At 54.0% G+C, this 140,007-nt stretch overlaps 2 protein-coding genes and 2 long non-coding RNA genes across 10 annotated transcripts; 2 read left to right on the top strand and 2 right to left on the bottom strand.

Moving 5' to 3' along the window:
• Positions 1-5,123: 5,123 nt before the first annotated feature.
• Positions 5,124-13,006, bottom strand: CNPY1 (canopy FGF signaling regulator 1). The gene is given in 5 exon segments (XM_036230614.1): positions 5,124-6,026; positions 9,905-10,001; positions 11,737-11,852; positions 11,855-11,954; positions 12,863-13,006. Coding segments are annotated over 5 exon segments (387 nt in total). The 5' UTR covers positions 12,929-13,006; the 3' UTR covers positions 5,124-6,018.
• A 32,352-nt stretch (positions 13,007-45,358) lies between these two features.
• On the bottom strand, positions 45,359-51,724 carry LOC118610734. Its single transcript, XR_004953990.1, has 2 exons — positions 49,188-51,724; positions 45,359-47,175 (listed from the first exon to the last, which is right to left on the bottom strand). It is a non-coding gene; the product is annotated as an uncharacterized LOC118610734 (long non-coding RNA).
• LOC118610735 lies at positions 47,820-48,495 on the top strand. Its single transcript, XR_004953991.1, has 2 exons — positions 47,820-47,904; positions 48,398-48,495. It is a non-coding gene; the product is annotated as an uncharacterized LOC118610735 (long non-coding RNA).
• Positions 51,725-51,949: 225 nt separating the features above from the next.
• RBM33 (RNA binding motif protein 33) lies at positions 51,950-138,140 on the top strand. Of its 7 annotated transcripts, none has more exons than XM_036230608.1 (19): positions 51,950-52,284; positions 63,561-63,639; positions 64,650-64,698; positions 69,307-69,383; positions 71,268-71,580; positions 83,173-83,344; positions 88,414-88,622; positions 91,426-91,705; positions 94,697-94,744; positions 95,991-96,049; positions 107,401-107,533; positions 107,904-108,241; positions 109,403-109,654; positions 111,084-111,371; positions 114,289-114,912; positions 124,382-124,588; positions 126,810-126,998; positions 132,007-132,095; positions 132,353-138,140. In XM_036230608.1, exons 1-19 carry the CDS (start codon positions 52,242-52,244, stop codon positions 132,399-132,401), a joined length of 3,498 nt encoding a protein of 1,165 aa, XP_036086501.1. In that variant the 5' UTR covers positions 51,950-52,241; the 3' UTR covers positions 132,402-138,140. The 7 variants fall into 7 exon arrangements, with proteins under 7 accessions (XP_036086501.1, XP_036086500.1, XP_036086503.1 ...); XM_036230607.1 differs by having other exon boundaries at positions 124,379-124,588; XM_036230610.1 differs by lacking the exon at positions 124,382-124,588.
• Positions 138,141-140,007: the final 1,867 nt, after the last annotated feature.

The raw sequence follows: 140,007 nt of genomic DNA, 5'->3' as shown, positions 1-140,007 counted from the left end.
AGTTTTAAAGAAAGAAATCCAGGCAAAGAGGCGGAATTGCCATCTCCAGGCCGGGGATAGACGGAGGTGGCATCGGTCACCCGCTCGTCCAGGCCCTCGGCTTGCTCGGGTCTGAACGGCACCCCCCAAGTGCTCAGATGCCGAGGGTCCCCGCAGTGTGGCCCCCTGGACCCGACTGGCCCTGCTGCCTCCGGACAGAGCTGGGGCCAGAGGCGCTCTGGTCCTCGTGCCAGTGGCCTTGCGAGGCTGAGTCGGAGACAGGAGCGCGTGGACTGAGTGGCTGGACACGCGGCAGCAGGCGCACTGCCGGCCACCACGGCCCGCGCGCCAGGGCTCGCTCACAGACCGCGGCCGCGCAGGGACCCTTGATGCCCGCCCGGCGGAGGGTCCCCCCCCCCCACCCCCGCCCCGCGCTCGGCTTTCAGAGGCGGCGGTGACCGGAATGCGGCTGGCTGGTCACCGACACGCAGTCCAACGGGTCAGAGCCGCCGTCTCCCCCCGCACACCCTGGTCACTCCTGGCCCCGCGAGAACCGAAATTAGCAAAGAGAAACCCACGGCCGTCCACGCGCCTGAAAATCACCGTAGATGGAGTAATTTTACAATCTGAGTTTGTGTTTAGCATGAAACTCCGCCCCCCCATCCACGCCCCGATGCCGAGTCTGAGACGTGGCCCCACGCCCGGCCCGCCGGGGCCGAGGGCCATGTCCACCCAGGCGCGGGCGCGGGGGGCCGGCTGGCCCGCAGCATCCCGCCCCGCGCAGGCGCCCGGGTCTCCTGAGCGTCTCGGACCCGACACCGAGGGCTCCTGACCCTTCGCCTCCGACGCCCCCTGCCCGACTCCCACCCTCGCCACCGGCTGGAGGACGCGCCCTCCAAGTCCGAGTCCCCCTGGCGGCGTTCGCGTCCGCGCGTCCTCCCCGCCACCGGCCTGGGGCTCCTCTGTCTCTGCGGACCTCCTGGTGGCCGCGTGGTCAGCGCGGGAGCGGTGAGGACCGCACCGCAGTCCCTCCTCCGCCCACGCCAGGCGCGCGCCCGCTTTCATGCTGAGGACCTCGGCGGCGTCCCTCCATGTCCCCTGCACCGCCAGTCCCTGCCGGACAGGGCGGCCACCCCGTTCGGAATGTGGAAAGGGCTCGGCCGGCCTCCTCCGCCTTTGTCACGCCGTCCTACTCAGCACCACCCACCGCGGGGCTCGGGGATCCCAACGCTCAAATCTCAAATCTCAGAGGACGAACGGAGGGGAGGCTGTCACCACGCCCCCGCCCCGCGGGGCTCCGTCCAAGCCTAACAGGTGTTTGCTCCTCTGGGACGCGCGGCACGGGCTGCTCAGAGCAAGGGTGCAGGACGACGCAGGGACCCCCAGCGCCACAGACAAAGGGGCGGCCGACCTGGGCCTGCGGCCCCCGCCCGCCCGCCCCTCCGTGCCAACCGGAGCCCTGGGAGCGTGTCACGTGACTGTCGGCCCCACGAGAAGACTGGGGCATCCCTGGCCCCACAGCTTCCCGCCCTGGGCGATGGCGGACTGCGTGGTGACTCAGCGTGGCTGGTGCCTGAGAAAACTCCTTGGGAACCAGAGAAACTGAGGCTGTGCTGGATTTGAGGCTTGGTCATCCAGTAGAAGGAAATGCATTTCTTAAAAAGTATACATGTGTGTATATGTATATATTCCTTTCTTAAGATTTAGTGCATCACACCCATTAATATGGAAAATCAGCAGCCTCTCTTCAGCTAAAATTAAGGGTGTTCGTTGTGACACGGACCTGCTCCAGATGGCTCTACCTCCCTGCAGAAGGCCCCTGCCGCCGCGCCGGAGGCAGACACCCAGTCGCCCAGCTTTCTGTGGCTGGGCGGGGAGTCGCCACACACCTGCCCACACACTGGTCTCAGCCCGGCCACGGCTGACCCAGGCCCCTGGGCCTGTACCTTCACATTGGTCCAGATGCCAGTCTCTGCAGAGTAAACACACATAGCTAATTTGCAACATCTCTGGTTCACCATTTGGGGGTATTGCTTAAAAAAAAAACAAAAAAAAAAAACACCACTCGAGTGACCCTTGCATCTGAGGCCATTAATATTTAATCATCACTTGATTACATATAAAGACAGTTCAAGGGTATACTTTCACCTAAAGCTCTAATAATTTAATAACACTGATCGAACCTGCATTTGTATTAGATTTCACTCGGTTTTAATACCACGTTGCTTTAAATAGGGTCCATTTTTAATGGGGACTGAATAGTCTATTTTTTGGTCCTCTGCTTTCTTCTACAAACCACGGGGCATGAAGGTGCTGTAATCAGTGCTCTCTGATGAAGAACAGCAAAGCCATAAAGATCATTTCTATCAGACAATGGAAATCACCTGATTGAAACCTTCTCTCTCTCTCTCTGTTGACAATGGTGTCACCTCAAGGATTATCGTTGCCCTTTATCTCCTGATATGTTGTTGGGACATTTGCATCTGTTCAGGGAGCACCTTGGAGGCAAACCCTTCATGGGAAATGTCAGGGGTGCCAGCTTCCCCGTCCATGAAGTTTGAAATTGTGTGAATATTTCACCTTAGCCCTTACGGGATCTGCCACGTCCCAGCCAGGCTTAAGGAGCCGATCTCGCCACCCAGCGCTGCATTTTGTACTGTGCATCGCCCGGATATTTGTTTATTAATATTCAGGAGATGGAAGTTGGTAGAATCTTCATCAGCTCCGATGGAAGGCACGTCGCCTCGGACTTGCTTCAAACACCAAGCGAGCCCACAGTCTAGGGACTTTCCCCGACACCTTGGTGTGACAGGACCCATTTAATGGCTCGCCTCATTATTACTGGGCTTTTACTTGGTGCTATTATGTTTTGGGGGACACCATTTGGACCCATGGTCTCTTGAAATCTGTGTTCCACAATAGTGAGCCATGTTACAATGAGATTCTAATATATTTTCAGTGTAACCTCGTGGCGTTTTTTTTGTTGATCTTTTATCTATTTAGGTGCTTGCTCTGAAAAACGAATAATGTGAGGAATTTAAGAAACTTATAAAGCCACATCATAGGTAGAAAATAATAATAAAAACACACTCGTATCTCGCAGGCATCTTCTTATCATGATGATTTAATATCGTTAGTTGCATTCTGGCAGAAAGCTGAGCCGTATGCCATTGAGTAGATGTCACAGCTTTGTATCCAGTTTTAAAACAGACCACAAAATCGCATCGAAGAACAGCTTTTTCTCATATTCCATTACCATCTGAATTTTGAGATTGATATAGAATGCAAATTTTTTATTTAGATAAAACTATTACATACATGAATAAATATCAACCTAAGCAGAGAAACAGGTATAAAAATATATAACCAGCTATTGACTCTATTTTTTTAGGGCTCATCTTAGTAAACAAAGTATTGATCTCTCCCGTTTGGGACTTTGGCTCATTTCTACTCTGCAATCCTCAGTGACGCAGATTCATCGGTCTTGGCTCATTCTTAGCAAATAGTAATCCACATAACAAATATAAACTGTTCATCTCAGCCAATTTGGTCTTTTCTTTATGAGAAGGGGTTCACAGAAGTCTTCCATGGAGACCCAAAGAAACCACCTCATAAAAGTACGATTTGAAGCCATCCACCCCAAACATGTCCTCTCTCCTCATTATTTTAATAAGCAATCCCCGCCCCACCGCTGCCCCCAGGAATTTTTTTTGACTTAGAATCAGGTTGCTTTTCTTTGACTCTGAGAAACTTTTCTGTCACATCCTATGTATTGTTGTTTGTTTGTTTGTTTTTCCCTCCTGGCTTTTTTATTTTGTCTTGTTTTGGGTCAACGAATGCCATTAAAAAGGCAGGAACATGATTAGGAGGGATGCTAAAGCAAACAGCTACTCTATCTTATTATTGTTCATTAGCAAAAGCAGCACAATCTAACTGTGACCCAGAGGGAAACGTAAGAATCATCGCAGCCTTAAGAAACACGGTGGTGTCTGTCTATCATTCAAGTGTAGTTTTAATCAGTAACTCAGTAAACTGCAAATAGATACATGAGTTTAATAAGTTTGATCTGGAAAGAAAAAATATCTTAGTCCTGGGATGTCAAATATCTTGTAAGAAACAAGACTGTTTTGACCGAGAAATAAAAAAACTGAAAAGTCATATTTAGCAAAACCTTAGATATTCGGTATCAGAGGCAAGATGCACGGTTCTCTCCAGTCAAAGCAGACGCACCAGCATCCAGGAGAAACACCCGTCAGGGGGAAGAAGGCTCACCTCTCCACGTACGCTCAGGTTGCAAACAGGAGCCCAGATTCTCTTCCATTCTATCAGCATCGGGGCTGTCTACATCTGAGAATTGGTAACAATCGCCGGTGAGAGTCTGATAAAACTGTGGTTGACACTTTTACAATTGCGAATGTTACAGTTTTAGCTGATACTTTGGATACTTTGTGCCAGCGTCTCTACCATGTTCCCCAGAAGGAACAACGTTTCTTTTTTTGTGTGTACATTTAACAAGAAAGCCCAAGTTAGAAAAATGTTTTATGACTTAATGAAGTGCTAAATTAATCTTAAATAGATCAGTTTCCATAAAAATATAGAGACTATGTTGTAAATAACGATTTTACTGCCCTACTGAAAAATGGTCCTAATTATCCTTAAATCCTATTTTCGTTTTCTATCAGCTGCTATACAGGTTTATTGGGTCACGATGTGTAGACTCTATACTACTTGACCAGCTACAGACAAACTGAACAGCTCAGTGTTCCCAAATACATACGAGACATTAACATAAAACTCTGACGCTTACCAAGAGTTGGGGTGGGAGGGAGAGGAAAATGGAAATGGTAAATATTCCTAAATTTAATAATTGTTTCCTCTCAAAGAGTCAGTTGACCGATTTAAAGAGTGTGCTTTCTGGATAATGATGCAACACATGGAAGATAGTTTTTGCTGCTTTAGGTCAGAATTTATATCGTCTTACTCAGAAAATTCTCACTGACAAGAATGAGAATTTCTTTTTTTAAGCAAGTGTAGAACGTGCCTTGATGTTTTAAATAATTAAAGTCAGATTCCACTGAACGTAAATTTAGTGGAGACAATAAAATCTCTGAAAATGAGGCGATTACTGCACTCCGGTACTAAGAGTGACCGGGAGGAACTTTCCCAAAAAGTCCCACCTCCCCTTCCATCCTCAAACCTACAAAAACCCACGTGTAGGAGAACAACGTGTTAGTTAGCAGTAAAGGCTGCAGTCAGTGTTAGCTGAAAGTCTTTCAAAAACAAGAATACAACAGGAGAATTTGTAGGAAAACAAAACATGGTCATTGGTGTCATCTTTTAGGAATACATGGCATAATAATAAACCAACTTTCTAAATCATTCGAGTTCAGAATGTATTGGTAAGAAAAGCCAACATAGTCAATGTTCGCCATAAAATTATTCACTATTTTTTATGCGTTCAATTACATTTTAGAGGTTAAAAAGTTTTAAAACTCTTTAGGAATTTAAATGTCATTCCTGATAGGAAATGAGTTGGCTTCTTTCACCAAGAGCCGTGTGTAACCCAGAAGACAACCTGGAATTTGTGGCAATATATTTTCTTAATTTCATGACCAATCCAGTATTTAAGGAATCAAGTCAAGTTCTTGTGAAATAGAACACTATGCTTGCACGTGCGTGTGAAGTGTACAGTACACGTTATTAAATTCTGATCTCATTTATGAGATGGCTTCTCTTTTTTCCTGTTACTGAATTAAATGCTTTATCACCAAGACTGTCTGCATCAAAATCCACAAAGGTAATTTGTTTTGTGCCCCAAGTTTCACCAACAGAAAGAATTGGAGTTTGTAATGATGCCAAAAAACAGACTTTCAACAAAATATCATATGTGAGAGAGCATGGTACAAATAGGAGATATATAATTTCTCCTCATGAAGAGACGGGAAGACGTAAGTGCAGGCATTGACCTTGGGCTGTGACCTTGCTCCTCTCTAACCAGCCACGTCGTCGTTCCTGAGTTCAGCACGATTAGCAGAAATCTCACAGACCTGGAGGGAAACAGAGCATCACGACTGCATTTAAAACTAGCCCATGAGTCCCTGACATTCTGCAAAAAAATACATTCACGTAGAAGTACATTTGAAAAAATTTTTTTTTATTGTGGAAAAATTAAAATATATGCAAAAGTAAAATGAGGGGTATAATCCACTCCCCAACACCCCAAACCTGGCTTCAACACTGGCCAAGGCTCTGTTACTCTTGTCCCATCTGCTAGTATTTTAAAACAAGCCCATGGCCACTTGTTTTAAAGTGTTTGAAGGAACACTTTATGCAGGGGCACTGTGAACTTGGCATTTAATTCAAGGAGCAGAGCTGCTCAGATGCACGCCACTCTTCCAACTATTAGCGATGGATGCCAACTCCCTTTAGAAAGGCTACGGATTGTTTTAGCTACATAATTTATTTAAAATAGGAAATACAGCGGCCTTAGAAAGCGATTATTTTGCATATTAGACTCTAACACCCCCATCGGCATGTTGAGAAGTCTATATAAAAAGGTAAAAATGCTTTTACTTAAGTGTGAGCTAAACATTTCCAGATACTTGATATCTTTGTCTATATGTTGCATTTAACATTATGATATGACACACTCATCAGGCTGATATTTTAAAACGTTGAGATCTGATACCAAAGGCAGAGTGATATGTGTACACCTTCACACGCTCTGTCTGACAGCTTCCCCCACAAACCTGAGAGTCTCCGTCCACTCATAATCAGGACCGACATGTTCTCTGCATTGAGTAGAATATAGCTATACCTATCATCACGACCTTATATGTTATTAGGATTTTAAAACATCGTTCTGACTTCAACCCATTAAGATGACAACCCAGAGAAGGCTGGGTTATGCGCCACGAAGTATTCTACGAGGAAAATCCATTGAACTCACTTTTATTTTTTGCCCAGGAAAAAAAAGGAGATCATGCAAGAGATAGCGCCCTCCTCCCAGTACTCAGTCCCCCTCAAGGATAGACTCGAAAACTTCTATTCCACCCGGTGACTGAAACGAGTGACTCTCACAGAGCCAGCCGCAATCCTCTAGCCTTCCACTGACATTTTTTTCTCTCATCGAAAAGATGACACATAATGTTTATGAAAATCTCACTGATGCATTATTTTTAGATCCAAACACAGTCATCTTAAATTTGACATAAGGGATGTTTTCTCTATTACTTCCCACTTGTTCATTTGTGTGTAAGGGGTGAATCTTGGAATCTCAATGTTTTAAAGAGTCATGTGTGTATTAATTAGCTAGATGAAGGGAAATCCCTTTACAGTATATATATATATCAAATCACCACGGTGTACACTTTAAATAGCTTATAACTTTCTGTCAATTATACTTCAATAGGGCTGAAATTCTTTCAAGTCTGTGAATATGCCCTCATCTGCTCCCATGTAATTATTTAAAATAAAATGAAATGATCTCCATTAAATATAAAAAAGCAAAAATGTATATGAACATTCATATAGGCATACATAAAGTATATATAAAATATAGAAAAAGACTAACCTTTTGACCAAACCTCTAGTTCTAGAAATATCTAGTTTTTAAAAAAATTGTCTATCTCCTTCAAAGCAACATGTGGACATTTTAACAGCTCTCACAATAGTATCTCGCACATGGTGTTTGTGGAGTACAGTTCATGGTGACCCCAACACACACACACACACACGCGTGCGCACACGGTCAGACCTTTAAAACAGCGTTTAAATCGTGGAGACTCGATCACAGTGAAGTTGTTGAACAACAGAACAAGTTAAATGTCGCCTTTACGAGACCGAGCACAGATGCCCGCTGCCACGGGCACCCCCCGCACTCGTGTGTCAGATTATGTCTGAAAGCACAGGACTGTCCTGCCCCACGAGAGTCTCGCCTCTCACACCGTCACCTGAAACCATCCCAAGACGCTAAAACACCAGACTTTCATGTTGCTGCACTCAGTAGTTGGAATTTTTCTCACCGTCATGTTGCCATAGCTTTCTCTGCGAATCGTTTGTAAGTTTGCAGACACTCGAACTTGTTATGTGATGTCAACTCGCTTCAGTAAGAGAGCGATTGGGGGTGGGGAGTCTAGTCTGTTCTTAGAATTAATATAGAGTCTCAGTTCTAAATTGAGGAATGGTTCGGAGCAGCCACAAATACGCTTCATGGAGAAACGCAGGGCGACGAGACCCAGTCCGCTTCAGCGGGCGGCAGCCCCAGGACTGCTCCCGCCTTGGGCGGGCCCCTTGCATCGCCAGTAGTTTATAGTGCAAACGCTTAACTGGTTTTTTACAACTCAAACGCCATTAAGAACTAATTATCTAATCGTGTTTGATTTCTACTGGTGTTACTGCATGTCTCCTAGGTTTACGCTTCACACTTGCATTTTCTTGAGGTTGATGTACGTTTTTATGTCCGATTATACGTATGCAGGAGGACTGAAAAGAGATCGTTAAAATCACTGAGATTTAGTCAAAGGGGTGCGCTTGGGAACAAAGTTCTTCCCAGAATCTTGTTATTTGGGGGCTTTATAGAGTTGCTGAAACTTTCTTATGTCCTTCTGTAATGTAATATCTGCGTTCGTCTTAGATGACTATGACACGTCCAAACGCTTTATGAGAAAAAAAAAACAGGAAAAAGAATATTTCCAATATCATTCACCATTATTTTTGCTTATATCTTAATGCATACACACATCTCCAAGGCATTGCCGAAACCTCAAAAGTATTTTCTTTGGGAAATCGCGGTTATGCACTTAGTCATGTGAGTTCCACGAAATACAATGTTACATATCCACAATCAACAGAAAAAGCTCTCAAACTCCTGGGCGATCCTGACGGTATCACTGACTGCACTGTTCTCTCCAGCTCCCAAGCAAACTGATTTTAAGCAGAAAACAACCCCATTATCTACTCAGAATAAGAAAACTTTCTACAAACAGGGATTTACAACTTTTTTTGTTTAATAATTTTCAAGGACATAAATACTTATCTATAAATGTGCAGTAATTACTATTTTAAGAACTTTGGCAATACATTTGATACTGTGGGCGGAGGTGTATTATCCTTTATTACAAGCAATTGCATAAAAGTACCGTCCTGGCTTTAAATCATCGCCTTCATATAAATCATTCTGTTTTCTCAAAGATATCTGAAAAAAATGCACAACTTATTCTTATAAATGGATTGAACAAATGTCAAAATGATAGATGTATGTTGAACCCAACAGATGGGAAGGCCAATGCTGGCAAGGTGTTTCGACTTTGTATATAGTAAGTAAAGCTCTGGTGATTTTTTTAGCTTTGGAGTGTGTGTGTGTGTGTGTGTGTGTGTGTGTGTGTGTGTTTAAGACTATGAGCCAAGTATTATTTTCCACCTCTGCAAGAAAAAAACAACTTTAAGAAGTAGCTAGCTATTCAGGGAAGGGAACTTGAAAAATATATATATATATATCCAGCATCTTTCCCACATAAACAAACAAAAACATTTAAAATGTCTTACTGAGTAAAGACCCCACCTTCTTCTGGTGAAGGTACTAGGCAAGTCACAGAGATTCTTTCTGCTCCAGGATGAAGATTTTAAACCTCTAAAAGTCTACAATGGAAAAGAGCTCTGGGTCCATCCCATTCTGACTGAGCATGTGCTTCCAAACAATTGACACAACCGGAAATCTAGTGCTTTCGAATTCACTCAGAATGCGGAGGAGAGGAAGGGCGGTTGTGTTCATTTGTGTTCTCTTACAGGATGTCGGTTTTCTGATTCAGTGGAGAACCGTTGGTGGCAGGGAGACAGACAGGCTCCGTTTGGAAAAAAGATGCTGAGCCGCTGAGCGGGAGGGGGCGGGCGAGGGAGCGGGCACATGTTACATCAGACACAGTACCTGAGTTCTCATTGCACAGCTTGTCAGCAAGGTAGAGTGTCTCCTGGGCGATGAGTGGGAGTGTTTCACCTCTGTGCTCTTCTATTACGGTTTCACGCTGCAGAGAGATAACAACATCTGTGGACGGATACGCACTCGCAGGCCATCTCACCAAAATTTCACTAGCTAAAGATATAAAACCATGTTAGCAAGGTGGTCCGTTTTTATTAGCCCTTTTGGTTCAAGACCTCAGCGCGTGGGATTAACCCTCTGCCTCGCATGCTAATTGCATCATCTCCCCCGGAGTGAATGCACTGATTCGTGGTCGGGTTGGAAGCTCAGAGTGAGGAGGAAGTAAACGGGGTCTTTATATCTGTTTCTCTTCCTTAAATTGGAATGCAAAGAATGGGAAGAAATGGGTTTCCTATTTATGAAGCTGAAAAGTCTTAGTTTTCTGTTTTCGCTTGTTTGTGTGTTTTTAGAACACTTCTTAAAGAACTGAGCTCTTTAAAACGGTTAAACCGTCCCCCTTCATATTAACATAATAATCCATTTTGTGGTTTTAAACCGGGTCCGAAGTGTGGAAACAATCAAGCTTCCTCAGCAATCGAAACGCAGGCATCCTTAATTTCACTGTGGATAACATGCCTGGAAGCCACCTAGGGAACTTTCTTTTCATATCATTTAGAGATCCAGCCATAAAGTCACTTTTCCTCCCCGCCCCCCACACCCAAACCTGACTTTCCAGAGAAAAGGGAGCTCAAATTTGCTCGTGCGCTTGGAAATCTTAAAATCTAGCTGGAGTCGGTGTCTGCCTCAGAGAAGCACAAGGTGACAGTTTGGGGAATTGCGGCGCTGCCTTGGGTCACTCAGCAGAGGCTTGTAAATCACCTTCGAGTTCATTCAGCAGGACTCTGAAATTTTTTTAAATAGCATTTTTAAATTTTTAAATTCCACTCCAGGATTTTTACTTGAAACCTGTGAGATACAAGCACACTTAACTCATCGCAATTTTTATTCCACAGTCCTCTTAACTCTGAACTATTGCCTTTACTTTCTAATTAAAATGAAAGTCTTTGGAAGTCAGCTTAAGCTCTCATTTCAGGATGTCAAATGCCTGAAATTTGGGCCAATGTGTGAACTTAATACATTTTTTAAAGCAAACTTTCCCATCACTTTGACTCAACAGCGTTGAGTAAAGTGAAATATATTGCACTATATTTTGCCAGGCACATTCTAGCGAGCCAGAGGCCAGCATTCATGTAAAATACTACACTGCAGGGAATTTGTCCTTAAGCCAGCCGCCATCCCTAAGCCTTTGTTTAACTTAGTTTGTGCTAAAATACTTGAATTAACTCGGAGGGGAAAAAAAATTCTCTCTTTGCGAAACCTTGGGGCGGGGAGGGGCCCAATGTGGGTCGCTCTCTCGCCACTGTTCGGCCGTAAATATTTGAGAGCGACATTCATTTGGATTTAGATTTTAACCCAGGGACCACAGCCCTTGACTCCCTACGAGGGAGGGAACCTCTGAGAGACCTGCCGGCACTGGGACCCCTCCCAAGTCCCCACAGGAGCGAAGCAACGTGCAAACGCTGTCCTACAGTCAACGGCACTTTCTGGAAAATCTCTCTTAACTCTCTCCACCGAGACAAAATCTCACGGCCCCAAAAAAGGCAAAATGCACGGTCGCCATTGGGAAAGAGGCAGGACAAAGCAAATAGACGACATTTTAAGGTCCAACGTCCTGACCCTAGACCACAACCCACACAGATGGCAAAAAGGAAAAAAAAGGGGGGGCGGGGGCGCCGGAAGCGAACCCCCCGGCGCAGCGCGCGGCCGCGGAGGGGGCTTACCGCGAATTTCAAGGGTCTGGACGCGTCAGAACAAAAAAGAAAGAAAAAAGAAAATAATTTTTTAAATTCTCCGTACGCGGCGTCCCCGTTCCTCGGCGCGAGTCCCCGGGGCGATCCCGCTGGGCGGCAGGGTCCTCGCCGGGCCTGCGGTCACTCGTCCGCCCACACGCTTCGTCCAGCAGGTCGCTTAGGGAAGCCTCGGGCTGGGCTAAGGGGATCTGTCGAGAAAAACCCGGCGGGAACGCGTCTTAACGTTAATATCCCTTAAAAGACGCGCCGGCGGAGGCGTGGGGACCCCCTTTCCCCGTGCCGCGTGGGCCGGTCACTGCCCGCCGCAGCCCAGACGGCGGCCTAAACTCCGGCTTTCCAACAGCGCGTGTCGCGAAGTGGACGGAGAAGGACAGATCCGGACTGGAAACCGCGCTGACACGGAGCGCGTAGAAGGCAGAACCGGCGCGAAGCACGGAAAATGGCTGTGAGCGCCGGAGACGGAGGTGGCGGCGGGGACGGGGACCGGGGCGCAGGGGACGGGGGCGCAGCGGGCGGGGGCGCAGGGGACGGGGGCGCAGGGGACGGGGGCGCAGGGGACGGGGGCGCAGCGGGCGGGGGCGCAGCGGGCGGGGGCGCAGCGGAAGGCGAGCGGAGCCGGGACGCGGGGAGGACGCGGGGACGCGGGCGAGCGGGAGGGGGACGGCCCGCTCTCGTCGCTTCCAGAACTCTCCTCGGCCCAGGACGGCTCGGGCAGAGCCACAAGTGTGCCCCGCCGCGCCGCCGCGCCCCGCCGGACGCCCCTGGGTGGCGAGGGAGCGCGGCAGGGGCGCAGCTCGCCGGTCGCCCTGTCGCCGCGCGGCCGCTGCGGAATCCGGCGAGGGGTCCGAGGTGCCCTCGGCCGCCCCCTCCGCCCCGCGCGGGGGTCAAAGAGCACCCCTCGCCCTTGGTAACGGAGACAAAAACTCGGGGGCCGTCTAGACAGGTCAAGGTGCCGGGGGCTGCGCCCCCGCGGCTCCTTCCGGAAGGGGGCGGGGACCCGCCAAGGGCGCCCGGACGCGCCGCGGGGCCGGCCCCCCGCGCGGGCGCCCCCGCGCTCCACCCTCCGCTGATCAAAGTAGGAAGTTCGCATGACAACCATGGTGAAAGCGGCTGAATCGCGAATGATCTCGATTTCTGCGACGTCGCTCCGTCCGGCCTCCATTGTCCCCTTTCGGACGCAGTGTGAACCCTTCCGGTGCCGGCGACCGCGCGCCAGTCCCTCGCGCGCTCCGGGCGCACAAAGGGCTCCGCGCCTCCCCGCCATCTGGCCGCGCGGCGCGGTCCTTCCAGCTGCCGTGCGCGCCGCGCCAGCGTCACCGCCGCCGGCCCCCGGCTCGGTGAGGACCCAACTTTGTAAAAAAAAAAAAAAAAAAAAAAAAAAAATGTTTAAAGAAACACGCGGCGAGGAGAGAGCAGACACAAACCAGCGCTAATTAACTTTCGCCGCCCCGGCGTGCGCGCGGCACGGTCCCCCTCCCCGGCCCCCGACCCCGCGCGAGGTGGGGTTTCCAGCCGCCTTCGAGGCCCCCGCGCTCTGCAGTTAGACTGCCATAGGACGCCACACTCATGTATTCACTAAAACGTCAAGTTTTTTAAAAACTCGTGAGTGTTTTAATATTTTAAATGTCTTAAGTCAAAAGGCCCGGGTGTGAGCGGTTTACAGCGCACCTTGCGAGCGCACGTTGCGTTTTATTTACACTTTAATGATGCCACTCGGGCGCTGCAAGCTGTTAAAAAAAGGATACGTATATCGGTTAGCAAGCGAACTGAACATCTGTTTTATTAACTTGCAGAAACCAGGAATTAAATAGCGGACCTGGAAAGTTGCAAAGCACAGAGGTAAATTCGCAAATTACAGTGAATCGAGCAGGTCGTTGGCAGAATGGTTGCTTTTTTCCTGCTGTGCATGTGCTTTAAGCCGATTTCCTTATGTGATACATATGAAATCTATTCATAGTACTTTCTGGGTGTCAACAAAGCAGCATTCTACTTCAAAGTGAAGAGAAGACTCTTTCAATTAAAAAAAAAAAATCTAACAGTAATCAAGACTCCATTCTCTCTCCCCTCCGTCCCCCACAGGAAAGTAAATACTTGGGGGGGGGGTGGCAATGATGTCAGGGGAGGGCAGGGCAGGGCAGGGCCTGCCGTGGGAAGCCGCCTCTGGAACACTGCGGCGCGTCCTAACATCACAGGATTTCTCTGGAGCTGATGCCACTGTCGGAACTGTGTAAAAACTGACCGAGTGTTCTGAGCTCTGTGCGAAAATTGTCGAGCACATCGGGGTGTTTACGTGTGAAAGGCCTTGCGCGCTCACTTTGGAGAGATGCTTTGTTTATCTCCTGGGTTGGCCGGCACTTCTTAAAAACAGACCTCGCATGAAAACTTTCCCCCAAACGGATGTTTTTTCTTTTTCTGAAGGTATAATTTTTACATGCTCGCGTGCAGTAGGATTGTGCCCGTTTTAACACAAATCTGTTATATCAAAGGATCAGTGTGAGTTTTATGTCTTTGAGGGCTAACTGGCTTTTTGATGTAATTAGCTGTCTCTTTTGAGTAAACCTTTAATAGCAGAAAACAGACAGCTCAGAAAAATGCTGAATTCCAATCTTCACTAAAAACAAGAAGAAGAAGAAGAAGAAGAAAAGAAAACTCCCAGCAAGAGACTAGTACAGTTCGTTTTATAGAAGTTCAAAAAAAAAAAAAATTGATCTTAAAATCCCCAAGCAGCCAATTCTGTGAGAGGATGTTAAAGGAAAAGATGCCCGTGTATTGCCGCTCTCCGGATATTATTAAAACGTATATGATGGGAGTCTAAGTGATGCCACTTAGCCGAGCCACCTTCAGTAAATTTAAAGACTGTTCATAGAATAATTGAGCCTCTTCCTCCCCGCAAAGTGGTTTCTCTGTGAGCGCAATAACTATTGGGACAAGTGGAATAAAACTAATTCTTTCTTTCTGTTCTATGAAGATTTTGAATAGTACTTGTCAGCAAAGCGACTCCCATTGTAATCTTAGAGGAGATTTGCCTCCACCCCGGATGGACTGTCTCAGAGATACTAACCTCATTAAAATATGAATGGAAAGGCCGCCATCATTGTGTCAGGAGAAAGCAGTCACTGGCACGATTTTCTTATCAGCCGTTACTTTTACACACGGACGCGTTTGGTGTGAGGTATAAATACGGCAATGATCCAATATGATTTCGCCGCTGTCTTGGAGGCCCCTGACCCAAGAAAGCCCTACCGTTTCCCATTGTGAAACCTAGCGAGGGCTCTAGATCATCCTCAGTATCCACAATGTCTTTTTTTTCCCCCTTTAGGCTTCTTCTGACCATGTGCTTGTTGTGTGCAATGAAATGGGGGTGGGGGTCCCCAAACCCCACCCAGAAAACGGAAACGAGCAGTTGAAAGTTTCGGCTTCGTTTTCTCTCAAAAAATGGAGTTGGGGATTTATCGCAGACCTCTACGACAAACTTTAATAACAGTTAATTACATTACTGTGTTTCTGTTCATCTTGTAGCAAATTTCTTGCTTGCTAGCTGTCACAGTCAGGCAGGACACAATTGTGTTACTATACAGTGGGATGTGGAAGCCGCCATCGTGGCGTGGCTGTCTTTTTCATAACAATCTGGCAATCTCAAATAAGTCTCACTTAGCGTGATTGTTGCTTTGGAGTGTCCTTCAGATATGAAACTGATACTTAAGCTACTTAGGGGCCAGTAATTAATTTCACATTGTTACGAAGATGCTCTTTCTACAGGCTTGGTTAATGTAGAAAATGTAATTGCACAATAGCGAGTATTGCATCGAGTTTAATCACTAACTTTTCATCCATAAAAATATTGAAATCATTTCCGATATTAGTTACAAGTCAATATTTAGAAGTGAAAATTCAAAGCCCCTTTGCTCTAGGCTACAACTGGGGAAGCCTGCATTCAGAAAGTCTTGTAAGTTGATGAGATATATAATTAGCTTTTATGTTAATTGGCTGCCATGAGTTTGTTGTAGGACACTTCTTCATATAATATGCAAATAGCACTGGCTGTTTAGTTTTATTAGTCAGTGTAATTAGAAATCTAAAGGAGTTTACTTCAGTGATGAATAATAAAAGTTGATACATTTCTTGTGTTCTGTATATCAGAAAAAAATGAATTGCTTCTGGACCCAACCAGAAAGAGAGATTTTAAATAGCCTCTGTTTACAGAGCCAAAACGAGGCAACATAAAACAGGATTAAGATTAGTTTTCCAGTTACCAAATTCGATGTTAAAACAGGTGACTTTGTGAATCAATCTTGGGGACAAAAATGCCAAGATTCCGGGACAATTTACCGCAAATGACATAGTAAATTTATGAAAATAACAGAAAATGTTACTTTCTTTAATTTGAATAATGAGAAAAGGTCACTCTAATTGAAAATAAAATATTTTGCAGTATTTTCTGTTCTTATTCATGGATGCATTATGACAATAACATAAAGTGCATACTCAAGTTGTGAGAAAAATAGAAATAATAAAATAAAAACAATGTGATTTTGGAGGGAAACTTTCCAGAATTCAAAACTATTAAAGTTTCAGTCACAATTTTTTATGCTGGGGCATATTTTCAACTTAACAGTGACAAAGCAGAATTAGAGAAAAATTGCATGATGGATCACCATTGATGAACCCCAAATGAGGGTGATCTAACCCAATTTGAAGTTTTCCTAAAGGTAAAAAAAAAAACACAAAACATGCTTTACTTTCATTATTGAATACAAAATTAGCACTGCCATTTGGTTTCCCACTTTAAAAAAATATTCTCTTAGACTCCCCTCCGAAAAAACAAAATGTTAATTTTCAAACATTTCAGGTAAAATAAAAAGAAATGCGAGTATCCACATGAAAAAATGTTGCAATTTGTCAACCTTTGTTAAAAAACCACAATCAGCAAGGGCTTTCGGCGCCCTTTTCACACTGTTTCTGAGCTTTGCCCTCGCTGGCACACCCCGGAAGGACTTTGCAGATTAGAAAAAAAAGACATAATAGAAAAAAGTTAGACGCTTGAGAGGTCAGAGGTGGCAGTGCCCCACCGTGAATGGAGTATGATGTAGATTTGTTCCTTCACTCAACAGATATTTCTTGAGGTCCGTCCACATGTCAAACACATATCTCTCAGTCAGACTTTCAGAAGAGGATTCGTCCAACAGACTGTGATAACTACACATGGTGTCAGAGGGACCTTAGAGTTATCGGGGGGATCGCTGTGTGTTATATAAATGTCTAATCACTGTGCCGTATGCCTGACACTAACATAATATTGTATGCCAACTCTAATTTAAAAATAAAAAATTATTAAAAAATAAAAAGATTCTTCTGTGGTTCTGAATAAAAATTAAAATTAAATACTAGAAAAAGACCCTGTGGCTTGTGGAGGTCCAATAAATACTGACTGACAATAACATGACTCCTCGTCTGTCAGTCAAACTCAAGAACATGTAAATACAATACCTGTGTCCTGGTTTTACAATTTTCTGCCCCCAAATCTGCGTTGTTTTCTCCATGTTGTTACTGGAAACGTAACGATAGGCGAGTAGTTATCTGTGTTTAACCACCTCTGCAAAAAAAACACCTCCCCAGACGGGAAAAATGAAAGTCACAGGCCGAGGCTGCGGTGGCATGTCCCAACTTTGCCGTCTGCGGCCTCGCGGGCAGGCGGTGAGAGTTCCCTAGAAACCATTAGCTGTCTCGGAGGAAAAGGGTCGAGTCAACTGGACACGTCGCCAGGAAACCCTGGGCGTCCCTTCTCCACAGATGTGGGAAAGCGCGCACACGCTGGTTCCCGCTGGCTGGAAAGAAAGCTCTCGCTCTCTTGCAAAACATTTTTTTAACAGGAAAGTAACACATTCAGCTGATTTAAAAACAAAATTCCAAAAGGAACAAAAGAGTAGAGTAAGAGGGAAGGCTGATACCTGGACCTTCAGGTGCCGCTCCCCTATCTCCAGAAATACTCCGAGCGCATGTCTATATGTACACGTAAATGAGCGTGTGTGTGCACTCACGTGCGTCCGCGTGTCTGCGCATATGCACCCGTGTCCTATGTGCGCTGTGTCTGTGTCCCTGTGTGTTCCTGTGTGCATGTGCGATGTGGCATGTGCAGGCATGTCCAGGTGCACGAGCGTGCCCGTGTGTTCCTGTGTGCATGTGTGTCTCATGTGTGTTGCGTTGTGTTCACGTGTGTTGTGTGTGCATGCATGTCTCTGCGTATCATGCACGTGTGTCCAGTGTGCCCTGTGTTCCCATATGTGACGTGTATTGTGTGCATCCCATGTGTGTTCAGTCTACATGTGTGCTCCAGCATGTCCACGTGTGTTCCTTTGCATGATGTATATGTACACACGTGTGTACATGTGTGGTTTGTGTTTCTGTGTGCGATGTTCATGTCCATGTGTGCACATGTGTGTATATGTTTTCCATGTGTTCTGGCGCGTTCCTGTGTGTGATGTGTCTACGCATGCGTGTGCACACGTGTGTTCCCGCGTATCCATGTGTGAGCATACGTGTCCATGAGTGCGGGGGTATGAGTGCCCCCTCCTCTTTTCACACGGATGAGAGCACAGAGCACACACTTGGGGAGGAATGTGTTCAGCCACGGTCAGGCGGCTGGGGACCGCATTGGCCGGTCACTGCAGGAAGGCGCTCAGCAGCAGAGGGGCAGAACCGGCCCCATCGCCGTGGGAAAGGACGCAAAATGCCACCCGCGCTGACCATCGTGAGCCACGGCAGGCGCCCCCTGGAGCACCTGTTACCAACGAGCTTTGGGATGAAGTTGCCTCACTCTGCGCCCAAACGGCAGTTTTGAGAGGGCGGGCGTGAGCGTTCTCAACCCCGTTCCCAGGGGCTGACCGCAGTTTTGCCGTGGCCCAGGCCCCAGAGTCTGCCTTCCATGGCCGTCATACGGCCGGTCATCCTTGCCCGTGTTCCCCCAGCTCCGAAACACCAGGGCACAGCAGCATGGACCGTGGAGCTGGGAAGAGCCTGGGCGACCCCGCGCAGACCCCTCACCCGCCGTGGAGGGACCGAGGCGGAGGGAGGAGCCTCGCCCGAGCACCTGGGCGGAGCCAGGCGTGAGCCCAGCGGTGACAGCCAGGCGAGCCTGCCGGCCATCGGTTTCCTGATGACCGCAGCAGGGTTTGCTGCCACCAACCAAGTGACCGAGAAGGGCCACTCCTCTGGGACGAGCTGTGGAGAGGCACTGGCAAGGCTGACCCGCGACCGGTGAGCAAGGCCGGGGCAGCCTGGCCCGTGCTGCTGTGGCCCGGCCAGCCCGGGCCTCTCCATCCTTCTAGAGTCCTCGCCTTTCAAACCGAGATACACATAATGCTGCTTCTCCCGTATCCAGTCAGGCCAAGTAACTGAGAAGAAAATCCTTCCAGAGCTTGACAGATAAAGTCTGATGGACGCTAACGGTTTCAGTTTGTAAACGCCTTTAAAAGGATGCAAATTTGGGGAGCACGGACTGATTCCGTGGTCTCCTTTCCGAGGGCTGGAGGGAGGGGAATGACGTCCTTCACCTGTGAGGCGCTAGGCCGTCTGTTCCCCGCCCCCATCTTCCCAGGGCCCTTGGCGCTCAGAGTGCCGTCCGCGGACCAGCAGCTCTGGGCTCCCAGAACGCGGGCCACCCCCTCCCCCCGGCCCCCCGGCGCCGGACCCTGCGTGCCACTCGCCCCTCGGGCGGCTGCGCGCACAGTGGGGTTTCCGCAGAGCTGCTCAGGGGCCCGATGGTGACAGAGGGGGACGCGGTGGCGGTGACCACGCGTGGGCAGCCACCTGAGCGCCTTTGCCCCTCGCCGCTGCGCTGTCCCCAGGACGAGTGTGCCAAGAGAGCCGGGTAGGAAGGGCCATTTGGGACAGAGACCCTGATCGGGAGGCTCATCCTCAGAAACACGACGGGCCGCGCCCCTGTCCCCGGATGGGAGCGGCACGTGCAGCCGGGTGCGCCCCTGATCCTGCCGAGAGCGGCGCGCAGCGAGACACCATGTCGCTGGTTCCGGACCGGAGACCCTTCATCGATCCGGACAGAAAGCAGACGCCGAGGGGGACGACACGGGCGCCCGCGAGAAGAGTCAGTGAACCCGCTCGCTCCCCGCGGCAGGGTTTCTGTGCCAGTGGACTCCGCCCGCAGCCCGCCTTCGCTGAGACAGACCCGGCCGCGAGCGGCTCTGGCTGCGCCCGCTTCCCATGGAAACGGGGCACGTGGTCTGCTCCTACGGGCGAGGTGGCGTCCCCACGCGCGCGGGGGACCCGGGAACGGCGGAGGGAGAAATGGCTGCAGGAGAGAGAGAGCTCAGCACCGCTCAGGCCCGCTCACGGAGCGCCTACTGTGCGCCACGCATCGTGTGAGTCGCAAGGAGGCAGCGGCAAGCAAAACCATCCGGTCCCCCCCCACCCCGTCCCCCCGGAATTTGCGACCTGGGGTCCGCACCTGAAAGCGCACAGGCAGCATGTCGGCTTTGGGGTCCCCAGGGGTCCCCACCTGTTCTTGTACAGCTCCCGACCTAAGACCGGCTCTCGCACTGATAAATAGCTGAGAAAAAATCAAAAGAAGTTAATACTTTGTGACACATGCAAATGACACAAAATTCAAATTTCAGGGTCCACAATGAAGTTTTATGGGACACGGCCACGCGGTCCAGGCCTTCCAGCTGCCGTGACAGAGTTGAGTCGTGGCCACTGGGCCCCCAGAACCTAAAGTAGCAATTCTCTGGCTCTTTCAGGAAGACACGTGCCCAGCCCAGCTGTTCCGTGCCCAGCCCCCTTGCCCAGGTGGCTTGGCGCCCACTGTCCCATCCTCTGATGCCAGCCTGTCCCCACCCCGACCCCCCACCCTGTACCCCATCCCCCCACATCTCCTGCCCCGCCTGCATCCCATCTCTGGATGCCAGCGCAGGACGTGAGGATAGTTCTTCTAAACGTGCTTATCACACACACACACACAAGTGTGCATACGTACAAGCACATGCCTCCACACACGTGCACACAGGAGCACACTCGCATGGGCACGCCGTGCACACACACACAACGAACGAGCTGCAGCCCCGAATGGAGAGTCAGGCTGCCGTCGCCCGCGCGACGATGCTGGCTCGCACGGAGGCCCCTCTGGGCCGGCCCCGGAGCGGAGCTTCGCACACCTGACCGGCCCAGCCCGCCCCACACCCCGGCGACGGGCAGGTTACTATCGAGCGTCCCAGGGAAGGGAGGCCTCGGGACGCTCCCACGGGGGTGTAGGGGAGACGCCGGCTCCGGGGCGGAGCCCTGGCGAGGGCCGGTGGACTGGTCTCCTCGTGGCCGTGCGCCCGGCGCTCTGCCCACGCCTCTCGCGCAGAAACCCCCTCCGCTCCCGGGCGAGGCCCACCTCTGCTGGCGCGATGACAGCGCCAGCTTGCGGCCCTGCGGGGGCCCCCGCCAAGGTCACGCCTGCGCTCGTCCGCAGCAGAAGCCGCGGACAGCCAGGCCCATCTGAAGCCAAAGCCCTGCTCGGGTGTCGGGGCCCAGAGGGGGGCCCCTCCCAGGCTGGCGGAGCCCTCCCCGGAGCGATCTGCCTCTGTCTACACTGCCCGGCGCGCCCCAGCAGCACAGAGACGCCCCTGAAGCCGCCGTTTCGAGAACAGTTAGTGTCGCAGAGCTCAGCCTCCCCTGCCGGCCACCTTTCTCAGACAGTCCGTGGGTCGCTCTTCCTCCAGAGTTTCCGCAGGGAGCCCCAGACTCCAGGCCGCTGCGCCAGGGCCGCCGCGGTCCCACCCACTCTGTCCCGGAGGGGGGGGGCACGGGGTCTGCCCCCCAACGCGAGCCCGTTATCCCTCCGTTCTTCGCCTGATTCGTGGATCCAAACAATCCCTATTCGGTAGAATAAGGAGCAATTAACAGGACCAGGGACTTATTAAGGATAAGTCATGCCACGCAGCTCTGACAGCTTGTTTTGAGTGTGACAGAATCACAAAATGCATTATGTATTTGAACTTGCGTGCAGCCTCTAACGCCAGGCGTGTGAAATTATTCTCACCAAATGGCCTGGAGCAGCTGGATGAGAGCGGTGTCATGTCCTGGGACCAAACTCAGAGACAGAGGCTAGGTGGCCGCCAGCCACGCACCCTACCCCCCCCCACCCCCATCCGGAATGGGGGGTGTGTGTGCTTCATGTGCTTCATGAGGGGCAGTGGAGGCGGTGGAGGTCAGCAGGAGAGTTCGTTTGCCTTAAAGCCTAATTTATTGATCTGGGGGAGAGGCCGAGGCCGGCTGCCACGCTACCTGGAGGGGGGGGGTGCAGCCCCCGTGGGGGGGGGCTCTCAGCTTGCAGCCAGCCACTCAGCAGCCTGGGGCATGGTGAGGACCCCTTGCAAGACCCCATTGCCGAGAACGGCTGGCATGGAGACAAACCCACTCAGCCTCGTGGAATCAGAAGGACGGAGTTGGAAGGCCCAGGGGTCATCAACTCCAGAGGTGTCGTTGGTCGAATCGTGACCCCAAAAGGATATGCCCCAGCACCTGACTGCGTAGTCGTGTTTGGCCGCAGGGACTTTAATGGGTTGAGGGGATCGCGTCTGGTTAGGATGGGCTCTGACCCAACCCAAGACGACCGTGTCCTTACAAGACCCCGAGATGAGTCACAGACATGCAGAGGGGTGGCCGGGTGCCAGCAGAGGCAGAGGTGGGGGGCACACGTCTCCAGGCCGAGGACGGCAAGGATTGCCAGCCGCCCCGAGAAGCCAAGAGCGGCGGAGAATCCGTTTTCCCTGGGAGAGAAGCGAGGCCGAGGCTGCCTATACCTTGGCCTTGGACTTCAGGCCCCCTGGACTGTGAGAGCCGGTTTAAACCGGTTTTAAGCCGCAAATCTGCCTCTGGATGGGTGGGGCCCAGCGGCCCAGGACCGTCAGGGCCGGAGGCGGACTGTGAACGAGCCCTGGAGCCACACCGCAGCGGGTGGGTAGCTGCATATCCCCATGTCCCCCGGGGTCTGAGAGACAAAAGGAGGGGTTTGCAGCCTCCTCGGCCCAGGGGTTTCAGTCAGCTGGGGACAGCTAGCAGGCTGGCGGCATGTGACGGTAGCTCGGAGCAGGCTCTGTCACGCCTTCTGTTTGCGTTGACAGAATGAAGCACCCGCAGGGCCGGCCCGCGGTTCGGTCGCCCTGACTCCGCGCTGGGCGCCTCCCATCTGCAATCCCGCCACCGCTTTCCGCCCCCCGAGAGTGCTTATTTTCATCTGTTCGGGGGGTTCGAATCATCCGTCTTACTTCTCCTCCCCGAGGGCAGTACAGCGTCCAGTCTTCCTGCACGCGCGAATGCCGGGGGCCCTGCCGCTCGTCCTGCAACCGGACTGTTCGCTGAGTCAGAACGTCGAGTCCCTCACTGTCCCTGCCGCGTTTTCCGTCCATGTGGTCGCAGACGGCAAGATTTCATTCCTTTGTATGGCCGAGTAATACACCACCCTATAGATGCACCACCCCTCTTTATCCGTCTCCCGCTGATGGACACCCAGGCGCCCTCCATACCTTGTCTATTGTAAATAATGCTGTGATATGGATGCACCTGTCCCTTCAAAGTGGTCTTGGGGTTTCTTCGGATAAACACCCAGAAGTGGGGTAACTGGGTCCTTCTTTGCCTCTTGTGATAGCCTTTGTTTTAAAGTCTATTTTGTCTGATATAAGTATTGCTAGCCCAGATTTGTTTTTCATTTCCGTTTTCATGAAATCTGTCTTTCCATCCCTTGGCGTTCGGTCTGTGTGTGTCTTTCGATCTGAGGTGAGTCTCTCGCAGGCAGCACATGTAGGGGCCTTGTCTTCTCATCCGTTCAGCCACCCTACCTTTGACTGGAGCACATGATTCTTTCTCGTTTGAGGTACTTGTCGATAGATGTGTGGTTATCGCCATTTTATTATTCCTGTTTGTGATACACATTTCCTCTCTTCTTCTTGAAGACGTCCCTCCCACATTTCCTGTAGCACTGGTCGGGTGGCGATGAACTCCTTTAGCTTTCCCTCGTGTGAGAAGCTCTTTCTCGGTCCTTCGATGCTAAATGGCAGCTTCCTGGGTGGAGTCATCTTGGTCGTAGGTCCTTGCTTTTCATCCCTTGGAATACTTCGTGCCGATCCCTCTGGCCTGCAAAGTTGCTGTTGAGAAATCAGCCGATGGTCTTACGAGAGCGCCCATGTAGGTAACTAATGGCTTTTCTCTTGCTGCTTTTAAGATTCTCTCCTGGTCTTTAACCTTTGCCATTCTAATTGTGATGCGTTTGGTGCGGCCTCTTCGGGTTCCTCTTGCTCGGGACTCTCCGAGCTTCCCGGGTGTGCGTGTCTATTCCCTTCACCAGGCTAGGGACGTTTTCCACCGCTATTTCTTGAAATGGGTTTTCAGTTCCTCGTCCTCTCTCTCTCCCTCGGGCGCCCCTACGATGTGGATGTTGGCACACTCGATGTCATCCCTGAGGCCCCTTAAACTACCCTCAGCTTTGTGGATTCTGTTTCCTCGTCGCTGTTCCGATTGGGTGTTTCCCGCGACCTCATCTTCTAAATCGCGGATTCGATCCTCCCCTTCAGCTAATCTACTGCCGACTCCCTTAATGCTCTCTTCCTTTCCGTTATTGTGTCCCTCGTTTCTGACAGGCTCCCTTCTCTGTTCTCCATCTCCATTTTTGCTTTCTATCTGCTTGATAAAGGTCCTCACTGAGTTCATCTACTCTTCCCCTAAGTTCATCGAGCATCCTTATCACCAGCTCCACTCGAAACACAGGACATCTACACGAACGACGCGCTTGTGAAGAAGACATGCTTAACTTCGCCGGAAGCCCACAAAAGGGAAATTAAGGCAGGAATGAAATTCCATTTTTCGTTTGGTAGGTTGCAAAAAGTTAAAGACCAATGCCATGCAATGCCGGTGGAAACGCAGGAAAGCTCTCCGGCCCTGCGAAATGCAGCGAGCTTTGGGGAAAGTCATCTGGCACCGTGGATTCGGGTGAAAATGTACATGCCCTTGACCCCTGCCCTCTGGGAATCTGTCCTGCGGAAACCAAATTCACAGTAGCCGAGGTCACGTGATCAGGAGGGTTGTTGCGATTTTCTGTGCGTGGGCGACGGCCCCGCAACGCCGCGCATGCGTCGGCGAGAGAAGGGTCGGGTCGGCGGGGCCGGCTCTCCGCCCAGCGCCCTGGGGGGCTCCGTGTCGCGCTTTCGGTGCGTGCGGTGCCTCAGTCGGCCCAGGCCGCCACGCAGAGCAGCGCAGACTGGGCGGCTTGAACAATAGGAGTTTATCTCCCACCGTCTGGGGCTGGCTCGCTCCCGGTGAGGACGGCCCCGCCAGCAAACCCCCTCCCTGGCTCGCGGCCAGCTCCTGCTTGCTGTGACCTCACATGAGGAGAGTGAGCTCTGGTGTCTTTCTCTTCTGATAAGGACACCTGCCCTGCTGGATTAAAGTCCCCCCCTCTCCATGACCTCATTTAACCCTAATCACCTCCTTAAAGGCCCAGCTCCAATACAGTCACGTGGGGATCAGGACTTCGACACATGAATGGGGGGGGGGACACACATAATTCAGTTTATAGCATGAAGAAAGAATGTTGACGAAGGATTTAAATGTATTTACCATTTCCACAGCCTTCAGAGGAATACAGATGACATGATTTTAAACGACAAAAAGCCAGAAACAAAGAGAAAGTATCAGAAGTGCGTGTGTTTACACCAGGTCCAGGAAGCATGGAGGAAGCTGGGGAGGGTGTGTTCTTACCATCGCTTGTCTGGGGGGTGGGCGTGGAGCGGGGTGGGGGGGGAGCAGACCATAAGCTTTTTCTCTGTATATTTCTAGTTAAAATCATCATGTGCTACTTTCACAACTGAAAATCTTTAAAGAAGGAAAAACTCGAAAACCCAAAGTCGAGCCATGAGATACAGGAGTGTCCCCTGGTCTGATTTACGTCAGCCCTGGAATTCTCCCAGCCCCTGCTGCCCACCATCTGGGGGTCCCAGGAGCCCACAGGGACCCTGCCTCTGGGGAGGGGGTGTGGCACCTGGCCCCCTCCATTGTCGGGTCAGCTCCGTCCCTGAAACGCTGGGACAGTCCGAGAGGCACGTGGCTGAAACCACGTCTTCTCAGGGGAGACCACGGGCCTCTCAAGAATTCACGCCGACCCTTCATTCCACGTTTTCGTGGAGGAAGGGGAGCAGGGCGCCCAAGAAGGCCCAGACTCCAGCAACTCATTGTGGCGGCTGAGACCTCCCTCTGAAGTTTCTAGGAGGTTCAGGAAGAAGGATGTGCGACGGACCCAAAGAGCCTAATTATTTTTTAACTTGGCGTAAATGCTGGGCTGGGGAGGGAGATCCTCGCCTTGTAGATCGTGGCGTCCCTCGGTTGGAGCCCGGTCCACAGCGCCACCTTGGAGACCCCTTACTGGTGCGTAGGACCGCCGAGGGCCCAGGCCAGCCGGGGCTTGGGCAGAGGGGTCTCACCGCTCCGACGCGACGGCTGCCAGTCACCCATCCACGCTCTGCTGTCACCAACGTGGAGGCCACAGCGGAACAAGAGAGAAGGGGCGGTCACGCCCGCAGCTGAACACCACGAATCAGACGCCCCTCCAGCCCGGCAGGAGGCGAGGTCGCCCTCGCTCCCCCCACGGAGAGCCACGCGGCTTGCTTCTCAAAGCACGTGCCATCTGGGTCCTCCTAATGTCAGCGACATGGGCTCACTCGCAGGAGAGAGCTCCGTGTCCCGCAGGCCCTTGGGGCTGTTTCTCCCTCTGGTCACGTCTTTTTGACCTGTCCTGAGACGCGCCCCGTCCTTGCTTGGGAGGCGAACCCCTTTCCATGCCATTGTTTTGTATTATGGTCCCCACTTCCTCCTCCTAAAAACGCTGCTGGAAACTTTCCTTCAACCCGACGGAAGAGGATTTGCATTAAAACGTCCCACGATGCCGCTAGGACATGACCGCGAGCTCACCGGGCCAACGGCGCCTGGGGGATCGTGATACCCCGAGTTCGTCTCAGGAGTCAGACACCAAAATCCATCTCCTCAAATACTGTCCCCGCCCCCCCAGTCCACAGTCAGAAAACAGAGTGCTCCGATTTCTCCTTTATCCGTTGCTAACGACCCAAATTCTCAGATGGCTGTCCGATCACGCTCGCTTACTCACAGGCAAAGGACAGAGGACAGCCGGACACCGCGAGCGACGTCCTGCGGCCAGGGTGGGAAGCAGAACGAGCCCCAGAGCGCGTGCGTGAAGCGCCTTGGCACAGCGCGCACAGCGCGTGCAGAAAACCACGGAGCGCGGCTCTGGGGCGTCGCCCCACTGCGGTCACCTGCTGACCCACCGAACCCCGACAGAAGGTGCACGCGCTCCTCTCCCCCAGCGTCCTGCCCGCCCTCCCCCCCCCCCAACCGTGTGGACGGCCCGGAGGCTCTGCAGTCAATGCCGGAATGCGCCCGCTAGTCAGAGGGGAGGGAAACGTTTGCTCCGTCCCCACGAAGATCCCCAAAGCAAGTGCACCCCGGCGAGGGCGTGGGAGAGGCTGCAGGCCACGCTGCTAACCGCCAGGCAGAGGGACGCCCCGGCGTGAGGGCTCAGCAAGGGCCGGGCACCCTCCCGGCGTCTGCAGACCCACGTGCTCACTCCCGGTCCACACTCGCCCACGGGGCGACGCGCTATGCAAACCTCAGCGGCTCTGGCCGCCGGGGCAGCCGCCGTGGGCCGAGGCTGCGTTCGGACCCGGAGCGCGGAGCCGCCTCGCTCTCCCGGGACACACCGCGAGGACAGGACACTATCTCGGCCCCTTTTACCTCTGCTCACCCCTCGCCCCTCCACCCACACGCTCTGGGGACCGCCTGAATTTTAAGCCCTGTGGGTTGGGTGGGGGGCGGGGTCGACCCCGCGTCCAGGCCTCGCCGGGGCGGGAGCCCTGGGGAGAGCTCCCCCTGCTGGCGCCGCCGGGAACGGCACGGAGCCGCGGGGCCACCACCGCCCACCACCGGGAGCCTGGCTCAGGCAGCAGGAGAAAGGTGCCCCTCCCCGCCGGGGTCACCGCCAGCAGTCCCCGTGGCCTGTGGCCCCCACTGCGTCCCAGCAGGCCTGCCAGCTCGGGCAGCTCCCACCTTCCTAACCACACTCTGCTGACAGCCGCCCGCGCCCCTGTCTGCTCTGTGGCAAGGTGACTTCAGGCCAATGCGTGTGTGTCGTGTGTGTGCACGCACGCTCATACACAGCGCGTGGAAGGCCACTCCTGTCCCCAGCGTTGCCGTCTCGCCCTGGCCTTTCCAGAAACCTCTGGGGCTAAAAAGGGAGAGGATCTGGCCACAGGGGCACGGATCCCGGCTGCGTGGGAGCAGATAGGGCAGGACGGGCCCTTCTCACTCAAAGACGAGCGGGAGGACAGGAGGCGCCTCCCCGGCCCACGGGGTGAGCTGGGCGCTGGCGGGGTCTCGCTGCATGTGGCCACCTATGATGGGTGCTGCACCTCGGCCCGCGGTGGGAGCCCACCGGTGTTTCCCTTCTGAGGGCCCGTGAGTGCCGCGGGGGCTCCCCGTCTTCCCGAGCAGCTCTGGGGCCCCACTGCTAGGGAGCTGGATCTGCGACTTCCACGCGGGCCACAGTGCTGCCGATGGGGACGCGGGGCGGGCGGAGACGCGGAGCGGGACCACGTGTGCGGGAGGCAGGAGCCGCCGTGCGGGGCGCGCGCGGCCCTGGGGCACGTGTCGGATGGGACAGCAGGTCCCACGTGTGGCGTGGAGGGCGCCCGGGCCCCTCGGACGCCTGCCCCACCTCCGCCCGCGTCCTCCCGAGCCCGCGCCTCAGGGCCGCTCTCTCCCCGCCGGTCCTCCTCCGACGACCCCCCGCAGGACCTGGCCCAGAGCGGCTGATCCGCGTCCTTTCCGCCCGCCCGCCCTCCCCAGACTGGCGGCGGCTCGGGTGGCTCCGAGCGGATGGCCCCGCTCGGGATGGTCGCGCCCTCAGCTCCGAGGGTGCAGGGCAGGCCAGGGGGCCCTCCCATCCTTGGGGAAACAGAACGAAAAAGGCAAAGAAAATGCAGAAGGCGCAGGAAGACGTGTCCCGTCGCGGCTCTGGGCAGCCACGTTCCTGGGGCCCAGGACGCGCCGCCGGCGTCCGTCCGATGCGTCTCCGGCCCAGGCGGCCACGTGCTGCTTTTGTCCTCGGAAAACCCAGCCGAGCGCCGCATCCTGGCGCTCACAGCAGAAGGGCAGAAATGCCTGCGGTCGCCGCGCGGGGCACGGCCTGGCCCCTGGCCAAGGCGGGCAGCTGATGGCCCGAGCCCGCGCCAGCCCCTGCACTGAGGCGCTGGCGGGAGGAAGCAGCGCCTCGGGGTCTGGGTCGCCGGCTCTGCGTGGGCGGAAGCTGGCGCTCTCCGGTTTCCTGGGGGAGACCCCGGGTTCTTTAAAGTACTGGAGCCGGAGCTGCTGGGGGCTGTGCTGTGAGCTGGCTGCAGGCAGGGGCGCTGACCTCCACCCCCCAAGTCGGAGGGAGGGGGGCCGGGCAGGAAGGGGGGAGGGCCCTCTGCTCACCACTCACCGGCCTTCACTGAACAGGCTCTTCATGCTCCCCTCAGAAAGGAGGGACCACATTTACCTCGCAGGCGGCTGTCAGACCCGAAACCCCTCAGAGGCTCCCATCACGTATCAGGCTCTGCGCAAAGGACCGCCAGCTTCCCCCCTCCACAGGGACTAGGTCCTGCCCCTGCCTCGGCCCTGCCCGCCCCTCCCCTCGAGACCGTGCAGCCTCTCTAGAAAAGCCTTCTTCCTTCCTCCTGCCCCAGGGGCACTGAGAGCAGGCAGGTGGCCCCTGCTTAACCCGCGATAACATCGGCATTTACTTCCGTAGCTGCTCATGGCCGAGCTCACATCCTCCTGGGCCCCGCCTGCCCGTGGTGGTGCGGGCTCAGGAACCAGGCGGCCCCTTCCCTGTGGATCTGTGACCACGCGGACCTGGGGCACCCAGATGCAGGCACCCAGATGTGTGACAGCTGGTGGTGGGCGTGCTCAGGGTTCCGGGGTTCTCGCCATCTCTCCGCGACGGTATCGGCGATCCTGGTGTTTAACTTCGGGGGCAACGAACCCAAGAAAGGCCCCCTGGGCTCCCACCCTCGTCCACCTTGGGAAGAGCACCCCCGGCCCCTTCAGGGGGGTCCTTCTAACTCAGGCAAATTAAACGTCGCGCTCCGCATTCTGCAAGGGGCGTCCAGCCCTCACCCCATCATCTTCGATGGGCACGCAATTACAGGAAAAGGTGAAAGAGTAGACGGCCAACCCCGGTCTAAAACAAGGGTGCCCCGCACTGGGACACAAAACCAATCTCCGTTTAGCTCCCAGGGACGCAGAGGACACTGTGGGAGGACTTTTCCAATGATGTTTCGCTTAGGATGACATTAAAACTGGCTTCTGGGCTCTGAGCACTCGCCAGCCGAGAGCTGGGCGGGGGCAGCAGGCGGAGCCTGAATTCACAGGGGCCCCATGGCGGCCCTCCTGACTTCTCAGATGCCCCCTGAGAGCCCACCCCCACTCCCCTCCGCCACCATCGGATGCTCAGAAACTTCCACGTTGTCTCCCTGGAGGGCGGAAGCGCCCCGTCCCCAGACAAGGGCCTCAGTCCATCCTGGAGATGGGTCTTCTTGCATCCTGACCCCACCGGAAACCTCTGCAGTTATTGGGGGGAGCTAGGGGGCGCCCAGCCTCTGAGCCTCCCTAGGCAGCCCGTGCGGCTGCTTTGGGCACCCTGCTGGCCTTGTCCAGGAACCATTGACGCGCTATTTTTATCCTGATGAACAGTAGTGCCGAGATGTCGTCCGACTTGACAAGACACAAAATTTAGGTGCTGGGAGAGATACTTCAATTTCAAGCTTAAAGATTACTTTGGGTCCCCCAGGACTCAGAAGCAATTTAGAGCTGATACCCTGAACAAGAGAAAGGTTAGAAGATTAAGACCAACCGCTGTTTGGATAAATGGTTGGTAATTGCCCATATCCGCAATTATACACTGGCACGTAATTTCTTTCCGATACCTTTTTCCTCTCCCGTGTGCCCGTCAGGGCTGATTTGGAAGGAGCCCACCTTGACCTTCTTCTGCCGAGCCTTGGTGACGTTGCGCTCCACCTCATCGATCAGGGCCCTGCATGCCGAACGAGGCACAACGCACCTGTCACCACCGGGAGTGCAGAGCCAGGCCCCGTCTGAGCGGCTCCGGCTGCGGCGTCGGCAAGCCCATGTCCCCGGACACCCCGCGGCTCTCGTACTCCGGCCTCCGGCGGCTTCCGCACCAGCCGACTGGAGCGAGTCCCTTTGCACACCCTTTCGCACTCTTTGGGTTTTTTTTTTAAAAAACCACATAGGCTTTACTTTTCCATTTACAATCTGCCACACTCCGTGCCTCTCATAGACCCTGGCGCCCACTGGGCCACGTCGAGGACACCCGAGGAGCCCCCACACTATGGGAAAGGTTGGTGTGAATCTGGGCCCGCTCCCAGAGACTCGCTGCTGCTGGCCCCCGAAGCTCATCTCCCGTGGGCCGCGTGGCTGACTTGTCCCTCTCCCCAGGCCTGGCGGCCAGCTGAGAATCCTCAGCCACCGGAAGCAAGGGAGGGCCGCCTCAGTGTGCTCAGCAGGATGCTGATCCGGGACTCTCCGCCTTCGCCCTGACTGTCACGAGGGGGCAGTGGGGGACGGCCCAGTGCAAAGCGCCCCGAGGGGCCCTGCTCGCCTGGAGCACCGAGGCCCGAACGTTCTGTGGTCCCCAAGCGCCGTTTCTCAGGGACCCTGGGCCCAAACGGCGCACCCCTTAAATGCCCGACACGGATTCGGGTGCCGCTGACCGGGGCCTGATTTTCCTGCCATCTCCCGATCACACATCGGCATGTGACTGCTGATGGACGGCCACACCGAAGACGATGCGGGCCGGCCCACACCACGGCGAGCCACGCCGCGGACAGCTCCCGGCGTGCCTGGCCGCCCCCAGCCTCTCCCGAGGCACCCAGTGCAGGCCCACGAGGGTGTCCCCAGAGGCCAGCGGCCCTGGCCGCCGTTCTAGCACCCAGAGTGAGGGCTCAGGCCTGGGGCCAGACAAGCCGTGGTGGCTGTCCTGACTCTGCCCCTCACTGGCCAGGCGACGCTCGGTCCTCGTGAGCTGTAGTTGGCCACTGTGACTACCTAGCACGGAACGGTAAGTCCAGTGAGTGGCACTCAGTCCTTCCGGGTCCCGGGGAACCCCAGGAAAGCAGCCCGCCTCCCTAAGGCCCCTCCCGCAGGAAGGTTTACGGCCCATTGCCAGAGGGGTCGACGACGGCCATGGCCACCCACACCACACAGTCTGCCGGGCCACACGCCGCCTCCCCGGCCAGGCCCCCCACATCCCCAGTGAAGGGCGCCGCGCCCACACTCTTGGGGGACGCACTTCGCCCCAGGTCCCGGGTGCTGGCAAGGTTGGGGACCGCTGCCGTACGAGATGGCTCAGCACCACGGTTCCGTTTACTCGATTCCTGAATGAAGCGAACCCTCTGCCCCCAGGGCTGGAGCCAGGAAAGATGGTCCTGCATCTGCTGTCCCAACGGGGGGACCGTTACCGGGGGCGCGCCGGCTGTACCTCACAGGTGGCAGGCAGAGGCTTGGCGAGGCTGACCGCCGAGTGCCGAGGGCTGGAGTGCAGGGGGAAGGGTCCTGAGAGGGGAGACGGCGCGAACCGGTCTTTCGGAAGCGGAGGAGAAAGTGGCCAGCGTGAGGAGCAAGGCGGCCCCCTGCCCAGGCCGCACTGGCCGAGAGGGAGGGGCAGGCCCCCGCGAAGGGTCCCAGAGAGCAGGGTCTGCCTGGCAGGGCCCCCCTGTCGGGCGGCCCCTCCTGTCCCCGCCGAAGAGCCCAGGCTGTTAAGTCCCAGCCTGGCCTGGCGACCCGCCGGGAGCCAGGGGCCTGGGCCTCTCCCCGCTGTATCTGCAGACCTGCGTTTCAGGCCCCGTGGGGCTGCGGCGCGCTCGGCTCCCCGGGCCCGTGGGGCTGGACCTGGGCTCGGCGCATGCCCACCCAGGGTTCCCTGGTCCTGGGTTCGCACCCGCTCCCGTTGGCTCAATCCCCAGCACCAAGACAGGCCCAGCAAAGGACGGCGGCTTGAAGAAGCGCCCCCTGGCGTGACTCGGTCGATGGCGCCCTTGGTGGTCAGGGTGGTCAGGGTGGCCGGGGCGGGGTCTGCCTTTCTTCCCTCTGGCACCAGCTTCCTGGAGTCTCAGCCCCCGGGGGCAGGAAGGGGCCACTCACGCTGGTCCAACAGAACAGCTCAGGTCCAGGGCCGACCCGCCCACCTGGACGGGGGACTCCAGGACTGGCCGGGAGGGGGCGAGGCCCTCCAGGTCTGCGGCCCTGCCCTCCCCAAGGAGGGGGGCAGCGCGATGAGAAAAGATCATTTGCGATTTCTGCCCCAGGTCACACAGTAAGCTGGCAGACGCACGGCGACCTGGGCCTCGGAATTCTAGTCCGGCGTTAATTTAAATGTTAATCTGAAACCTTCACTCCAGCCACTGGAGTTCCGGGTTATTAGCGCAGGCAGCGGGAGCCGGGCCTCATGGGGGGGCTGGCGGGTCACGTTGCCTGCCAGAGGGCGAGCCCCCTCCCCGCTGGGCCACCCGCCTCCCCCGCCCTTCGCCCTCCCTGCCTCTCCCTGTCTTTCTCAGAGCGAGATCTGGTAACAGGAGGAGAGGCGGTAGATGTCAGGGCAGACGCGAATGGTCTCCGGGGCTCGGCACCCAGGCCCCAGGTGTGCGAGGGAGTCATCGTGGACCCCCAGCCCGGGGCGGGGTGCCCTTGCACAAGCACAGGTGCATCCAGCAGACCTGCCCGCCCACCCAGACCCGTGAGAGTGCGCGGTCTATATTTGGGCCTCGGAGCGTGGGAGGCTCACCCAGTCCAGGTGGGCTGTGACCAGGTGGGCCGTGTCCAGGGAGGATGGGCAGCTCCCTCAGAAAGTGATGGGTAAGACCCGGAGGATGAGCAGAGAGCTGGGTCCTAGCAACGGGAGTTTGAGGGGCGATAAAAGCAGTACCCCATTTACCTGAGAAGGAGAACCGGGGTGGGGGCGGGGGCCAGAGCAGGCAGAGCTCTGCAGGGAGAGGTGAGGACGTGTGTCTTACTCTAAGCCATGCGGAACCACTGAAGTATTTCGAGTAAGGGGAGACTTGGTGAAATTTGCGCTTCTCAAAGACCATCTAGGCTGCGGTGCAGAGAAGAGACTAGAAGGGACCAGGGTGCACGCAGGTAAGCCTGCTGCTAGGCTACTGCACCAGTCCCAGCAAGAGATGACTGTGGCTCCGATCGTAGTGACGGGGGAGGAGGTGCGGAGAAGCCGATGAGCTCAAGAGCACTGGGGGAGATCAAACCAACAGGATTCGTGATGCTCGGATCAGCAGGTCGGGGCAGGCCCTGCACCCCGCCACCCTTTCTGCTCCGCCTTCGTCTTCCGTGCTAATACAGCCCCCCTCACATCCGGGTCTCGGCGGCCATTCGTGTCTGAAAACTGGCTCCCTCCCAAGTCATGCCCCGCAGCTGCCAAGTGCCGGTTTGGGACGAGCACGTGTCGCCGTCATTCTGGCCAATGAGACATGACGAGACCTTCCCTCCTTTCCCCAAACTGAGACCTGCCGGAGGCAGCTGGAGAGGGGGCAGCCCGCCCAGCCTCTCGAGGCCCCGCGAGGAGCCAGCCCGGGGCTCGGGCCAGCGCGCGGAGCCGGCAGGAGAGCGGAGGAGCCCGGTCTCCGGCGACAGTGCCCAGACCACCGTGAGCCGCTTGGCATCTCGGCTCCCCAGGTGTGACCTCATTGTTTTCTCCTTGCTGTCGAAGCCATTTCGAGTCAGGGAGATGTCCCGTGCTTGCTAAGCCTGCGTCGGCTCTAGCGTTGTATTCGTCTCCTGGGGCCACCATCGCAAAGCACCACGGGTGGGGCGACCGATTGTCCCAGTTCCGGAGGCCGGAGGTCCAAGGTCAAGGCATCGGCCGGGTCAGATTCACTCCGACGCCTCTCTCCTCGGCCTTTCCGCTGTGCACGTCCACGTCTAGATTTCCTCTCCTCGTAAGGACGCCAGTCCTGGTGGATTGCGAGTTATTGATTATAATCCATTGGTTGTTGGTGACGGCCCTCGGGTTAGAACTAGGGTCCGCAAAGACTTCATTGTAACTGACCCTCCTTAGCGGCCTCATCTCTAAGTACGGTTATGTTCTCAGGAGTTGTGGGGAGCATGGCTCAGCAGAGCGGGGCAGCTCAGCAGAGCGGGGCGTTCACGTCTCCCGGTCAGGACGTCGCCAGGTCAGCGGCTTCGACGCTGGCTTGTCAGGACGTTGCTGACATCCCAGCTCGGTTCTGCCTCTTTGTGACATGCTTAGCTTTATGTCCTCAGCACAGTGGTGACGTGCAAGACGCTGTCTGAGGTTCCAGGCTTGAACCCCCCGACTCCCACGTCTAGGGCCACACGAGGCTCCTCGCCCGTCCTTGGCTGCTCGTGGGGAGCGCAGTCCTGGACGGCCTGCCGGGTCCCTGCCGCCTGCGTCAGCCACTCGGGCCGCGGCCGGCCAGCCCCGCCTCGGGCAGGAGAGCCAGATTGCTGTCCACCTCAGACCAGCCGAGACTCGCAGCCGAGACTCGCCCTACGGGGCCTGGAAGGGCACGACCTGTCCCGGGAGGCGCTTGGCCACGCTGTCACTGAACGAACTCAGGGTTCGCAAGGACGTGCCGGCCTGCCAGCCCAGGAAATGCCCGCCCCCCCACACTAATCTCAGCTCTGGGCAGCGAGTCGGGGAGGCAGCAGGTGGGGGCGATGCGGGAAAGAGGAGGCCACCAGCTGGCGCTAAGACAAAGCCTGGCCCCGAGGCTCACGCAAATACCCGAACACGCGACCGTGCCGCCCCCTCCCCCGCCCGTCGCCACGGCAACCCGTCCACCAGCGACTCCCCATCGAGTTTTAACCCAGATTACATTTTCCAGGTCTAAAATCGGAATCGCTGGGAGAAGAGCTCCTCTTAACAACTCGCAGGCGCTCTGACGGGAAGCCAGGCCGAGAGACGGACGGACGCGGAGGAGAGGAAGCTCGCCAGGCGCGTCCCGTCCCCGAAGCCCGGTCACTCGGCACCCGTGCGGCGGGCGCGTCTCAGCGAGGAGGAGCAACGCCGCGCTTGTTTTCCAGGGAACGTTCTAGACTCACTAGGATTCTGTTTATCTCCAGCCTCCCTCTGTCATCCTCGGTGTTCAAGACAATAGTGGCCTTTCGGTCCCTTAGTGGGGGGGGCGTCCACACGGCAAACGCTGTCGACTCCGGGAGGCGCGTGGCAGACGCGTGGTCAGACGCGTGGTCAGACGCGGCCGGCACTGACCGCGGAAAACGCGTCTCCGGCCTGCGGAACCGGAGATCCCACCGCCTCAACGCCGTCTAACGCTCACCGGGCCTCCGCCGCGATTCTCAGCTCACTGCTCTGAAAGTCTGCATCCGACGTTTCTTGAGCGCCAAATTCCTCTTCTGTGAGACTCGACGAGGTCAGGAAGCGTCCGGAACAAGCACAGAATGGGCTGCTAGTCACGCACCTACTTCCACAAGGCACAGGGCAGAGCTATGTGGGTGGAAACCACCACGATGTGGTTCAAGGTCGGCAGGGGGTCAAGTCTAGAACTTTCTGTGAGGGAGCTGGAGAACCAACCACATGAGGAGCAGCAGTGCATCATGGGGCTGAGGGGTAGGAGTTGGGCGACAGGGGCGATCATCTCGCCACCGCCCGCGAAGCTCAGACATGTCCCTGGACCCGTTTGGAAAACCTCACGTTCGAATCAGTTAAGAGCCTAGAGCTTAGAGTCTGGGGTGGCCGGGCACAGCCGGTTTGCGCCCTTTGTCTGTTCCGGTGTTTTCGCAGACCCGGCAGCCCGTGCCGGGAACGCGGGGAGGATGGTTTCGTCCCCGTTCGGCGGAGGAGGGCGGGTCTACGTGGCTGTCCACGGCGACGTCACCGGCCACACAGACACCGTGCCGCGGCACATCCTTACAGGTGTGTTGGCCACGGGTGCGGTGCGGCAGGCCGTCCTGCTCGTCCTGACCAGTGAATCGCGGGTGGCAAGGCTGCCACGGCGCCCGCGTCCCCGCCGAGTTCTGGCCGGGACCCCCCAGAGCCCTCCGCCTCCCGCCAGCCGCGGCCTCACCGCAGGGCTGGCTGCCTTAGCGCTCTGCTGCCCCTGCCTCGGGATTCTCACCAAGGAGCCTGCGCGTTCGGTTCTCACTGGGCCTCACAAATGGTGTAGCCGGTCCCATCACAGAGTAACTGAGTGGCCAGCCGCCCTCCCGGTTGGATGGGGGTCAAAGCTGAAGGCCGGCCCCGTGCCCCAGGCCAAGCTGGGGACCTGGGCTTGGGAGGAAGGGGGCACCGAGGCCAGCGAGGCGGGCGTTTCGGCTCTACCGGGGCCGATGGCAGTTGGAGAGCTGGTGGGCTCCGGCCAGGTCGCGCCCGGCGCCCGGAGTACGGGCCCAGACAGAGAGACTGTCTCCCCGAGTGCTCGTGAGCCGGGCTCCCGTCACCTCCCTGAATGCTCTTCCCTGCCGATGAACACCGGTGTCACCCATGGTCACGCAGGGGACCCGAGGCCAGGGCGCCCAGGCCAGGAAGCAGCCAGGCTCCCCTGACGCCCACACCCTGGGACCCAGGACAGGAAGGGCGGAGCCCCACGTGGCAAATGCTGAGCGCCCACGTGCAGGACAGCAAGACAGGAGGCTGCGGCTCTCAAGGGCAGCCACTGAGGGTCATTTGCTGGACGGGGGTGGTGAAGGAAGCCGGGCCGGAGGACAGGGACAGCAGGGCGCAGAGGGGGCCTCTATTGTCACAGCAGCCACACGGGGTGGTGCTGAGCAGAAAGGCCCAGCATAGAAGGAGGCGTCTCCCGTCTCCTTAAGGAAGGCGGGGATGCGGCAGGAGGCTGGGCTGCGGGGGAGCTTTTGTCCCAGAAGGTCCCCTATGAGTCACCCCCCCGCTTCAGGGAATGCGATCAGATCGGAGCCGATCCTCACCATCGCCTAATTCCGAATGAACTTGTTAAAGCGTTTTTAGTGTAATGAAAACGTTAGATCGATTCCTGGCGGTGATAGTTGTCACTAAATCAATAGCCCGCGTTGTCCATCACGCTGACGGCTGAAGGTCCGCGAACAATCGCGCAGAGCGCAGAGTGCCCTCTACGGAGCGCTGCGTCGCGGGGGCGGGGGGCGGGGCCCGGGAGAATCTGCTCTGCCCCCACCCGACCAGAGGCCCAGGGGAGAGAGGTGACCCTGTCGGGGAGACGCGGGGTGCTTCGCTGCGAGAGGCGTTTGCGAGGGCCCCGCGCGCCCTCGAATAGTGGCGGCTTTGCTAGGTGTGCGGGGTGCCCACCCGGCGGGATTCTCGCCGCTCACGCCCCCTTCTTCTCTGCTCTGACTGAGTCAGCCCGAAGGAGTGGGCGACTGGCGTGGGGGCGACGGAAACTCTGGTGCAAATCCGCTGTCTGCGAGCTCTGCTTTTCGGGGCGCAGGGCGCCCCCCGCCAAGGTTGGGCTTCGGCAATGCTCCCACGGGGCGCAGAGGCCACGCACCGGGCAGCTTCCCAAGAGCGGTCTGTTAGGACGGAATGGCCAGAAGGGGCTCACGGCCGGGGAGGGGGCTGCTCGGCGGCGGGTTCCGAGAGGGAGCAGGTGGGGGCAGGAAAGGAACAGGCTGGTCGCGCCGGGGCAGCAGCGCGTGGCGGCTGGACTCAGGCCCGGCCCCGTCCGTACCTGCCCGCGCATGCGCCGTGCGTGATCTGTGGCTTCCTCCACGCACATCCAGGACCGCAAGCCGGACCAGCCGGGACCTCCATCTTCGTCCCCGCTCTGCACTGGCCGCCACGCATCCCCGTCCGGGCCGCTGTCACCTCCAGGGACGGGGGGTGGGGCGGACGTGTGGGTGGCCTGGGGACCCCACTAATGGCTGCTGTGTGAAGTGGGCAGTCTTTTGGGGGACTGAGCCCTTCAGCCCGTGTCTCTGAACCCAGCTCTGGTGGCTGGTGTCAAACTGCGGGGCCCCTGTCGATGTCAGAATAGGGACAAAAAAGGGGGTTGGAGTTTCACTGTGACCATTTGTACTTTTGGGAGAAAAAAACAGTATATTTCCTATTTATGACTAATTACCTAAAGTTCAAATAAAGGTAATTTAAAGGTAGAGAAACCAACTGCTGTACATGAAAACCGTCACCTAAACACGAAGCAGCTACTATGAGCGGGTCTCAGCACCCAAGGGAGCGTAAGAAGACCTTGACGGTGGGCGCGGGGAACAGCCGCCCGGGGGCGGCGCCCAGGGCTTCCCGCTGGGCGCGCGCGGCTTCGGCAGCCTTTTTTTTTCATCCTCCGCTTGAGGTGGCCACCTGGCCTTGAGCACGCAGACCTCTGGCCCCGGGGGTCAGCGCGCTGGCGGCCTCACCTGGCAGACACAGGTGTCTTGGCGCGGCTGCTGGGCGGGGCGCGCTGGTCGCCGCGGGGCGCGTGGAGGACTCGGGCCTTCGGTGCGTCTGCGTCAGCGTCCGCGTCAGCGCGGGAAGGCAAGGGGCGACCAGCCGCCCCGCGGGACCCCGCGGGACCCCGCGGGACGGGGCAGGCGCCGGGGCCTTCGGCCGCAGCCCCTCCACCACAGGGCTCGCTTCTCTTTTCGTCCTCGGCTCTCCTCTGCGTTTCTCATGGCGCAAAACAGAAAAAGAGAAGGAAAACACTTGGCAGGTTGTTCCCTGAGGCCCAGGGCGCCAGGGCCCCCGAGCGGCCGAGCGGGACGTGGGGCGGGGCGCGCACGTGCGGACCGGGGAGGCCCCGGGGCCACAGGGAAGGAGAGCGCCCAGCGGGGCCGGAGCGCCAGCCACCCCCCCACCCCGGCCCGGGCTCGCCTGGCGCGTTCTCCGGGTCACCGCGGGGTCGGATGGGCGTCAGCGTCAACTTCGCTGCAGGTGAGGCTCGTGCTGCCTGCCCTTCGCCTCCTCCCCCCACCCCCAGCTGCGGTCCCTCCGCCGCCTGCGCGGCCCCGGTCAGTTGCCCTCCGCAGGCAGAGGCTCGGCCCGCCTGTCCTGTGTGGCCCACGGTGGTCGCGCCCCGCTTCGCCTCTCAGGCAGGTCCCCAGCGAGGCAGCAGGAAGCCAGGTGGCCTCCTCAGGTGCGGCGACGCGGCCCTCATCGTCACGGCTGCCTCCCTCCGCGGGGCTGCAGGAGCCGAGCTGAGACCAGTGTGTGTGTGGGGGGGTGATGGTGGGGCGCGCTCTGGGGTGCGCACAGCGCGGGCTGCCCCTCCCCTTGTCACCTGCGACCATCTACCTGGGCATCGCTGTGGCAGGAAAACCCTGGAGTGGACATCGCCGTCACGCCTTCGCTCTGTCTGCAGGCGCCTTAGGACTCGGTTTGTGGGGCCGGGCCGGGGACCCGCTCTGTGAGAAATGCCTGCCTGTCCCCTCGAGGCCACCCCGCCTGCCCGAGGCGCTTGAGTACCCGTCCCAGGCCTGTGGCCAGTGCCGCGTGAGGGAGGAGGGGGTTCGGTGCGTTTAAAGCGTCGCTGTTTCGGCACCTGATAGGCGCCCGTGAAGGATTCGATGGCACGTCGGGAGCCTTCGGAGCAAGGACCCGCCCGCCGTGTGGGGGTGCGCGTCCCACGGTGCCTTCCACCTTTGTTTGGGCAGAGTGGTGAAGCCCTTGCGCGCTGGGCCCCGCTGCCCGGACCGAGAGGCGCCGCGGCCGGGCGCGCATCGCCCCCTTCCCTGGAGACCCGCGCCGCTCGCTGGTCCTGCGGCCTGAGTGGCACGTCGCAGGGGGAGGGCGCGCGCCACCCCCGTAGGTGTGACCCGTGACGGGAAGAGGAGGCACTCAGGGCACCCCGTGGGTGTCGGGCGCCGTGGGGAAGCCGGTGTGGTCCTGTCACTCTGTGGGTGTAGTGCGCCCTTAGGACCCTGGCGGGCGCCGCTCTCCTGGGAGGGGCGACCCGCAGGGAGGGTAAGAATCGTCCAGGACTTGGGGCCGGTGTCGCGGCTCCTCCAGCTGTAGGTCGATGGCTGCGCAGGAGAAGCCAGCAGGCCCCAGGGTCGGTTCCGCAGCTGCGCGGCTGCCCAGGAAGCCGCGGGGGCCCGGGGGCCCCTCCAGACCAGCGTCCGCGGCCCGCAGCCATTCCCACTTAAAATCAGTGCGCTCCGCGTTCGCTGGGCGCCTTCGGCTTGTACTAACACAGCGTTTCGCATTTAAAGGGTTTCCGTGGCAAGGCGGTGTTGAGAGTTGTCCCTTAAGGCAAAAAAGAATGAATAAGAGAAACAGCCAATAAGCTCACACGCGCACACACCCCGCACTCCCCTGAGATGTCAAGCACCATCTTGTTTACCGAGATAGAGATTCCTCGCGTATTGAGTTGCTCTGTCTCTTTTACTTAGCGGGGAAACCTCCCGGGCGGTGTCCAGCTCTGCCCGCGAGCAGAGTCAGCAACCACCGCTTGCTTGAAAGCAGCCGCACCGCCGTCGCCTGCGTGTCCGAATAGACACAGACAGGGAGGAAAGGAGAAAGCAGGCACACCTCCCTTCTCTGGGGTCCCCCGCCCTGTGGGGACACAAGGGGATCCCCTCTCCAAGTGCCCGCTGGCTAAGCGGGTGCCGTGGCCGAGAAGGGGCTCAGGGCCGTCTGCTCTGCACAAAACTGGGCTCAAACGGTCTCTTTCGATAGAACATTAGCCGCTCTCAACGGTCGCCAACTCCTGCGTGCACCACAGGGCAGGCAGTATCGGCAACCTTGGGCATGCACTTCTGAGCAAACCAGCGAGCCGCCGGGCGTCTCTGACCAACGTCAAGCCTCCCCCGCAGCAGGGCGAGGAGCGGCTCAACCCTCAATTCTGATCTCAGCTGTAAGAGGAGTTCGGAGCCATATGCGCCCCGTTGCCCGAGGCGGCCCAGGGCTGTGTTTAACGAGCTCACACTGGGGAAATAATGTGCAAACGGATCATAAACAATATTGTATTTGCATTTCGCGTGCTTTCTCGGTTTCCTCTGGAAATTATCAAAGCGGCATGCGTTGGGATCGCCTGCCCGGCTGGTGTCGTTGGCAGCGTGCTGGGACCAAAACCTGTCCCCTGCGACAGGCGGGGGGAATCCACACACCACCAAGACGCTGGGCTCACTAGGTTTACAACGCATCCCACTGGGGAAAAAAAAAAAAACATTTTAAAGAAGTCATAGGACTTCTCTAATCCTGAACTCAAACTCCTTCTAAAAACAAATGTTTCAGTAAACAACCTCACAGGGGGAAAAAAAGTACCAAATCCCAACATTTGATTAGAAAAAGTGTTAGTTCTGCAAGAAACAAATTACCACCGATTGGTGAGAATTTTCTTGATCCCAGGGATTTGTGGCTTTATTATTAATGCTCCATAAACCTGAATCTGGGAAGTAAGAGACATGGCTATTAATTTTGATTCTGACCAATTTCCTGGTCCCTCACAAACTCAAGGGACACCAGCACTGGTTCTCAGGGAGTTTGGGGGCCAGGGGATTGTCACCATTGGGGTCTTTGCAGAATGCAGAAGCTTGGGCCACCCTTCCGTCCCCAAAGGGGCAGGCCGGGTGATCCCGTAGAGGGTTCTCCGACGACATCCAGGCCATCTCGCTTTGGGAAGTGTGGGCAGGTTCCTGGGCTGCGTCCCTACCTTGACGCCTCTGGAACAAGTCACATGCCTTGCGCCTGAACAAGGAGTCTTTGTAAGACAAGCCGAGTCGGTGACATCGGGTCACATTAACATCAGGGATAGCTTCCAAAGGGAAGAGAAGTCACACAGCGGCCAGAGGGATGAAGGAAGGCGGGGGGCCGCTGGGCTCGCTGGTCACCGTCCGCGCCAGCTTGGGGCTGCTTCGTGGCAACCCAGCCCTTACTGGGTCCTCGCCCCTCTGCCCTGGTCACTCACACTCCCTGAGCCTATTTCCTCGACTGCGGGGAGGCTGGGCCCCTTGGAGCAAGTGGTGCCCAGACCGCGTAGACCTCAGGGCGGAACGGGACGCTGTCACCAGAAATCAATCGCCTGCGTGGAAACTGGTTGCAAAAGGGCAGTAGCGAAGGACAATGGAGGGGAATTCAGGCTCGAGGTTTTCCGACTCTCGAATGAGGTTCTCGGGACTGAGAACCTGGGGAGCCGGAGGGGGGAGGTTCCCGTGGGATTCCTGCCTCCAGGGCCGCTGTAAACCGAAAGTGATTTCATTTGTTCCACCGTGTTCTGATCAGGTCGTACTGACGCTTCGCTGGCTGGAGATGAAAGGGAAGCCTGTCGGAGTCGTTTTCCGTCGTTCGGCGCTCTCGTCTGTCTAGATCAATAAACCCGCCGGGCGCCGAGGAAAATGACAGCATTTTGCATCCGAGGCAGCGTCAAAATCAAGGGGGACGCGAAGCCGTTCCAACATTATCCAGACGCGCGCTCATTTACCTTCGAACCCCGGAGAAGCTCGCTTCCGAGGTGATCTCAGCCTCTCCTCGTTTGTGATACCAGCCAGTCCATGCCGCATCTCCCAGGAGCCGGGCGCCCTTCCCGCTGCACGGAGCAGCGAGCTTCCTGAGGCCAACCCGCCGGCGCGACTGTCCCTCCCCGGCAAAGCCGTCTCTGGCAGGCCCCGGCCTCAGGCCCCACTCCGCGAGGTGCATCGCGCAACTGTGGGGGGTAGGGGGGGCGTCTGTCTAGCTTTGGGCTTCTTCAGAACCGCATCGGAACCGCGCCGCCGCTGAGCAGCTGCTGTGAGCTGTGTCTTCGGGGTCCCGCCAATGAGCCTGGGAGCCCCGCCCTGCGGAAAAGGCCACCACCGTGCCCTGGAAATGCTGGAAATGCATAAACTTTGCAGCGCCCAGGGGCTCCAGTCCCCAAAGCTCATTTCTGTTTTGTTCTGGGTTGTTTTAGACACACATCTGCTGGTCTGGGTCTCTGAACGAGGACGTCAGCCTTAGATGAAGGAAACTGTTAAGCTGAGAACTCGGACGTCCAAACAGGCTTATCTTTTAAATTCACAAATTATCAGCGGGTTCACAGACTTCAGGCGTGACAAGCATATCGCTCTGTTTACGTGGCCGAAAATGGGTCTTTTCTGCTCCCATAAATCAGCCCTCCTGCTCTCCCAACAGGAAATTTACTGGAAAAAAAAAAAAAACATTCTGACTGGGGAGGAAAAGAAAAATGTGCATCTTTCATCAAATACTAGAAGATAAACGTCTGACGAGTCACGTTTCGGGTAGAAAGTGACGAACAGTGTGTGTCCCCGTTGGCCCTCCCGCCTCGCTGTGTAACCCATGAACAATTCGTGTGTGAGAATAAAAGAGAATACAAGACTAATTAGATTTTGTGTTTCAAATAACTTTTAAGATACTGGTGCTGGTGCACTGGAAGATAAGTGACATGAAAAGTGTGTTAACTCGGTTATTTAAAATAGACAGAAAGTGCTGCTACTTAAAAGAAATATAAAGTATGTATGTTTTTTTCCTGACCGAGAAATTCCTTCGTAATGCAATCCGCCCATCGAGCTCTCCTTTCGAATGATCCGCCCCATGAAGCTGCAGTTTGGAATGTTGTTTTCCTGAGGCAGAATATTCCCACGCTGCACGCTTTGAACTTGTCCTCTTCCCGCTCTGTTTCCCTTTGGGTAAATGTGGTGACTCATCACGGTGATGTTTTTGTTCGGATTTCTGGACATTCTCTAAAGCGGGGGTCCCCAAACCCTGAGCCAGATACTGGTACCGGCCTGTGGCCTGTTGGGAACCGGGCCGCACAGCAGGAGGTGAGCGGCGGGGCGAGTGAGCGAAGCTTCGCCTGTCTCTGCGGCCGCTCCCCAGCGCCAGCATCGCCGCCTCAGCTCCGCCTCGGATCCTCAGGCGTTAGATGCTCATAGGAGCCCCGGTCCCTGGTGCCATGAAGGTTGGGGACCACTGCCCTAAAGGGTTATAATAATGTTGCTATTCGAGGGCCCTTCATACGACACTAACAAGCTCTCTGGGTGCCCATCCTTCTCCTCCTCCTCATCACCAGAGTGGTTGGCAATATTTAGAAACGAGACCGGCTGGTTTGGGAGCATTTATTCAATTGTTCATCACTTAATAGGCCTTTAACCACTTATGTTTGTTTATAAAATGCATCGCGTATTACCCAGGAATGTGAGACAGGCTTAAATCCTCGATGACAACTTCGGCCCACGTTGGAAAATAGGTCCTTTCTCAGGGAGCTGTCCACACGCGGTGCTGACGGCCGCCTGTGGGTGCCGTCACCAAGGCTCACACGTGACAGTCAGCAAGAGGGAATTCGAGTGATGTCAGGTGCCTACTGTGATATTGTCAGGACATCTAAGAAAGGCAAATTATGTTCTCTCTTTGTTGTTTTCTTTCTCAACGTATTTGACAACCCATCTTTTACTAACATTTGCTTTCTTCGAGATGATTCTTTTGTACGCCACCAGGCCACTTCAGCCCGAGGTATCAATCATGGGTGAAGAAGGACAAGATCCTATATAAAGAAAATTTATGTCTTAATTGTCTCGAACACTTGGCATGGTAATTGAACATTCAAAGGTCAAAAATTTTACTTTGTTCTTTTTTTTTATTTTTCAAGACATCAAGAGACCAACAATACAAAGATTGATAGAAATACATTCACCTTGTCTCTTCTGCACATTATACCAAGCAGGAAATGATGTCAGGCTGACAGGACTTTGTGATGTCTCCTATCTGAAGGTGAATATGCCTCAGTATGTCGACTAATAGAGATACTATGTTATAGGTAAAAGGACCAACAGACAAATCATGAAAGAGGCCATTACGAAGGAGAGTGAACATTGCAAAACGTGCTTAACCTCAACGGCAATCAGATACAGACGAAAGCTGAAACCGAGATGTTATGATTCCCCAATCAAATTACCATGCACACACAAAAACGTCTTAATCGCAAGTACAGTTCGAGAGAGCACAAGTTGACCCAACCTTTCTAGGGGGCTGTAGCCAGCCCTTCAGAAACATCGACATTGTTCATAGCCTTTGATTCATGCATGACCCTTCTGGGGCTCTAATCCAAGGAAAAAAAGTCTCAATTCCAAAGATGTATGGACTAGGCTGTTTATTCTAGCAGCACGTGCGACAGAAAAACACAGGACGCCTTCTAAATACAGCCAATGGAATAGTTAACTAAATTGTAAAATAGTTTGCTGACTAGATTCCATCTAGGCAGTACAAGAATGCCTATCCAGACTTCCAGAGATAAACGTCTGGAAGGATACGGGCAAGCGTCTCTCAGGAGTATGATGAAGGATGTTTTCCCCGTGTTCTTTTGCTCACCTGTATTTGTTAGTTATCGCCAATAAGCATGTTTATTTCAGCAATAAGGAAAAGTCTTAAAAGAGACTTTAAGACATATATTTACTAAGAGATGCCGATAGGTCGACAGTGATCGTCACTGATGCCGGGGTTTGGGTAATGCCATTCATTTTTCTAGTTAAAATTTCTGCGATGAGCAAGCATCACTTCTAGCAGCAGAAAGAAAAATTAATGAACGAAATGAATCTTGACCCATAACTTGGACTATCATAAGAACAAACTCAAAATGGATCATAGACTTAAATGTAAAAACGAAAATCCTAAAACATTGTGAAGAAAACATAGAAGACGATCTTTACAGCTTTGGGTTAGGCTAAGGTTACTTGGGACACCAAAATCACAACCCATTAAAGAAAAAATGGATACATTGGATTTCATCAGAATTAAAAACTTCTGCCCGTTGAAAGCTATTGACGAACAGGAAAATACGAGCCACCGACTGGGAGAAATTGTTTACAAAACACACGTGACGAAGACTTGCATCCGTCACGTGAAAAGAATTCTCAAAAGGTGATAAGACACAAACGACCCGCTTTAAAAATAGGCAAAAGGTCTGAAGAAGGATCTGTGGGTGGCAGATAAGCACGTGAAAAGGTGCTCAACGTCCTCCGTCACGCGAGGGAAATGCCAAGGAAGCCAGGAGGAAATGTGGCTGCGCACCTACTAGGACGCTTAAAAATCTGGCACGGCGGTACCCAGTGCTGGCCAGAAGTCAGAGCGACTGTCCACGTGGGAAGCCAGCTGGGCAGCTTTCGTGGTTCACATACACCCCCCGTACGACCCAGCGATTTCTCCCCTATTTGCCCAACGTAAGTGAAAACACGTCCACTCGAAAACCTGCGAGTGAACGTTTGCGGCATTTCATTCCCAGTCGCAACAGCTGGACGCAACGCGAATCGGCTGGAGAGCGTATCAGGAGGCTGGGGCCCGTCTCGACGTGGGCTGCCACTCAGCACTGAGCCACCCGGCAACGCAGGTGACCCTCAGAAAAAGCCAGACGTAAGAGGTGACATGTCGTCTGAGTCCACTAATATGACATCCTAGAAAATAAAGGTAGAAGCAGTCAGTCGTTGCCTAGGGTGGGGGTGAGGGGAGGAATTTGGGGAGAATTGGAACCCTTCTATATCTTGCTTGGGGTGGTGGTTATATGGCTCAACGCATTTGTCGGAGCTCGGAGAATCGCACACTAAAAACGGTGAATTTTACTCTCCGATTTTAAGAACGGAGGTCCCTGATCGTTGGGAAGACGGGAGGTTCTGGAGCTGCACGGGGCGATTGCTGGGCGACAACGCGAATGTATTTAACGCGACTGAACTGTACATGTAAAAATGGTTAAAATGGAAATTTATGTTTTGTGTGTTTTACCACTCCGAAAACCAAGTGTCGCAATTGCTGGACATTAACTTTTTTAAAACCCATTTTACCCGTGGGTAGCGATTGTATTTCAAAGCACATTCATCTCGGCTACTCGGTGGATTCTTACACCATCCCAGTGAAGCCCACTGGGCTTTAAATGACCTCCTTTAAAACGTCAGGAACTGGCCCAGAGGGCCCGGTGACCTGAGCCGCGCGGCCTGCAGGTGGCGCCCTTCCCCGCCGCGTTACCGGCTCCATCGGCCCCTTGGCCTCTGGAGGACGGGGCGCTCCTTCCTTCTCCTTCGCCGAGTGACAGCGGAGGTGCGGCCGGATGCCGCGTGTGGAGTGTTGGAAACGAGGCCAATTTGGTCACCAATTAATTTCATTCAGGAGCCCGAGCCAAGGATCGAGGCGTAAGCGTCCAAGCTCACTTTGGACCAGGGCCTCGGTTCCGTTAATTTTCTGTCACACGGGAAGTGAAAGTTTTCATGAAATAGCATTCCGGCTGTGTGCAGTACGCCCTGATGGTTTTTATTGTTCTAGACTGGTTTATAGCTTTTCTTTAATGCTGGTCATGACCCACTAAGTCGTGAGTCCTTACTGACACACGCGAATAATCGAATACACAAACGTGGACTTATGGAGAGCCGCCCCAGGACTGGGCTGTTCTCGGGGCCGCCACGCGGGGCCGTGGGCCGAGGCCAGCCTGGGGCTCCCGGGGGCAGGGCCGCCGCTGCTGCCCGGACGCACGGTCTCGGAGCCGGAGCCCAGCGCTCCTGTCCTCCCTCCCCACGCTCAGGCCTGGGGGCCTCTTCGCCAGTAGGAACGCGATACATCAAAAAAAAAGGGAAGAAAACGAATTTTCTCTTTCCCTCTCCTTCCCTAACTCCGCTTTTGCCGTTGCAGGAAACAGCGGAGGAAATGGGATGCTCGGAGCACTTTGCGGGAGGACGGAGCATTTATCGGCCGGCGGAGCGAGCGGGGCGAACTATGTCACGCACGAGCTCGGCCTGGTCAGGTTTGTTCCAGTTTGCGCAGCTCTGCAGTGTCCGCGCGAGGGGCGTGTGAGTGTCTGAGGTTTCACGCGCGCCTCATGACTCAGGATGGGAGGGGGAGCTTCGGGTCGGGGTGGCAGGTGCGGTGAGTGGGGGCGGAATTCCCAGACCATGGGTCTTACAGGTCGTTTGTCTTGCGACCTTGGCGTTATCAGAGCCCTTGCAGGATTCTCGAACAGGGAGAGGGGACACGGAGGCCATAAGCAGGAAGCAGCACTTGCCGGTGCCGGCACCTGCTCGGCGGACTCCCATCCGAAGGCTGAGCCCTGATTGTAACACGACAGGCCGTTTTACACAGTCCTGTTATTCCTGCACGGCTACACGGATAAGGAAGAACATTAGTTGGTTGGCGAGCCGTGAATCAACGGATGTGAGCTGGAGGGTCCTTGAGGTGGGGGAGGGAGCCGTGGGAAAACGTGGCCAGCACCGGAGGGCAGAGGCAGTCAAACGGGCTTTACCCGGGCCGAGGCGTTCATTCCTGCAAGCCTTTGCGTCTTTCAGATACCTCCTCTCCTCTCTTATTGCCATTGGCACAAAAACGCCACCCTGGGGGGATGTCCTCGTAATCTGCCCAGACTGCGACGTACATACTGGACTGCCCCCGAGCGGACCCCCCATCCCCTGCCTAGCGGACTCCTCACCTTGGCCTGCCGACCCACAGAGATGAAGTCCTCACCCCGTGGAGCTCTGACGTCCTCTGGGCAGCCCTCTTACGGGGGATGGGGTCTGAGTCTCTGACCTGGGCCAGCACTGTCACCGCCGACACGTCCTAATGGCGTCGGGGTGAGATGGCGAGAAGGGGAAGGTCTGGAGAAAGGGAAGCGAAGGGCTCTCAGGTCACTGTGGAGTCTCGTCTTGATTCCTCACTTTCATCTCGTATTTCCTTCAATGCTTCATCTATTTTCTTTTCTGATAATTTCAGTGTCTGAGGTCCTGGGGAGGTCGATCTATAGTTTTTTTTTGTTTTTTTTTTGACTCTCAATTATAGTGGTTTCTTCCTTTGTGTATTTTGTGATCATTGTAAGTTCGTAGTTGGTTGATCTTAAATTGTGGAAAACGTGGCAGTGTCATTTGAGGAAGTCCTTCCAGAATCTCTGGCTTCATCTGGGAGCCTCCTGTCCATCTTCTCTCTCCCCAGCAGGGGCCCAGGAATTTGCTCCTATTAGCACTGCTGCGGGGGTGGCCTGTCCTCAGGGAATCCCTGCCCTTCTTGTATGCTCACTACTTACTGTTCAGGGTGTCTTTTTTCTTTCTTGATCCCCTGAAGATTTAATTTCTAACACCCAGCAATATGACAAATGCTTTTTGCAGAATCTGTTTTGCATTGGGGGTGGGGCCCTAGAATTTCTAGTCCGTGATAGTGACAGAAGAGGAAGGCGACCGTATTCGCTTTTAACTAAAACAAAAACAAAAAGGAAGGTTTTAATAGTTTCGGCAGGTATGTACAAATTGTAAGCGCTCGCTAGGTCTTTCCAGGTCTAACCATATCCACTCATGCACGTTACACTTGGCAATGGCTTCGTTTAGGCAGAGCCCCCCACGACGCTGGCAGGGACGCTTTGCGCGGTCCTCGCTGCAGTCCACGCAGGTGTGCACGCGCTCCCCGCGCACCCCAAATGCAGCCCAGGTGCAAGATGAGGGTATGGGAACTGCTCTGGCTTAGGAGCCCTTCACTCAGTATGTCTCATAATAGTTCCCTGAGTTTATCTTTTAGATCAGTATGGCTTTCCTGACAGGTGTTTAAAGTTATCCAGCCCTCGCAAGCCAGAAGCCGCTGGAGGGCATTTTGGACACAAGCAACGTCGTTTTACAACGTCTTCGATATTCCACCTTCACCAGGTTTCTAGAAAGAGGTTGAAAAGTCAAAGTGTATTTGTCAGTAGAGAAGAAAAATGGCTTTGCCAGACCTCGACTCAGTCATTTATCAAGATCTTCAAATATTTGGTGTCCATGCTGAAAAATTTTTCCAATGAGTATCGGATCAAAAAAGTTTAGACTCGTGTCCTTCAGAAATTGTTTTAGGTGGCTTATAACTGGGATGGATGTCTTTCATCAAGCATAATATGGCTATAGAATATCTATGAAATTGTTTTATCTTTGTAAATTGGTTTCTTGCAGCATCCTTTTCAAGATCACCAGTGAAACCACCCTGAGAAACATCTTCTAAGTTAGGAATTCTATCTTCCACAGTTCAAAACCCGATAAAAGGTGATTAGGTGTGCACAGATTTTAAATCCGGAGGATATTACTAGAGTTTGCTTGCCAAGCTTATGTTATTTATTTTTTGCAGTGATCACACACAGCTGAATCCAAAATGTTTTCAAATTTTTTGTCTTTATTTTATAGATGAGTACATCATTACTCATTAATATAGGCATGTTTATTTTTGAACATTTCATTTTGAAGAATTTCACACGTACATACACATTGAAAAAAATGTACAGTAAACATTCATTCGGCCACCAAGATGCTACCATTAATGTTAGTTATAGTTGTTTCGTCACACGTCTATCTATACATCAGCAAATCCATCTCCTGCAGGGACTGCGGTGACCGTGACTAACAGGTGTCGGTACCTCCAGTTCACACGTCTCTACGCAGCGTCCTCTGGAGGGTGGTCAGAGCCGCCTCTCTAAACCACAAGTGTCCCCGCGTAACTTCTGTTCTTAAAACCTTTCCCTACTCCCTGCTGCTTCAGAAAAATGCCCCGAAGTCCCTAACGCCTTCTGGGCAGTGCGACCCTTTCCAGCCTATGGCCTCCTAAGCACTTTCCTTATCTCCTCCTGCAGCAGCCAGGCGCACCGCAGTTCTCAATCTTGCAAGCCACCCGGCTTCTTTGAGGTCCCTTTCCACCTAAACGGTTCTTTCCCTTCTCCATGATCCCCATGTTCTGGGCTATGGAATCCACGCTGGCACCTGTGTGCGGTCGAGGACCCAACGACAGACTGCCAGCTCGGACGAGCCTTGTTCGGACGCCTGGTCCCAAGGAGCCCTCGGCCTCCCGGGGTCGCTGTGTGTCCCTTCCCTCTAGGGAAGGTCGTTTTCTGACCTTCGTGCTGCCCAGAAACGCACCCCCTGGTTCTCGTCCTAGCCCCCGTCTCGCCGGGGCCCGGTGCGGCGCCGCCCGGCTCCAGCGTCCGCGTCCGCACTCGGAGGCCGGCCTCGGGCCGGTGCCGGCGGCCGGGGCCCGCTCGCCCTCACTTCCGACGGGAGAGCGGCGGCCGTAAAGCGCGGCCGCAGCTGCTGCAAAGCGCTTACGACAGCGCCCGGGCCGCCCGACGCCGGCAACCGCCGCGCCCCGCCCCGCGCCCGCCCCGCACCCCTGGGTTTCTGCAGCCCGGCCGGCGGCCGTCGCCCCCGGCCGCCCGTGCTCGGCCCGCGGCCCGCGGAGGCGGCGTGGGGCGGCCGCAGCTCGGAGGGGAGGGCCGGCGCCGGCGCCTCCCGGCCGCCATCATCCCGGCGTGCACCGCGGCGGCGGGCGAGCCGGCGGCCATGTTGCGGTAGTTTGTTGTTTTCTTCCTGCGGCGGAGCAGGGCCGGAGCGGCCCGGACCCGCGGCCTCGCTCGGCCCTCCCCAGGCCTGGCCCAGCGCCCGCCAGCCGCCGTCCCCGGCCGCGCGTCCCGCGGCCCCGGCCGGCCCGGCGGCGCCCCAGCGGGCTCGGTGGGGCGAGGCTGAAGCCGGGCCCAGCGAGCACCATGGCGGCCGCCCTGGGAGCGGGCGGAGGAGCCGGCGCCGGAGGTACGTGAGGCCGCCCGCGGGAGGCCGGGGCCGGGCGCCCCCGGGCCCCTCCCCTCAGCCGCCGTGTCGCCGCGTCCCCGCGCCCCGATCGCGGTTGTCCGCGAGCTCGGCGTCCCCCCGCCTTCGAGTCCGCACAAAGCATCGGGCCCCGTGAGCGGGGCCGGCGGGGGGCGGTGACCGGCCGGCCCCGGGCCGGGGACGGCGCCCCCGCCGCGCGCGCGCCCCGGGGGCGGGCGGGGGTCGTCGCCGAGGGCGGGGTCGCGCGGACACGGTCAGGTCGGTTCGGAGCTGCGCACGGAAACACGGCGGGCACCGTCACGTGTGCGAGGGCGCCGCGTCTCGCGGAGGACGGACCCCTCCACACGTCGCCTCGGCCGACGCGCCCGCTTCGTGTGTCCTTAGCGGCGTCTTCGGAGATGGAAACGGGACGCAGCGCGTCAGACGCCGCGGCGGCCCCCCGGGCCCTTGCTCTGCGGCCGTGAGCGGCTCGCACGGGGCCCGGCGCCCTCACGCCGGGCGCAGCCGCCTCCTGGTGAAATCACGTTTTGTCGCTTGACGGTGGTTTGCTACGGGGAAGTACTTGAGAGAGACTTTTCTGATTATTCGGAAACGCTGACGCGGGAGACCCGTAGGTGGCCAGGCGCGGACGGACCAGGGGTGCGAGGGGAGCCCCGCTGACTCCGGGCCGCCCTGGTGGCGTCCCCGGGGACGCCGCGGCCAGGTCCGGCCCCCGCACCGGCGCGGGCACCGCTACTCGGACGGCGGCGCAGGGACGAGCGCAGAGACGTCGCCTTCGAAATGTGACCTGGTGCATGTCGCTTTTTGCCAGATGATCTGCGAGTCAGAACTGAGCCTTTCCAGTTAAACCGAAAATACGGTTGCTTACTTTCCGGTGTCAAAATGGTGGTTTTTTTTGGGGGGGGGGGCGGGGATCGTCCTCAGAGTGTTGTCTGGGCACTCGGGTCCAAACTCCCTGTTTTCGTGGCTGACACTACCGTCACCTGCCTGCTTCGCCATCTCACCGGTGTCCAGAGGCGGCGTGACACGCGAGGACATCAGTACACAGCTGGCTGGCTAATGGAGTGTGCGCTCGCACACTCCTTCGAGTTTCTCATTTTTAACGTCTAACGTACTAAATATCGGTGAATATAATCCACGCAAACAAGCGTTTCGGTGTCTTCGATGAGTTGGGAGTCCCGGAAGTTTGGGGATCGCTGTTTTAGGGGGTTCGGCAGGCTTCGCCCTTGATGTTTTGGAGTTTACCCTTTCCCTTTGCTCCTGCTGAAGCCAGCTGCTCACCCAGGCGCAGGCTCTGCCGGAGGTGGCCATGCTGTCGCCTGCCCCTCTGCGGCTGGCTCCAGTGGTCCTGTCCCCCGCCGCCCAGCTCCTGCCTCTGCGGCTCCCGCGTTTCCTTCAGCACATTTGTCCTAGTTCGTGATGTTACTCAGCCCCGTGAGGACAGGAATGCTGCCTGCCATTTATCCCAGGTTCCTGGCAGGTAGTAAATGCAGCAGATATTTGACACATGAGCAAATTAAAGAATGAAGTGTTTTCTTTATGAATCCCCGTATGCCACCGGTCCCCAGCCTTTCCGGCTTCTGGGACCAGTGCTCCTGTGAGAATCCAACACCTGCCGATCTGAGGCGGAGCTGAGGCGGTGATGGCGGCGCTGGCGGCTGCTGCAGATGCAGATGCAGCTTTGCTCGCTCGCTGGCCGCTCACCTGCCGTGAGGCCCGGCTCCTCCAACCCCGGGGTTGGGGACCCCTGCTTTACGCCCTTTCCCGTGAATGTGTAAGTTGCACGTTGGCAGCTGTGTGGCCTCTTGTGGCCTGCACAGAACCGTGCGGTATTCTGCAGTTCACTCCTGCACCCCGGAGCCGGTCCTGGGGGTCTTCCCATGGCAGGTAGCCGTGGTGTGGCTGCCCCGCTGGTCGATTGTCTAACCATTTTCTTACTGATGGGGACTTCATTTATTTATTTATTTTTCACTACTGTGGAAGATGTACACTAATCATTTATGCTTAAGCAAGGCAAATATTGGTATGCTTAAGCAAATATTTCTGGAGGGTAGATACCTCAAGGAGCGGAAGTACCATGCAACAAGGTACATAACATTTTGATGGCCACTCTCAAGTTGTCCTCAAAAAGACAGGTACCACTTTATCCTCCCATTAGTAATGTATGAAAGTACCCCATTTTCCATACACTTTCTAAGGATTTTTAAAGTTTATTATACTCTAGAGACAGAAAAATAGCGTCAGTGTTGTAAATTACATAGCCCTCCACCTCTTGTGAAATTGTCTTTTCATATGTTGTATTTAGTTTTCTGCCTGCTTATGTCATTTGTCTTTTTTTAATTGGGGTGATTGGTTTTTTTCTCATTATTTTAAAGCCTTCTTTGTCTAGTATGTTAGGATCATGGCCCCCCCTTTTATAAGTTTGTTTTAATATTTTATACTTCTGTGCGTTAAATTTAGCTTTTATTCCTTGTGGGATTTGATTTTGGGTATGGTGTGAATTTGGGGCTTTTAACAGTTCTAATATGATTTATTGTGTTCTCCATCTTCCTAATATATTAAATTCCCATCTATAATGAAAACAATTATTGCTTCATTGTATGCGTGTGTATTAAACAGCGTGTTCTTTTTTAGAAATTACTTGATTAGTCCCGTGCTTTTTTTTTTTTTTTAAATGAACTTCAGAACTCTATATTTTATAAAGAATCCTACTGAAATTTTTATTAGGACTGCATTTGGTTTATAACATAATTTTGGGATGATCGATACTTTTACAATATGGTTTCTATCATCCAGGAATAAGAATGTCTCCGTCAGGCTGTCTTTTGGCTGTCAGTCGTCTGACAGGCGTTGAGTGAGCACCTACTGTGTGCTTCTCACTCACCTCTGAGCTTGGGTGCATAGTGAATGGACCAGATTCCTGCTCCTAGGGGACTTGCTTTAGTAAAATTTTTTTTATATAATTCTTTTTTGTTAGTTTTATTCCTTAATATTTTGTTTGTTGTAATTATGGATTGCATAGATTTTTTTATCCTATTACATTTTTAAATTTGTTACTGATAAATAAGAAAAGGTTTATTTTATTTTTTATTTTTTGTAATTGGATTATATACAATTGGCTTATTGGAACTTTGTTCTAATACTTTAGTGCTTTAGATTTTCTAGTTAGATCTGCACTCTTCTATTCCAGTATTTATACCTTATTTCTTTTTCTGGTACTTCTTGTCCTAGAAATATTCATTGTCAAGCCCTCCAATATAATGTTGAATGATATGAGTGACGGCAGGCATCTTCGTCTTATCTTGTTCTGAGTTTAATGAGTGATTTTTTTTTTCTGTTTTGCCATTGAGTACGGTATGTGCTGTAGATTTCTGATCGTTTTTTGTTTACTGAAGAAAGTTTGTTGTTTTGAGTTGGATCTTTAATTTTTATCAAATACTTTTTCCGATCTGTCGAGGTGATCCGTGAGGCCCCTTCTTTAATCTCTCAGTGTGATGTAGCGTATTGATGGATTTCCGGTGAGGAACCCACCTTGCACTCTTGGATCCAAAATCTTGTTTCGCGTGTTTTTTTTTTTTTTTTTTTACTATATTGTTGATTTCATTTCAGAATTTACTTATGATCATAGAGAGGTTTGCTTATACTTTTCTTCCTTTCTATTTGTGTGTGCACATGTACTATCCTGTTTTTTATGTTGAGGGTGGCTTCCTAGCGTGAATTGTGAAGTTTTCTGGAACAGCGTAAAAATTCCTTTATTAAATGTTGGAGGAATTCTTGTCTGCAAAGCCTTTGGGTCTGGCGCCTCTTTAAGTTACTTTTCCTTCTATCGTTATTGCCCTACTTTTTAAATTCACTGGTCAATTTTGATGACTTTTTCTGGAAAAGTTAATCTTTATGTTATATATTTTCAAATTTATTAATGTAAAGTTGAATGCTTCAGCTTCTAAAAATGGGTGTGTTGAGGGCAAATTTTTTGAGACCCATGCATGTCTGAGCAAATTCTTGCTTTATTTTAGTTGAGTGATGATTCGTTGGGTCTGGAATTCTAGATTTGAATGCATTTTCCTTAGATTTTCGGTGGTATTGCCATGTCGAGTTCTGGCTTCTAGTTCTGGTCTTGAGAAGTCCGATGACATTCCGATTCCTTATCATTTGTATGTGGCCTTTTCCTTCTTCTCCAGTCTTCTAAAATGTCCTCGCGGAGGTCTTTTTGTACTCATCGTGATGTGCTTTTGGTGGACACTTTAGTCTGGACATATGTATCCTTCAGTTCTAGGAAATTTTCTTAATATTGTGTTTCTACCTTTTTTCTGTTTTACCTTTGGGAAAACTTATTGGATTTTAATCCTTCGCGTGCGCGCGTGTGTGTATACATATATATACACATATATAAAATAAGAGTGATGAGACAGTTCCTTGAGATTTTTTGGGAAGTCGAGGTACTTTGGTAGTTCACAGATTAAAGAAAGGGTTGGGATGTGGAAGACTGGAGAAGGGCAGAAGCCGGCGGCTCTGCGACCCGGGGGCAGGGCCAGGCCTCCCACGGCTCGGAGGCTTCCTCCTAGACAGGCTCTGTGGCCGCCCCGGCCTCTTAATTTTTTCTTGTGGATACAGCACCGTTGTTCCTTTTGGTCAGCTGCTGTTTGTCTTTAGCTGATCGAGGTTCGGCTGAGCGTAGGTGCACTGTTTTAGTTCATTTGGTAGTTTCTCCCCTTTTTTTGAGAGCAGATGGAACTCCGGTAATATAATTCTGTTTTTAAAATGTTGGTAACTAGGTCAGTTAAAAAAAAAAAAAAACGTAACAGATAATTCAAAGAGCGCACGTGTCTTGTAGCCACCAGATCGGAACCTGGACTTCAGAGCGATTCCGCCTGCGTGGTTTTCAGCTGGTCCCATGAATGAGCGATCCGCGGCGAGCGTCCAGGAACTTGTGGCTGCTCTCCAGTGTTTGTGTGGGAAATCAGAGGGGGTGTTACTACAGTTGTTTCCTGGAGAAATTCAAGAGCACCGTACTTGGCAGACCCGAGTTTAAAATCTGGTTTTGCCATTTACTAACTTTGGTTAGTCTCAGTCTTCACGTGTGCGACGGGAGGATTTGGGGACGGATTAAATGGGAAAATAACGTCCAGGGCTAGCCCGCCAGGGTGCAGGGAAGCCCGTGTCCCGCCCTCCGCGGCGCGGGGCTCCGGGGTGGCAGCGTCGCGCAGGCAGGCGGAGCACACCGCGCGCTCCCGCTGAGAAGGGCCGCCAGCTTCTCGCCAGCCCCGTCAAGGCTGGAGCGCGGCGCCCAGCACGGCCTTTTCGGTCATCTCGGCCTGGTGTAGGGCCCGGCCCGGAGCCCCGTGACTCTGAACACTGGGGAGGCTCCCGTGGGCCGTCTCGGCCTGCAGCGCTGGGCGTGTTGACTTCTGACGGTCTTGGGACAGGGAAGCCGCCGCACACCGTGGCAGCCCTTGGGAGTCCAGGCGCGACGCGCGGTTTTCAGGAGCGCCCCGACCTCTGAGAGCCTCCCCTCTGCCTGTGTGCGCCCTGCCTGCGCCGCCCGAGGGGCGCGGTGTGGTAGTTGTGACTGTCGCCTCCTGGGTGTCGCCCCGCGGACCCCGAGTCAGGCGCCCGGGGAGGGCCCGGGCCGCGCCCCTGTTGCCTGGTCCGTGGGAGGACGTTCTCCCTGCCCTTGACACTTCTTCCTGTGAACTTCTCCAACTCAGCAGCTGATCTTTGGGATTCTAGAAGGTTTAACTTGCTGAAAAGAGGGTCTCCATTCTTGGGAAAAGAAATGGTGTGATTTCCTTTCGATTCTAAGTCGTGATGGTGACACCCCGGTGTCTGAGAAGGGGCAGTCGATGGTCTAGCTGTGACGACGTCTGTGGTGGGAGGAGAGTCCCGCCCTCCCTCAGGACGTGGTGATTTATTTCCCGGCACAGGAAGGGGAGGGCGGTGGCAGACAGATGACCTTGTGCACTATGCACGAACAAAACCCGAAGGCCGTGTTAGGGCCCAGATGAGAGCTTTTAAACAGTGACTACAAGTTATTTTTCAAGCAACACGATACAGGGACTCCTTCTGAAAATTTTGCTTGGTGACTCAGAATTCGATAGTTTTACTGTAGGGCTGATATGCTCACTTTCAGAGTTCTTAACATTATCCTGGTTCTTTTTCTGGTTGCTGTTTAAATAAAGGGCCTGGATTTCCTTGCCCGTAAAATACGGGTTGTTGACTCTGTTACTGATTCAGATCATGAGAATGGTGTTGAGGCAAACGGGAGTAGGTTTGGACCTTTAGAGTCGAGCAGAGATTGGCGAACTTTGTAAAGGGCCAGCGGGTAAATATTTCAGGCTCTGCAGATCAGGAGGCTTCTGCGGCAGTTTGCTTTGCCCCTGCAGCTTGAACGCTGCCGCAGACAACATGTCACGGAGTTGGCGTGCAGTGTCCCAGTAAATGTTATTTACATAAACAGGCAGCAGTCAAATTTGGACAAAAACAGGTGGCCTGGGACTGTAGTTTGTTTGCTGACCGTTGGACCAGACAGTTGCTAGAACCTTATTCCGAGCTAATCCGCTGTAGAGATTCCAATCTGAGTTCCAGGTTCCTGTGAGAATGCGAAATAAGAGAATTACAGCCGTCTGGCGGACTCGCTCATTAGACCGGAATGTCGAGTACCAGGTTTGCCTGGAAGGAGTCTCCAGGCGAGGGCACTGGCCACTCTTGTCCCTGGGAGCTCGTCTTCCCCCGGCCTTCGGGGATGTGCTGCTCTTCGTTTACGGCGTGGGACTGTCGGGGACACGTTTTGTCCTCTCGGTTCTGCTCAGCGTGGCAGGCGTGTTGCCTCCGTGCTGAGGGAGAGCAGAAGGGAGGGGCCTGCAGGGCGCGTAAGCGTGGAAACGGGCTCGGGGCTCTTCGCCCTTGGGGCCTTGAGTCATGGTTCTTTCCCTGTCCCTTTTACATCCCATGGTCCAGGGAAGAAAGTGTGTTCTTGCCTTCTGCCTCCTCAGCGGTGGTCTTCGCTTGACGGACCTCGTCCAGGAACGAAGTTGCCCCCGGTCACAAGCATTCCTGACTCCTTTGGGGGATTCTGTGTTTTCCCGTTTCCGTCTGCTGCCGTAGCATTTTGTCACTGAATTACTTTTTAAATTTCCCTGTTTCCTTGGTGTCAGGGGATGAGATTTCTTTCTTCTTGAGAAAGTAGAGGTCTCCGCTTCTTACCTTTCAGCCACAGACTTGTCCTCCTGACTCCCACGAATTTACTCGTGCGCTCGGCGTCCCGGCACTCCGCCTTGTAACGAGCTCACTCAGGGACGATTCCTACCGGCTTCACCCTCCTGCTGGGTCACTTTTCCTTTCGTCGCACACACCTGCCCACGGTCCGCTTGCTCCCGCGGCAAAATCCCAAACACGCAGCCTTTCTCGTCCATAGACAGCCCCTCGGGCAGCTGTTCAATCGCTGTACGTTCCTGGCCAGAGCGTCCGGAGGCAGCAGTCTGCACTGTGTCGCATGCGGCGCCGATGCCCGGGTCCTGCTCACACCCCTCCCCATTTCCCGTCTTCTTTACCCTCCTGCTCTACTTTCCTATAAAGACCTTAAGTTAGATCGCAAATGTGTGTGTTGGGGTTATTGTTTGTCCCACTCTAACCTACCCAGGGGTAGAGGTGTTTGTCATCTTGTACACTCCTGTATGCTGAGTGTTTAGAACAATGCCTGGCATTCATTAGATGCACAAGAAACAATTGTCAAACAGATGAAGAATACAGGTTTCGTGACCTCAGTTCTCGTTAGAGTTTTTGCGTAACTTGTATTTCCTTATTTTGGAATTATTTTATATCCAGTTTCCTTGGACAGGTTTTGGGTTCCACTCACAGTTTGTCTTTTGGGGACACACAATGTAGTCAACTACAGAGAATCATTTATTTTTACAGAGAGTGACAACATATTTCTTCTGGTTTTGTTTATCTCTGAATGCCTATTTCACCTTTTCGATAGTTTTGCTGGGTATAGAATTGCTTTTTTGAGCCCTTTGTATATGCCTCTGATGTCATTGTTTCTGGGGAATCAGCTGTCGATCTTACTGCAGTTTTCTTTTTGGGTTTTCTCCTCATCTCTGAAATAGCGTGACTATGATACGTGTGTTTGTGAATCTCTATGTTCTACCTTGAGTTTGTTGAGCTTTTTGCATGTGTAGATTAATATATACCAATAAGTTTGGGAAGTTTTCAGCTATAATTCAAATATTTTTCCCCTGCTTCTTTTTCTCCTTATTTTCTGTTCTTCGATTACACATGTATTGGTGTTCTTAGCGGTGTCTCACATTTCTCTGAAGCTGTGTTCATTTTTCTTCATTTTTCTTCATTTTTTTTTTTTTTTTTTTTTTTATATATTGGATAATCTCTTATGGTCTATTTCCAAGCCTACAAATTCTTTTGTCAGTCAGTTAAAATCTACTGTTGAGCTCCTTTATGAATTTTCCATTTTGTTGTTTTTCAATTTCAGAATTTCTGTTTCTGTGTTTTTTTTTTTTTAGATTGTCTGTTTGATGCAACATTGTCGTCACGACTTCATTTAGTTCTTTAATCATGGTTTCTTTAAATTTGTCTTTTCCTGTCGAATCTGACACCTGGCCCTCTCAAAGGCAGTTTCTGCTGCCTGCTCTTTTTCTGCTGGGTTACGGGTTATACTTTCCTGTGTCTTTGCATGTCTTATAATTCTTTTTTGTTGGAGATTGGACGTTTCGGATAATATATCATCTCTGGTTGCTGGTCTCCCCCTGCCCCCTTGGTTTATTATTGTTTGCTTGCTTGGTGACTGGGCAGGTTGTCTGGGAAGTCTGTCCCTATCCTCTCCCGCCCCCAGCACTGTGTAGCCTCTGATCTCAGCCCTCGGGCTGCAGCCTTGGCCTGCCCAGTCGCCCTGGGCTGGCGGGGTTTGGCAGGGTTTGGCAGGGCTCTGTCTGTCTCTCCGCCCACACCTTTTACAGTGCTCTGGGGTCTGCTTTGCTTTACAGAATGATCCAGTCAGTTTCAGGCCCCTTTGAGTGGTTGGGGTCTGAGGCCAATGACCGAGGTCCGTTCTAACCCACGCGAGGGCCCTTCCCGCCCGCCTCTCCGTTTCTCCCTAGCACACCAGGTAGCCTGGAGTGCAGGCCTTGTCTCCAGTGACTCTTCCATTCGCCTCTCTCCAAGACCCTCGCCTTTTTGAGAGCACCTTGGGCTTCAGTTCCAGAGTTTTGGAGCTCTCTGTTGTCCGAAGGCTTGCTTTCCCCCTCCCCTCGGCATGCTCGTGTGCTGTGGGCGGGGACAGCGGGGTACTTGTCTCTGACACTCTTACTTGAGGAGCTGAGTACCTGGGTGGCGGGGGCAAGGGGAGGTTGGGCAGGCGCCCTAGGTCTGGGCTTACCTCTCAAGGTTTGAAACCCCCAGCCCAGCCGTGTCCCAGTAGTATCTGTGCCACGGTGGGGCCCGGATGAAAGAAGGGAGCCCGTGCATGTCACTCGCCCTCACCCAGAACCTGGCCTCAGTGCCGGGCCGTCGGGCAGGGCGAGGCGCGCAGAGAGGCCGCGTGCCGCTGCGCGGGCGGCGGGGGGTCCATTCAGAACACGGGTCCCCGCAGGTGTTCTCACCGGATCCGAGCGGGTGTCTTGAACAAGTGTTCTGTATTTGCTGCATGTTTTTAGCACCGATTCTGGACACTTTAAGCAGTCGTTTGATTAAGAATGACTTGTCCAGTTTTGCAGGGAGTGGCAGGCAGGCCCTCGTGCTCTTGTGCTGGAAGGTGAGCTCCTCAGGGACACTGCGTCCCCCGTGTCTCCCGCCGGGGCTCGAAGGAAGCCCTGTCCTGTCCGCCGCCACAGGGCGCGCACTGGTGTGGCGACCTCGCAGAACTTCCCTGGTTAATTACAGCTCTAGGCCGGAAAAGTGGCGGTCATCACCGATGTGTATGTCACCTGGCTCCCCTAGGGGGGCTTTCCTGGGGACACACCTGGCTCCCCTAGGGGGGCTCTCCTGGGGACACACCTGGCTCCCCTAGGGGGGCTCTCCTGGGGACACATCTGGCTCCCCTAGGGGGGCTCTCCTGGGGACACATCTGGCTCCCCTAGGGGGGCTCTCCTGGGGGCGTCTGCTGCTCGCTGCTGCTTCTCAAGCCTCTTCGCTCCGCGTGCATCTAAGATGAAACACTTTAATTCCAGTTCTTTGATTTTCCTAGTAATAAAAATAGATTTAAAGATGAGATACAGAATGTGCTGTGTGTGTGTGAAATATACACTTAATGTGGGAAAAGTGTAAAATGTCTTATTAATATTTTTTGTGCTGATTACATGCCGTAATGCTTTTTTGGATATACTGGTTTAAATAAAATGTGTTTTAAAATTTCACTTGTTAAACTCATGTTTGTTTTTACATTTTCAACATGGCAGCCGGAGCATTTAGAAGTTTAGCTTGGCCCTGGAGCTGCACGGGTTTGAGCTGCGGGGTCCAGGGACATGCAGGTTGTTTTGGTAAACGTGCTGGCGGTGCCCGGTGTCCCGGGTTTCAGGTCCGCGGAGTCGGCCAGCTGTGGCTTGAAGGCCAGGTTCGCGATCTGCTGGGAGGAGCCGCGGACGCGAGTCGCAGAGGGCTCCGTCCCAGGGCTCCATCTGTGTGGTGCGCGTCAGGGACTCGGGCGAGGGCTTTGGTGTCGGGGGAGGGGGTCCTGGAGCCCCTCCCCCATGGAGACCAAGGCATGGCCATGTATAGTCAGAGGTTCCGCGTGGGTTTCCGTCTGCGCGGTGCGGTGCGGCGCCCCGACCCCGGCGGTGTTCAGGGGTCGACTGACTGCGCGGGGTCCGGCCGCTCCCGCCACTCAGCAGTTCTCTGCGTCCCCGGCTTCCCGACGTTAGGGCTCTGTTGAGTATCAAGATTACGAAAAGTATTATAAAAGTTTAACTTTTAGCAAATCAGCAGTTTTTTCCTTTTACATAGTTGTAGTCAAAATAAACTCAAATCATTTTGTAAAAGTGTTTTATAATTTCTGATTTAAGAAAACTTTTATTAGTGACTTTTTCATGCCTAATAATGTTTAATAAGTTGATTTTCTTTGAGTAGCTTTGTACTTAAAATTTCTTAATTATTAAAAATGAGTAAAGTTTTTATAATTGTTACACAGGAAACTTATGTATTTTAAGATATCCTATTGGGAACCCTCAAAAAAAAAAAATCATTTCAGTGTTTGACTGTCGCGACGTGTCTGTTTTAATTGCCGAGACTGACCCTCTGCCTCCCCCTCACAGATGACGACTTCGACCAGTTTGACAAGCCCGGCGCAGAGCGGTCCTGGCGGAGGAGAGCGGCCGATGAGGACTGGGACAGGTAGGGAAGCTCCCGGCTGCCGCCGGGGCCCACCGCGTGGGTGGCGGGGGGCGTCCGGGGGGGCTCCCGCTCCGGGCCTGGCCTGCGCCGTATGCCGGGGTGCTGCCGGCGGGGCCCACCGCGTGGGTGGCGGGGGGCGTCCGGGGGGGCTCCCGCTCCGGGCCTGGCCTGCGCCGTATGCCGGGGTGCTGCCGGCGGGGCCGGCGCGGCAGGTTGGGGGGCACACACACCCAGAGCTGTCAGATTTCTGCCGTGTCGGTTTGTATGAAATGGTGTCTCACTGTAATTTGGGTTTGCGTTTCTCTGATCACTAGTGAATACGAAGATATATCCGTTTAGGAGCGTGCGCACACGCGCGCACACGCGCGCACACACACAGTCTGAAAGTATAAGAAAAGTAATGATCCGCTAAGAGCTGCTATTTCAATATGAGAAAACTTGTTCCCCATCACTTCAGAACACAAACACGCTGACGGGAAAATTGCAGGACGCCACTGTGACTTCCGCGTCACAGTGAGATGAGCCCCTCAGTCCCCGTGCTTCACTCGCACGGCCGCGTCAGCGCCGTGCTCTGCGGTGTGTGGTTTCTGCCGCCCCGTGAGTGGCAGTGGCCTCGCCGTGCTTCTCCTGTTTGACGTTCCCAGTTAATGATGCGGGGCATCTTTTCCTGGTTCAGCGTAGACTTTTAAAGGTAGGAGAAAGCATAGATATTTTTATAGTTCATTGTTTGACTGATTAGTGAACGGGTCCAGAACAATGAGATCTCATATCGAGGTGAAAACTGAGGTTAGAAGTCTAGCGGGAGCCACCTCCTGCATCGTAGCCTCATACTGAAAGGACCGGTGTTACCTGTGTATTCGAAAGTAAGTTTTCGTTCTTAATAAAGAAAAAGGAAAGTATAGCAGACATAACATGAACACTCTCCTGAAGTCCCGGGAAGCTATCCCAGTGATCTGCACACTTTCCAGTGTAACCGGGATAATACATGGCAGGCCTTTCTTTCTCCCCAGTGAACTGGAAGATGACTTACTTGGAGAAGATTTGCTTTCTGGCAAAAAGGTAAGAAATATGAGCATCCCTGAAACTAAATGACAGCCATTTAATTACACTTAACATGTGGGAATACTTTTTATGTGTGGGATACATTACTGGAAAGTTCGGTATAGATTAAAATTTTGTGAATTGAATTATTTTTTAAATGCATAGAGAGCTGACTGTTTATGAGTAAGTTCTCTGGTAACGTAGAGTCCAAACAGTAAATTCTTCGAAGCAAATATTTCGGTTCCTGCTGTGTCCAAGGCTCTTAGCAGGTATCGATTGTGTAAGTAACACCAAACTGCCACTTGCCCTGGTGAGGAGCCTGCTAGTTAGAGGTTCATATTTGGCATGCTGCATCCGGAATTCACTTTTTGGGAGCATTCAGAGACAAGCTTAAAGATAAACCTACTCAAATACACAGATAAATAAGAATAAAAGTCTAAAACCTAATGTAGATATCTCTAAACCTTTTCGATCAAGTAAAAACTTTGAAGAAATTATCATCTCTTGTGTGTATTTACATATTGTGTGTATACATGGATATATCACTCTACCAATATAGTTTGAACATTATAGAACATACATTAAAAGTAGAAATAAAAAGCCTAGGATTAAAGTGAAATACTAAAGTTTTTATTTATTAACAGTTCAGAAGCACTTACTCTTCTCATCAGATGTTAAGATAGGTCTGCGGTCACGCTCGCGCTCTTTGTACTTCAGGTGATCAGGTCACGCCATTCGTCTGGTTTATCGGATTTGATTAGGTTGCTCTTAATCTCGTCTGTGATGTAGTTATGACTTCGCGCTAGGAGACGTGCCCGTTCTGCCATTTTCGTGGAATTGCCGTGTTGCGTTGCGAGCGTTGTCGTCTCTGATGCAGAATCCGTCATAGGAGTCTTTCGAAACCACTTGCCTCGGTGTGTCCTGTTTCTTACCGCACCATCAGCCTACAGGTGGCCCGGTGGGGGCCTACCCCATCCTTTCCTCCCGTAAGTGGCTCTGCCATTGCCTGGAGCTCTGAGTAAGAATTTCTTTAGTTGCCCGTAAATCTCGGTCTCACGTTAAACGGGGACACGTCGGCAGAACTGACGGCGAAGCGAGTGCGCCCCGCGTGCCGGGGGCTCGTGCTCTGGCCTCAGGGTGCCATCCGCGCGGTGCGGTGCGGGGTGCCGGGGCTGGTCCTTCCCGTGTCCTGGTCACAGGCGAGGTGGTGTGCGCGTCCTTGAAGTGCCCTCCCTGTCCTTGGGGCCCCGCCATCCTGACGCGGCCACTGCTGTGTGTAACCGTTTAAGATGCTTTCGAGGAGAGGACGGGTCAGACGCCACTCGTTCAGGTGCAGTGAGTCGTCCTCCACGAAGCTGGGCCCGGGCCCGGGCCACCTGCCGTGTCTCTCCCCCGGCGTCCGTGCCACTCGCCCTGGTCGCCCCTTGGGGCGGGCATGTCCCCGTCTCCTTGGCCAGGACTCTGCAGCCGGTGGAGAAGCACCGATTGGTTTGGACAGTCGTGCTGCCTGTCCTGGGCGAGTCGCCTTCCCTTTTTTGTGTTGAACTGGCTGGCTTTTGCAACTCGCTCCCGTTTCGGATGGAATAGGCCGGGCGAGTGACGTCCACCTTTCCGGCCCTGGGCGGGAGGGCTCTCGTTCGCCTTGGACACTCTGGAGGTTTAATTCGGAACAGCGGCTACTCCTCTCTTTCTTTCCTGGGGTAAAATAAATATATTGTACTTTATAGGAGTCAAAAGATTCAAATATATTAAAAAAGAAATAATGGAAAAGTAGATATAAACCCTTATGACTGAAATTTTGCCATGTTTCCTTTTATTCTTTTTCCATGTGTTTTTAAATATACATTAAATACAATATATATAAAACATTACTCCTTTTATTTTAGCGTTGGCATTTTCCCTTTGTCATAAAGTGTTATTTTAAGATATTTTATAACAGCTACGTCCTCTTTCATTGTTTGTGTGGACTTCAGTGTACCTAGCCATTTCGATGTGCAAGGGGGTTGTTTCCAGCTCTGGATTTTTAAAGGAAAAAAACCCTTTTTTTTTTTTTTTTGGAAAATTTTAAGCATGTGCAAAAGAAGAGGCAACAGACAGCGCCCCGCGCGCCTGCGCCGTGCCGCGGGCCGTCGGGCCGTCGGGCTGGAGGTCCCGGCGCTGTCGCCCCCACCCCCGAGCAGACTTCAGGCGCCACACGCCGTTTGCATGTTCAGAGCTTACTGTGCTCTTGGGATTCTTTTCTTCGGGGATTTCCGTGAAGGGGAACTTCTGGCCCGAGGGGCTAGGTGTTTTTAAGGTTTTCATCCCACACTGCCAGGTTGCTTTCCAGAATGATCGCACCTATTCCTAGCGGCACTTTGGGAACGTGTCTTGCATTTTCCCGTTCCTCGGCTTTGATAGCACTTTTAAACTCTTCGGCCCTGAGGTCGATGAGAAATGATTTCTCATTGGTTTACTCTGTGTTCGTTTGGTTTCTGACGAGCGGATATTTCGTCAGGTGTTCATTAGCGAGTGTCTTGTTCTGGGTCTGTGACTGGAGCTCCTCGGGATGGGGACACGGGCCGCCTGTCTGCAGCGTCTTTCCTGCTCGGCCTGGAGAGACACTCCCGGGCTGCGGGCGGGCGGGAGATGTGGCTGGCCCGCGTCGCTGAAAACCACGGACTGAGTGTAGCAAACGTGTCAGACTGTCAGGGGCTGCTTGAGGACAAGGCCATCTGTGTCAAGAGGGTAGGGTGTTAGGGTCACGTTTTAAACATGGGCTAAAGATGAAAGGGCGCGGCCGGGAGAGGAAGCAGGCCACCCCGACGCGGCGAGGGCGACGCAGGGGCCGTCCGCTGTCACCCCGAGCTGCGCTGCCTTCCTCCTGCAGCAGCTGGCGCTGGCCCGGTCCTCTGGCCACCCAGTGTCCCTTCAGTGTTGGGCATGGCTGGGGACCCCCCACCCCACCCCCTAGTCTCTCAGCTCCTGCTCCCTGTGTAGTCCTGCGTCCCGGGGTCAGGGGCCTCAGGGCGGTGGGGCGCAGGCTGCTTCCCCCCGGGGGAGGCGTGCCCTAGCGGCTCGGGATTGGGTGAAGGGTTCCCCGGCATTTGTGGCCACTGTCTCCTCCTCCCTAGGTTCTGTGTGCCCCACTCCCGCAGACCGTCCCGAGGGAAGCCCTCCCAGCCGCCCCGCCCCTGAAACCGGCTCCCCCGGTTCGCTGACATGCAGTTGATAATCAGTTTTGGCCTGAAGGGCGTTGGCTGACTCTCCACTCCAGCTGTCAGGAAGTCTGGTTCTCATCACGTTCAGAGTCAACACAGAAAAGTGAATCTGCAGGACTCAAGTGAGATTCATCACCACCAAGGGCCATTGCCACATACATTCCTGCTTCCGTTTGGTGAATTATTTGTTGGTTCACTGATTTCTGACACAAAAGTTGAACTAAAAACTCATGGAAGCAGGCTCTTATTGAATGATACTTGGCTTTGATACTTGGCTTCATTGAATGGTTGATTTTTAAAGATTTCCTGTGGTTTTGTTTAATGAATCGGGTAGCTAGACCTAGGCAGACCTGGCTCAGTCTTGTTGATGGCTTCTGCGGTCACTTAGCCTGGGCCTAGTTTGGATGACAGGTTAGGGGGGGCCAGGAGAAACTTCATTTCGAGTCTATTAAGTAGTGTTTCATGTTCATACAGATCCAGCCTCCCTTCTTCAAGTAAACTAACTACACGGTCTGTTTTTTTACATCTTACTTTAATGTCATTGATTAGGTGGAGTCCTTTTGGACTAATGAGGACATGAGATTGGTATATTTTTGGCCTATACCAAAAATACTATAATGAAGAAAGTACAAGCTTGAGAAACCTCATGAGCTATAAAATACTGGGAGAAGACTGCTCATTTGCTTCATCTTTAAGTAGAAAATCAAGTCTTCCTGTCTTTACTTTTCTTCTCTAATGTATGTGTGGCGGAGTGGGACTTGTGTCTTTTGAAGGGAGAGTGGTAATTTACATATACCAAAGAAAGAAAGTGCAAAGTACCCCCCCAGAGACTGGTATATATTTAATTTAAAGCCTGGAACTATAGAAATTTCACAGGTTGACAAAATCACCAGTCTTTCTCTATTTACTGATATGATGAATGCACAGGCCTGTCAGGAACAGGACCGAGGACCTGAACTAGTCGTATTTATTTCCGTGTGTCATCTGTATCAATTTTATTTTAGTCCCTTATTTCAGTTTGACGATCCAGTTATCTAAAATCTACCTAGATTTCTAACATTGCATTTCCCCTCTTTTTTGTTCATAAAGTCTTTAGATTTTGGATACCAGCAGTGTTAAAATTAGTAAAGTCTTAAGGATACCATTTTTTTCATGTGTGTATAAAAAGACACGAAAAAAATGGTATCCTTAAGATTTCACTGCTTCCATACTTGACCGTCCATCTAAGAATTAGTCGGAGGTAGTTAGTATGCCGCATTGGGATTTCTCGATTGTCACTGGCTTTCTCAAACTGAGAAAACTTTCTGTGTGTCACTTGTTTTAATAACAAATGTCCCAAACAAGCCAGTCGACGTGATTCTGCACTTTTGTAATAAGTGTTTTTATGGAAGTTGTGTTCATTAACTTGGCTTCTTATTTTGATTAGAATCAGTCGGACTTGTCAGATGAGGAGCTGAACGATGACCTGTTACAGAGTGATAATGAAGACGAAGAAAATTTCAGGTATTTTTTTCATTATTATTATTATTATTAGCGCATTAAAAATGTTCTTTAAATTGATCGGAACTGTTTGTGACTTAGAATTATAATGGGTATAATTGATAGTTATTTTTAACATATGATTATATTCTAAATGGGATATCAATATTACTCTGATGCGGAAGCCACATATATATTCTTATAAGTAGGTAAATGTTTAAAATTAGTGTAGGTCTTGCGTTGAATGACCCCCGCGAGCTCTGTTGAGTGCAGGTTGTAAGAAAGCTCAGCGCAGGCGTGTGCCGCCCCTTAAAGGACCGCTCTGTCTGGGCGGGCGCAGTGACCTTGGACTCTTAATGTCCTTCATTGCAGTTTGATGCTGCTGCTTCCGTTTTCATTCTAGATAGTTTCTGTCGGTTTGCTGAGTTGCCGTTTTGGGAAATCCTTTATGTCATACTTTAGACTCCAGCTGACTATCTGAATATAATTGTTTTAGTCAGTTCGGGTGGCTGTAACAAACTATCGTAAACCAGGTGGCTTAAACAACGAATTTATTTTTCACAGTTCTGGAGGCTAGAAGTCCAAGGGCAAGTTCTAGTGAGGACCTACTTTCTGATCCATAAGCGGTGGCTTCTGTCTGTGTCCGCAAGGTGGGAGGGGTGAGGGGGTTCTTCAGGGTCCCTTTTATAAGGCTCTTTACCCTCATGACCTAACCACTTCCCAGAGCCTTCCCCTCCAGACACCATCCCATTGGGGGTTAGGGTTCAACACATGAATTTGGATTCAGCACATTCAGCCTGTAGCAATAATGCTTATCTTTCTGTTGTTGACTTTGTAAGCTCTGTTGTAAGAAGAGGAAAGATTACTTTTTTTTATACTCTGGTAGGCGGAGTAATTTTTTCAACTTTATGAGGAAACATCATGGAAATACAGACTCTTGGTTATAAATGTAATTAACAAATTTATGCCATTATTGAGCTATGGATTTGTAACAGGTTTTCTAACATAAAAATCATTATTATGGGTAAAAAGACAGTTTTAAATTAATTTATTCTGTCAGGTATTTAAGTTTCCCCATTCCATTCATTGACAATAAGATATTTTGATCTTTCGAGTTAAATTGCCCTTGAAATATACCTTTGGAGTTTTTTAGCCACATAATAGCTTCATGACTACATGGCATATTCATTTTTTTGTTGTTGTTCTTAGGATCGGATACTTAAGATTTGGGACGGATATTTTCAAAACCTTGCATTTTAAATGTTATCTTGCATCTTATTGTTGATATTTAGCTTTCGTGACTTAATAGGTGGAATATGATTTTTTTTCAGTTTTAAAAACCTGTTATTTTACTCAGAAATTAGGAACTAAGTTTTTGACATTTGTGACTAGTATAAATTTAATTTATTTGAACACCGAAATGTATACTATTTTGATTTTTAAGCAGCAAGTTATCATTCGTGCCATAGATTTTTAAGAAGAAAATATATTATTCTTAAAATTTTGTTGATGATTTTCCGTCTATAGAGTAACGCTCCTATTTGTACTTTCGAATCTTGAAGAGCGGAGGCCCCGCTTTTCCTTGCGGTTGTTAGGAGGAAGTGCCGCTGTTCGCGTTCAGTCCCGAACGTGCCCTCGTCACACCCGTTTCCCGAGCGGTCCATCCGATGCTCTTGGTCACACAACCTGCAGCTGACGGTGGGGCGCCGCGCACAGGGGAGGCCTGTGCGGGCTCAGGGCACCGCACCGAGCTCCGCGCCGTCACGCTGGGGTCAGTGTGCTCCTCAGGACCGGAGCGACCTCTCCCCGGGCGGGGCGTGAGCCTTCCTAACCGTTAGTTTGTGGAATGACTTGGTTTTGAGCTCTACTCTAAGTGGGTGCCTGTCCTTGTCTTTTTGTCCTCTCTAGTTCTCAGGATGTCACCGTTAGTCTGAATGCCACATCCGGCATGGTCACATCATTCGAACTGTCCGACAGCGCTAATGACCAGTCTGGAGAACAGGAGTCCGAGTACGAGCAAGGAGAGGATGAACTCGTCTATCACAAATCCGACGGGTCCGAGCTGTACGCTCACGAGTACCCTGAGGAAGGACAGTACGAAGGCCACGACGCCACGCTGACCGAAGGCCACATGGAGTACGTGGAGGAGCCGGAGGAGGAGCCGCTGTACAGTGACGAGGTGTTAGACATCGAGATCAATGAGCCTTTAGACGAGTTCACAGTGAGTCCTTCTCCTTTGTGTGGCCGAAGATAACATGGCTGCCAGGGTCCAGGTTTCTAGACTGATTTGAAATCTATTTACCTCCCTCGGGAGGGAGGGAAATTAGACCTTATTATCACTGTCTGCCAGTTTCTTTATCTGAGCTATGACAAAGTTTGTGTTGACAGCTTGTTTGGCCAGAGGTAATGCTCCTTTGTCATTCTGCAAGGCTGCAGGGTGCGTGACCTTGAGGATTGCGCCCTCAGGAAGCGGCTGGCTTTGTGTGGCTGAGATGCTCTGTCAGTGGTTAGGAGTGCTTAATGCGGAGCTTTCATCCAGGCTTCAGACCAGATCTGATAAAGTCCTTCGAAGGTGAAAAGATTATTGACCTGCTAAAGACATCTTTACGGTGCTAATATTCCGGAGTGATTGATGTCCTGCTCATTCACCCTTTGTAAGGAGAACTGTCTAAGCAGGAATAAAGAGATGGGAGGTTAGTTTAGGAAATGTCACACAGAATGTTATCTGTGATCGGGAAGCGAAGATTGTGCTGATTTTTATTTCAGAAAGATGATTTTGGTAGTAGCGTTTTATTTTTTTGTAAGTCGAACCATGGAGAAAGGAAGAGGTGCCTAGTGGAAGATTGCTCATCTGTTCATAATGATTCATCATTAAAAAAGATTTGTTTTTAAAACAAGCACTTAATGAACCTTACGTGGGAAGGACGTGATCTCCTTAGTGGCATAGACTCTAGGGTTCTCAGGTCATCGGCTGAGGCGCGGTGCAGATGGGCTGCCTGGAAGGGGTAGAGGCGGGCAAAGGAGTCGCTCTGCCTGTTGCTCCGTGTCCTCATTCAGGGGAAGCTCGCATTCGAGAAAAGAGGTCAAGAATTGCAGGGCTTTGGCCAATGACAGATACGTGTGTATAAATTTTAAAGGGGATAGTTTATGTGGAACCTTAGGATATTTATTTCTAGTCATGATTGTGTTTAGTTACTCAACAGTTATTTCTAAAATTGGATTCTTTTTGAATTCTTTCTGTTGAGTAGATAGAGTGATGAAAGATGTTTGTAGTTTTGGGGGGTAGAATCACATAAAAGACGTCGTGGGTGCTTGCGATGGCTGTCCTCGCAGTCCTTCGCCAGCGCGGACAGGTGCTCTCTGATTTGCTGGTTTGAATGCCATCTTCAAGTGGGGTGCTGTAATGTAGAACGCTTCTTAAACATCGAGCCAGGGTATTTTAAAATCGCGCCCTCTTATTCCCCAGTTGTGGCGTTTTATTAGTTCTGCTACTCATCAGTAAGATCAGAGGATTGACCGTTCGTGTCTGGGTCCTCTCCCTTGGAAGTTCGACAGTTCAGCAGATCTTTACTGATGTCCAAGCACTGGGGACACAGATATTGCTAAAGCACGAGACATGATGCATGGCCCCGCCTCCGCGACCTTAGAACTTAGTGGAACACGTCACCGTCGGGAAGTGCTTTCCACGTGAGTGCGCACGGCCGCCTGGGAGGTCTCTGGGCCGCGGCGGTCCTGCAGCATGTGTGGCGCAGAGAGTTTCTAGTGAGTGAGGAATTTCCCCCTTGTGTCCCATTGTCAGACCTCACTTACCTTTAGGCGCCTGGTCGTATGAAATCCAACTGAGTTATCCAGCCTCCTGGGCTCTAAGATTCAAGAATGTTGCAGTTTAGTACACTCACAGTACTTTTCCACATTAAAATGAAATTTTTTTCTGAATTGAAAAAAATTACTTAGAAATTCTGAAAGCGCCCTCGTAATTTCAGAGCAGGTGACACTTGAGGGTCAGCGCCTGCGCCGAGCGCCCAGCCCAGCGGGCCGCGGTCGTTCTCGCCTCCCTCCCTGCTTCTCCGCGATGCTTGGTTTCTTCGCAGCTGCCTCAGTGGCCGAGCCGGGCACGGCCGCGTCTGCGGAGGGGAAGACGGGTGGACTCGGGTGGACTCGCGCCGCGAAGCGCCCCGCCCCGCAGCGAGGCTGACCCCGGTGCGCGCGGGAGTTCTCCGTCGTCAGGCGAGCGAGTGGCTAGCACCCCGCGCCCGGCGGAATTTCAGTTCCTTAAATGGTGTGTTTACCCGGCCGCGCATCCCCGCTCGCGTGGTAACCCCGTGCGCTAAAGCCGGACTCGCGCTCTGCGGTGCGGGCCACGAGCACCCTGCGGTCACACGGAGGCCTCTTCGTGTAGCTGGGGTAGAATCAAAACCGGAGAATTTTGCAGCTGGAAGGAACACTTAACGCGTGGAGCCGAGGTCCACCGTGAAAAGCTTGCAGAACGGCTCTGGTGTGTTCTTTCCTGTTATGCTCAAAAGTAAGAAGACTTTTAAGTTTGGGGAATTTTGCTGGTCCTGTTCTTAAGAGTGAATTGGGATTTCATTTAAAAACTTGTACTCTCATCTTAGGAAGGAATGTATATTATTATTTAACAAAATATTAGAAAATTACTTGGCGATTTATACTTTTATGCAGTTTATTTAGGGCCATCCAAGTGGACACAGAGCGAGAGTTCATGACACCCTGCTCGGTGGCGGCAGCTTCGGGCCGAGCGTCGATAGCAGGGAGCGGCCCGCTGGCTCCTGGGGACACCCCGGCGGTGTGGACCGGGTTCGTCGCGCGTGAGCCGGACGTTCTGACCGGCATCATCTGGCCTCACTGGCTCTGCGCTCAGCGACTCCCGGGTCGTGCCAGTTGGTGTTTGGATAAGATGCGGGCGGCTTCTTCTGGAAGGTAGAATTCAGGGTCTGCAGGCGAGCCGAGAGACGGTCGCGGGAACTAAGGGGGCTCGTCCTTTACCACGGCCGCGTGTCCTTGGGGTCGCAGAGACCGCCGTGTCCTCCGCCGAAGGTGGCCCGGCTCCCTTAGCGCGCTCACTCTCTGCGCCTGCCCTGTCGCCGTCTCCTGCTCGTTCGCTCGCGCGCCAGGGAGGCAGGACGCCCGGCGCCGCGGGGCAGGACCCGCTCTCGTCCCGCGGCGGCAGTCCCGGCGCGAGCCCTTCGCCGCTGTCCAGTGGCCGTCTCCAGCCCGCTTGCGCCGTCCATTTCATGCAGCCTGGCGCCAGCCCTCTTGCTCGGGAGGGGCTGACTGGTTTTCGGTAGGCTTCCGGCGTTGCATGGGCTCGCCACACTCGTGTTGTCCTTGGCCACCAGAGCGCCTCGGATCGGGCTCGCCCCCGCCCCAGCGCGGCGGCCTGCGCTGTGCGAACGCGTGCGCGCCTGCCTCGTGGGGCCACGTTCCCTTGGCGCTGATCTTAGCGAGCGCCGTCTGTCGGGGCGCCCGGGGGTCGGGGCAGAGCCGCCCTGCACTCCGCCCTCGTCAGCGCTGGGCGCCCTGTGCGGGCACGCCGCGGGGCACGCCGTGTGGCTCTCCGCGCCGGCGCGGTGAGGCAGGAGTCGGGAAGACGGACAGCGCCTGCCGACCTCCAGGAGCTGACGGCAAAACCTGTTCCCTCTGTGATGGCTGTCAGGGCGAAGAGTTCCTGGGGGACCGCGTGGCCGGGGGTGCGCTTGGTGCCGTCCCGGCGCCCAGGCTGCCCCCCAAACCCGCGAGGCGTCCGGTCACCTTTTTCCTTCCTGGTTTAAAACAAGCATCTTTGAGCAGTGGTGACGAGTTGACAGCACCTCCCCTCCGCGCTCGGGAGCGCAGTAAGAAACCCGAGCTCTTCAGGGGCCCTGGTTTCCAGACGCTGTTTCCCCGTTAAGGGTTCGGATATGTTAGATGTTTGACGGGGATGTGATTAAAAATCTTTTGAAATGTGATGTATACGTTAGTACTTCGAAAGGAAGACTGCTGTTATTTAAAATTGCTTAATTTTGACCATTATTCAAAAATGATTGCAAGGCACATTAGGTATTAGGGCGCGGGCTTAGGCGCTGGGCCAGAGGAGCGAGGTTCCCGAGCCGAGCGGGGCCTTGCAGCCTGCCGGAGGCAAGGTGTCGCGTGGCCACATTCCCGTGACGTGGACACAGGAGGAACAGGCCCTCCCACGGGAGACGCAGGTGCACGCTTCAGGTGCTCGCAGGGGAGGTTGCACTCCCTCTCTGTAGTTTCATGTCCTGTTCATGAGGTGGTGGTATTTTGAAGTTGGAAAAGTTCATTGACTTTTTTTCTTAGAATTCTTTCAGTATTTTAGGTAATATTCTCCTTACTGGAAGTGACAGGGTATATATAGCTTATTGATCTGGGTAGTTCAGACTTCAGTTCCTGAACTGTATTCGTTAAAATATAAAAGCTGAAGTGGCTTATTATAAAAAAGTGTTTATCCTGCCTTCCGTTTTCAGTGGCTCCTGAGGGGAGAGATTGAGGGGGGCGAGCTCTCCGGAGGGACATTAATGAGCAGACGCAGCCTCAGTCGGGGAGCTCAGGACCCGCGAGTCAGTACGGCGGAATGGCGCAGCACACTTAGGGAGGGAAGAGCTGCCCCTCGCGCTTGCTCCTGCGCCTGTGCGGATCTCAGATCGCACGAAGATTACAGTGAAAAAAACCCGAACGTACAGGTGTGCACAGGCACACGCACCAGGCCGTAGGTGTGTGAGAAGAAAACACCGTGCTAATGCGGTGTTAGCTTAGGCTTACCTGCACACCCCAAACTCGCCGGCTTTGTTTCCCACTGAAAGATCGCAGAGGGCATTGCAGGTCCGGTACTGGCGCTCCAGGTCACAGGCGCCCAGGCTTCTTCAGGACTGGCACGGTACAGTCCCCGGGCTGCTGCCCTCTCCGAGGTCCCTGTCCAATCACGGCTTGCAGGAGGACACACGGGCCACACCCACCCTTTGAGACACGTCCCAGAGTTCTCCAGTGCTTCGTGACCATCTCACAAGTTGCACCTTAGTCACATGGCTGTACCTCACCGCGGGGGAAACGGGTGACAGCAGTGTTTGATTAACTAGTAAAACCATTCCCCCGAGACTGGGGCGTCCCCGTTACAGCTGTGACAGCGGGTGCGTGCCCGTGGACGCCCAGCGGCCACGCCACTCGCCCTCTTAGGCCTTTCAAACCGCGAAGGAAAGAGTCATCTGGCCATCTGTAAAAACCCTACGACAAACGAGGTCACACAGATGACGGATGTGGGGAGATACTTACGTATGAGCCTAAGAATTAATGTATTTAGTGTGTGCGGTTAATGTGAGGGTATGTAGTATGTTTAATATATATAGATAAGCACTTCTATAGAAAGGGTCGATAATGTGAGAAAGTAATCCAAAAATAAGGTAAGCAAATGACCAGTAAATATATAAAATATATTTAATAAAACAATTGAGAATTTTAACCTATTTTAATGTTGGCAGAAGTCAGAGCGACTGTCGGTCCGTTGTGAGAAGCCGCTGACCGCCGGGAGGCCGTTTCGCACGGGTCTGTCATGTCGCGTGTTTTGTGAGCAGGGGGCCGAGGCCCTTTGTTCCCGGCTGTCTTTTCAAGGACGTTCGCCGCGCAGACAGCCTTGAGAGACGTCGTACCGTCCCCTGGAGCAGGGGCAGGCGCGCTTTCTGCTCGTCACAACAGACTCGTGTTCCCTGAAGTCCGGGTCCCTGTGTCACACAGCCCCCTCTGTGCAGAGTCACCCAGACCCCCTCTTCACATGGCCCAGTGGGCCAGCTTCCTGAGCCCCCAAATGACAGTGCTGCCGTTAAAAATAACGCACGGTCCTAGTCTCTGACCTGGGGTCTCGTGTCTTCTCACAGCCCCAGGAAACAGTGGCTGGCCACCTTACTGGCTTGCAAGGAGGGTGAAGTCGCAGGCCCTTAATTATCTTTAACAGTGTCAGAAGCCTTAAAGTCCTTCGTTTAGTCCACCGTGACGAAGTTACCCGAAAGAGTTCATCCAGGCTGTGTTCAAAGATGCGCACCAGGTGACTGCAGCCTCGGAGGTAAATGGGACCGACATCAGTTCTTCTAGGGGGCCGCATAACCTTACAGGGGCCTGTGGGTCCCTCTCCGGTGCACGTGGAAGGAGGTTCATGGTGTGTCGAGTGAAGAGAGCAAGGTAATGGGCTCCCTCCCCTTAGGCCCCCTGTGACTCTGCTTATCGAGGCGCGCGTGCGTGACCCAGATGGCCCGGACGGACGCAGGCGCTCGCTTCTGGACGGTGGGACTGTTTAATGCTATACGCCAAGTATTTGAAAATATTTTTGCTACGAGCAAAATAACTTTTATCAACAGGGAAATATAGGCTGGTTAAAATTTTGTCCCCTTAATTTGGAGGCACAGAACTAGATTGCATTTTTTTCAAGTCCTAGTTCTGGTTGCCGTTGACTCTCCCATGGAACTCCCTGACGGTAGTGTTCAGTATCAGTCTGTATAGAGCAGAAAGGAAACTCTGAAGTAGGTTACGTAGTTTTTTCTTACTCCACCTGTTAGGAGGTGTATTCTTTTTTTCTTCTAAGCTGTATGTCCCTTAATTTTAAATTTACTATTTAAAAATGTTTTTAAAAAGTTACTTACACATGGTTCCTTTACCTTGTTTACGTTGCTTGTTTTTGTGTTGACCGCAGATTCTTTGTAACGCTCTTCGCTCGCAGACACTTAAGAGTCCCCTGGGAGGTGGGCGGCGGGCCGGCGTGATTCCACTCCGAGTGGGACCTCGGACGGGCAGGCAGAAGGACCGGTGCCGAGGACCTGTGCGACGGTGCCGTTCCCGGTGCCGGGAAGTAGGCGGTGTGTGCTATTTCGGACCTCGCGGCAGGCTTTGCTTTCGGAGGGCTGTCGTTCCCTCTTTTAAGAAGTCTAAACAAACTACCTGGTCCTCAGGGAGGAGTGACAGTTTTAATTTGCCACGTAGATCTGTGTTTCGGTGTCTCCCTAGTTTTGTCCCATTTTCTTAAACGCCTGTAGGGCGGCGAACCAGCAGCACCCGCTCCCCGGCCTCGCGCGCGGCCCCGGGCAGCTCCTCGGGCAGCTGTTCGTCCCAGGGCCTGTGTTTAAGTGCATGTTAGTATCCGAATCATGGACCCGAAAAGTAATTTCAATTTGAAAAGCCTATTTTAGGCGTCTCCTTTTATTTAATGAATGTTCTTGCTTGGTTAATACAAAGAAATCACTATACTCAAAACAAATTAGAAAGATCTAATTATAAAGACTGTCCCGCCTTTCTAATTATGTGGCCACATCAGTGCCAGTCATGCTATTGTCTCCAAAAATTATTTAAAAGGTTGCTATTTTAGATAGTTTGGCACATATGGAGGAAGAGATGAGAGAAGTTTTAAAAATCTTTGTGCTACTTAAATATTCACTTATAAGTTGCGGTGACATTTACGCTCAGCGACGGGCCCGGATCCGCAGTGTCCAGATCAGTGTTCTGCTGCAGGGCACGTCCGCGTCGCTGTCGGTGGCGAACAGGTCCGGTTCCCCAGAAAGGTCCCTGCCGCTGCTGTCGGGCCCTGACTCCTCCGAGGCAAACACCGCCCTTCTTTCTGCCGCCGTAGTCTTTCCCATTGGAGAACGTCACGGGACTGTGGCCGTGGTGAGCAGTGCAGTGGCAGGGTGGCCGTGTCTTGCTTCCTTTGCTCGACCCCCTGCTTTTGAGACCCATCCGAGTACTTGGCGACAGCAGTTCAGTCCTTTTTACAGATACATCTATTCGTTCATTCTCCGTTTTTTTTGTTATGATGAACGAAGTAGCTGTGACAACTATTTTACACGTCTTTTTGTGGCCGTATCTGTTCTTTGCCCTTGATATTAACGGGGGGTGGAGTTGTGAGGGCCACAGCCCGTTCAGCCCCCTGAGCCCCCGCCACGCGGGCCTGCAGAGCGCGGCGCGTGGCGTCTCCAGCGCTCTCCGTCACGCGACACCGATAGTCTTTTCCGTTGCGTCCTCCTGCTGGGCGCGTTATCGTGGCCCCGGCTGCGTTTCTCTGATAGCTGAGGATGCTGGTACCATTCCTCGTGATTATTGGTCTTTCATGTATCTTGTGTCCATTTTTAGTCTCTTTTAGAAAAGTGGGTTGTCTTTATTTTTTGTGTGTATATGCTGTATGTGATCTGTGTAGGCAACGCAGAAAGTCCATGTTGTCTGTGCATGCGTATGTATTGTCGATGTATTTTCAGTGTTAGTATATGTTAATCCATACATCCTGCCTGTATAGTTTAGGTAAATAGATGCCTATATATGCTGGATATAAGTTCATTGGTGTGTGAACACACACACACACACACACATATAATGAATATTTTCTCTGAGCCTGTGTTTTAATTTTTTTTAAGATTTTTTTTCATGGGCAGAAAAATTTCATTTTGATGAAGGCCAAGTAATTTTGTGGCCCAAGAAATCATTGCCTACTCCAGGTTGCAAAGATAATATCCCACGTTTCTTCTAAAGCCTTTATGGTATTAGCTCTGTTTAGTTTAGATCTCTCTCAGCTAATAGATATGTGTGTGTGTTATGAGATTCACTTTTTTCTGTATGTTTATCTAGTTGTCACATCGTGATTTGCTGTAATGACTTTCCTTTTCTGTAGAATTGCTGTAGTGCTTTTCAAAAATCAGTTGATCATTTAAATTTGAATTTTTTTCTGGAATCTCTTTTTCATTCCGTTCTAGTACTGCACTGTCCTGATTTCTCTGGCGTGATGACGTTGAGTGGTATAAATCCACCAGCGTTGTTCTCCCTGTAAAAATTATTTGAGCTGGTGTAGGTCCTTCGAATTTCCATATGAATTTTGTAATTGACTTGTCAGTATCTACTAAAGATCTCAGTGGATTTTGACAAAGTTCTTTGTAACTTTAGATCAAATTGGGGAAAAAACTGACTTCTTAATGATCACATTGCCTGTTGAGCGGTGTTTTATTCTTCATTTGCATCCTGTCTTTTCCTTTCTTTCTTTGGCCTTGTTGACCTCCAGGACCGAGTGGAACGGGAATGCCTCGTTCTTGTTCTTGACGGTAGGGGGGAAATGTCCGCTGTTTTGTGAAGTAGGTGGAGGTTTTTATATCAGATTGAAGAAGTTCCTTCCTATATATGGTTTCCTGAGATTTTATAAAAAATCAGAAATGGATGTTTGAATTTTGTCTGCCTTTTCTGTATCGATCAAGTCTTGTGGCGTTTATCCTGTGTTTTATTAATGTGAATTAAGTAGGCTTTGAAAAAATTATTAGCTGCGCCCCAGGCTTTATTAATTAGTGTCCCCTTTGTGTCCTGGGACCCAGTCCTGTGGGCCACGTGGTCGGCATGGCTCCGGCCTGTCACAGTGTCGGCCTTCCCTTGGGTTCCGTGACCTTAACAGTCTGGACAGTGCTTGCCGGGTACCCTGTAGAGTATCTTACAGCCTGGACTCGTCTGAACTTTATCTCACAGTCGGATGGGGGTTATGGGTTTCTGGAAAGTGTCCCGCGGAGGCGAGGTCCCTCCTGTCCCGTTGCAGCCCTTATCGGTCCCTCTGCCCTGCGCTGTTCTTTGGGAGCAGGTCACCAGGTCCCCTCGGCCTGCCAAGCAGGGGGCCCTCCCAGCTCACCTGGAGGCGGGGTACCTACATGTGGTACTTAATTCACAGTAATGCCTACCTGGAATTCTTCACCAAGTAAAATTTGGTAAATTGACTGATTTTTTTTTTTTTTTTTTTTTTTTTAGTGTTCAATCAACCTTGTGCTTCTGGCTAAACCTCCCTTGGTTGCGATGTATTTTCCTTTTTATATTTTGCCAGATCCCATATACTTTTCTTATGTATTTATGAAAGATACTGGTCTGTGATTTTCTTCTCTTCTAATTTGTGCGCGATTTGGTTTCTCAATCTTGTTAATTTGTAAATTTTCACTGTTGGTAGAATTAGATACTTTGATTTGTATTTTGTGACAGAATAATTCCTATGTCAATTATTTTATAAGCATTAAAAATTTTTGGCAAGTTTTTTTAAAAGCTGCATTCTCTGTAGTTTTTTTTTTTTCTTTTTTCCTCCGTTTTTCAGAGAACTGCCCATTTTTTCCCCTTGAATTTGGGATGAAATATTGAATTTTTCAAAACACTGAAATCCCATTCATTTTAGAATTAGCTGGAGAATATAAAAAATACATGAGTCTGGGTGTCGCTCCCCTTAGACTCTCTGATTCTTCATGTGCATGATAAGGCTTTGGTGGACTTTGCTACTTTAGAGAACTTCCGTGACGGGTTTCACATCCACCCTCTGTTAGGAATGCCAGTTAACATCTTTCGTGTTTTCAAGGTCAAAGTGACTAAAAATCAAACCTTTGAATATTTTTAGCAATGTCTAGGATGAAACTAAAGATTCACATATTTAAACTTATGCAATATAATCTTAGGATAATTTGATTTTTATATTGTTACCCAATGCTGCCTGTGAAAGGAATTTCACTTTTGAATGGAATGCTAGGTAATATTTGTTAAAAACTGCAGAGAAAGTTGTTTTGTCAGATAGGTTGGTTAGTTCTATAAACCACATGGCCCAAAGGAGATGCCTTTTTTTTTGAGCAGCAGGCAGTGGCCGCAGGGGCGGGTCTGGCTTCGGCTTCGGGAGCGTCGTCAGGTGGCCTGCGGTGAGGCACTGAGGCCACGTGATGCCTCCGGGCCAGTTCGGGGACTGCAGGCCGCGGAGAGCTGAAGACGGGCCTCCCCGTGAGATAAGATTATGGCAACAAGGATGCGCGTTTGCGGTTGATCTTACACAGGAAATTTTGAGTAAAGAACACAAAATGACTGTACAGTGGTTTATTTTAATACATTCTCGCACATTTTCTAATCAAGTTCATTTCTGTTTCTATTCTGAATAAAAGACATTAACATTGTGAATCATGAGAATAAAGGGACAGATTTTGTTTTTAGTTTGTAGAAAGTATTTAAATGAACCTGGCACTTGGTAAGCAGGTAGCTAACAGTATGGGTCACTGAGGCCTCACGTGCGGTGGAAAGCGAAGAGTGACAAAAGGCACGCGAGCGATACGGGCGCTAAGAATCGCCGAGGAGGAAGTCGCTTGCAGTCGGGGACCGCGTTGGGCAAAATTTTTGACAGATTCCTGACGTGGCAACACGTGAGGTGAGCGCCGGTTCTCGCGTGAGGAAGTGACTGATAAATAGCTTTGCTGCTGCGCCGGCCTGAGCCAGAGGTGCGTGCCGAGCCGGCTCCGGACAGCGCACGCGGTCGGGAGGGGCACGCGCGACGGAGCGGCGCGATGCAGAAGAGCAGCCCCCAGCAGCCGCGGGGCCCCGCGGGGCAGCGCAGGCCCTCGTCGCCGGGCCAGGAAGCACCGCAGAGCCGGCCGCGTGGCGGGAGGGGGTGCGCTGCCGACCCGCTGAGCGCCGAGGCGGGTCACGCGCTCACAACGCGCTCTCGGGCCCCGGCCGGACCCCGCGTCGCGCCCCGAGCCCCCGGCGTTTGGGATTCGTGTTTCTCTCTCGCAAGCGCACGTGGCAGCGGCGTGTGGGACTGTGTGTGTTGGCCACGTGCAGAGGTTTGAACTTTTCTAACATTAAGTAAATTTCTAATGTTGGAATTATTTTCTCCTGGAAAATAGTCTCCGTTTAGTGTTTCATATGGCCTTATCATAGGACGTTTCACAGTATTTTCACCTCAAGTATAAAAAACATGTATTTTATTCTTCAGTATTCAAGAAAACATGAACTCACTCTTATTCCCTTTCTGTTTTGTATGTCTGCCATGTAGGGGAGTATGGAAACTTTGGAACTGCAAAAGGAAATAAAAGAAGAATCAGATGAAGAAGACGATGACGATGAAGAATCTGGACGATTACGTTTCAAAACGGAAAGGAAAGAAGGAACAATTATTAGGCTCTCAGATGTAACTAGAGAGAGAAGGAACATTCCAGAAACTTTGGGTAACTTTTTTTGCCTGTCTCCCATCCTTCTTCATTTTTATTTCAACTTCCTCCATACTACTGTTAGATTAATCAAATAGGTAAAAAATAGTAGATTATTATGCCGTCAGAGGGTAGATGGTCTGTGTGAGGTTAGAGCTGAGTTAAGGTTCTGTAAAAAAGTCATCTATAAAAGTGACTGTCTTCTGGATTTAAAATGTTTGAATAAAATATTTGATTGTTAATTTTTTAAATAGTTTTCCTTTTGGAGTCTGTGGCCTAGACCTACTCCCGTGTGAACCGTGTGGTTCCCGGCTGGCTCTGGGGGGCGGCGTGGGGATGGTACAGGTCCACGTGACCCTTCCCGAGACCCACAAGGTCGCCAGGACTCACTCGGGACCAGACGATTTTCCGTACCTTTTAGCGTCATCGTAACCATCTTCGGGTTTTCTTTTTCTGTATGCTGTCCCTCGGTGTCCGGCGAGACAGCGTGTCTTGATTATAGACACGACCAGCCGAACAGCATTCTGGGCAAGTCCTGCTGCTGAAGTGACGCAGTGGGCCGCGGCGGCCAGCGGGAAAGGTGGCCGTTCGGTGCCGCCCCCGCGCTGCTCCCCGGCGTCCGTGGCAGTTCTCAGTGAGTGAGCAAGAGTCCCCCAGAAGGCGTGGTGACACGCAGACTCCTGGACCACGTTCAGCTTTTCTGATTTCAGAAGCTTAGGGCAGAGCCCAAGAAAGGTGCATTTCTCATAACTCCTGTCGCTGGAGTCTTGTGTCACGTTGCAGCGGAGAGGGTGGAGGATTGGACCTGCTCGCTGGTCTTAGTCAGAAGGATGGTCAAGAAACTAACGCTTAGTTACTGGCTTTATTCTCAAACCCATTATTTGTCAGCCATTTTCGGTCGGAAACGAGCTCGTATCCGTGAGTGGCAGACAGGAATTCTGCGCGAGGACACCAGGCCCCAGATGTGCACAGGCCGGCGGTAGCGAGCTAGTCCTGCGTTCCTTTACCGAGTGAGCTTTGTGGAGAGACCGTTCCAGAACCTTAGTTCTCCACTTCTTCCCTCTCAGCCTCTTGGCCCAAGATGTCCCGACATTTTTCTGAAGACAGTTCCTCCTCTTCAGCGTCGCTCGGGCCAGTGCAGAGTTGCCAGTTGGTCCGCAGCGGGACAGCGTGTGCTTCTAGGGGAGGATCCGCAGTTGGCCTTGGGTGGAAGGCGGTGTGGCAAAGGTCTGAAAACAGGAGGATGGGAAAGAACACGGTGTCCTTCAGCGGGAGGAATCAGTAACGTTGCCGAACGAGCTTCGCAGTCGCGGGCCAGGGTGACGGACAAGGGGAGGGTGGCGCCCCCGGCCGTACGCCGGAGGGCAGCGGGCAGCGGCTCAGCGGGAAGGTGCCATTGGGCTTCATCGGTCTCTGCGGCTTCGTTAGCAGGGCGTGGCTTTGCTACGTTAGTCGAGGAGCCTGACGTCACATCAGAACTACTGTGGTAGCCACACGTTCGAGGGTGTGAAGTCACGTGGTAGTTGCCATTAAGAATGGGGGAGCCTTTCCCTTCTGCAGCCAGCTCCCCGTCAGCCATGGCGGATTGCATGGGCCACCCTCCCCTGACCCTTCATGCCTTGGCTCGCCCCTGGCCACCAGCCGAGGTCATCTCGGTACGCTTCACCTCGGCCTGAGCACGGGCGGCGGGGGGCGTCGGCTCGCCTGTGTGCACGATCTGTGTTTCACGCCTGCATCTCCTTCTTTGGAGACCCTTCGCTTCATTTCCTTCTCAGGGTCACGCGTACTGGCGTTTTAAAGAAACTTGTGTCTTTTCAAGACATCTGGCATCTTCGCACTCATGTCATCCTGAGACAGGAGACCGGAAGGGGCTAGTGGCAGGCAAGGTGGCCCCTTTAAATATGGGGGAGAGGGTCTGAGGTCCTGAGAGGCAGAGTAGCTTAAGCATAAACAGTTTGACCAGATACCGCTCTTTAAACATTAAAAAAAAGCTTTAAGTGCATTTGTGCAGAAGTGATTGTTTGGCTAGATAATAGGGCAAGTAAAAATGGGGCTTCAAAGCATCTTTCTCGGCTCCGCGTTTACAAGCCCTCGCTGAAGAAAGCTTAGTGTTTGGAGCTAAATGCGTTTTCTAGTAACTGAAAAGTTGGGGTTATTCCCAGTGTAAAAAGGATTTGTATGTATAAGAAAATTAGTTATTGAGAAAGAGAGATTGTTGCATTAATTGGTAAACTAGAAAGTTGCATGATTTTTTACTTATCACTCTACTTGTGTGTTCCTGATGATAGAAATATTAATTTCAGGTTCCATCTAGAAGTATTTGCATTTATTTGACTATGTAAAGCTGTTTACCTACTCCTTGTAATGGATTTAATGTATCTTGCTACCAGAGTACACATGATAAATATTTTTGATGGATGTCTTTCAACATTGTGAATTCGAATAAAAACAGTTTGTGAAATCATCGATTAATGTTGAGAACACTCCACTCTTTAAAAAGAATGAAGTCATGCTCTGGTATCCCTCACTTCTGAGCCTTCGGTCTGCGGGTGGGGTCGTGAGCTCTCTTCAAAATCTAGACGGGTGCTTTGGTCACTTTTAGTCTTTCTCACGTTCACATATGTAATGTGACCCTTAGATACAGAGAGCACTAATTCATACATGTGCGACGGTCTTGGCAGTTACGGAGCCCAGCACAAAGGTCTGTGTTCTGAATTCAGGTTGAATTAGAAGTAGAATTTTGGGCTTTCATCTAGGTTAATATCTTTAGTAGTGAGCTTTTTTCCTCAGCCAGGATTCTGGAAATTAAATCTTACAGAAAATGTGTCCATTTTTCAATTTTCCCAAGGATGGTCCAAAACTCCATACCTAGGAAAGAAGCTTGTCCTTTGCACGTAAGGATGCTGCAGGGTAGAAGGGATTCTCTCTCTCAGAATCCGATTGAGAAGGGTGTCCAGAGCATATGTATGTAAGGGAATGATTTATTTTCATTGGAATTTTTTCACTGGAAATTTCAGTGGAAATGTCAAATGCCATTTCTAAAAAGTGGGTGTCATTGACCAGTTTCCCTAACGTGTCAGCTCAAAAGTTCAGAGCTGCCAGTTCTTTGGCCTTAGGAGGTAGACCCCAGATTCTCTGTGAAACAAGCAGCACAAGCAACACATGGAAGGCCGTTTATTTCAGTTAGGCCTTTTTCCATTATCTGTGCGTAGGTAGCTGGATTTTACAGTATTGTTTCATTGGTGTATGTATTACGTTAGATTGTTTGCTTGTTCTAGCCTATAGAATATTGTTGTGATACCTATTGTCCTCGTTAACTAATGTCCTAAGTTAATTTTGTTTAAGGCATCGGGTCTGTGGGAAAAACATTTTCATCAGGTCATAAACAGTTCGAGGTTGCTAGTGCCAGCGGTAGAATACTGTCCTGAGTCTACACACTGGACCTTGCACCTGCAAGGATTTACAAATTTCTTGACTTATCTTGTAAAAAACTCAGACTATCATTTGTTGTTTTTATTTTGCCAAATAAACTATATTCTATAAATATTCATCACATACTAGTCCAGCTATTGTAAAATTATTTGTATGTATGTTTTTCTTGAGCGCAGTTTAGACAGGTTCAGTGCAGTATAAAACTTTATTGCATTGAGCTATATCTCTCTACTTTAAAGATCTGGACATAGTTCAGAAAACACTTAAAAGGAAATTAACATTTCAGTTGAAGTTACACATGTAATTTCCATCCTGTCATATTTTGGTGACCCTTTGTGACAGCTTGTCTCAATTGGAAGAAGGCATTTTTACTTGCTGATTAAAGATGTCATTTGAAACCATTTTATTACTGGGGTTGGTGAAATTAATCTTGACACTTAGAACCACTAGAAAAATAATTGCTGATTCACCACTTAAAATGTGTGTGTGAACCAATCATGTCGTTGAGATTAGAATAAAGTCTGTGCTTGTTAAAAGATTAAATTTCTTTCAAATGGGGTCTAGCTTCATGTGAAGGGGAGGAGAATGCCATAGAAACAATTTCAGGAAAATGACATGTGGCTTAGAGATGTAGGAAGAGTTTGGTGATGATGATGGCATCCCAGGTAGGAGACAGACCGGCAGTATCTAAAATGCAGCCTTCACTGTGGAAAAGGCGCGGGCGAGCTGCTCAGGATGCAGTGAAATCTCTAGAAGACGTTCGTTTATCTGTGTAAGATGACATAGCACAGTAGGCAATGTTCTCAAATAAAGGAACCGTATTTCATTAAGTCAGCTTTTTTTTTTTTAGGAATTTAGAGTATATGCCAACCAACGTTCCGTAGGGCCAGAGTCTGTGTGTGTTTTGTACCCCTAAAGCACGGGTCGGACAGGCGAGCACCTCTGGGTGCCCCGCAGACCCTTCATCGAGGGCTTTTTCTCACGTGACTCTGCTCTGGTGATGTTCAGCCTTCCCGATCGCTGCATGCCTGTCTTCACACGGTCAAGTGGCGTTTTTCTACTAAATCTGAGACTTTGAAATGATGATAGCATTAAATGAGTTTTCCATTCTTCATGAAATTAACTTTGACTACAGGATGATTTCATCAGTAGTTTTGCTTCAGAATCAGAAGAGTCAGGAATTTGTTTTATATTCCTTTTGTCCCTGTGTCACTGCGCATTAGTCATCTACCGGTTTCAGTGAGAAAACTGTACCCTGTACCGGTGTAGGGCGGGCGGAGCCAGGTCTCGAGTGACGTCGTCTCGTCGTCTGCCGGAGGTGGAAGAAGCGGTGGCGGGTGCCCGGCGGGCGGCGGGCGGCTGTCAAATGCAGTGCGAGCCTCTTGAGTTTCGCTCGCCTCAGAACATCCCGTGGCCCCAAATGGAAACACTTTGGTTTGTGCGGGAGGCGCTGGGATGTTATTCCCAGGGGAGAGGCAGGCCGTCCCTGAGCCGCCTGGCGAGGGCGGCAGGCGCCGCGTTTGCGCCCCGCGCGCTCCTGCTAGCCCCGCCGTGCGCCCGGGGTTCGCGGAGTGTCCGTGGCGCGCCCCGGCCCCTGCGCCCTGTGAGTCTGTCCCGCCTCTCCCTCCCTAACACGTGTGCATCTTTTCACGTAGAGCTTTCAGCGGAGGCCAAAGCGGCGTTGCTCGAGTTCGAAGAACGGGAACGGCAGCACAAGCAGGGCCGCTACGGCTCGCGGCGGGGCGGCCGGCGAGGAGGCTCCTTACTGTGCCGCGGACTGGGGGACCAGAGGAGAGAGAACAGTGACAGGGGCCGGATGAAGGACCACAGGCCTGCCCTGCTTCCCACGCAGCCTCCCGTCGTGGTAAGGTTTGCAGTGTCTTTGTGATCCAGCTCCGGGCACGCGGAAATGCGCTTTCGCGGGTGCTGCGCTTTGCGGTCATCGCTCAGCCTAACGGTACAGTTTGCTGACAGGATTAGTGGCTTGCGTTTCTTTATAGCCTATAACCGGTGTTATCTGCGGTCTGGTAAATCCTCTCCTCCGCCATCTGGGGAGTGGGGACTCCTGGACACAGCTGCTCGTGAGGAAGGGAGCCGCGAGCCCTGCTTCCTCCGAGGGACCCAGAGGAGCCTTGCTGTTAACCCCCCCCAGGGCGCCACCCTCAGGACTGAGTTCGCTACCTCCAGGATCTCGGCAGTCACCGTTTATTTTATAAAAATGCTTTTTTCTCTGTCCTGTTTGCCGTAGGTTCTTCCTTAAGTACAGCAATTCCTCTTAGAGTAACTATAATATTCTATTCATGGAAATGTGGTTGTCTTATCTTAGCCATAGCGAGTTTTCATAGTTTAGGGACAAAGCATATTCTTGTAATTTTGGCCTACTTTTAATTTCCCTGTATTTGAAAGATGAGACATCTCAGAAGTAAGGCAGGAATTACAGTGATTTGTGTCCTCTGAGTCTATGTTCCTCCTACATTTTTATCCAGATTTAAGGGAAAACCACTTTGTTTCTGTGTAGAAATGTGAGGTTTAGGAGGCATTCATTTTTGAAATGGCAAAAGTAGAAAAAACGACTTACTGTTTTAACAGGAGAATCCCATTGTGACGGAAAGGAAGGGCCCAGAGGTAGGTGGCCCATCACAGCCTGGAGGGACCAGTGGTCCTCATGGCTGTGCTCGTCTGGGCTGAGGTGCCTCTGACCTCGCGAAGGCCGGCCTGCCCTCCTCGTCTGCCCCGTCCCGCGTCCCGGCCCCAGCCCGCACGCGGCATGTGTCAAGCGGCCAGTGTGGCCATTTTGGCGTGCTGGGGGGAGCAGGTGCACAGGAGACCTGTTTTTGTGGGATCGTGTTTCCACGGTCCGGTACCGTAGCCAGGCTCCCGTGTCCTCACCCACAGTGAGGGGACTGCTCCCAGCCTCCTTCAGGGGTGAGCCGAGCGGCTGGGGGTGCTGTGGGACTTCCCAGTGAGTCACCCGAGCCCGCCACGGTGAGGCGGCTCCCTGGGTCCGTCTGGCTGACGCGGCCCCAGAGCTCCCTGTGCGCGGACCGAGCCTGGGTCCGAGATCAGGGCCGGGACTGGGGCTGACCCAGCCCGACCCATCCTGGCCTCTCGGGGCTGCGGGCGCTGCGCTCGTCTGGCGAGTCAGTGCTGCTTTAGAGTGGCAGTTTACCGGCGAGGCCGAAACCGTCTGCTGTGACCGTCACCCCGCTCCTACCTGTGTCCGCCTCAGGTCACAAACACCCGTGACCCAGGTCCCTCCGCAGCTCAGGCCCAGCGCTCTGGAAGGAACGCTCTCTGCCCACGTCTCCTCGTCCTTCGCCCTGTCCCGCGTGTGCTCTCGGGGTCACCCCTCCCCTTGCCCTTTCTGGTCCCACCGCTCTGGGCCTTGGGCGTCACCGGTGAGCGCCCCTTTCTTGAGCCTCCGATGTGGGCCTGAGGTTGGGGGTGTACTCGCGCATCTCCTCGGGCTGCCGCCGCCTCTCCTCCGTCGGCTGACCGCTCTCAGGTTCCGTCCTCTGTCCTCCTCTCATCGTAGCTCAGCCACGTTGTCCTTGCCGCCACCTGCCATCACCCTGCGCCGAGTCTCCAGCCCTGACCTCTGTGAGCTCTGATCTCTTGTTCCCTTGCTCCCTCTTCGCTTTCCACGCGGACAGCTCGCAGGCCCCCGGCTGCGCCGTCCGCGACACACGGTGTGCTTAAAACTCCTGACACCTCGGGTACGCGACCCTGTGTCGCGCGTGTGCTCGGTTCCGTTCGGGGCACCCCGCTGTCCCTGTGTCGGTTGCAGCGCACGAGACACGGGGCTGAGTTAGAGGAGGGCACGCACGCCTGGGTTCGGGGAGCGCGTGCAGCGCGGGTCGGCACCAGGCCCGGAAGGACAGGCGGCCCCCCGAGGAGGGACAGGCGGCCCGTGGCGGCCCCCGGCCTCCGCTCCCGTGCCAGCCCCGGGGCGGCCTCGCGCCCGTCGTCACGCGCCTCCTCGCTGTGCACATCGCGTGTGGCAGGACGGCAGACCCTGAGGGGTGCGGGAGCTGCCGCAGTTCGGCGGCGTGCGTGGGCGAGCAGCTCGCTGCGCTCGGGGCTGGGCGGGGTTTTCTGCCGCCTCTGCTGAGTGTGGCCGGTCCGACTCGTGGCCACAAGCAGGCTGGGGCCGTCAGGTCCCCTCCAGGCTGGCTCCGGCTCTTCAGCTCTCCACGATGGTCGTGTAGGAGGAGGAAGACAGCCAGGACCCCGTCGCAGGCTCCCTGGGACTGTCCAACAGCGGCCCCGGGCCTCGGCGCTGCGGGGCACGCGCCGCACGCCACGCCCTCCCCGTCCTTTCTCCGGCGGGGGCCCCGCTGGCGTCCCTGGTGTGCGCGGCCGCGTGTCGGGCCGCCCGCCGCCCGCCCCTGCGCCACCAGCGGCACCCTCCGCGCGCCGCCCTCCCTCCCCTGCTGCCTTCCCGTCCGGGGCGGGCTGGGCGGGGCGGGCCGGGGGCGGGTGCCGTCTGGGGGCGTCCCCCGAGGCGTGGGGGGGGGGGTGTCCCTCTGGAGCCGGCGGCGCTGCTCCGCTCCCCGCTGGCCCCGCAGCTGCTCCCGCGGGGCCAGCGCGCGTCTCTGCCGGGTCAGCAGCCTCCGACGTGGCTCCTCAGCATTGACGTCTGCGAACTTGTCGTTTTGTGCTTTTAGACGCACTCGCCGAGACTGATTCCTCCTCCGCAGCCTCAGCCGCCGCCGCCGCCGCCGCCGCCGCAGCAGCCGATCCGGAGCCTGTTCCAGCAGCAGCCGCTGCAGCCGCTGCTGCCCCTGCAGCCCCCGCACCACCCGTCCCCTCCGCAGGGGCTGCACGTGCCGCCCCAGATCGAGGCCCCGAGGGTGATGATGACCCCTCCGCCCGTGACCCCACAGCAGCCCAAGAACATACACATAAACCCCCACTTCAAGGGGGCCGTGGTGGCGCCCGTTCAAGGTACGTGTCTCCTTTGCGGTCGTAAAGCCGCAGGCCCCCGTTCGGGTCTGTCAGGACGACTCGGCTTCCGAGAGGCCGCCCGCCCTCGGGGACGCGGGCTGGCCCCGCACGTGGCTCTTTTTTCCTGACTGAGTAGAAGGTGCCGGATTTCGAGGGGAGCAGGGGCGCCGCGGCCTCTCCAGACGCCCCGCTGGGGTGTTCACGGAGCGGGTCCCCTCAGGCCGCTGTCTGAGGCAGCGAGCTGCGGGGCGACCGAAGCAGACGGAGCTTCCGCGGGCAGGCGGTCAGTGAGCGGCGAGCGCGTTGGTGGCTGCGTGGCAGGTGACGGCGTGCAGGCCAGTGACAGGGCGGGCCGGGGCGGAATCGGCTCCACTGCCAGCATACAGGCCGTAGGGGGCCAGAGAGCTGGTGGCGTGACCTCTTCAGGGGAGAATGTTCCAGGCAGAGAGGGCAGAAGGAGCAGAGGGCCTTAATTCAGGTGAGACCACGCCTGCGAGTTCAGGTCGCCAGAGGAGACAGCGTGACGCGGTGCAGTGATGAGCGGAAAGGACGTGGGCGCCCGGGCCGGGCGGGGCTCCGGCTCCCCTCCGCGTGGAGTGCTGGCTCAGGGTGGCCCAGGGCACACGCCACCGGCCGTGTTTGAAACGGGTCATTCTTGCTGCCGAGGTGAGAGTGGCCGTAGGGCGACGAGGGTGGAAGCCAGGCGCCCGGCTCGGACGACAGCAGCTCAGTCGGGGACCTGCGAGCTAGGGTGCCGGAAGCATCGTCTCTGCCAGGACGCGAGACAGGGCCCCGCGCAGGTGGCGACGGTGGGCTGGGAGCTGAACTCTGAGGCACGTGAGCAGCCGTGGAGCAAGAGGCGGACAGCAACAGGTGGCGGGTGGTGTCTTCAGGTGACAGGAGGTGCAGACAGCACCCAGGGCCGAGAAGGGCCCCACCTACCTTCAGAGCCAGCAGGAGGAGGGCTGGGGACAAAAACCGCCTCGTGTGTTGGGATAGCTAGGTTTCCATTAGAGCGAGAAGGGCACAGGCTGAGGTCGTCGTGGCTTCTGGTGACGGTGAACTTGGAATTCCAAAGGGTGCGGTTGAGAAGTTCGCACCTTGGGGAGCAGCCCGAAATAGGACTTGGGGCGTAGGGCAGGCCAGGGGCCTGGAGGCTCTGTGAAATGGGGCCGTGGCCTCGCAGCAGGGGGCCGTGACAGTGGCATGCTGGCCACGGGTGCAGGGCGGGGGGTCAGCGGTCTCGAGTCGCTCTCGTTTCACACACTCGGGAGGGTCAGGGTGGCCTTAGTGCCTGCGGGTCCCGGTCCCCTGACTCACCCCTGTCCTCGTCCCGCCCCTGTATTAGTGTCAGTGGCCTCGCTCTCCCCAGGGGCCCCGAGCCCCCCCGGGCAGGCTGCATGGCGGCCGCCAGCACGCCGCCTGCATCTCCTTCAGTCGCCGCGTGCGGCGGGAGGACGGCGCGTGCGAGGCGCCCTGTGCTCCGCGGGTTCCCGGACACGCGGCCGCAGGAATCTAGTCTGTTGGGGGAATTTTACTCACGTCAGCATCTGTTATTGTGTATTTCCTGGTAAAATCGGAGGAAAACTGGCCGTCGGTAAGGCTCACGGCTTCCTGTAGCCTGACAGACAGCGGTACGAGGGCGCAGAGAAGGGGAGAGCGCCAAGGAGACCCCGCAGTGCCCTCCAGGCGCGAGGGCAGCGCGCCTGGCCCAGGCCGGCCTCCGGGGTGGGAGGCGGGCGCGCTCAGCGCGGGTCGGCTTCCCGGCGGCAGCTCCTGAACCATTAGAGGCAGCGGAGCTGCTTATCCTCACTAAGCCAATGCCGTAGTGCCCGCCACACACACGGTCCTTCTCTTTGGCACACCTTCGATCTTGGGATACGCAGACGCAGGAGAGAGCGACAGCTGTCCTTGCGGGGTGTACGTCCCGAACACTGAAGTGGTTGTTTATTCACTGGTCACGAACGGGCTGAAGTAGAGAGCGCTGTGCTTCTTGAGAGAGGCTGAGCGTCTAGCTGCCCCTTGCACGTGGAGACAGACGACCCCGTGATTCTTGGAGCTGGAGGCAGTGAGAAGGCATGTTAGAAACCGCTTCGTCAGAATTAACAGTGGACGCGTGTCTTTTCCTGATGGCACATGTTTTCTTTCGAGGCTGAAGGGTGTTCCATCGTGTTATAATGAATCAGTTTCGATGGAAGTTTAACTTTAATTTTCACCATCACAACTGTCGTGATGAAAGGAAACTCAGTCCAGTCCCGTTAAACACGGGGGACAACAGGAGATGCAAGTCGTAAACGTCAAACATGCAGAGTCCGCGGTGCCGCCGGAGCGGTCTGCCGGCAGTGCGGGTTTCAGCTCCCTTCTGTCCCAGCGCAGAGGGAGGCAGGCACGGCCGGGGCCCCGGCCGGGGCCAGCCGACTCGTCCGCCCGGCCACACCTGTTCTCACATGCTCACCTGTCAACTTGTATTCTTTTTTTCTTTCTCTCGTTGCTTTTTACAGTTCTTTTTTTTTAAGTGCCAACAGTCAGAGGGCTTCTGAGTGAGAAATCTCTTAATCATAATCAGATCCCTTCCCAGAGATCCCTCCTGGGTCTCTGGCTCTTGCTGCCCCCAGTTCAAGAAACTTAACATTTTTACCTTGGAATTATTTAATAGGAATAGATATTTAAACCCCCAGTTTAAATAAAAGTAAGTGATATGTGTTCGTGACGATCTAGGCATTTTATATCTGATACTTTGTTTTAAAAATGCTGTCTTCACATTGTTTAACATGTAGTTTTTTCTTCCTTTTCTAATAATCTTTTAAACTCTAGTTTTTTTCTTTCTATGCTTCCCAATCTAATATTTTGCATTAAGTATGTAATTGATATACCCCAGTGCCTTTCAGAATTAATTCTAACTATATAGAATTAGGGGCTGGATCCTATTTTATATATAAAATCTTGCAAATTGACCCACTCTCATTTTGAAATTCTGACTCATTGGATTAGATGCTCAAGAGAGGGATCGACTCCTGCCTTTCAGACAATTTCATCAAAGTAAGTTTCTTTCAGTCACACGTTGCGTTTGATTAAGCAGTCGCCTAGGCCCATATATACTGTCACTTTAAGTTGGACGGGTAGAAGTGTGATGCTAAGTACAAGGCTTAGTGTATGGAATTCCTCAGGTAATCGTAGTAAATAAACATTAGTTTATCTCAGCACTCCGTTTAAAGTAAATTTGATTGACTTTTACGCTGTATCAGTCCTGTAGTTTTCATTTACTGGGAATTTCTTAAGTTAGAAATACGCTGTATTTTTACTATTATGTACTTACATTTCTGATTGACAAGTTGTTGCTCTCGCTCTGTCCTCACTTGCTCACTCCTCTGCGCGTGTCTATGTCGTACTCTCTTCTAGAGATACTAGCCACTCGTACTGGAGTGAGGCCCACCCACGTGGCCTCATTTTACCTTAATTACCTTTTTAGAAAGGCCCTCCCTCCAAATACAGTCACAGTCTGAGTTCCCGGGGTTAGGAATTTGGGAGGGGCCACAGTTCAGCCCGTGATGCCTGACACTCAGAGCTCCCGAGAGGCACCCAGCCATACGTTGTAGCGGAAGATGCAGCGGTCACCTACCTCTCCGGTGATTTTTTTCCCTCTAAAATCAAGATCAGTGCATCACATAAGTTTTTTAAGTAGTTTAAACATATCCGATTTAGCCAGAGGATGTGAAACTGAGATCTGGTTTCTTCCTTGGTATAAAATGTCTGTTTTCAAACGATTTGATTCCTTGTTCTGTAAATCCATGGAACAAAACAAACAGACAGACAGACAGACACAGCCTCGGCTCAGGTTGTTCTCTGCAACAGTACCACGGACTCGTGTGGTCCCCTCTCTCTGCCTCCCCGCTCCCCCCAGCCCTCGCTCTTTCATGACGCGAGAGGATTTAGATTTCGATTTGTATTTGATTGGAGTAGGAAAACATAGCTAGGATTTGCTAGCCTGGATGACCGGATATGGGTACTTTAGAGGAATAATGTCTTCTGTTGTCACAAAATATTTTAATTCTAAGTAAGAATTTACTGTTAAAATTTCAGCCTCTGCTCATATGACAAAGACAAAAAGTTCTGCTCTCTTCTTTTGCCTTATGGAATTATAAGACTTAGCTTGAGTGTAACCGTAATACAGTTCACACATGGTACACGTCGCATGTAGCTTATGTTAAACTCAGTGTGTGGTATCCCTTTCCTGGGGGTTTGGGTGGGGACTAAACTGTTTGTAACGAGAGGTGTCTTCCTGCAGTGCCCTTGCTGCCTGCCCCGAGCCCGCCGAGACCCGCCGTGGGACCCCAGAGATACCCAGTGAGTAGCAGCTGCACCTTCTGCTCTCAGAGAGATGAGCACACATTTACTAAGAAATATTAATATAGCAAATACAAATGGGTCCCGCTAAATACAAGTTTAAGGATTTGTAAATATTGACCATAATTTTTGCAGTGGGAAATGTTTGTTAAAAGCTTAAGGTCAGTGGGTTTTTGAGAATGGAATTAATTTTGTTTAACTGTAAAATTGTTGAATCAGGATCATCAGTGGAATGCTTTTCATCTTAAAGAATATGAATTTTGCTTTTATTATTTCCTCGCATTAAGCGAGGAAGGGCCTTGCTTTATTATGGTGTGCATGCGTGTGCATGAGCACGTGTGCGTTTGTGTACACGTGGTGTGTGTATGAAGCGTTAGGGTATAACGATGAGCGCTCATTTAAAAAAACCCTCAAAAGTCTTAATGAGCCTCTGGTTTTATATTTTAACACACACTTTCCATAATTTTATTCATTCTTTTAAGACGGCTTACCTAGAAGAAAAATGTTCATTAAATAGTTGTATCTGTCTGAGTAACCAAATAATCAAACTTTATTTATTTGAGTTTTTGGTTTGATTTGTAGTTGATTCATGGTTTTATTAAACTAGTGAGGGCAGGTTCTTTTTAAAAATAATGTTGACACACAGTAGACCAGACAATAAAATTTTAATGTTATTCGTATGCAAAACAAATGTAGTTTTTGTTTAGATCAGCAGTAATACCTAAATGACTTACTCGACCCCCGCTTTGCTACTTCAGTAAATACGTTTAGCATTTCGCAAAAAGGTTTTAATGAAAGATCTAGATGATTGTTCAAAAATCAAGTCAGTATTGGATTTAAGGTTGAGTTTTTTTAGAAACTTGTTGATTTATAGTTATTTGCAAATTATAATATGGTTTCTGAAACCGATTCTTACTGGTTTCATTCCCTTACATTAGCTAACTTTTTCTTTACTCATCAAGTTCTAAAAACTACTTTTTAAAAATTAGGTGATATTTATTGAGTACAATTTCCTATTCGAAGCACTTGTCTAAATAGCTAAGATTTATTAATTTATCACCCCAGGATAAGCTTGTATAAGTTTCATCATTGGATATATTTCTTCTAGTGGAGTAGTTTACCTGCTAGTTCTTATAAAGCACTCTTAAAGTTTTGAGTACTCAGCAAAAAGGCATATGTGTTGAGCATCTTTGTCAAATTATTTTTGGACTTTTTTCATGTTTTTGTTTTATAGGCATAGATTTTATTGTGAAAAAGCAGCGTAGGTTAAGAAAAACAATCTTGTATTAGTATTTTTGTAAAATGTGTTTAGTAACATAAAATTAGAATAATTATTTACAATTTTCATTAACTCGTATTTTCTAGTTGGGCAGATATAATTGTATCTGATACTGGAAGAAACAAACCTCATACTTGAGTATGTTGCAAGAAGATAATAAAAGAATATTTGTTGTGAGAAACGGAACTTATTTTAAGTTACAGAGCAGTCTGAGGATAGTAAATATTGTTGAACTGCATTTGGCAGAATTTCTGCAAGATGCATGTTTTGTCTTACTGTTTTTGAGCCCAGAAGTGTGCATGGATAATAGGAAATAGTTGGGCCAGAAATTAGTCACGTGGGTGATGGCATTTGAGAATTATTTTTTTAGCTGTTATTTATTGCTATTTAACGTGTATCTTTTTTAAGGTCTGAAATGCCAAATCTTAAGCTGACGCTACAGTGAACTTGGGTTCTAATTCTATAATCAGTCAGTGTCCTTTGGAGGAAATAGACATGGAATCAATTTTTTAAAAATATAGTAGCAGTATTAGTTTTTTAAAAGTCCTCATCAGAATATTTTCAGAAGGAGGATTAGTTCTAGGCCATCTGATGCTTAACTTAGGCCACGTCTTTTTTGAGTAGAATTCTTTTTATTTCTTTTCTATGACTGCATGAAACTCGGTTGCTGTAGCGCACATAGTTCCGTGAACCTCCTGTGAGTTTTGCTTCAGGCGAGTGCTCTGCGGGAGCTAGTGCCTGAGCCACCAGGTGGCCCAGACGTGCGTACGTGAAGCCCAGCCTGAGTCCTTGAGCCAGTTTCCCCTGAGCGAGATTGCAGAACCGAAGACGGGGCCGCGGTGCCTCGACACAGCCGGAGCGCTCGCAGCGACGGCGGAGTGCCCCGCGGGCCTGGCGCTTCGCAGCGGGGGGCGGATGCGCAGTCCGTGTAAACCGCAGGGAACGCGCGCGTGCGAGTGCAAACACGCGTCAGGTCGGGAGCCGCGCTGCGGGGTCGTCGTGCGGCGCGTCCGAGTCGTGTGCCTTCGGGGCACAGAAAACGTGCGCCTTGCAGAAGCCCGGGCGGAGCGGCGATGCCGGCTGCGACCTTGCCTCTCCCCGGCCTCAGCCCGTCCGTGACTCCCGTTGCTCTCGCCGCCAGCGGCGTGCCGCATGCCGTGTGCGTGCCTGGCTCGGGCCGTGGCGACCCTCCGCGGCGTCCCCATCACGCTGTGCCCAGTGGGGCCGCCCTGGGCCTCGGGCACAGAGGGCGCGGATCGACGGTAGTCGCGTGAGTGCGCACAGGACCTGGTATTGGCTGGCCTTGCCGCCTACTAGGAGCTACATGAAGGGGGCGACGTAGGGAAGGGCGCGTTTCCCGGGTGCGTGTGCGAGTTTGCACCGAGCGCCACAGGGGTTCAGCGCTCCCGTGCCGACCGCAGAGCAGGCAGGGCGGACAGACGCAGGGGCCTCCAGGCGCCCCCCTTTAAAGGGAAGTGCTCTGCGGTTGGTGTCCGTGTGAAGGTACCGCTTCTCTTCCCAACACTGACAGACTTCGCTTTCGTGAAAGGCCATTTTGTTTGACAGTTTTATGAGAACTCGAGAGATTCTTAGTTTAGAACTAGTACGCCTAGAAATTGCGCTAAGTGATAATGCCTTCAGTGCGTCAATAAAAAAAATCACGGAATTCTAGGCCACTTAATGTGAGACACTAGTTTTTATAGAATTGTTTAAAATTAGCTTAAAAATTGAAATCTTAGGCCAAAATATGATATTCCGGGCTATAGTTAATGTAGCAAAACAAATGTTTAAAGAATTGAATAAACAGATTTTAAAGCAGATATTTAAATGTCAAACTCAGGAAAAGGGGCCTTATTTTTGATCCTTTTAGAAACTGCTGCTTTAGCTCTTGGCGCCGAGCCGTCCCTGCTTCGGCTGCGTTGGCGTCTGCGTCGGCCGGGTGAGGGTCCGCCCCCCGCGCCCGGGCCCCCGGGGCTCCGCGAGGCGCTTTGTAATTTAGGCGCTGTCTACTAGTCAGTCACGGGCACAGCCGGCGCTGCCGCCCTCAGAGTTTCTTCTCACTCAGACTTATTCCCAGGACGACTTTGGTTCGCTTTCTTCAAATCAGAGTTACGAATCTTTTTTTTGGAAATATATTTCAATCGATAGCATATTGGAATGAATCTTTTCCATATTCATTTTCATATCAGAATATAAATCTCCCGAGTGGAACTTTACTTCAGTGTTTTAGGTGGTGAGTGCTTAAAAGAGCCGATCGGCCCAGGAAGTGAGCCTGTTCCTTAGCAGTTCGAGGTGCCGTCTAAGGGACTGTTCTTCCTGCCACGTCAGCTGCTTTTTGTCCCATCCAGTCTTGCCATCGAGCCACCTTCCAATCCCCGGTCCACTTTTCCTCCAAGTCAGGACCTTTGAATGGGACTCCACGGAACAGTTTATTGTGTGTTTTTGTAGGGCGGCGGGGATGGGAAGGCTAGTTTATACTTCATGCAAGTCAGCTTTTGTTTTTGTGTCTGTCCGAATTCCGTTTTTAATCCAGACGTCTTGTTTTGCATGTTGAGTAGTCTAATAGGTTTCTCTTTCCACAGAGGCGCCCCTGCTGTTTCTACCATTAACATGGAATCCTTTTCTTCTCTATAAGTACATTTTTTCAGTTAGTATTTGTACTCAAAGAGATGTTTATTCTTTTTAAAGTTTACCCACTTTGAAAAATGACACTGAAATGTCGATCGCTAATATTTTATTGGAGTGTTGCTTCGAGAGTCTGCCGACCTCTCTCGTTTTCGGGGCCAGCGCCGTCGTTGTGTTTAAGTGTGGTGGTAACTCCCGGGTCACGCGTTTGGTGAAGGTCCTTCGCCGGGGGCCGTGTACAGCCTGCGCGGTCGTTCATTCTGGTATTTCCAGGGCAGCCAGTGAAGTGAATAATTCTTCGTGATTTTTGTTTAAAGTGAAAAAATTAAAAAAAAAAAAAAGACGATGCCTTTAAGCGTAAACTCGTCTGAGCAGCTGCACCGCCGAGTGGCCCGCCTAAGCGAGACCCGCGTGCGCGCGCGGTGCAGTCGCAGGGCCTCGCGGGGCGGTCCGGCCGCGTCCCGTCTCCCTGTGACGGGCGCGTGGTATCAGGTGGTGGTGATTGGCAGTTACTGAATGTGTTTTACATGGCGTTTCATGCAAATCATGTTTGACGAGACTGCTGCATCAAATTACATTTCTTTCTGATTATAGCCTTTGCAGATGTGAATCCAGACTTCATTCCATCTAGGAAAAAAGTCTTTCATTTGAGCCCTTCCTGTTTTTACTCCTTGCCTGCAATGCCTCGTAATTATTAGCACTTAGGTGGGCATTTTCTCCTATCAGACGTATCCATGAGCAGTAGCAGGCGAATGTGGGATGAGGGCCTTCCAGCTGTCAGATATTGTCAAGCTTGCCGGGAGAGAATGCAGTTTAAAATGCGGGTGACATAATACCCAACATCCTCCGTTTGCTGGTGGGTTTCTGATTAATTACGATTACCATACATTATCATACCATCAAATTTAATCATATCAGTGAATTCCCATCTGCAGCAGGAGCAGCTCAACACTGCCGTACCAGCCATTAAACATTGTGGTGATAAGGTGCACGCCCCGTCGACTGGACTGCGGTCCTGCCAGAGTACATTGCGTGTGCTGGGCGCAGCGAGGTGGGTGGGGTACACGGGAGTGACTCTAGGAAGCCAGACGTATGGAAATCGGTTTTCTTGTACAGTAACTGACCCATCCAGTCACACTGCAAAAGTGTGTGATAAGCCGATTCGTTTAACGTTTGATTGAGTAAAACTGTTGTGTTGAAATGAAACCCTTTCCCAGGACCCCCCCACCCCCCACCCCAGGTACCTACAGTGCCGTGTGTGGTAGCCTCACCTCTGAGCACAGGTTGCCCATCCGTTTTTTAATAACTCAGCCCGTGAAATGTGCGCAAGAACGTAAAGTTTCAAGGTCTTCGAACTCCTGTCTGTGTCAAGAAGATTTCTGGCCCGTTCCTAGTGATGCGTCCTGCGAAACACACCAGTTTTTAAAAAATATTTTCCCGGGAGTCTTTGAAGACCCACAGTTCTGTTTAGATACGTTTTTAAGACAAACTTTGGAAGAGGCCTTAGTTTATTATAAAGCACCTGAAAGCACTTCTTCCAAAAGATTAGAATTTTTTTAATTTTGAAAATGCAGTGCTTTGGGCGTGCGCATCTGCGTCGTGACGTGAAGCGGTTACGGAGTCAGCACAGCGGGGACAGGACCAGCGCTGCCGCCCGGGCTTCTTGCGCGGCCCCTGCAGCGGCGGGCCCTTCCCCGGCCAGCCCCGGCGGCCACCGGGCTGTCCCTGTTCCTAGGACCGGCGAGAGCGGCGACGTGGCGTCTTCGTGTTTGGGACGCACGCCCCCCGCGGCGCCTGTGCGAGGTGCGCGTGTTTTACCGGTAGCCCTCGTCCCGCCGTGTGGATGCAGCAGCGTGTCCACTGCCCGGTCGGACTGCGGGAGCATTTCTTGTCTTGGGCTGTTGTAGGTCACGTTGCCGTAGACATTCGTACGTGGGCGTCAGCGCACGGAGTTGTCAGTAAGTAGCTAGGAGCGGGACTCTGGGTCCTGGGGTCGGCGTCTTCACAGACGCGAATTTCAGAACAAGCAGACTGTGCTTTCGGGTGACAGGGCTGATTCCGTGGCGTCCTTTTTGTCAGTCCTTTCTCGAATGAGGAGGTCCGGCCTCCCTGGCGCGGACGCTGTGCTGGACGAAGCGCAGGGAGAAGTTGGGCGGGCGCTGTGTCCAGCGTCCGCGCGGGGCGGGTGTTCAGCATGTGCAGCTGTCATCTTCTCCAGTGTGCAGGTGGTGCCACCGAGTCTCGGGAAGGTCAGCTGGCCGCAGCTCACAGAGCGCGTGCCGGGGCGGGGCCGGAACCGGGGCAGGCGTGAGTCTCCAGGCGTGCCGCGCCACGCTCTCCGTCTCCAAAATCCACACGCCCCTCAGCGAACGGGGCAGAGTCATTGGGTCTGGGCAGGTGAATCACAGCGACATGAGGTGTCGACCGTCACCGAGTGCTGAAGTGGGAGAGTTTGCCGCAGTGGGGCCTGTCATTGGTGGGGGCGAGGTGCGGGAACTAAGGGCTTTCACTTTATGAAATGGGGTAAATAGATCGTCTTTAGTCGCTTCATCAGAAGCAGTATTTTGTGCCGAAGAGACGGCGTGACTCGCGGGGCGTTCTCTGGTGCCAGCGCCGGGACCGCGGGCATCGCCACGCCGGTGCAGCCAGCCGCCCGCCCCGCGCGGGTCCTGGCGCGCGGCACCCGCCTCCACGGAGCTCAGAACGCGCTGCAGCGCGGGAGGACCTTCCGAGGAACCGGGTGAAGTACAACCTGAAAGAAAGAAAGGAATCGCGGACGTACTGAATAAGAGGATTAGCGCGGCGATAAAGGGCGATGATTTTAATTGTCAGGGGTCGCTGGGGTCTTTATTCTTTTCACTTAACCCATTTAATCAGAATTAACTGAGAGGCCTTCTTGAGTGTCTGTTGGTTTCTTATATAGTTCTTTGCATTTTAAGTGAGATTAAGAAATGAAAACATGTAGAGGAAGGTTGTAATTTATTGAAAGATTCATGAAGTTTCAATGACATTGTTAAGATATTTAATTAGTCTTATTAAAATATAGCAACTGACCCTTTTAGGGAAGCTGATAAGTCATATAATAGCTGTTAGAGCCTCTTTATTCTTTGCATTATACGATTAACTTTGTGCTAAGCAATTTATGCAAAGTTTTCATCTTTTTTTTTCCTAAGCGAAGTTATCGGTTCTTCCTGAATGGGATTAATATAGATAACATCCTGCAATTAACTAGAGATGCAAAAAAGTGAAAGTACAATTTGTATGAGAATTAAATGAAAGAGAATGATAAAATACCTTGTTTTTTTAAAGAGATATAAAGAAAAGCAAAATGGCAGTTATTTGAAAGGATTACGGTGGCCTTCTCTTTCAGAAGGCAGAATTAGAGTAGCACTGAAAGTCCTGGTGCTGTGTTCAGGGCAGGCGCTGCTTTCGAATGGCTCACGTCTGGTGGCGGGTGGGGATCGGGGTGGGGGATCGGGGTGGGGGATCCTGCTCTTCGCACCCTGCGAGGCGGGCTGTTAAGCGAACGGCTCACCGAGAGAGCCTCGGGCAGAGTGCGCCAGACTTGAGCCGTGGCTTTGTTCGGCGTCTCTGGAAGGCGGGTTGGGCAGCAGATCAGTGGCCATGGGGGGAGAGTACTTTATAGACCGGATCTGAAAATGCGGTTCGTGCCTGGAGTTGTTTTTTGACGGCGTAACTTTGGATATTTCGCTTATAACTCTGTAAACCTGAGTTTCTTCATCCTTTACAGGAAAAGTCATTTGTTCTGCCTGTTTCTTGCCGCTGTGTTTACGAAGGATTTGTTGTACTTGGCTTTTGTCAGTCAGGACGTGAACGAGGCCGCATGTGACAGAAAACTCTGTTAACGGTGACTTTAAAAACCAAGTGTTTTATTTTTTTTATGTAAAAATGAGTGAGTTCTGGGTTGGTGTAGCTACTCTCTGATGTTATCAGGAAGCAATTTTTCTTCTTCCAAATTCCAGGCGGAAGGGGGGTGGGGCAGAGGCCGAGGGCGGTGGAGGCGGCTGCACCCCATGGTGCCAGCCGGGGACACCGTCGGCCAGGAGCTCGTCACAGGGGCTGGGCTCAGTGTCGCCCTTCCGTCCCTGAGGAAGAAGAGAGGATTTGTGCTAGGGAAGGGATTCGGAGTCTGTTCCGTGTGGCTCAAATTTAACTAGTGTAAATAAAGAGAAAGACGGCGACATCTGTGCCCAAAGTGGAGCAGGAAGCGAGGGGAAGCGGCGCCGTGAGCTCAGTGGCACCGGCTACTTAAAGTTTCTCCTGTTTCAAAAAGGCGATGCCAGTGACAGCCAGGACGCCGCCGTCAGCGACTCAGAGCTGGAAACTGCACGCTCTCGAGCTCTGTCCGGCGAGGCGAGCAGGGGCCCCCGCGGGTCCCCCCGCGGCCCGCAGGACCTGCCGACTCCGGGCGTCGTCCGCGTTGCTCCGTCTGCCAGTCGCCGGCTTTCCTTCCGGGAACGTCTCGGGCCGTCTGCCCTTTTTCCTCATGCCGTTCCCACCTGACCCTGTGCCGGCATTTGTCGTCTCGAAATGGGCTTCCTGGTGGCATTAGCTGGGTCGACCATTAAAGTCCTGTCTTTCCCAGGGCCGCCCCCCTCACCTGTACAGCGCGGCCTGTGTTCAGCCTCTTCGGGGTCAGTGTTGGAAATGCCAGAATCTTTTCTGCACCCGCTGCCCCCCACCTGGCTGGCCCAGGTGGCCGCACCGTGCTGGTGGCAGTCACAGGTTCGAGGCTGCGCCCGCACTGGCCCCTTTTCCATTCTGACTCCCCGGAGCCACCGTGCAGAGCTCGACACGTCCTTGCTGACGCAGCTGTCAGCCGCTTCTCTCGAGGCTGTCGGTGGCCCCTCCGGCCCTGCCACCCCGTCCAGGGCTAGTCTCTCCAGCCCGTTCCGGCCAGCCATGGGGTGTCCGCACACGGGGCATGTGTGCGACAGCGAAGCGTGGGGACGGCCGAGGGACTGGGAAGGCGGTGCAGGGGTCCTGGCGGCGTGCAGACGTGTGCCCGCGCCGAGGCTTCGGCGACACCGCGCCTGCTCACGGGTCGGCGACAGCAGAGCCGCTCTGCAGAGTCCAGGATGGGGCCACGGGGGAGCAGGGCGGGCGAAGGCGCGCAGGGTTTGGGGTGGGGAGGGGCGGGGCCCGGAGTCCTGAGCACAGGTGGCGCCTCGGGCCGTCCTCACAGCAGCAGGCCTGCCGAGGGACCACCTCTGTACGTGGCCTTGCCGAGGCGCACCCCCAAGCCTGTGTCGGGCTGGCGCTGCAGGCTGCCGCACGTCTGCCCCAAGGGGCCACAGCTCAGCGTGCCAAGAGAGACGCCACTTGCCACACTTTGGCGTGGAAAATGTTTGGTCTTCGGGTAGGGGTTAATACTTTACTAACTCGTAAGCTAAAGCGTCATGAAAAAGAGCTGGTTTTCACTTTAAAAACACTTTAAATGTCGGTACTTTCTCCTACCTTTGACATCGGTGGCTTGTTTCAGCCCGTGGCGCTGACCCTCCTCAGTGTCTTGGCAGCATAGTTTCGATTTGGGGGTTTCGCATTTCCAGATGTATATGTTGAAGTGGTTTAAGGAAATGAGCTGTTTAACTGAAAATGGGTTTTACTGTGGGTGAATAAATTGCATGAATTGGAGGCAACGCGATAGTTAGACCTTGCTGCAAACCAGAGAGGGCAGGCAATTTTTAATCTTATTTTTTGTGCCACTCCAAGAAAAATGGTTTAAACGGTTCTTTGAAATAATAGCAGGACCTTGATTATTGATTTATCACGTTCAGAGAGTTTCGAAGATGATTTTAAAACACATTTTGTGAAATACACGTAATACGTGAGAGAAAGTTATATAAAAGTAAAGATAGAATGCTCATGCTATGTTTTATAAGTAAGTACTTCATTAACGTTCCGTTTAAGTTACCTGACGAAATATGCACGTAGATGCACACTACGTATTTCACTGAATGTAAGCAAGAAAATAATATTTTTAAAATGAGGAAAGGGTGCAGCAGTGGAGGACAAGAAGGCAGGTCCCCGGGAGCCCCCCGCGCACCCGGAGCGAGTGAGCGTGCAGGACCGCCTCGTGCGGCGGAGGCGTCCTCCAGCCCGTTGTCGCCACAGTAAAGATGTTAAGCGTTGAAGACTATCCGTATCACAGCATCGCATCAGTTAAGTCTCAGATGAACGGTGTAGAACGTGTACACTCGTTAGGGGTAGGGAAGCTTTCTGATGCAGTATGACTGTGTGCCGTGTGCTTGCTCATCATAAAGCTTACCTCAGTTACTGACACTTACAGCTCTGGTAGTATCTTAACTGATGTCTTTATCTAGAGGCGAGAACTGGCATTCCCTAATGTCAGACCTGGGAAAGGTGAGAATTTCCTTGATTTCACCTAAAGTAGTAGACACAAGACTATGCGAATTGAAGCGTGGAGCCTTTGTGTTTCATACGTTTCAATAAGTACCGGCTGTCTGTGCTTTCACAAAGATTTAGTATTTATGTTTAAACACAATTTCCTCGTCACGTGGCCGTGGGTCTGCGAGGGCTGTGGTGTCCACGCCAGTGTCCACGCCGCGTTATTCGTGAATGCCGTGGGCAGAGCAGGCAGGCGCCGTAGTGGGCAGGGGCACCGCAGTGTTACGAAGTGAGGGCACGGGGCGAGAACGGCTGGCTGGGTTAGGAATAAGGCATCGGGATTTGAAGTTTACGGGGGAGTTTATGAAGTTTATGTGACTTTTAGAAGCTGAGGAATGCTGGTTGGGTTTGAAAGAACAAGGTGTTATTAAATGCAAATTATTTTGATGATGTGTAAAGTTAATTCTTTCTGGAAAAGTGAAAAAATTTGTGAGGACTTCTTTACTTATATGCCTCACAAAACGTGAGGCTTTCTTAAGCAAATACGATGTTTTTTTAAAATCGAATTCTTGAAAAGGACCACTGAAAAATAATTTTAGTTTGTATACATAGTAGTATGTAGTTATTGAAAATGTTAATTTTTAATAAAGAGTTCAGAATATTTTATCCAAAGAAATCCAGTTGTGTACTATTTCTTTGCAATATGGTTTCTTAACTGTTTTGCATTTTCCTGTTTTGCCAGAGTGCTGATTTTTTCACGGGATAAATTCTGTTTCTGTTTTGAAGTAAAGCAGCTTCGTAGCTCTAGCTTATGGTTGGAGGACAGCACGTTTGAGAAGATGAGTGTCAGGAATGTCGGAAGCCTAATCATTTTCAGACGCCGCGTTCTGGCGCCTGGCTGTCCCTTCGTGGCGGAGTCGCTCCCGTTGTGCCACGCGGTTGCACGTGGGGGGGGGGGTGGAGCGGGAGCCGCACGAGCCGCTGCCGGGCGTTTCAGAGGCGAGCCGGGGCCGCGCCTGCACCTCTGGCTTACAGGTCACTTTCCTTCCTTTCATCCTGTTTCCCCTTTGTTCTTCAGGGCCCTCCAGAATTCCCGCAGCACACCCCTGGACCTGTTCCCAACAACTTCAGCCAGCCCCCCCGACTTCCTCTCCAGGACCAGTGGAGAGCCCCGCCGCCTCCCCAGGAGCGGGACCCGTTCTTCCTAGGAGGTGAGGGGGGCGCGGGGAAATGGGACGGAGCCTGCCGCGTGGCTGCCGCAAGCCACACTGAGCGTCCGGTGGGTTTTGTTAAGTGTCAGGCTTTTGTACAATGGCACACACGCCTGTCATTTCCGATGCCAAAATTGGACACGATTGGTATCCGAAATGTGCAGATCTCACACAAAGGAGGGGATCATTTATAGACAAGGGCCAACGAAGCGAGCGAGAACACAAGAGGCAAAGTCGAGGATTTTTCTCACACACCCGCACCCTGGCACCACGTAGCTTCGGTCTGTGGGGAGACGGCGCCTAGACCGCCCTCCCGTGGGCCGCGCGCTCTGCGTAACCAGCGGCGGCGTCGGCCCCTCTTCTGTTGCAGGTGAGCCGAGGTTCCCGAGCCATCTCTTTCTGGAGCAGCGGAGCCCTCCGCCCCCGCCCCCTCCTCCCACACTTCTTAGCGGCAGCCACCCCGTGCCCGCGCCCAGTCCGCTACCGTTCACTCAGCCCGGGCCAGCGTTTAGCCAGCAGGGGCAGCAGCCGGTGTTCCCCAGAGAGCGGCCCGGGAGGCCCGCCCTGCAGCCGCCGGGTCCGGTGGGCATTCTTCACTTCAGCCAGCCGGGCGCAGCGGCCACGCGGCCTTTCATCCCTCCTCGCCAGCCGTTCCTGCCCGGCCCGGGGCAGCCGTTCCTGCCCACGCACGCGCAGCCTAACCTGCAGGTACGCTGGCCGCGCCCGCCGCCCGGGACCTGGCCGCTCACAGAACGAAGCGTCGCGCTCGGGCTGGTCGGCGACGATGTGGGGTTTGTTTAGAGGACACAGGTGCTAAACGTACTGTTTGTTAAAGAAAACGTTTTGACTGTATCGATTATCTCCTTAATCATAGGAGAAATGGAAAAAGTGGTTGTCACTTTTTGGGAAATGAAAAATTCAGTATTCAGATTTTTAAAAGGATACACCACTAATACAATTAGGACACATTTTGATACTAAATTTGCTCCTCGCTGGAAGAATCATAAAAGGTTTCCAGTGGAGATAAAGTCCTTTATGGGATTCTGCTTCCTCGGTGCGCGGGGGAGGGGTCATTGCCGGGAGGACGCAGGGTGGCCGGTCATCCCCTCCTTGTCAGAGAGAACAGCGTGCCCTCTGCTGGCGGGCCGTGTGTCACGGCTGCCGTGACGTCTGTGAGGTCGTTCCTTCCTGCACTCGGCCCTCACTGTTAAGATAGATGACGACGGTACGCATGAGCCAACAGTTTCGGAGCACGTGCGGTTTGCGTCTAACGTGAAAAGAGGGAGGTGGTGATTGTTCAGGGCGCACAGTAGGCTGGAACGGTTTTCTGGTTTTCTTTTGCTGAAAACCACACCGTGACTACACGTTTATGTCTGAGAGCTGATGGATATTTAAAGAGGACGCCGAGTGAGCCGGTCCCCGAGGCGGCCCCTGCCGGCGGGTGCCGGTTCTCAGGCCTCTTCAGTGCAGCCTCCCGGTCTCCGTGCTCCCCCCGCTCACCGGCGGCACGATCCTCCCTGTCCCCAAGCTGCCGTCTCCAAGGTCGTGTGGACAAGCCGTGCAGGCTGCGTTTTGGGCTGACGCTTCTGCACACGCTTTGTGTCCACACCTCGGTCTTGGAAACGGTGCTGCAGGGAGCATCCTGGAGGCCATGCTGGCCACCTTGGGGACTTCCTGAGGACAAATTTGTGGAATTTCGGGAGTCGGAGGATTTGGGGCTACTGTAGTGTCACCTTCATCAGCACACCTAAAGTGCAATTGTGCCACGTCAAGTGTCCTTTTGGTGCCAGGGTTTAAGAAGGGGCGGAGTCGGGGCGTGACTAGCATAGCCGTTTGTAACCGTCCTCTCTGTCTCCTCCGGCCCGGCAGGGGCCCCTGCACCCCCCGCTGCCCCCGCCGCACCAGCCGCAGCCGCAGCCGCAGCCCCCGCTCCAGCCCCCGCTGCAGCCGCCCCCGCCGCACCAGCCGCCGCCGCCGCCGCACCAGCACCACCACCTGGCCGCGCCGCCGCCGCCGCTGATGCCCCTGTCGCAGCCCCAGTTCCGGCCGCACCTGCAGACGGCCCAGCCCCCGCCGAGCAGCAGTCGGATGCAGTGCCCCCAGCGCCAGGGCCTGCGGCACGTGAGTGTCCTCCGGGCTCCGGCACCTTCCGGCGACGCCTCTCAGGTGTCAGCCCAGTGGGGGCGGAGCTCAGGAGCCCGAGTCGCTCCCGGTCCCTGCTGCGAGTGCGCTCGCAGCCGCTCAGGACCTCGGTTTTCTTGACTGCAGACATTGACAGCTCTTCTGTGCGCGGAAGGCTGTGTTTACGTTACTTACTTCAGCATCCTTTGTACATCTAGGTGTTGCTGTAGTGACGACGTCTTTAGTTAACAGACATGTGACTCCAGAAAATGCTTTCCGGTGACAGTCACTACCTTTTGCCGGTGGCTTGTGTCCCATGCACAGCTTATCTCTGTCTCCTCGGGCTCTGAGTAAACATGCGGACGAGCTCGGCGGGGGGTGGGGGGTGGCAGCCCTCTGCTGCCGGGGCTGCTCGTGGAGCTTGTGGTTAACGGCGGGAGGGCAGCTCGCAGGGCCCGTCAGCACGTGCGCGGCGGCACGCGCCTAATGCCTCGAAGGTAAACGGCAGTGGTCACTGTCGCAGCCGGCCCTCCACCGGACAGCTCGCCCTCCGTAATCAGCCCGATCGCTGGGGGTCTAGGCCGTAAAGGGAGAGAGTTGGGTGTTTTTCCTTTTTGTACTGTTCCCTGTGACCTTGAGCTTCGAGCATGTCACTTAGCTACTTTTGATCTCAAATCTCTTTGTCCCAGCATCTTTCTATCTTAGAGTCACATTGAGACTACAGTGACGTAAGAACTAGGAAAGGACTTGCAGAGCCGGGCAGAGGGGTGGCCTGTGACCCGGGCTCGTTGTGCCAGGGCAGTGGCAGACTGCTTGCTCGGCCCTGTGCCTGAACCTGTCGGTCGACTCGAATGAGCAGCCTCAGCCGAGGCCCTCGCCGCCCCACGTGTCCCCAGACTCCAGGGGTCGGGTCTCTGCAGAGCCCAGAGGATGAACATGACCAGGAGTTTGCCCTCTGGGGGAGCCCGCGGGCACCTCTGTCTTCCCGGGGGTGGGTTTTCTTCAGACACCGACTTGTGCCTCATTCTTTTCGTGCTTAAATTTAGGACCCAGTAAAGGCGGCGCCCACTCCTGGTGCACACGGAGTCGTGTGTTGGCTCCGTCCTTTCTATGAGAAAGGACAGTTCCCAGACTCAGGCACCAACACAGCCGCGGTCCCTAGTGAGAGCCCCATAAAGCGGAGCCAGTGCAGGCAGGCGTGGTCCCTCTGCCAGCCCTGTCCCTGACGGCCAGGCGCGCTCCGCACAGAGCGGGGACAGTCACGCCTGAAGGAAGCCGTGACCAGCAGGAAGAGTGCCTGCTCGCCCCCCTCAAAAGAGGAGCCACCTGCTGATTAGAATGATTCTCACATCTCTTTATTCCTGTGCCTTTCTGCATTCCTCCTCCCAGGTTTCCTGTCCTAATTCACATTTCTTTCTTTTCGTACTAGAACACGACTTCTCAGAATGTAAGCAAACGGCCAATGCAGCAGATGCAGCCGACGGCTCCAAGAAACAGTAATCTGCGTGAATTGCCAATAGCACCGTCACACGTCATGGAAATGAGTAGCAGTCGCTGCTCCTCCACACCTGCAGCTCAGGTAAAGCCTACGACCAGCACGTCGCCGCCCCCGAGGCCCGGCACGGGGTCCAGGAGCGCACAGGCGAAGGCGGAGGTGAAGGGCAAGCCGGCGAGCCCCGGGGTTCAGCCTAAAGAAGACGCGAAGGCGGAACCAGAGGTAGGACTGCTCTTTTAATTAAAAAATAATATTTGGCCTCAGACAGGGAGCCTCGTATTCAGGTCGTACCTCCTGGTTCACTCCGATCCAGCGAGTTGTTCACCGAATCGTCTCACTTTCTCCAGCTGGGTCCTTCTTTTAACCTGAAGCCGTGTTCACGTAAGATGCACTTTTACTCTCAGTGGCTTGCAGTGTAAGATTTCGAAAATCGTTTGCACAGTTACAGGCGTCCACGGTGGACTGCGCATTCTGTGGGCGCCCAGAGGATGACTGTTTTAGGCTCTGTGGTCCAAACGTCTCTGGTGTTCGCTCAGCTCTGTCGTTTCAGCACAGAAGCGGCCGTAGACAGTCCGTGCGGCAAGCGGCAAGGCGCGTTCCAGTCGGGCTTATGACAGAGTCGCGTGTCGGGCCGGATTGGGCCCACGGGCTGCAGTTAGCTGATCCCTGGTGTATACTGTTTGGTGTCTGTGACTTTGTTTTACACTGAACACAACAGGATGATAGTGTACAGACTTATCTTTTTTTCTTTTGACCTTTAAACAAGATTTTTGGGGCGGGGTCGTTTTGTCATGTCTATGGATATGTATCGTTGCTGATTTTTAAATAGGTGTAAATGTGAGGAGTAAATGCAAGTCAGTATGTTACATGGTTTCCAATTGAGATCGTATTTGCACCTTGATTTAGTTTTGGTCTCTCGTTAAGTATTAGTAAAATCTATAGCTGGGACATACCTGTTGAGGCCACTGGTGTCCTAGAAAAGAAATGGATGTGCTTGCCTTATGCTCTGTGCCACTGAGGTCTGTCCCCTAGAAATGCAGGTACAGAAGGTGGGCAGTGTCTGTGGAACGGGTTCTGACCAAACACAGGCGTCTCGTGCAGGAGGTGAGAGGCCGGCCGTCGGAGTGACCCACCGTCCAGCATTAGGATCCTGCGCCCGTCACTGCACGAATGACAAGCCTCAGTTTCCTTAACTGCTGTGTTTGTGTGCCTGGGACGGGGTCTTGGTAAAAGTTACATAGACTGTCATGGGTTAGCATCGTGCATTATTAACGTAACATGATAAAAAAAACCAAGGGCATGAAGTGTTTCCTTAGATAAAAACGTAGGCAAGGCGTATTTTTCTAATTATGTAAAAAACCAGTTTGCACAGTTTATCTTTATCACTCAGTTAAATTTGCGGTGGGGCGGGGGAGGTAGTCAGGTTTTCTTCTGATAAACTAAGGCAGTTACTAAACGAGAAACAGAAACATGAAGTCAGAACATCTCGCTGCTGCGTAACAGGATCTGATCAGAAGAAGGGTGACTTTTGGTTTTAAAATCAGTATTTGAAAAAATAGTATAGGTTTACAGACTGGATTGAGATAGTTTACAAAAAAAGAAATCTGCCAAAAATTTCATCTGGTTTGGTTTATATAGCTAGCTCCTAACTTATATATGTAGACTGATTTGGTTCAGAAAAATTAAGTCACATACACTTTGCTTTTATAGTATAGTGACAGTGGCTAAATAAAACGACAGAAGTGGCCTTTGAGGCATACCACGAGCCCCGGCTGGCTGTTTTTCCGTGGTGGCTGGTTACGCAGGGTCCTCTAGCATCTTCTGCAGGGCCAGGCGGGCTTGGTGCATGAACTGGGACTTGCAGGTAGTCATTGTGTAATTTTTACCTTTTCTTTTAAAAATGTCTTCCATTTGTTTTGTTGAGGTAAGTGTGATTTATTTTTTTTAGCGTTCGCCCAACCTGTAATATAACAAAGGACAATTCTGTTCAGGAGCATGTCTGCCTATACTCTTGAACATATTTTAACTCCTCTTCTGGATTGTTGGGGACACACCCAGGTGGCTGCTCCTGTCCCCCCAGCCATCTTCCCCTTGAATGCCCCGCCCCGTGCACGCGGACCTCTGTGGCTCCCCACCCCCTCCCGTGCAGGCCCCATCCGCCTGCAGGATTGCCCCTTCTCGTCCCTTCTGCGTGGCAGTCAGGTAGCCGAGGTGGTCAGAGTCGCTTCTGAAATGATGAAGGCCTCAACTCTGTGTCCTGTAGGTCAAGGGCACGGGGCTCTGGGGGTACCAGCAGAGTCTTCCACTGCATTTTGGTCTTATTTCCTAAATTCTTAAGGTTTATTTGTTAATAGCTGATTTCTAGATAGATTAAATCCTATTTGTTTTTGAGGGATCCGTGGATAAGGATATCTACTACATTCTTAAAGAAAATTATTACAATTTTTAACGGATGCTTACCTTTTAATGAGCTTTCCTCATCAGATGGTGTTTATGAAAGTTACTGGACTCTTTCAAAGGTTTTTCCGATAGACTCCGAGACTGGTTTGGGGCCGTGTGGAAAGGCATTCCTCATGCACCATTACTATTCCAGCACTGCGTTCGGCAGCATTCTGATTCTGGGGGAGAGCACGAGTTCAAGGTCGGAGAGATTGACTCGTGCTGTTCATTATAACCAATTATTCTGTGACAAACGAGTCTGAGACCAGGCTGAAAACTCTGTACGAAAAATCAATAGTTGTAATCAGGCCTTTCAGGTCGTTGATACCCACCTTTTGTTGGTTCTTCAGAGAAGGGCCTGATAAAACCGGGACAGCGCGGCCTCCCCCCGTCACCACCTCCATGGGAAATACATTTTGATAGCGTAAATGAATAGTTTAATTGGTTTCAAATTTGTAAATGAGGGGAAATTTACATTATTTCATTTCCAATATTCTGATAAGATTTTCCAAATTAGCTTTAGCCATGTCATTTTTTTCTCCGTCCCCAGAGGGAGGAGCTGTCCTTAAGGTCTCCAAGCAGACGCCCAAGAGCGTCTTTCAGAGTTTGGACGAAGGGGTTTTGGAATTTCGTGTCCTCGCAGTTGGCTGCGTCGCCCTGCCCTGTGCCGCCGAGTAACCCTGCTTGTTCTCTGCTGCAGTTTCCCGACGAAGACGAAGAGACGAGGCTGTACCGCCTGAAGATCGAGGAGCAGAAGCGCCTCCGGGAGGAGATCCTGAAGCAGAAGGAGCTGCGGCGGCAGCAGCAGGCCGGGGCGCGGAAGAAGGAGCTGCTGGAGAGGCTGGCGCAGCAGCAGCTCTGCGCGCCCCCGGCCCCCGCCGAGCGCGGCGAGCCGCCGCCGCCGCCCGCCAACGGCACCCCGCTGCTGCCCTTCCCGGGCGCCCAGGCCCGCCCGAATGTGAAAAACAGACTTCTCGTGAAAAGCCAGGACGTCGCCGTTTCCGGCACTCAGCCCAAAACGTCGAATTTTGTGCCATCCGGTGCTAACATGCAGTGCCCAGGACAGCAGATGAAGCCGCTGAAGCACCCGCGGCCGCCCCGGACGGCCCCCGCCGGCCCCTCGCAGCACAAAGCCCTGCAGGCGCAGCCCGCCGGGGACGGGCCGCCGCCCCCCCCGCAGGCGGCTCGCGTGGCGGCCCTGCAGGCCCGACCCCCGGACGCACGGCCGGGTGCGAAAAGGACCGTCATGCACCGGGCCAGCAGCGGCGGCGGAGACGGGCCGCACGTCACCTCCAAAGTCAGGGTGATCCGGCTGTCGGGTGGGGTAAGTTGACGAGGTCCCCGGCGCCCCTTGCGTGTGCTCCCTGCACCGAACATCCCGGGCGCGGAGAAGGCTTCTCAGGGAGGACGGCAGCCGCTCCTGCGCGGGCGTGGCAGCCAGCGTGACAGCCACCGGTTCGGTCCCCCCAGCGGGGGCCGCACTTGACGCTGAGGCCTCATGAAAGGCCCGGGCGGCCAGCCTCCGTTAGACCGTTCTGTTTTAGCTGCTTTTTATAGGTAATTTGAGGTAGAATCATCAAGTTTATGTTAAAAATAAAATTTCCTTTATCCACAAAGCAGGTAATTTGTTGTGTGTAGCTTTAGAGTCAGTGAACACTGGGGTGGGGTGGGGTTGGGGACAGCATGTATGTGTCCTGTCTCCTTTTGAGCAGCATCGTTTCAAAGTCTGTTTCCTCTCTTTTCAAACCGATTTCCCTGTTTGAAAAAAAATTAACTGCATTCTAAAGTGACATCTCACACGCCCGCCCCACGTGCCTTCAGGAGCGGGGCACGCCTCACTCCTGTCCCCGCTTTGGAGCAGTGCCCGTTGCAGGCCACGTTCGGGAGGGCCCGTGGGTGCAGCGTCCCACGCGGGCCGTGGTCCCGTCCGGATGCGTCTGCGCGGTGCTCGCGTCCTCCTCCGGCTCCGTCGTCTTCACTGACTCAGGGACGGGCCGCTCCTCTCCCGCTTTGATTACAGGGAATAACGCAGCCAGTGCGGGACGGTCAGTGACCCCGGCTGTGCAGCTCGTCTGTGAGTTGCAGGAGAAAGGGGAGAGCTGCGGCCGCGGCTTTGACAGCAGGCCAGCCAGTGGCGCTGACTCTGCAGTGGCATGGCACTAGCAGTGAAGACAGAGCATCACCCGTGACGCTCATGCCACCCAGGCAAAGCCGTCCGTCCACGTGGGAGTGTCAGGCCACGTGTGGCAGCCGGTGCGCCTTGTGGGGTTGAGGACAGCTTCTTGCTCGATTACTTGAGTTTTAATTGCTTTTATTTCTAGGATTGTGGACTGCAAGTGTGCTCTGAGAAAATTTTTGATAGGATGATATGAATCGGAAAATCCATATTCAGCAGGACCCCTGATTTTATCCCGCCCAAGCCTGTTTGTTCCCACCTTCATCTGTTGCGATTTGAACTGAGGATAAGCAGGTGGCCTGTGGTCCGTCAGCTGTTCTGCTGTTGTATGAATTTGTTACCTTAGGTGAGAGCCCAAGGGTTATCAGTGCCCGCAGTCTCTGTGGCCTTTCAGTTTTGACCTTGTTTTCAGCACAGTTTGTCAGCGCCTCACTTTTTCCCTTGAGTTACGAGCAGGAGGGGCCGTGGGGCCAAGGTCGGGAATGGACTTTTCCCGCGACCGCCATGGCGGAGCTGTGTGCCAACGTGGCGGAGGGAGTCTTACGTGAAACCAGCCAGCCCTCTGCCAGACACTGGAGTAGTTTTTAGCTCTCTCTGATTCTTATGTAACAAGCTAACTAACCAACGTGTCCTCAGTCACCGTTGGGGTTTATTCCAACAGTTCCTCTCTGCGTGGTGGTCGCTGTCAGCACATCAGAGGACAAAGGTCTCGTGTGTAGCTCTGAGCCAGAACGAGCAGTGTTTCCCTGACGGCCGGGTTTTTTGTTCGCGTGGTAGGAACTGTTTTTAAGGGAGCGCGACTGCCCGTGTCCGTGATGCCCGGGGGAGGGGTTCCGCGTAGTGCTGTGTGCGCTCCCGTTTTTTTTCTGACTCCGTGTCCATCCCTGCTGGTCCCTCTGTCCAGCGGCAGAGGCGGCATCAGTGCCCAGGCTGTGCTGAGCTCGGAGCCGAACCGGGCGCCAGTTAGGCGCTGACGGGGCTTAGCGCTTGGGGGCTGACCGTGTGTGCTGGGCCCGTGCGGGCTGTTGTTCACGCGCGTCCGGTTTGTAACTAGTGTGGTTAATTAATGTGCGTTAACTCCTGTTCTCCTTGTACTTGGCTGCGGGCCCTGGACTTCTTTACATCCTTCTAGTACGAAAACACACTGCATGTCGTCGTCACGAGGCTTCCTGGAGAGTCGGCGTCATCTCCCTCCCTGTCCTCTCACCTGGACCGGCGTCCGGCGTGTTTCATTGAGTCACTGTTCGCGTGCGGTGGCCGCTTGGTCCCCGCAGTCGGTCTCCAGACAGCGCGGGGGCTTGTCGTCCGCAGTGCCGGTCCAGGGGGTGTGCCCTGGGGGCCGTCCTGGTCGGGGCGCGTGGCCCTGCGGGGGCCAGGAACCAGATCACCTCGGCACCCCGACTCTGACCCGGGACCAGGGGTGTCGTCCAGCCCGCTCAGGACTCCCCGGGCGCCCTGCCCCCGCGCGGTGGCGGTGTGTCTCCGCGGAGTCCCCGCTGTCGTGTGCCGTCCTGCGTCAGCTGCATCGCCGATCAGCAAGTAAGCCATCTTTGGATTTCGTTGAGTCGGGTGCTTTGACGGATGGCAGAGCCTGCGCTTAGGGCAGGTGTTTAAGTCTAGCCTCTCCTCGATAGCGTTGCCTTCGGAGTGGCATTCACTCTCCCTGATCGTGTGCCAGCTGTTGGGTTGTGGACGTGGACGCCTTTCAGGGAGAGCGTCACATGGCCTTCCTCGGCGTTGGGCCTCGCGCAGCCGCGGTGGCCGGGGCCGTGTGCGGTGGGCTCGCGGAGCAGGGTTCCGCTTCCGGCCTCCGCTGGCGGCCTGTCTGTTGCAGGAGGTTCAGAGACTCCTTTCCAGGGGCGGAGAGGCCGACGCCCTCCCCCCAGGGCCCAGCGTGCCCACTGCGCGCGCCGCTCTGGTGAAACGATGGCTGCAGGTGGGAAGACGCGGTTGGAGGGCTGGCCGTGTTCGCTGGTCTGTCCTCGGGGCCCTGGGCCGTCATTTCCTGTCCCTGAACCTCGAGCTCCAGTCTCAGCGGGGTTGAGGTTTCTAAGACTGCTGTGAGGAATGAGTTGATGAACCCTAACCCAAAGGAGAAACTTGGCAGATGCCTTTTGCCTTTCAGAATGCTCCCAAGCCTCTGCTAGAAGCACATTCTGTGACTGCACACCACCTGGTGGCGGTGGTGGCTGCCATTCGCAGGTGTTTAGCCTGTGCTCACGGCACCCTTGTGAGGTGGATGTGTTGTGCCCCTTCGCAGGTGAGTGAATTGGGGCTCTGAGAGGCTGTGCTCGTTGTCCAGGGCCACACAGCTGTGATGGTGAGAGCTAGGTGCCTGGATCCTGGGCATCTTGCCACCATTTATAGGAATTACTTTTGTTGCTGCTTTTTCCCATACTGTTACTTGCTCTTTGGTTAGAGATAATATTCTGTTTCCCAGGAGAGTGTATGGCTGTCACAGTTGATTCAGAAGCCTTTAGGGGGCTTCTGGAATAAGGGTGACGGCTAAGCGTCATTCTGCTGGCCAGCTGCAGTGGGTGGCGACTGATCGGGGTGTATGCTGAGGGTTTAGGGGTACGAGCAGGTGCCGGCTGTGGGTACGGGACTGGAGCGTGGCTGGGTCCCCTCATTCCTGTTCTAGACCCTGTGTGGGACGGCCAGGTAACGTTCCGGCCACCACACAGCCACCAGCCTGGCAATGTGACGGCGGCGTGTCCTGGCTAAGCACAGCCGTAACTCACCGTGTGCTTGAGTGTGACTTAGAACATTTCTGCTTGAATTAAATTAGGTTTAATTTTGTATCTAAAAGATCAGGGTGAAAACATTTTGAAATTTAAAGGGACCTTTTGTTACGAGGCTAATGAATACATACGTGAAGTTCAGTGTTTTCCCACATATTGTCCGGATTCGTGGGGTGAGATTACAAAAGGAACAAATTAATGCAGCTTATGAAGTGTTACACGTGGGCAGATATTGCTTCTAAATGTCATGTGCCTTCCTGAATAACATTTATGTTATTTACTTAAAGAATTATTTGATGGAATGGTCCGCTTTATTAAAATACGCAAATATTCTCCATTTGCTCATTTCTCAGAAAGCTACTTAAAAGTGTTTAATTTTCAGAAAACAGAAAGCAGCCTTGTTAAGTCAGAGTTTTGTCCGTAACCAATACGTGATTCAGAAACACTAGTAACTATAAAAATATAAAATGTGCGCTTTGTATAAACTTCCCGCGGTCGTCCTCAGCCGCGCTCGGCGATTCAGCACGAGGAGTTGGCGCAGGCACGCGCCGCAGGAAGGCCCCGTGCTGCGGGAGGTCATTAGGCCCCGGCCCTGCCTTCCGGGTTAGGGGGACGGGGGACGTTTGCAGTGGCTGCATCGTGGCGTCATGTGCCTGTGTGACTGGTTACCTGGCCCGAATGGACCCGGTCTCCTCCTCGGGAAGCTGAAGCTGGCAGTCCCCCAGAGTGACCGTGGGGTTAAATGTCACCAGCCGTGCGAGCTGAGTGGCATAGCGCCCGAGCACGTGGTAGCAGCCCAGTGAGCGTTGCCACCCTGTCCTGGCAACGTAAGGAAGAGAGGTATGGACATTTGAAGAATTTGGCAGCCACCGAAGTCAACAGCGCTTTGTTCTGCTGGACACAGGGACACGGGAGCAGCGCAGGCCGCCCGGGCGGGCGGGCCAGCCTCCCCCTGGCAGGGTCCCCCGGCAGAAGGCCTGCCGTCGGTGCGCGCTCGCCTTTGGGGTCGGACTGCGTTCGTAGGGTTCTTCCCTGCCTGCCTGCTTGGGGGGTTCCCAGGTGTTCTCTGGGAGGCGGAGGGAGAGGCGATGCGCACGTGCCCGACCTCGTGCGGGGGCGGGAGGCGTTTTAATTTCTACATAACTCTAAGAGCAGTTGCAGAGACGGCGCGGAACGCCGTGCGCTCTCCATCCGCTCGGCCAGCCAGCTGCTTCGCGCTCCGCCTGCGAGGACGGAGCACAGCCGGGGACGTGTTTGTGCTTAGGGACTCGGCCCCGCGTGCCCATCACTCATCGCCCAGGTTCTGAGCGAGCCCTGTGAAGATGCTGGGGCCGGCCCGGCATTGTTGCCCGTAATAGGGACCCGCTCCGTGAGGCCCGCGCGTCGCCTGACAGGGAAGTAGGCCTTATCAGAAGGAGAATTCCTGAGAGGCCTCCCCAGGACCCTAACCACTGTCCTTCTGTGTGTCCTGACAATGTTATCTGTCCTCTCAGTGCAGGGTATCAAATGTCTGTCATGAGTACAGAAATTAATTTAATGTCACCTGAAGACATGCAATTAATCTTTCAGAGGTTTTCATAATACCTTTACAGAAAGAGTTGCCAGTTTGGCGGATTTGGATTTTGGGGTTTAGAAGAAGATAAGGAAAATTAATTTTTCATCAGGGTTAATACGAGCTAGCAGGGCCACAAAGGCTGAGAAAAATGGTTGGGGAATTTGTCAAGTGTTGTCACTCTAGAATAATGCTGCTTAGCATCTGATAGGTGTAATCAAGAGTTGAGATTTCTATAGAGAGGGATTAATCAATTTGCTCACTAGTGAATGCGAGTCAGTGATATCACTTCTTCATGGGGTTTAAGAATGAAAATAAGATTTGATCTGTCAAATTGCAAGATGCCCTGACAGTATCAATGGGCCTTTTTATCTGTACGTTTAAACCGTTCATTATGAATATATTTGTCCCGCGAACGTTGGTGGCTACAAGCCACATTTTTTTGTTGATTAAGCTGATAAAAAGTATTCCCTAAGCTTATTTTCAGGTATTGCCTCTTACATTTAAGAAACACTACTCTAAACATACATCTTAGAGTTTTCTTTAAAAGATAATCATTTATGGAAAAAAAAACAACAAAATATTTCCGGTTTGGTCTAAGATAGGCCAGACTTACTTCTCATCTCTTCGGGAGGAAGTGAAAGATATTCACAGTCGTGTCTGAACACACTGCTGTGTAAGGAGTTCAGTGAACTCTTGCCGCCCTGGGGAAATTCACTTTCAGAATGAACTTAACTTTTTTGGAATAGAATGTAATCTGTCATCTGCAGATGACCGGTTGTTTCCTTATGTTAAGGTAACAGGATTCTGAAATTCTTAATGTGAATTGACAGTATTTTTGAACTTACGTAACTAAGTACTAGCCATTCTAGGATCTCTTTCAATTCTGTAACTACGTGGACAAATCATTTGAAGACCCCAGAGTAAGTCCACGGGCGGCCCCGGTTTGGGGTTTGGCGTGGCTCGCACTCTCCTTGCATCTGCGTGAATGTGGGCGTGAGAGTGCGTGCGCAGCCACAGCCTCGCAGTGAACAGTTTTTGACTCTTTCCTAGTGTTAACTGAAATAACCCTGGAATTTAAAATTCCTCCCAGGAATTAGCTTTTCATTTTGCTAATTTGAAAGAGAGTAATAATTTTCTCAGTTGGAAACAAAGCCAGACTTTGATTTTCTTATGAAGTGGAGTCACTTCTTGTTTTACTTAAGCCCTGCACGCTCCGTGTGGTTTTCAGCAAACTAAAGCCCAGCGTTCTAGTTACCCGATCGGATGGCGGTCGGTCCTTTCTCTCTCTCCCGTGCTTGCGGAGTGTGGGATGGGAGGCCCGCCCTCGCCGTGGGGGCGGCCAACTGCAGAGCGGCCCGGGCGCGCTCCCACCTCCCGGGAAGCGGCGGCCAGGAGCGGGGCTGTCGTCCTCACAGTCCCTGCCTGAAGCGCCCCGTCTCTGTCCAGCATGGCCTCAGCGGGAGCTTGTCCCCCTGCCCTGCCCCTGATTCCGTCCTCTGTTCTGAGGACGCCATGGTAAGCAGTGGCCACACATAAAGCCGCACGCGGCCTGGGGGCGCCGGGGACTGGGGCGCTGGGGACTGGGGTGCTGGTTCAGGCCGCCGCCTCAAGTGAACAGGCCAGGCGGGGGCGCCTCCCACGCAGGGAGCGGCTGGCGAGAGGCCGGGGTCACTGGCACCCAGAAGCTCCCCGGGGACGGGTGTGCGGACTGGGCCAGGCTAATTCGAACGGGATTGGTCCCGAGGAAAGAGCGCTCGGCCGGGCACCACGGGGGCGGCCACGAGCTGCCGGCCTTCAGCCGGCCGACGCAGCCCTCCCGGCCCTGGCCTGCGCGCGTCTTCCCGGCGCCTGCCGTCCGCGCACCTCGCTCCTTCCCCCTCCGAGTGGGTCTCCGCCGCGTGGACGGATTTCCTTCCGGTGCTGGGCCAGCCTCGCACCCCGGGGTCGGCCCGCCAGGTCCTGGCACGGGGTCCTCTGCGCTGCCGCGCCAGCCTGCTGGCGTCAGGGCAGGGTCTTTCACACGTGTCCCTGACGGAGACTCTGCGTCTGTCTTTTCTTCTGAGGCATCGGCGTAAGAGACCAGCTTCAAGGAGGGAGTGGGGAGCGCTCTGCTTCCTGGAAGAGGCTGTGGGTTGGTCGTCTTTTTCCCTTCAGTAGGTGGTGAATTCGCCAGCCGATCTATTTGGGCCTGGGTTTTTGTGGGAGGTTTTTAATGATCAGTTTGGTGTCTTAGATTTTCAGATTGTTTCTTCTTGAATCAATTTTGGTATCTTGCGTCTTTTATGGAATTTGTCCATTTCACTTAAATTGTGTAATTTGTTGGTGTCGCTGTTCACAGTAGCCTTTGAACTGCTGCAGTGTTCCTTCTGATGATCCCTCTTCCGTTCCTGATGTTGGTCATTTGTATTTTTTCTCCTTTTTTCTTGGTTAGCGTAGTTAAAGGGTTATTAACATTCTCGATCTCAAAAATCCAACTTTTGGTTTCATTGATTTTTTTCCCTCTATTGTTTTTCTGTATATGACGTCATTGCCTTTCCCTGTGGTTTTATCATGTTTTTCTATTTTGGGTTTGATTTTTTCCCCATAGCTTCTTTTCCTTTGATGTAACCGCTTTAGTTGCATCCCCTAGATTTGATGGGGCGATTTTCTATTTTCATTCAGTTTTTGTTCAGTATTTTATTCTTACTTCGTAGCCTGGTCTCCGAGGGGTCGGCCCTGTGGCACAGCTTAGCGGTCCGCCTTTCAGGAAGGGATCGTCTCCAGGGACCTGGAGCCCCCTGGGCTCTCACTTCTGCCTGCGCCCTCAGTCGCCCTTTCGTTGCCAGGGTTTGCTCGTTAAGTTCCTCGGATTTCTGGCTGGTTGACGGTCGTTCCAAACAGGATGGAGGCCGGAGGCCAGCAGGTTTGTGGGCGCTGCGTTCCCCGTTCCCTCCACTGAGGCGGCCGCCCCTGCCGACGGCGTCGCCGGGTTCTGGGGTGCCCTCCCCGCCCCACGCGCTCAGGAACAGATGTGGCCCTGTTTTCAGTTCCGCCTCGTCAGTCTCCAGGGTCCCGGAATGCTCGTTCTGGGCACTTTTGTCCAGTTACGTGCTTATGTTGCGGGGAGAGGATTTGACTGTCTCTCCGCGCTTCCACAGCCAGGAGTCCCATCCCGCGTGACGTTTTTAATCTCACCCTTTTCCCTCAGGTCCCATTGGTTTGGGCAGTTTTCACAAAAATCTCACGTACACCTGTCTGGCGCCAGCCCCTTTCCTTTCCCCTGGTTCCATTAAACTGTTTCCAGAAGACGGGTTCGGAGGGGACAGAGAGAGAGACCGGAAACACACGGGCTGCTTCCGAGCCGATGTGCCAGGCTCCTGTGGGGATGCCTGTGGCTGAGCGGTGCGTAGAGGAAGTCAGCGACCTCTGCGGGAAGCGCCCCGATCATGCCGGGGGCAGAGAGGCTGCTGGTGAAAGTCAGTCCGCTGCTCACGTTCGCGCATCCGTGTCCGTCAGGGCGACACAGTTCAGCAGGGCAAGGCCTGACTTCCCTGCTGGCCACCAGCTCCCTGTTGGAAGGATGCCACACTTAACACAGAGTAGCTGGCGGGCATATCCGGAGGCTCGTGCCACCCGGCGTGTCGTGAGCGTAGGAGTGCGGCTTGGATGCGCGCTTGCTTCCTAAGCGGGGAGCAGCTTTTAGGGGCAAGGAAGGAGCGGAATGCTAGTAAAGCCCAAACGCTGCATTTCTTTCTGGTCCTTGGAAAGCTCTTGCTGGGGCAGCCGAGTCCCTCCCCTGAGCTCAGTGGCCGTGGCTGTGGATGGCACTCGCGACTCAGGTCGCGGGAGGACGGGCGCCTGGGTGCTCCCCGCCTGCAGCGCTGGGCCGGAGTGGCGTGTTCAGCGCAGTGCTCGCAGGGGAAGTGGGGCTGGGGCGCGGCCAGGGACCCCGCGTCGGGACGATGGCTCACGTTAGGTTTGAGTAGGAGCCAAAGGTTTAAAACGCTGCTGGTGCGAACGCGCAGATGGTGACACACTGGCCGCCCATGCGCATGGGAAGCGAGAAGTATCTTGAAAGTTCAGCGGTATTTCACTGAACTTAAACAGCATTTGCTTTAATTACAGACCCCCAGTGGATACGGTAGTCAAAGGCTTAGTGTCTGGAATTTCAGAAACGTTATCGAAACCCAAACGCTGTCTAATGAGACCCTGCCCAGCGGCCGGTGCAGTGACGGGTGCGGCATTCCCGCGTTGGCTGCTGTCCTGCCGCCACCGAAGCCGCCGGGAGGGCCGCTGGCCGCGCGCGGGGGGACTGACCAGCCGCCGCCTGTCCTTTCAGCAGGGAGGAGAGAGCGACGGCTTTTTTCACCCCGAGGGCCAGCCCCAGCGGCTCCCCCAGCCCCCGGAGGTGAGGCAGCAGCCCGTCCGCAAGGTGACGCTGACCAAGGGGGCCCTTCAGCAGCCGCAGCACCTGCCGGTGGGGGCCCACATGCACCCGGCAGGCCCGCCCGGCATCAAGAGCATCCAGGGACTCCACCCGGCCAAGAAGGTACGCCTGTCCCCGAGCCCGCGCCCGGGCCGTGCAGCCAAGCTGGGCTTGGATGACGCACAGTAGGGGTGCTGAGACGCGTGAATGGAGGCACCCTCATTGCCTCGGCTTTCCCTCGTGACCTCGTGGTGCGTCGTCACCAGGGACATCGCCCACCGCCCAGGACGGGGCGCCTGCAGCTCTGAGCTGGGCCGCGCCCCTGAGATGGCTCTGCCCGCTGCTTCTGCAGACGCTGCAGCAGGGGGACTGGGCGTCGGCTCGTGTGTTTCCTCCCGGTACCCAGCAGGCAGGCGGGACCCCGGGCCTTTGGAGGCGAAGCGCCCAGCCCTGAAAGTGGCTCTGACCCTGGTGGTCCCCGTTTCCTCACCCCGTGGAGTGCGGGGCACTTTCTCCTCCAGCTCAGCCTGCCAGGTGGGGTGTGGGCACCCTGCACCCCTCCTGGGACGTGGCCGTCCTGTCAGGGGCTGAGTGTAAGCTCTTCCCTAGCAGAGAGGTGGGCGCCTTGCCCGTTCGTCCTGGTGGCGGAGCGCCCCTCCCCTGTCCCCAGCAACGGCATCTCCATAGCTCCCCCAAAGCCTTCCCCTCTCTGCCCGACCGTGAGGGCCCCTCTTCCGGTAGAAGCCGGACACCCCTTGTCTGATGAAGCCATGCAGCGGAGGAAGAGGGGCAGAACATCTACCTCGATTTCTCCTGGAACGCTCTGGAGTCCGCCAAGTCAGCCTGCCTGCTCGTCGTGCTAGTGACGCTGAGCAGCGGCGTCCGTGAAGTATTTAAGTTACTTCGCATGTATTAGCGCATAAGTACTTGATGATGTGAGGCGAATAGGATTATTCCATTTTTACAGCAGAAAAAGACGCGCAGACACAGTGAGTCGTACCTTCAGGTATAGTCTTTAGATCATTCCCGTCTAGATTTTCTTGAGTGAGGCATTGTCCCTGGATATATGATGACAAAGACCGTAGGCAAATACAGCACCTCCCCCCGCCTTCAGCCGTAGGCGTAAATGAAGCTCCCGAGTTTCCTAGTCGTCGCCTCAGTTTGCTCTCCTGTGACGGAGGACGGTCAGACACCCTCTCAGATGGGCGCTCAGCAGACGCATCTGGCAAAGGATACTTTTATCAATGGCCAGGACACAGGGACTCTTACTTACCACTGGTTTCCGCCGGCGCCACTTGCAACTTCGATGAGTATTTGCCGGCGTAACGCGAAACATGCTTCTGTGCTTTCCAGAAACCACTTCACAGGAATAATTTTGTTGCCTTCTGCAAAGTGTTAAGAAATGTTACGGTTTCGTCTGTTTCTTTGGTGGTGCCCCTCGGTGGCCTAAGGTCCCATTCTGACTCCCACCTTCCTCTCTGCCCGTTTCTGTGATGCAGTGGGTGGTCCTTTTTTTGTCCCTTTCTACCCAAACTCTAGGGCCAGACCTGGGAAGGACATGTGGGCAGCCTGGCGCCGCTTGGTCCCCACCTGCCGGCCACGTTGCCCTACGCCGGACGAGTTTTGATTTAAAGTGCTTGGCATTGGCGCTTTATCTGATTTTCTACTTAGGAAGTACCGGGAAGGTTGACTGTGCCTCTTTTTTAAAAAGATCTTAGAACAGTGATTTTGGACCCTGAGCAGCTTTAAAAAGTTCTGAGGTCTGGGCCCCAGCTTCGATCAGTGGTGTCATGATTTCGGAGGGTTGAGTTTTTGGTTTTTATATTGAAAGCTCTGCAGACTAACATGGTATGTTGCTGAATCTGCCTTTTAAGTTCTTGGGTGGCCAGTGCACATTCTCATAGAATGATTTGGGTCTGTGCTGCGGTGGCCCTCGGGGACTGTGGTGGCTGTGGGCGGCACCACACACAGTTCACACCCATCCCCACTGGGTTGGCCTGGCATACGGAGGGAGAAGTCCGGGCTCTGGGCCGCGAGGACCCGCGCCGGGCTGCTTGCAGCAGGTTTGTGGACCTCGTGGTCCTGCTGCCCCTCCTCGGAGCGGTGGGGACACGGTGCCTGCCTCGCTCCGTGCCGAGCGCCGGGACGGGCCCGGCTCGGGTCCTCCTTTCTCCCCACGCCTGCTGGGCGCGGCCTCGTGTCCACGTTGACTCTTCTCTGATCCTGGGCAGAGCTATAGTGAGTCCCGTTGCTCCCGGATTCCAAGTTCCTTGCTCACTTCTATGTCTCACTCGTGGAAAATCCTGAAGCATGCTCATCCCGTGGTCATTCTTGTCGTCCGCAGGTCCTCATGCACGGGAGAGGCCGGGGCGCCGCAGGGCTGATGGGCCGCGGGCGCCCGATGCCAAACAAGCAGAACCTGCGGGTGGTGGAGTGCAAGCCGCAGCCCTGCGTCGTGTCTGTCGAAGGCCTGTCGTCGTCCACCACTGACGTGCAGCTCAAGAGCCTGCTCACGTCGGTAGGGCCCATCCAGGTAGGCGCCCAGCTCCCCGCGCCGCGCCCCTGCCTGCCGGTTACTGCGTGTTAAAGTAACGCGCAGAGAAGAGAGGCAGGTACTTTACCTGCCGTGCGCCTTGCTGTCAGAGCTTTTGCCCCAGAGTTGGATTGTCTAGAAATTTTCAGAACCTCAGTTATAAACTTTAAGGAACCATTAGTCCAGCTGAACAAAGTCTCCTTTGAAATGCTCATGTTGTCTCACAGTTCGCATACGTACCCGAACGTACAGGCTTTCTCCTATGTCAGACTTGCTTCGTTTCTGTTAATTTTGAAGTTTGGAAGTGCTGAGCCTCTTGTCCTTAATTTCTGGAAACAGCCTCCCATGCTGACTACTGTGGAACTTGAATTTGATTTTACAATGTGAAAGAAATACCGCGAACTGTCTTTTGGTCTCAGTTTCTTGAGAAGCTGATTCTGAGTGCGTAAAGATCTGCCGAGCTGCCCGCAGCTGGGCCTCCTGTCCGTCAGGAGCAGGCCTCCGCGGCGGTCCCCGATCCGTCCAGCACTGGAGCCCCGTGGGTGACGAGCCAGGGGGCGGCCGGCCTGGTTTTCCTTGAGCAGTGAGTTGCCAGTCCCGTTTCTGGGCCTTCCTGCTGCACGTCGCCCCCGGGCACGGCAGCCATCAGCACCCTGCCCCGTCTGGTCTGTACTGAGCGCTTTGTACACGCGACTGACGGAAGCTCTAGGCTCCTGAGCAACACACAATGCCCGCTTTTTCCCCACTTTGGCCTCTTCACAAGTGAGTGGGGAACATTTTCAGGCCGGGGTTGATGCAGGCGATGCGTCCTGAAAATGTTTGAAGCCTCTATCTACTACTGAGAATCATATAAATGAGGAGTGACGGATGAACGCCCTTCCAAACACCTGTAACCACTTTGCCCTCCCTTTCGGATCCCTAGAGAGACGATGGTCAGGTTGAGTTTCTTGTGTGTGTGGAAGTGAAAAGTTAACCAAGAACTTTGGCTTCCGTGTGTCATAGAGTTGATTTCTCGTGGTGGGGGCAGGGCCAGCTCCTCCGTCATCAGAGGCATGAAGCTCATGTTCAAGGGTGTCATTTCCAGATAGCTAACCATACGATGGAGTCAAAAGATAGAGAATTTTAGATGCGCCAAAATGTGCTAATCCTGAGCTGAGACTCTCAGACAAATGGTGGTGGAGAATCTGGGGTCAGTCACAGTTCAGCAGGAAGTCTGGGCTTAAAGAACCGGAGCCTGGCGCGAGGCCCGAGGACGAGCGGTGTCACGGTCCCGCGCCCTGGCACCCCTCCGTCGGGGCGGGGACTGGCAGCACCGGGGCCTGCTGGTGGTCTGGGCGGTGCTCCTCACGCTTCTCGCGGACACCCTGGCGTGTGACGGGTCTCAGGGCTCGCGTCTGGATTGGCAGTGCCACTCGGTCTCCGTGGGCCCGGCCGAGGGAGGTGCAGTGGCCGGCGTTGCAGACGTGGGCCTGGAGCCACCGCTAACCACCCGCCTCGCGCTCAGCCACCTTAAAAATCGAATTTTACATTTGGAGTTGCAGATCTCTTAGATGACCTTTTTTCTTCTCCTTTTTTTTTCTGCCGCCCTGTTCTGAAGAAGGATTAGAAATCACTGTTAAAATTGAAGTTTGATTGAGGGCAAGTAAATCTGAGCAGAAACAGTGTTGGATTATTTAATGGCTTGTTTTAATTAGAAAGAGGCAAACGAGAGACGTTTTCTAGGTTACATCAGTTACCCTTAAAATGAAGTGGCAGGGTCGGTCCCACATGCCACCGTGGAGGTCCCTGGGGAGCGATGAACTTGGCGCTCCTGCAAGGGCCTGACTGTCCGCCCCGGGAACAAAGCGGTGTGCGCTCGTTCCTCGCCAGGCGTGGTCCACGGGGTGCTTCCGAGTGGGGGTGCAGGCACTTAAACGCTGCGTTCCCTTAATTGTACAGAGCCGTCCTGGCGCAGCAGGCTCCTGCCGTGTTAGAGTGACGTCGCCAGTGGAAATTTTAAAAAGCTTCTTAGAACAGGACAGTATCAATATATTTCACAGGGACGGTGCCCAGAGGACCCTGGTCCTGCTCCGCTTTCCTGGTTTGAAGAAAAAGATCCTTGGGCCTGTGGTGCCACCTTGCGTCCGTGCGGTGCAGTGGCAGGAGGCGGCGTCCGGCCCGGGGCGGACTCGTGTCGTGCCCTCAGGCCCTTCCGTCAGGGAGCATCGCCGCAGCCCAGCCCCAGGCTTCCTCCGAGCGGCTGCGGCCTGCAGCCCGGTGGCCGTGGCGCGCTCACGCCGTGACTCCCGTACACTGTCCTCGCTCGCTCTCTAGACAGTCCTTTTAAAGGCGTTTGTCTACAGCTTCATTATTTGTAGAACAAGGGAGAGCGACAAGGTTGCGTCATGACTGGATGTGAGAAACGACTTGAGCACAGTGGTGCGTTTCAGACTTCCACGTGGGAGGCGCAGCAGGAACGAGACCCGCGCGGGGTCGGGGGGGCGGGGTGCTGCAGGAGGCCGGCGTCCGGTGGGGCGTGTGGGCTCGCGGACAGATGAGCACGTGCCCAAGTGCTCTCGAGTGACGCGTTCCCGCCGGAGTGGCCCCCGGGGAGTGACCCTCGCCTCCTGCGCCATCCTGGAAGACTGAAGCCCGGTTCACCCTTAGTTCCAAGGCCCCTGCGCTTTATTATCTGTTTCCCTGATTGTTGGGTTTTGTCCAGAATCATGTTAAGAAAAATGGGTTGCTCGGTAATGAGTGAAACCCCACGGTGTAACACCGAAAAGCGGTTTCCTCACCGGAGTGTGAAGTGTGTAATCGCCGTTCCCTGCCGTGACCGTCCCTGAACCGAACAGCCACCACCGCACCCGCAGAGGCCGTGCCCGCTGGCGCCCCGCGCTGCGCTTCCCACTCCGGCCGCCGTCCGTGGTCCTTGTTCAGGCTTCTCCATCAGACTCTCATGAACCACGTGCGCTCCCAGAACTCTCTTCGTTCGCTGGCATCACCAGGAGGGGAGGGGGATGAAAGACCCGGGGGCCCCACGCGGCATCGGGGGGGAGGGGCATGTTACGCAGTGAGGACGAGGCAGCAGGTGCAGCCCGCTGTCAGCGCGCCTCCTCCGTCCCAGAGGGCCGGCCCCCTGCACGCGCCTCAGGCTGGCGGCGGGGTGGGGGAGTCCTCGGGACCCGCCCGGTTCTCCTCCCCTGGCGGGACCGGAGCCTCGGAGCGCGTCCGGCCTCCCAGTGAGGTCGAGCCCCTTTGAGCAGCCACAGGAGGCACGGTCGCATTGGAGACCGAGGGCAACTGGCTCAGCGAGACCACCACCTCTGCATCCGGCTCCGACCGGCCGGGAAGGCTCGTTGGTGGTGCCGAGGGAGCTGGCGTCCCGAGTGACAGCAGCTCGGTGGTCTGCAGTTCCAGACATTGAGAAGAAACAGTAGGGTCGTCAGACGTGGACGGCCAGGAAACCGACGTTGCCAGGTTTAAAGGAGATCGGGGCCGAGCTGCAGGACCCGCAGTTCCGCTGGGGCCGGTGCGCGTGGGCGGCGCTGTCCCCAGGCCCCGGGACCGCTCCGGCAGGCGCAGGAGAGGCGTCTGAGAGGCAGCGCGAGGACGCGGGTGGGGAGGGCCGGTCGCGGTCTTCAGGTTGTGGAAGAGCAGAGAAGCGAGCCCTCGGGCACGTGTGGCAACCTGGACGTCGGGGTTCAGGAGGGGCGGCATCGGGGCCGCAGAGTCTTTTCTGTCCCCGCCCAGTTCAGCTTGTCTGTCACTCACCGTCACGCGCACAGCGCCCTCGCTTCCAGAGGAACGTGTCCGGGTGGGCCGGGGGCCCCCGCTCCGCCGTGACGGGAGTGTCTCGTGGCAGGTCAGTCGCGTGGCCCCGAGCTGTTGAGTGTGAACACAGGAAGTGCCGACTAAAGGGCGGCGAGAACTTGCACGTCACGATTTATAGCAGCAGCGCGACCAGCTGTTCTCCGAGACTGTCTGAAGTTGTCTCGGAAAAGTGGACGCTGAACGACGGTGGAGGCCGACGCGCTTGGCCCCGTCCGCGCGTCGTGCGCTCCTGCTGGGGGCGGGGGCTCGGAGCGCAGGCCCGAGGCGGGTTTGGGCTTCCGTCCGTTCTGGGTGAATTAGGCGTCTGTGTGCAAACATGCTTCTGGGGGGTGTGTGGAAGGGCGCACCTCCAGAGCGGGATCCACTGCTCACACGCCTTCCACCTTTTTGTGCAGAGTGTCTTTTCCCCTGCGCCCAAAGAAATCACTAACATTTGCCGTTTTGATGGGTCAAACGGTGACAATTTCTGCAATTTAATCCTATGTCTAGAAAATAGGGCTTGTGTTTTGAGAGAGGGTGCGACACGGCAGGTCAGGAAGCTGGTTTTGGGACTGTCCCCTCCTCACTTTTGTTGACTGAGATCCAAGCCCCTCCTGTGGTTTAAGAAGTTAATTGCAGTTTACGCTGTCTTGCCTGATGGCTCCTCACATCGAGCTTTCAACCACTTAGATACATGTGAGCAAATCTTACATCAAATATTCTGCCATTTTATGATATGGGAAACAGTAAAAACGAGGCTTCATGCCTTCATTTCTCATCGCGCACAGGGACTAGTGACCACTGAGATCGAGGAGCGTTTGTCTCAAGCATAGTCTTTTCAGAACCTCGATTCCGTGGAACCCACCTGACAGGAAGGCGCGAGAGCCGGAGGCGGCTCATCAGAGCTGCTCGGCGCCGGGCCTCAGCGCAGGTCTAGAGGGAAGAGCGGGCGGCCAGTGCGGCCAGGTGGCCGAGGGTGTCCGTGTCGGGCTCGGAGGGCGTGGTGCTTGGTCGGGGTGTGACTTGCCGAAGCCGTGTTTCGGGTCTATCGTGTGGCTGGGTAAGGAGACTTGCCAGGGAGGGAGAATCAGCTTGTCGCAGCGGTGACCCCAGCGCAGCCTGGCCCTGAACCCCGCGTTAACTCCAGCGTGTGCGTGTGTGCGTGCGTTTCGCCGTACGCCGCGTGACGCTAACGTGTTTCTCTTTTCTCCCCCAGAGTTTACAGATGCTCCCCCAGCAGCGGAAGGCCATAGCTAAGTTTAAGGAGCCAGCCCACGCGTTGGCGTTTCAGCAGAAATTCCACAGGTAGCGGCGTCTCCGCGGTTCGGGGGGCGGGGGGGCGGGGGACACCTCTGTCTGCTGTCCGTTCTCTGTCCAGGTCGCTGTCACTTGCATGTCCGCCTGGCAGTGCCCGGAGGGCGGCTGTCCCGGCTCAGCTTGGCGCCTCTGTCCCTCGGCGGCGAGTCTCCGGACGGGACTCTTCTTGCCGAGGACCCGCCGCGCTGCCCTCCGCCTCGGTGAGAGGGCCCGCTCAGCGCCGCTGTCTCTCTCGCTCCCCGCAGGCACATGGTAGATTTGTCCCACATAAACGTGGCCCTGATCGTCGAGTGAGCTCTGGCAGGGAGGCTGACCTTGCACCGCACACGCGCTGTGGAACGTCCTCGAGGAGCCGCCGGCGCGGGACCCGCGAGCCGAGGCCTCTCCGCGCGGTCTTGCTAACTGTCGCCCGGGCCGCCGGGCCGCCCGCGATGGCGCTGGAAGAGCCGAACTGCGGGACGTGGCGGCCGGAGCCCGGCGTTAGAGAGCTTCAGATTCTGTCGTCACCTCAGAACTACAGTTTTTGTTTCCTTTTGTTTTCAAAGTGCTCACAATGCATGTAGACATCGTTCCTCGTGGTCTCGCTGTGTGACCGACCACAGTGACTTAGGTTCAGGAAAGGGCGTCCACGTCGCGGAGCCTCAGTGCTGTCCTCGGCAAAGAACACTTGATAATGGTTGCGCTTATCTTCAGTGCCGGCCGCACGCGCGTCCTTAGCCCAGCGTAACGCGCGCCGCCTTCTCAGCGCTCCGAAGGCTCTCGTACAGGCAGGTGCAAATTCGGGTGACTGCGATTGGCAGTGACATATCCTGGAAAGCAGGTGAGGGGTGGTGACAGTCGTGTGGCAGATTCTGCTTCTCATAAAGCTTCCCGAAGCGCCAGCCATGTGTTCCTAGTTTCCCGGGGGCCGCCCACCCCCTTTTGACTCTTCCCCGGCAAGGCGAGGGTGCTCCGCACCCCTGCCTGGCGGAGGAAGCCCGACACTTGAACAGGCTTGTTTGGTTTTTTCTTCTTTAAATGCAGTACAAAGTGGCATGTTCACGTCGTAGGCTCTGTCACGTACGACTTTCTCTGGGTAGCCGGTTATCATTGCTTTAACTTTTTTTTTTTTTTGGAAGGTATTTTGAGCGGGAACGCGCTGTCTTTCAGCAGACCTAGATGCAAGGTGGCATTGACCCTGGCACGCCCCTCCCGGTGGCAGGAGGTGCGAGGGACAGCTGTCTGACGGGGACAGCGGAGCCCAGAGCCCAGCGTGTGTGTCACCCCTCGGCTCCTTCCGTGGTCCTGGCTCAGCTCCTCTCGTGGCGCACATGCTCCCCACAATGCAACCTCAGCGACAGTTGCTCTGGGCAAACGCTAAACAAGTGCCTTACTGTGTCCCTGCCCCGGGAGCCTCGCCGTCCGGGGTCGCTCTGAGGGACCAGCCGCTGGCGCGCGCGGCCAGGGCGCCCTCAGACCTCCCCGCTGTGCTTGATGCCGAGGTCGTCCCGTCAGACCCACTTGCAGAGTCGAGGGAGCAAGGAGCGCGTTGCCCGTCGCCGCCTCCGGCTAGCCAGGGGACCCCAGGACGTCCCCGGTGCAGCCAGGCGCCCTGCTGCGTCTCGGCCTCCCGGCGGGAGCTGAGTCCCCGGCCGTGCGGGCTCAGGCCGTCTTGTTTGCACGGTTGACATTCTGCGTTCCTTTTCTAGACTGGGTGACCAGGGCTGGAGCGGGCCGTGGCGTGTGCCGAGAGTGAGCTGGAGAGCGAAGGTGGCCACCAGTGGCCGCTCTCAGACCTCGGTTCCGGGACACGCGGGCACCCCTCGGCCACCCCAGAACGCCCTCCAGAGCACCCGCGACCAGCTCGGGAGGCGGCACCACGTGCCCCCAGCTTGGCGCGGGCCGTCACTGCCCATTCCTCACAGGCAGGCAGACAGACAGAAACGCACAGGGCCCTGGCGCATCTGCAGACCTGCGCTGACGTGGGAGCTCAGGAGCCGCGCGGCTCCGCCGTCCCGAAGCGTCCTGCGCGGGGTGGCGGGCAGGCTGGCAGCCCTCCTGCAGCGCGAGGACTTAGGTGCCATCAGGTGAGCCGAACCCATTTTTGCCGCTTTCTGGAGTAGTCCGAGCGTGCCGGGGCTTCGGGGCCCGAGTGCGTGCTGCCCGCGCCCGCGGCGACAGCCTGCTCCCCTGGTGACCGACGCCGCGCTGGTCCCGCGTGGGCGCCTCGCTCCACGCAGACCGCGCGGCCGCTCCTGAGCGTCACGCGGGAGCCTGGGATGTGTGCGCGCACCTGTTTGCACACACACCCTGCTGGCTTCCGCTGGAGCCGTGTCCCTGAGCAGGTGTCCCCTACAGCACCGCTGAGTGCACCCGAGGCTGCCGGCCGCAGTGGCCGCGGCCACGGGGACGGATCCTGTTAGGGCCCCGGCCCAGTGGCAGACGTCAGTTTTGTTGGAGGAAGCCGCAGGGAAGGAAAGAAGCAGAAGTCGGAGGTCACGTCACTTCCATCTCTGGCGCCCTCCTCGCAGTGAGGTCAGACCGCCGTGAGCTGAGACCGCCGGGAAGATCTGTCGCAACCATTATCTTTGTTCTTTATTTATCATGCATTTAAAACGAGACGCAGAGGCATTCGACACGCTGTAAATACAGATCTTTTCAAATTAAAGTGTTATTGGAAATGCTTTCAATTCAACAACACTTAGCTACTTGTTAGTTCTTTTGTGTTGTCTTATCAAAGTTTAATGGATACAGTTCCATCATTGTTGATGTGTTCGTGTGTATATTCGATTTTTATAAAGATGGGAGTAAGTCAATACATTTATCCTGACCTGTGTATTATTTGTTCACAAATTCAAGAAACTTGAAGCCAGTAAATATCAGTATATCCCATGAGGTAAAATGGGTGACTGTGTGGGACCAAGTCACTTTTTCTTTCCGCGTTATCTTGTTTGATTTTGTGCTGTAAAGTCAGTTCCCCTGGCTGCCTGTCTGAGCGTAACCGTGCATTGCTGTTGGTCTGGCCACGTTTGTTTAACCCTGATGCCGATATTCTTCTAAAGGAGAAATCTCGTCTCTTTTTCTCTGAAAGAGATGTTGCGGGTCCCTCTTCTGGACAGGTGGCATCCTAAGTAGGTGCCTGTGGCCTCACCGGGGAGGGGGGTGGGGACAGGACGGGAGTGGCTGGGGGAGGGGCTCCACCAAAACCGCTCTGATACTGGGTCGCCTGATCATGATTTGTAAAGATCTTGCAAAAACGATTGTTCACACTTGGTTCCGCGGCGTTTCTGAATTGTGACAGCTTAGATCCTGCACCCAGGGGTCTTTCTCCAAACAGCATCTCGCTTGATTCTGCCAATGAAAGTCTTTGCTGCTAGAGGGAGGCTGGGAGAGGTGAAGGGGCACGAGGGTGGGCAGCCGTGGGCGGGGGTCTGCAGAGTGCAGGGGTTGTGACAAGTGCCGGTAACCACCTGTCTGCTAACACACTGGCTCTCCAGGGGAGTCAGGCCGTCCAGTTGAGAAGCATGCGGGCGGGCGGTGGGCGCACGGGCTCCTCAGGAGCTGTCCGCTGGCTGCTCTGGCTGTGGATGGGAGGGGTCGGCCTGTCACGGACAGCACTCGGCGGGCCTGGCTCATCCGGAGAGCAGGTTTGGAGAAGCCGTCCCTTCCTTCCTTATTGTTTTGGCTTTCAGTTTTTTGTTTGGTTCTCTTTATTTTGTTTTAATTTCTGTTGTCTAATTGAAGGTAAGCTCGATGTGCTTGTAGTCTAGTGACTGACAGGGGCCCCAGCGAGGACTTAGGTTTGGAGAGAGGGCGGTGTGCGCTGGAGCCTGGAGCCCCTTGGTTAGTCCCCTGGAGAGACCGCGTGCCCAGCGCCCAGCGCAGTCGGGCCCGTGCTGCCCTCAGCAGGTGGCTCTGGGCTCCCTTGCTGTTTTGGCTCTCTCCCCGGGGTCATTTTACTTTGGTTTCCTTCCTGCCTACAGGGCCCCTGTCTGGCTTCCTGGCTTTACTTCCCTCCCTCAGGTAGACTCTCCTCCCGTGTGTGTATTTGTTTACTTGTATTTGGGGGAGAGGAAATACTAGAAAGGTATTTTTGGTTCTTTAGGTATTTTTAAGTGGCATATTCTAAAAGGGAATTCACTCAGGGGTTTGGGGGTTGGCGATGAGGGTATGAAGTGGGCCAGAGACCCCTTGAAGGCGGCCTCAGGAGCTTAGACCACTTAGGAGAAAGTTTAGACATTTTATTGTATTTAATGAGCATTTCGATGAACCTTTTCAACTACTTTTAAAACTCGTGAATGAAGTGTCGCTTTGGACATTTTAGATAAGACCACTCCAAAGGCGCGTAGCCTTGGTTTACTAGTAAATCCTAAGGATTTTGTGTAAGGTTTGTTTGCAACCTGTTTACTTTTCATCACTCAAAGTGCCTGTGGTTTTGTGTGCCGGAACCCAAATGGACCGCTGATTCATATTGGATCCCAGGTATACCTCTGGTACCCACGGCGGCCGGGCCCGCTCAGGCGCGGGGCGGCCGGCCTGTCCCAGGAAGGCTGGTGGACGTGTCCTGGTGCCTCGCTGGGCCGCGTTTTCGCGGGGAATCTCAGTCGAGGTGGACAGCTAGAGCAGGTGTTGTCAGTGAGAAGTAGTTTTTCCCTTTTACTTCTAAGCAAGTAAAATGTAAAGGTTTTCGTATTGGTGTCTTTATTATAAACTTTAAAAGGTATGTAAAAAAATTTGGGCCCTCGAAAAAGAAACATTGTGCAGCTTTTAGATTTTACTGTGTCCCATGCGGGCAGACAGACGTGTTATTGTCAGACGTTCTGTATTCAGTCTTCTGATGCACTCTAGAAAGTGGGCCCGGGATGTCCTTTCAGCGGGACTGTCTTAAACTGCTTCCAGCTGAAGGGCGCGGGCAGCGGAGGCCGCTCAGGGCTGTGCAAATGTTTTATGGTCCGCAGTGTTGCCTTAGCATCCGTAATGAAGGTTTTTGCACACACACAGCTGTCGACCGGAGAGCGGATGACCACGCGAGTTTATAATTCAGCTTTGCTTTCCGCAGGCGCGGGGCCCGGGACCACCCCTTCGGCAGGAGGACTAACTCAGGCTCTAATTCCGCTGTTTGACTTGCAGGTTCGGCAGCAGCAAGGCCCCAGACCTGACTTTGTTTCCGCTTTCGAGCCGGTTCTCCGTGTGGAGCGTTGCCGCGCACTGGCTGCCGCCGCCCTGGCGGCCGGGCCTTACGGCCCGCCCCGCCCCCACAGCACCCCCCCAGCGCCCTCCCTCTGGCGCTCTGGGTGTCCCTGCTTTCCTCCCGCCCGCCTCCTCTTGGTGATGGACGTCCTCGTCTGGCGACTGCAGGACACTGGCCCTTTGGTCCAGCGTCACACGTGGAATTCGGCTCCGGGGCCCGAGAGCGGCGTGGCCGCTGTCCCGGTGGCCGGATCCCCTCCGACCCTTTGCCTCGACAGGTTCTCGCGCGCGGCTTCTTCCCCAGGTCGCGGTTGGAGAGACTAACGCTTGGACTGTTGCTTTGCAGCGCGACCGGGCGTGCGAGGCGGCCGCAGCGTGCGGGTGGCAGCGCCATTAACCAGCCTTTGTTTTGCCCTCTGCTTTGCAGGACCTCTGTGCATGAGCTCAGTGTTAGTGCTAGCACGCCCGTCCCCCCACTCGGAGGCGCCGGCCCGTAGACCCGTGCCACTGCCCCGGCTGACCGCGGCCCCCCTAGCCTAAGGCGGGGCCGCACGGCGGGTGTGGGGAGCGCGGCGAGAGCTCAGACCGGGAGCCGCCCGGCGCTGTCCTCGGGGCGCGCCTGCTTCGCGTCTTCCGCCACGCACCCTGCACGCACGTTTGCAGGAAGTGATGGGCCCTGTTTGACCCGCCTCCACGTCGCGCTCGGCACTGTCACACCCTTACCGGGAGTAGATGTGAAGAACAGTAGTGACACAATTGGAAAAATTGTATTGTTGTGTGTATCGTGTGTGATTCCGAACTGGATACTGTGTTTCCGACTGTACTGTAACTTGAAAGATGTGTTAATAAAAGACCTTGCAGCTTTCGCCTTCGTGCCGTGGCTTTTGTCTCGCCGCCCAGGCTCGGCCGGGTCCCGCCTCGCCCTGGGCCAGCACTGCCCCCGCCCCCCAGGACGGCAGGGGTGCCGTTTCCCCACGACGCGCCCCCTGCGGCGCAGCTGCTGGCCTTGGAGCAGCCGCCTAGCTGACGGGCCCCCGCGAAGGTCGAGGGGACCACCCGCCTCTCCGCGTCGTGTGGTCTGCACGCGTGAGCCAAGCGGACAGCCTCACGGTGCATTTCCTCGTGGAAGTGGGAGGGTTATAGTTGCTTTTTAAGTTTTCGAAAGCACAGTCTACGTCCACGCCACCCTGAGCAAGCCCGATGCCATCGGATCTCAGAAGCTAAGCAGGCTCGGGCCTGGTTAGTCCCTGGATGGGAGACCGCCAGGGAAGGCCAGGCGCTGCAGGCGTAAAAAATAAACACATCCAGGATCACAAGCCGACGAGGCCCTTGCGGTCTGTGAGGTCAGCCAAGGGTTGCCTCGCCTGAAAAAACCTTACAGCCCAACAAGTCATTTTTGCATTTTTTCAGAGGAAACGTGCACTCTGGACACTGCCCCGTCCTCCGCGCGTGCATTCGTCCCGAGCACACGCAGCCGCCAGCGCGGTGGCCACGCCGCCGCCGTCCAATGGGTCAGCGCTTTTCACGTTGCTACAAACGGCTCCCGATTCATAACCTATTTTGAAAATAAGGTGTTTTAAAAATAAAGCACTCCAGGAAGCATCGTTAAAAAGGTGTCCAGGAAGCTAGGCGTACGCAGAGATGAGCGCGCGCACACCTGTGCGGCGGCCGGCCCGCTCTCCCTGCCTGGCCGGCCGCGGTGTCTGCACGGGGCCCCGGGGGGATGGCTGGCTCTCACCGGCCTCACCACTGTCCCCCGCCCTGCGGAAACCCGGCTCTCTTGTCTGTGAAGTGTTGTTGGCTGACGGAGTCGGCAGAGTCGGACCACCCAGCCGGCCAGCCCGGTCAGCGCGCGTCCCCGGACTCGGATGGGCAGCGCGAGGCTCCCCGAGGGCCCCGTGTCCTTCACGGGACGAGAGACCCCTCGGGAGCGAGTGTCGCACGGTCACTCCTCCGTCAGCTCGTCTGGGCAGCACGTTGCGGCGCGTGCGGCCTCCACGGGGCACAGACCCTCGTCCTCGTGGCCGTGGCCGGTGTGGAATGGTGGGACCCACACCCTCCACGAGCAGGGGGCCTGCCGCGGAGAGGGCTGCTGTCCTCACGGGAGCCTCGGCTCCACCCAAAGCACGGCCACCTCACCAACCAAAAATGTTACCTTGGGGGACCCCGTGTTCACCGCTGTCCTCGCCAGTGGTAATCGAGAAGCCACACCACCTTCCCCCATTGTAGTCCGTGTTCCACGGGTCAGTCCCTCCCTGTCTAAGACCTGGCCTTGGCAGGGGCTGACGGACCGTGGGAGATGGCCCGCATTCCCCCAGGTGCCGGGTGGACACGGGTTCCCGGGCCGGGCCGCTGCTGCGTGCTGGGAGCGCGTCAGGCGGTGGCCCCGTGGCGGGTGCGCTCGTGGCAGGCGGGGCACCTCCCCGCGGACCTGGGGGTGCGAGGGGTTTGGCGCGGGCCAAGCCGCCGAGTGGCCGAGGGCTCCCCACGGCAGGCGTCCCGAGTCGACCGACGGCGCCCGTTCGGAATTGCGCTTCCACACCTGGGGGCTTCCGGCAGGCCCGAAGAGCCGGGCGGCGGGAGGGCGCCCCACCGGAGGGAGGCGCTGGTCCCCGGGCCCTGCCGCGTGTGGGGGGGCGGTGGGCACCGCGACGCAGCCCCGAGCTCCCCGGGACGCCGCGCGGCCGCGCCTCGGTCAGCCCCGTCTGGACGGACGGACCCGTCAGTGGTC

Source organism: Rousettus aegyptiacus, unplaced genomic scaffold (assembly GCF_014176215.1).
Source record: "Rousettus aegyptiacus isolate mRouAeg1 unplaced genomic scaffold, mRouAeg1.p scaffold_m13_p_13, whole genome shotgun sequence".
In the NCBI taxonomy this organism is placed as follows: domain Eukaryota; kingdom Metazoa; phylum Chordata; class Mammalia; order Chiroptera; family Pteropodidae; genus Rousettus; species Rousettus aegyptiacus.
This window is presented reverse-complemented; position numbering and strand designations above follow the sequence as displayed.

Bases quoted from the DNA above. Each gene is read 5' to 3' on its own strand.
- RBM33 (XM_036230607.1), top strand. From the start codon at position 52,242: ATGGCGGCCGCCCTGGGAGCGGGCGGAGGAGCCGGCGCCGGAG. The intron at 88,623-91,425 runs GTAAGGTTTGCA...TTGTGCTTTTAG, and splicing joins CCACGCAGCCTCCCGTCGTG to ACGCACTCGCCGAGACTGAT. The intron at 124,589-126,809 runs GTACGCCTGTCC...TGTCGTCCGCAG, and splicing joins GACTCCACCCGGCCAAGAAG to GTCCTCATGCACGGGAGAGG.